This window comes from Pleurodeles waltl, chromosome 9, assembly GCF_031143425.1.
Source record: "Pleurodeles waltl isolate 20211129_DDA chromosome 9, aPleWal1.hap1.20221129, whole genome shotgun sequence".
NCBI classification, from domain to species: Eukaryota; Metazoa; Chordata; class Amphibia; order Caudata; family Salamandridae; genus Pleurodeles; species Pleurodeles waltl.
In genome coordinates, this window is record NC_090448.1 from 973,296,164 (window position 1) to 973,440,342 (window position 144,179).

Sequence of the window (144,179 nt, forward strand, 5' to 3'; positions counted from 1 at the left end):
CTGGTCAGATTCCTCTGCCACAGCCACTGTGTCATTTTAGGCATGGGTTTAGCACGCACAGGACTTTTGATGCATTTTGGACATGTCCCAAAGTTGCCTCACTTTCCTAAAACCTTGTAAATATGGATGTGTCAGTTCTGCGTGTGATTTTAAGAGGGAACGCCTACCTTGCATATGATTACCTTAACCTGACTAAACTGGTTGTGGCGCAGGTTACAAATGACGCACGGGAAAGAAAAGTGACATTTCTAGAAATGCGTCACTTAGTAAATATGAAACAGTAACTGGGCCATCGCTGTATAAAAAAAAAAGTAATGCAGCAACGGCGCAAGCTCCTTGTAAATATGGGCCCAACTCTTTAATACACTTCTGGACCTGTGGAAACTTTACCTGGAAGAAGACTGCTGTGCTGCTGAAAGGACTTCTGTTCTGCTGGACTGCTGCTCTGAAGGACTGCTACCCTGCTGTGCTGACCTGCTGCCTGCTGACCTCCTGTCTGGGTAAGAAGGACTGGACCTGCAACTGCTGAACCCAGAACCACAGAGTGACTCCAAGGGCTAAGTGGCTGGCCTCCTGACTTGAGCTTCAGGTACAGAGGGCTCCTACAACCCCGACCCCAGCACCTGGACTCTGCCATCTGTGAGACTTCCCTGCCAAGTAGTGCCACCCTAGTCTTGGACCCTTGGAAGTGGGCCTAAGATGTTCTGGCAGGATCTGTGGATCCAGCAGAACTGACGCATCTCCTCTGCTGTGTGGCGCAACCCCGAGCAGAACTGACACATTGCCCTATTGCAAAGATTTGCATTGCATCACAAGCCTCATTGGAGCAGCTGCTACACGACACATCCTCAGCACAGCCCCTCACGTCCCTCTTCGACAGTAGCCCTGACGATGACACTGGACTCTGCAATCCAGGCTTACAGCTCCTCAGAACCAACGCATCACCTGAACTGTGACACGCATATTTGGCATCGGACTTCATCACAAGACTTTGTTGACAAGATCCTCAACGACTACGCAGGAACTTGCATCGCAGCCTTGCAGCATCTCTGAACCAACGTATCACTTTGGCTGCATGGTAAATCTTCGATACGGACTCTCGCAAAGCTCCCCAAACCAATATTTAAGGTTCTTTGTTCAGCAGGCCTATCTGAGTCCCTATAGTCGGACTGCGCCCCATCGTGATCTACCTGAACGTGTGACTTTGTCTCGGTCTGAGGCAACCAGATTTCTGCATTTGGCGCTTTCTGCTTCTTGGCAATATTATGACTGAAATCTTTAAAACTGCATATCTCTAGTTCTACTGATTGGATTTTTCATCGTTTTCGTCATGTTTTATTACAAATCACTCTATTTTCCTGACCTGGTGTGGGATCCTTTTGTGTGTGATGTTTTTCATTTGATTACTGTTTAAAGTGCTGCGCAAATACTTCACACATTGTTTTTGAACTAAGCCTGACTGCTCTGTGCCAGGCTACCAGAAGGTTGAGCACAGGTTAATATAGGTTTGGCTTGTGATAAGAACCTGACACAAATTTTAGTTGGTGCTTGACCAGGGATCACACTCCAGTCAATCAACAACTCAATTTCTTACAATATGTTTTCTAGACTCCTCTAGATTCACACAGTTTGGTTTTCTAGACCCCAGGCACTAAGGACTGAGTCATTGTGCCAATCTAAGAGAGGAAACCACTCTACAGCACACTGATCAAGATTTGAGGAAGGTGTCTTTCAGATAACGACTAATCCCATGAGACATTTCAGGAATAATTAGTGGAACCGCAAAATATATTTTATTAAGTAATAACACACTCAAGAATTCTAAAGAACTAGGAATAAATTTCAAAGGTCAATTTTAAAATCAAAACTCTATTCTAGTGTAGAAAATGAATTGTAACTGCAATAAAGGCAAATAAAACAGGAGAATAAATGTTTACAAAAAGTGTGGCTACAAGGAATAACTCCAACATGATTGTAATGATAATTGTAATAGTATTTATATAGCGCTTACTGCCCCTGATAAGGCGCTTTTCGGCGAGACATGATTGCTATAATACATTTATAGCCATTCTACCATCATTCAGATACTTCTAGGAACTAAACTAATTCTTTCACAAGAGAAAATAAAAACCTTTTTCGAGTTTCATAGGTGGTTCACACCTACATACCTGTTTGACAAACAGGGCTTGCATTCAATATTATAGCAAGGCCTGCTATTTGCGTTATGCAAGGTCAGCTGCAGTGATATTTCAACGAGCAAAGGCTAAGGGCCTGCCTTCCCGGTAGCATTCTGTTCAGAGACAGTGATATGATTCTGCATGACCTGTCCCATTGTAGTTCCTTCTCTAAGTCCTCACCCCTTATATTCACTTTTTATCACACTCATTTATTGTTGGTATAATTGTCAGAATAAACAATTAACAGAGTATGGCTTGATGGGCTTTCACTTATTTCGATTCTACAAGACTGTGTTCTTTGGAACAATAAAGGAGATATGTAGTTATCAATCTTCTAGAAACTCTTAGGAAATCAATAACAAATAATGTAAAACAATGAAGTCAGTGTTTAGATTAAATACTGCAAATATATTCAACTTGAGTATCACGTTGCAGAAAAGAATAACAAAAACTAAATGGGCATTCTCTGATAGAATATTAAAGCAGACTGTTTAAAAACAGTCCAAGTACCAAAAGGAAGGTCTCACTCAGGAGCCTGCCGCTTGTGAAAGGTCAAATCCATTTTGCCTACTTCATGGTCAACAATTCTCTTCTGAAGTAGAATGGCAGATTCTCTGGACTCTGTTGCTCTGTTGGATGGATGTAATTTCCAAATCTGTTGGCATTCATGCTGACTTTATGTTTTTTACTAAAAGATACATAAGAATTGAACAACTATCAGTAGTGTAGTTACCAATCTACCAAACAGACTTGAAAATAGTTAACTGAATAGTAAAGAATCAGTCCATAAATAACTTCAAAGCCAGTCAATAAGCCAGATCCAATGTTTTTGAAAACTTGAGTTACGCCTTTGTGTTTGATGAGTGGAAGATAGGGTGCAGTAAGTAAGCAAATTGGGTTGAAAACTGCATCTTCACGAGTCTCAGAATTACAGATGCAGAACGGGCTGTTTGCACGCCAAAGATTTCTACCACAGCGTTTTAAGACATCTCTTTCTACATTAATATCGCAACATGCTTATTTAGGTTATCAAATTGACGATTTTTCATGTCTATTTTCGGCCATGGAATAGTTAGGTAGTTTGTGTCTGAGAGCTGCTTGTCAGAAGTGAAATTGGTGCTACAGCTGATCTTTGCCTTGATTATACTTTAATGCTGCTTAAGCTTTTAAGATCAGATGGCAGATTTGTGGAGGTTCTGGTGTTTAAGTTTGAACTGCCGTCTGTCTGTGTGAATGCTGTGTGCGATTTTATTCTGGAAACATTCTTCAGTCAGCCGGTGCTGCAGTCATGATGTCAACACAGAATTTTGGAACTGGGCTGACAGAAAGCTGTGTGTGAGACAATTAAGGCAACTCATCTGATCTCCTTGACGGCGTCTGCTCTCCCCTCTGTGCAGCTCCACCTGTTGCTGCTGTCACCACTGCTGCTCGAACTGAGAGCCTGCCTGACACTCAGTTCCAGGCCCAACTCCATCCACAGGCACCCAACTTGCGCCTCATCCCTGGTGGCCTAGTGGCCATTTGCGCCTGTTGTCTGTCTCTCTTTCCTCTCTCTCCTTTTTCACTTTTGGCACCTTTTTTCACTTTTCCCTTTCTCTTTGGCACACTCTGCTCCCTGCTGCCCCTGTGGCCCCACCTCCAACCCTGCGAAGTGCTTTCCCACTCTCTCGCCTCTCAGCTGACCGGACCTTCCCACCTCCCTCCCCTTCCTAAAAGCGGCCGCTGCGCAGTGAGCGGATGCCTCATCAGAACTCCTGGTCAGCGTCTGCTCGCTCCCCTCTGTGCAGCTCCACCCGTTGCTGCTGTCACCGCTGCTACTGCTGATCGAACTGAGAGCCTGCCTGATTCAGTTCGAGGCCCACCTCCATCCACAGGAACCCATCTGAGCCTCATTCCTTGTGCCGTAGTGGCCATCTGTGCCTGTTGTGTGTGTCTCTTTGCCCTTTTCCTGTTTCTTTCTCTCCTTTTTCACTCCCCTTCTTAACGGCGGTGTCTCCGCCAGTGTGCCGGAGGCAAGCCCGTCTGTGCCTGGACTGCACCCAGCACCACAACCCCTGGTCCTCCGAACATCCATTGTTGCAACGCTAAGACCCTCCGCGCACTGAACACCGGACACTTCACCTACTGCCATCAGACATCAACCAAAGACACCCATGGCTCTTTCTCCTGCTTCAACTGCCACCGCATCTTCACCCCCACCGAACAACAGACCCCCTACCAAAGGACGATCGAACACTCACCCTGACCGCCTCAACTGCATCATTCTCAACATATACTCCCTCCACAAACACGTCGTGGAACTCTGGGACCTGCTAGACTTCACCCGCCTGGACATCACCTTTCTCACCGATACATGGACAAACCCAGCGTCGCCCCCGTACATCACTACCGCCATCCCCAGTGACTACAAACTGCTCTGCAAAGACTGGCGGTGGCTTCGCAATCGTATGCAAATCCACCCTCCGCCTGACAACCAACGCAGAAGAACATTCCCCCCTCATGTAGCACCTCTGTTTCCAGATCCACGTCAACCCAAATTCCACCTTCCACAGCACTCTCATCTACAGGCCACCCGGCCCCCTCCCTGCCTTCAGCGACTCCATCGTCAACATAATAGCTCCCCACACACTCTCCTCCGCGAACTACTTTCTTCTCGGTGACCCCAACTATCACATCAACAACTGCAACTGTCACAACTTGAACACTTCTTACCGCTGTAATCTGCCAGTCTCTGGGCACCACCAGGTTTCTTGCTTTGTTCTGGAATGACCAAGGTAGGGGCAACCCTTTCCAGTAGCCATGGTGCTGCTGATAATAGAACACCAAGCAGGCCGTAACCTCCAGAAGGAGTCCTAGAGGAAAAAACCCAGCTTGGGAAAAACCTCAGATCAAGGAACTGCTGAAAAATAATAAAGAAAGAAAAAAAATGAGGCAAAAAAGTCTAGAACAAAAACTGCAAACAGGGAAAAGCAGGTGAGGTCCAAAATCACAGGATACAGGAGCAAGGAGCACAACTGGAATGGGAGTGTTTGCAACGCAAGGAACAGAAGGCCAACTGTGCTTATATACTGATGAACAGGAAGTGACATGCAGTAAGTGACATGCAGGAAGTAATGAAGACACCATCTTGGATTGGGGAAAGCCATATTAAAGTAAGTGGAAAAATAGCCGTAGTATAAAAGGTAGGGAGCAAGGCATGCAGGTAGGAAACACAGACTCCTTGGAAAGAGAAAATATGGCCAAGAAGGAACAAAAAAGAAAAAGGGAAAAAAGAAGAAAAGAAGAAAAACAGTAAGAAACAGGTAAGTAAAACTAGAAGGGTAAAAGGCGGGCGCAGCGTGAAACAGAGCCCAAAGGGGAAGTTTCAGGTTGCACTGTGGCCCAAAAAACAGGTCGCGAACTAAAAAGTGGCCCATGGCAGGAACGGCCTCCCGAAACGCAGACCGCCGATCCGACTGCGGTCCGCAAGTGGGACGCCGGCGGTCTTCACGACGTCACAGCAGCAACCACAAGAACGTTTCCCTGCTCAAGAACCTCAGCACAATCGGCCTCAGCAACTGGTCACCTCGCCAACACACATCGCCGCACACACACTCAAACCCATTTTCTCCGCCAGCAACAACATCACCTTCGACAACACCTCCATGCCACACTGGATCGACCACCACTGCATTAATTTCGCCATCACCACACTTACCTTCCACCTCCACACCCTCCGCTCCCCACATAGAAAATTTAACCAGATCACTGAGGAGCATCTCACCAACACCCTCAGCAAATCACCACATCCCCCCACCACAGATGCAAACATCTCATCACGGAACTTCCACCAATGGACCTCCAGATGTGCCAACACCCTAGCGCCACTCCGAATGACCTCAGGTAAACCTAATCTCAAGAAGGCCAGCTGGTTCTCCCCCGCACTCCAGGATTCCATAAGCACCTGCAGACGTCTTGAAAAGAGATTGAGAAACAGCAAGTCCCCGGTGAACCTCGCGGCCTTCAATCCGCCATCAAATCTCACCACCACCTGCTCATCAGATGCACTAGGAAAGCTGACCTGGAGGACTGTAACAACGCCACAGCACACAATACCAAAGAGCTCTTTACAGTGGTTAAAGAATTTGCCAAACTCCAATCGGAAGCTGCAAACATCCCTCCATCTCAGTACCTCTGCGACAGACTAGCTACCATCTTCCATCAAAAAATCAAGGACATCTACGATAGCTTCGGACCCCAAGACCCACCGAGCCCACCAACAAGCCTCCAGCTCGCATCCTCCAAACCTTTACAGATCCTGCACTGCTGGGCCACCGTCACCATGGACGAGACCCGTTCCATCATGAGCAGCCGCCACTCCGGAGCCCCAACTGACCATTGTCCCCAGCACATTTTTAACAAAGCCAACACTTCCATTGCACCGAGCTCCACCACACTCTCAACTGCTCCATGGAGACGGCTGCCTTCCCAGAGGACTGGAAGCATGTCAAAATCTGCCGGCTCCTGAAAATACCCACTGCCGACCCCCTGGATCTCAAGAACTACTGCGCCATCTCTCTGCTGCCTTTACCAGTCAAGGTCATCGAAAAGGTCATCAACACACAGCTCCACAAATACATCAAGGATAACAACATCCTGGACATCTCCCAATCAGATTTCAGGAGCAACCACAGCACAGACACCGCCCTCCTCGCTACCATAGTTGACATCCACTCGCACCTCGACCACAGCCAAACAGTAGGCTCATCCTACTGGACCTATCCGCCACCTTCAACACAGTCTCCCATCACACCCTCTGCTCCAGACTCCATGCAGCTGGCATCTGTGGCAAGGCCCTACAGTGGATATGCTCCTTCCTGACCGGCAGAACACAGAGAGTCAGACTTCCGCTCTACCTGTCAAAACCTACAGAGATTAGCTGCAGAGTGCCCCAGGGCTCCTCCCTGAGCCCCACACTCTTCAACATCTACATGGCCCGCTCGCATCCATCATCAGAAGCCACGGACTGAACATCGTCTCCTATGCCGACGACACCCAGCTGATCATCTCACTGACTGAAAACCCTACAACTATCAAGAAGAACTTCCACAACGGGATGGAAGCCGTCACTGCTTGGATGAAGGAGAGCTGCATCAAACTCAACTCAGACAAGACCGAGATCCTCATCCTGGGACCCTCCACATCAGCCTGGGACGACTCCTGGTGGCCTGCGATGCTTGGCACCCCCCACACCAACAAAGCACGCATGCAACCTCGGTTTCATCCTGGATTCATCTTTTACCATGACCTGCCAGGTGAACTCTGTCGCATACCAAACACTCCAACTTCTCTGGAAAATCTTCAAATGGATCCCAAACAACAGCCGCTAGACCGCAACCCAATCCCTGGTCACCAGCAGGCTTGACTACGGCAATGTCCTCTATGCCAGCACCATCGAGAAGAATCTGAAATAACTACAGCACATCCAGAACGCCTCCGCCAGACTCATCCTGAACATCCCCTGCAGAGAACACATTACCAAACACCTGATAGACCTTCACTGTCTCCCCGTCGAGAAAAGGATAAACTTCAAACTTCTCGTCCATGCATACAAGGCTCCCCATGACCTAAGACCTACTTACCTCAACCACCGCATCACCTTCTACTCCCCTACCACACCTCTCACTCCGCTCAACAGGCACTAGCCACGGTACCCCGCATACGGAAGACTTCGGCTGGAGGAAGCTCCTTCGCCTACCTTGCGGCGAAAAGATGGAACACCTTGCCTCTTCACCTCAGGCAGTCTCCATTGTTACCTCAATTCAGGAAGGACCTTAAGACCTGGCTCTTTGACTGAAGCACAGAAGACCGATCCCCCTCAGTGTCTTGAGACCCTTACGGGTGAGTAGTGCGCTTCAAAATTTCTGATTGATTGATTGAGAGCATGAGAATGGCATTGAAATTAAGTCTGGAGAGAGCTTTTCATCAAGTCTCCTGACCAGCTGTCATGGGAGGTGGCTGCAAGGTAAAATCTATTTGTTAAAAAAAACTACCTGGGACCTCTTTTCGTGCTTTAGTTTGAGAGAGGTCACATGTTCCTGATTTTTAACTAAATTTGATTGAACCTGGCCATCACAGGATCATATGGAAGCCAACAAGATTTACCCTATGTAGATAGAGGCAGAAGATAGGAAGGAATGAATGAGAAGTATGTGGTGGGGTGATTGTATGTTCCTATTGAATGCAACTCACACTTGTTATGTTACGTTATTTTCCAATTAGTAATGTGCAATGAATCACACTTGAAGGTGTATCTTGAGCTGTACATAACCAACACCCAACATCTAAAACAACCAAGTCTTTAACAATTTCTTAAACTTGGCAAAATCAGAGCATCAGCAGAGATGGAGTGGAAGTTGATTCCAGACCATGGGGGCAGTGTAAGAAAACGTTCTGCCACCATATCTAGGGACAAGGATGCAGGTAACGGTCAGTAGCATCTTTGCATGCGACAGTGATCGTGCAGTTTGTCCTTTAGGTACTAAGGAGCTTTACCCATCAAAGACGTGGATAAGACAACATATTTGGAAAACAGTGCACTTCCTCACCGGAAGCCAGTGAAGAGCTCTGAGAATGGGTGCAGAGGGAGAGCCTGTCGGGAGATTACAGACTATGTGGGCAGCTGTATTTTGCACCACCTGGAGTTTGGACAGTAGGGTGTCTTTGACTGACTGCCATAAGCAAAGCAGTGCTGTAGTCAAGGTGGCTAATGTCCAGGGCTTGGACCAGCATTTTCCTAGCAGATGATGGTGGCCAAGGAAAGGCTTTCCTCGATAGCCGCTAAGTGTGGCTATATGGTTTTTCATGGACAGCTGCCTGTCTACTTTAAAACCCAGATTGGCTTGTTTTGGGGAGGGGGCTAATCCAAATTCGGTAGGCCACCACTCAGGGGACCAAAGGTGTTGGGCTTTGCAGAACAGCAGAATTTCCATTTTTTCGCAGTTCAGCTGAAGACAATTCTTCGCCATCAAAGCCGCTATTCTCCACTTGCAGTCCAGGAATCGGTGCTTTACACCATCGATATCCTATCCCAATGAGATGATTAACTGGGTATCGTCCAGATATGAAATTACATCAAAGAAGCAGGATTTGGCAATCTGGGCCAGAGAAGCTACATAGATGTTGGACAGCGTCAGGGTCAAAGATTAGCCTTGCAGCTAATTCTTTCTATATGGAAACCATGCGGGATTTGAGTTAGCTCAGCATGATCGGTTGCGTATGGCTGTCTAACAAGTCAGCGAACCACCGAAGGGCATTACCCTGATCCTGATCTCATGCAGTCTGCTGATCGATATTGCATAGTGAATGGTGTTGAAAGCCGCTTAGAGATCTAACTGCACAAGAATGGCAGGAGCGCTCATGTCCAAAGAAAGGTGAGTGGTGTCTGTGACTGCTACCAATGCAGTCTCTGTGCTGTGGGTGGCTCTAAATCCCGATTGGGAGTTATTGAGAATCATATGGTCCTCCAGGAATGCCATGAGCTGCTTATTGACACAACTTTCCAGCATTTTCCCTAATAAAGGAAGGGGCGATATGGGATGATAGTTGGACAAACATTTAGGGTCCGCATTTGGTTTATGAGAGACCAGGCCAGTGGTAATTTGGCTGAGTCTAAAGAAATATTGAATAGAGATATAATGGAAGGGGCTAACAGCGTTGCTAGACTGGCTGAGATCCTGGACGACATACATCTGCAGACAAGCTGGATTTAGCTTTGGTCAGCAACCCTAAGATTTGGTGTAAAGTAATGGATTTGTACCTATCAAGATGCAGAATAGAGTAAATGAGTGGCACACTTTGAAATAGTTATTCTGACTCAGACTGCTGGTAAGCTTCTTGTATATGGCATCAATCTTGTCCTCAAAGAAGTCAGACAAAGAGTCACAGAGTTGTTGGGAAACTGGGATATCTGAGGAGCAGGCATGATGCTTAGTAACATCCATGAGCACTTTGTAGAGCTCGTTGGAAGAACGTCCTGCATTCTCAAGCTTGCTGAAAATATAACTCCTCCTGGTTTTCCTGATGTGGGCATGGTATTCAATAAATGCAGATTCATTGGCTGATCTGTCAGCTGAGGTTTTAGAGCACTGCCATCATCTTTTCAGCCTTTTGTAACACACCTTCAGCTTGCTCAGTTCGCTGGAGAACCAAGGCACATGAGGCCTGGAAGAATCGTGCCTGGACTGTTTAAGGGGTGCTGTTTTATCAAACTCTGTGTACAGAGCATTGTGATAATTACTTACCGCTGTGCTGATATCTAAACCCTAGGTCACAACTACTGGGGCGAAAGCCTTGGAAAACTTTTCAGGTCAGATGATATTTCAGGCTCTTTAGGCCTTTTTTCCCACTGTAGCGGACTGGTTTGTGACATCCGCCTTTTGCAGTCTGGAACTTGATCAAATGATGGTCTGTTCATGTGAGAGGAAGAAGGCCTTCTCTGTTCAGGAATGGAGAATTGGTGAGGAGCAAATCTAAAGTGTGACCTGTCATATGTGTAGATCTTTCAAGAAGAAGGAAATTATTAGAAAAGAGTATAAAGGGCAATGTACTCAGTCAAGAGGTGGTTAAGCTCTTTCTGCCGTCCGGGTGGGTGATAAATCAATGCACCTTCCAGTGTGAGCCGGTCACCAGCTCAAATTCGAAAATACACATTTCCACCCACTCTTCTATAAAGGATTCAATAAATTTGAACCTTGACAGGATTTCAAAAGCAATTGGCTACTAGATGCTCTATCCAGTCGGACTAATTGGTAGTTATCAGGCAGGAGGGATACAGGGAAGAGCCGAAGCATTTAGTCGCGCAGTTTGAAAAAACAGAAATCTGGGGAAAGTGAGGATAGGAGATCCCAGATTTCAATTGCATGTTTTGGTAGTGACCTGATATTGCAACAAATGCCATGAAGAGGTGCAGTAGGGCTGGGGGTGGTTCTTACAGTGGGTCTCGCAGGCAGAACCAACAGGGCTGTTGGGGAGCACCCAAACAGAGAACTGGCACTTTCCCAACTGTTAGGTGGCGGAGAGGAAAGACATGGAAGAAGAAGACAGGCCAGAAAATATGCTGACTATAGAGGATTAGATTTAGATTCAGTGAAGGGGTAGGGTAAACCTTGTGACAGATAAATAATGCCCAATGTTTTCAGGCGAACTTTGTGCATAACAGGTTGTTATGTTACTTTGGAAAGTGCACTATCACCCGCAACGGTATCTTGGTGGTAAAGGAAAACTATTTGTGGGAAGGAATGACAACACAACTGTGGTATTGTAGGTTATTATTACTAAAATGGTGTGACTTGTAGTCCTGAGTTTTGGAAGGTCATCCCTTCATGAAGCGACATCACATTATTTTCAGTAGATTGATGTTTTACGACATAATATTGCAAAACGTTTGATGTGCAATATTGATTCAATTTTGAGTTAAAGTGAATAGTATTGAAGTCTATGTAAGACACATTTTCTAAGTAGCGGGCACATGGTTTTGGGTTACATGACAAAGGGACCATTTGTTCACAAAATTAAATGTAGCAAAGGTGACAATTGCAGTGGGAATAGAGAGGTGTCATTTGCAATGTGCCCTCACAATGAGCAATATGGGAGGAGCATCCATTTATCTCCAGAAGCCAATTCTCACAGTGTTGGGTTGGAGAGATCAGATGTAAAGTTACCCTCTGTCAATGCACATATGGAACAGACATGTCTGTGCATAAGATAGTCACTTATGAGGGTTCAGTGATGTAAATTTGTCACTACCTTGTTACCCTGGTACAGGTAAGTGAAGGCTATTGAGGCCCATCCCTCCTTCTCCCCTAACGGCCCCCTATCCTCCTTTACTAGACTTCAGGATAATGGAGGAAACCCGTGTGCAAGGGGAAAAGGAAAGATAAACTCCTTCCAGCAGGTAGTTGATTGGAAGACTCGGGATGGAATAAAAGGACCAATGATGGTGGCAAAGCATCTTGAACAGTAGTTGAGAAAGGTAAGCATTACAGTAAGCAGGGAAAGTACGGTAAACCTGCACTTTGGGTCTATGAAAGGAATTCAGTATTTGGTTTACCTAGGGTGCAGTGCGGGTGAAATGTACTACCCCAGCATTCCAAGAACCTTGCCCAAGAACTGAATTTGAAGTATACCACAGCACCAGTGTGGGAAAGCCGAGCCTAGAGACACTACTATAGCACAACCAATCTATTGTCTCTTGGAATTATTTGCTCTGCATTTTCTCTATCTCCACTGCGTTGTTCTCCATTTTCTCCAGTATGATATTGTTGGGGAAATTTCCGGGCTACTGTATCTGATGACTTGAGAAACCCTATTCAAGTGAATCTCACCTCAAGAACCAGTTTACTTGTATATTGTACTGTTGCTTAATAATTAGAATTATTTACACCAAAAATATGTGTTGTGGAAACAATGTGTGAACAATTAAATTGGGCCAGTAATAGGGATAATCTGTCCAGCATAAAGGTGCATCCCAAGATGATAACTGCTGACTATCATCTTAAGTATAAACAACAACAAAAATCTTAATGGAGGAGGCACCCCAAAGTAATTCTTCAAGTGCGTGTTCTTTGAATGCCAAATCTCAAACTTATGGCTGATTACGAGTCTAGCAGTTCTAGAACCTCCAGATTGGCAGTGGTGGTTGGACTGCTGTGGATGTGGCGGTCGGACTGCTGTGGCTGTGGCGGTCTGACTGCCACATTACGACCATGATGGTCCGACCACCAGGGGATGGCCATCTCCGCCAGGATCTCTGATCCCAACGGATGACGGCGGTCTTGGTTGTAGTCAGCCAAAGTGGCGCTGAAGTCAGCACCCCCTTGCTGATTACAACCTTGTTCACTGCAAGCCTTTACATGCCAGTTCCACTGCCATGAAAAGGCTGGCAGAGAACAAGTGCAGGGGGCCCAGTACCCTTGAAATACGCACTGTCTGCTGTGCAAACAGTGAACAGTGTTCATTTCAAGGGTGCTGGTGCCCCCTGCATGCAGCAGCATTGCCGCTGGCTCTTATATGAGCTGGCAGCAATGCTGCCCAACTTTCTCACTGGGCTGACCGACAGAAACCTGGTTGGATGAAAGGACAAACCTTGACCAGGACCAACACCAGATCTCCACCTTGCAATATCGATTGTATTTTCAGTTTCTGAAAATATAAGGACAACCCTTAGAACTTATAACTCACACATTGCTTCCTTACCAAATATGTAACCCATGTTTGATTACCTGGTGTTCCTTCTCCCTTCCTAGGGTGCTGGTTCTTGTAAACTGAAATTCGCTATGTAAGGCTTCTAGAAGACAAAACTCAAAACCATTAACTCCACAGGTAATACTTGCACATGCATGTAACAATATGTCAGTGAACTCTAACAGTGACCTAAGTGTTTAGGCTTTACAAATCTAGACGATTAAACATTAGTCCTTTTAACAGTGAATCATGGTTCAAATAATGATTACTAGGTTTAACCCCTTCGCTGCCAGGCCTTTCCCCCTCAAGGTACCAGGCCGTTTTTTTGGCTATTTGGGGCAGTTTGCTCTTTGGCCCTCATAACTTTTTGTCCACATAAGCTACCTGTGCCAAATTTGCATCCTTTTTTTCCAACCACCTAGGGATTCTAGAGGTACCCAGAGTTTGTGGGTTCCCCTGAAGGAGACCAAGAAATAGCCAAATACAGCAAAAGTTTAGTTTTAAAAAAGAAAAATGGGAAAAAAGGGCTGCAGAAGGCGGCTTGTGGTTTTTCCCCCTGAAAATGGCAGGTTTGCGGTGCTAAAATCACCATCTTCCCAGCTTTCAAGAACAGGCAGATTTGAATCAGAAAACAACATTTTTCAACACAATTTTGGCATTTTACTGGGACATACCCCATTTTTACAATTTTTTGTGCTTACAGCCTCCTTCCAGTTAGTGACAGAAATGGGTATGAAACCAATGCTAGATCCTGGTAAGCTAAACATTTCTGAAAAGTAGACAAAATTCTGAATTCAGCAAGGGGTCATTTGTGTAGATCCTACAAGGTTTTCATCTGGAAAATAACAGCTGAATTAAAATAAAATATTGAAATTGAGGTGAAAAAAACAGCCATTTTTCTCCATGTTTTACTCTGTAACTTTTTCCTGTGATGTCAGATTTTTTAAAGCAATATACCGTTACGTCTGCTGGACTCTTCGCGTTGCGGGGATATATAGGGCTTGTAGGTTCATCAAGATCCCTAGGTACCCAGAGCCAATAAATGACATGAACCTTGCAGTGTTTTTTTAATACTATACCGGGTATACAGCAATTCATTTGCTGAAATATAAAGAGTGAAAAAATACTGTCAAGAAAACCTGTGTATTTCCAAAATGGGCACAAGATAAGGTGATGAGAAGCAGTGGTTATTTGCACATCTCTAAATCCGGGGTTCCCATACCAGCATGTGAATTACAGGGCATTTCTCAAATAGGCGTCTTTTTTACACACTGTCTTACATTTGGAAGGAGAACATTTAGAGAAAGACAAGGGGCAATAACACTTGTTCTGCTATTCTGTGTTCCCCCAAGTCTCCTGATAAAAATGGTACCTCACTTGCGTGGGTAGGCCTAATGCCTGTGACAGGAAACGCAACATGGACACATCACATTTTTACATTGAAAACTGACATGTTTTTTGGAAAGTGCCTAGCTGTGGATTTTGATCTCTAGCTCAGCCGGCACCTAGGAAAACCTACCAAACCTGTGAATTTTTGAAAACTAGACACCTACGGGAATCCAATATGGGGTGACTTGTGGGGCTCTCTCCAGGTTTGGTTAACCAGAATCCTTTTCAAACCTCACAATTTAGTCAAAAAACACTTTTTCCCACACATTTTGGTGACAGAAAATTCTGGAATCTGAGAGGAGCCACAAATTTCCTTCCACCCAGCATTCCCCTAAGTCTCCTGATAGAAATGGTACCTCACTTGTGTGGGTAGGCCTAGTGCCCGCGACAGGAAATGCCCCAAAACACAACGTGGACACACCACATTTTCCCAAAGAAAATAGAGCTGTTTTTTGCAAAGTGCCTAGCTGTGGATTTTGGCCTCTAGCTCAGCGGATACCTGGGGAAAATTACCAAACCTGTGCATTTTTGATAACTAGACACCTAGGGGAATCCAAGATGGGGTGACTCGTGGGACTGTCACCAGGTTCTGTTACCCACAATCCTTTGCAAACCTCAACATTTGGCAAAAAAAACCTACCTTTTCCTCACATTTCGGTGACAGTAAGTTCTGGAATCTGAGAGGAGCCACAAATTTCCTCCCACCCAGCGTTTCCCCATGTCTCCCGATAAAAATGGTACCTCACTTGTATGGGTAGGCCTAGTGCCCTCGACAGGAAATACCCTAAAACACAACGTGGACACATCACATTTTCCCAAAGAAAACAGAGCTGTTTTTTGCAAAGTGCCTAGCTGTGGATTTGGCCTCTAGCTCAGCCGGCACCGAGGGAAACCTACCAAACCTGTGCATGTTTGAAAACTAGACACCTAGGGGAATCCAAGATCGAGCGACTTGTGGGACTCTCACCAGGTTCTGTTACCCAGAATCCTTTGAAAACCTCAAAATTTGGCCAAAAAAAACCTTTTCCTCATTTTTCTGTGAAAGAAAGTTCTGGAATCTGAGAGAAGCCACAAATTTCGTTCCACCCAGCGTTCCCCCAAGTCTCCAGATAAAAATGTTACCTCACTTGTGTGGGTGGCCCAGGTGCCTGCAACAGAAAAAGGCCAAAAACCTGTAGAGATTGAGGGGATAGCACAGCGAGTTGATTAGCACATATTTTTCTTTTATACATCTTTAGGCTGACTCTGCTTAGGGGACCCACACAAGTGAGGTATCATTTTTCTTGGGAGACCGAGGGGAATGCTGGGTGGACATTTGTGCAGGAGCGGTGATCCTACAAAGAAAAGTGAGGAAAATATGCTTTTTTAAGCAAATTTTAAGGGTTTGCAGAGAAGTCTGGGTAAGAAAATGTTGGGGGATCCACGCAAGCCACACCTCCCTGGGCTCCTCCGGGTGTCCAGTTTTAAAAAATGTCTGGGTTTGGTAGGTTTCCCTAGATGAAGGCCGCACCCGGGACCAAAAACGTAGGTGCCCCCCCCAAACACAGGTAGTTTTGTAATAGGTCATTTTGATGTGTCAACATACTTCTGTGATGTTCCAAACACTACAATTGTGAAAAGAAAGGCATTTAGGTTATGTTAAAAAGACCCCTCACCCACCAACCAAGTTGGTGGCATGCTTCATCATCGAGGTCCCACCCGAAACAACTAGCGTGTCACTGGTGTGCTGCGGTGCCTGATTACAGCGGAGAAGGTGTTGTCATATTTACCACACATACTGGTTGAATTTGGCACGAGGGTGAGTGATGGTTCAGTAGATCAAATTTTAATAACAAGAGATTTCACAAAAATTAAATGCACCGTTAATAACTGAAAGGCCAAAAAACTGAACCAATGAGTCATAGCTTGTGAGCTGTAAAGCCGCGACAAGGCACCAACCGCTTTACAGTCCATTCACACATCTTTCATGCATGGCATGCACAAGACCATTTACGCCGCCAGCCATGGGCCCAACATGTTACAACACTCGCATCGACAGACAGCACCACTCAAGGGCCCATCACTTTCATATGCCCACATGCCTGATACCGCAATCACACCAGATGGGAGATGGGACTGTGTGGACTGTCGTTTGGCTGGCACCACCAGCCAAGCGTCACTCCACGCACACCACCAGCCAAGCGCCACCCCACGCACACCGCCAGCCAAGCGCCACCCCACGCACACCGCCAGCCAAGTGCCACTCCACGCACACTGCCAGCCAAGCGCCACCCCATGCACACGGCCAGCCAAACGCCACCCCACGCACACCGCCAGCCAAGTGCCACTCCACACACACCACCAGTCAAGCGCCACCCCATGCACACGCCCAGCCAAGCGCCACCCCATGCACACCGCCAGCCAAGCGCCACACCATATACACCGCCAGCCAAGCGCCACCCCACGCACACTACCAGACAAGCACCACACAATGCACACCACCAGCCAAATGCCACCCCACGCACACCGCCAGCCAAACGCTACCCCATGCACACCACCAGCCAAGCGCCACTCCATGCACACCACCGTCACTTTTTTTGTTTTTAAACAACAAAGAAACCACTAACTAATATGAAATAAGTACAAAACTACAAACATAAAAACTCTAACTGAATACCTGACAGTAATGCCAACCGTGAAACTGAACATATGAAAATATAAAACTGCAATTTATGCTCACAGTAGTTCCCAGTAATTCTTCTGTGTGTGGTAACTCCTGAAACAGCCAGCCACACACAGCCCAGACTTTGAAGGACAGTCCGGGCAGTACATCCGGCTCTCCCTCCAGATACCTCTTCGGGCGCAGACTCTACATTTCTTAGTGGGCAAGTCTTTTTTGGGAGTGGGAGGAATGTGATCAGGAAAGTGGTGATCTTTCAATCTAGCCACATCCTCCACCACTGCTTCTCCAGGAACTCTTGCCTGTTCCACCACAATAAGGCTCTCTATCACTGACTCCTGAAATTTAACAAATTTCATCCTTGACACCGGGGAGCAATCCTTTAACACAATAAAAGCATTAAAAGTTGCAAAATGAAACAAATGGATGGCCAACTTTTTATACCACACGTAAGACTTACAAAGAGCAGTGTAAGGTTCCAACCTTTGATCTACTCTAGCAACACCACCCATGTGCTTATTGTAGTCCAAAATGCACGCAGGTTTGCGCACTTCCACAACCTGACCCCAAACACTCACAGGGGAAGTAGTCTCATCATGGATGGTAGTTAGCATGGACACATCCCTCCTGTCTGCAAATTCCAGAGCTAGTGGCTCATTATTACGCAAGGCACTGCACTGTCCCCTCTCACGTTTTTTACAGACAAGCTCTCTTGGATAGCCTTTCCGGTTAGAACGGATCGTGCCACAAGCAATAGTGTCCACTCTGAACAATTCCTTGAACAACTGAACTCCAGTGTAGAAGTTATCTACAGACAAATGGTGACCTTTGTTAAACAGTCGTCTACCAAGTTCCCACACAATTTTCTCACTAACTCCAAAACTGGGCGGACAACCAGGGGGGGGTCAATACTGGAATCCCTACCAGTGTAGACCCGGAAATTATACACATATCCTGTACTACTTTCTGACAGCATATACAATGTAATTCCATACCGTGCCCTCTTTCTAGGAATGTAGTGCTTAAAAGCCAAATGCCCCTTGAACAGGACCAAAGACTCGTCCACACTTATTTCTTTGCCTGGAACATACACCTCAGAAAACCGAGCTACAAACTGATCAAGGACAGGTCTAATCTTAAAAAGACTGTCATAATCAGGGTGAACTCGTGGCAAGGCAAAAGCATGGTCAACAAAATGCATCGGAAGAAGAAGCAAATACCGATTACGAGTCATGGTTGCAGGAAATATAGCTGTTGCCATCAAGGGACTAGTAGACCAATAAGAAGCTAGTGACAGCTTCCTTATCAACCCTGTCAAAAAAAGTCAAACCCAAGAACTTTTTCATCTCTTCCAGATTTGTGGGAATCCACTGGGTAGCACTAGACTGAGGTCTAAGTCTGGCACCGTTGTCCCTCAAATACTGCTCCGCATACAAATTAGTCTGCTCAACGATCGCTTCCAAAAATACATCATCCATAAACAACTCAAAGAAAATGACAGGCAAAAAGTTTTCTGTATTTACTCTACACCCTGGGAGGCCAGTAAAGGCAGGCAACTGTGGCTGCTCCTTGTTTGGGGCAACCCCAGTGTCAGGTCTTCCAATGGAAAACCTTTCAGCCCCAGGCTGCTGCACTATTGGCACATCAGTGTCCTTCTCTAAAACAGGCCATTCATCTGCACTAAGAGTGGCTTCCTCACCAGAAGATTCCTCTCTGACAGAAAACTCACTGCCAGAATCTCTCACTTCCTCCTCTGCCTCAGATGCAGAATCAGCCTCATAATCATGGTCAGAAGACGACTCAAAAAGCATACCAACAACCTGCTGAGCGGTCACTCTGCAGCACCGACAACAACCTGCACTGTCTCAAATAAGTAATAAACAAAGTGTGCTTTTATCAAAAGAGTTATGTACTCAAAAATTATACCAGTCACTTGCCTGAAAAAGCTAGACTCACCAGCAACTACTCTGCACAGACACAGAAATCACTAATGATATCCCACTAAAGAGAAAAAAGAAAAGCAAATTAGACATGAGACAACACAGATACCATTGTGCACAAATCTAAGGACAATTTCACACACAATCCTGCATTTAGTACACCACCTACAACCATGTCATTCATGCATGGCAACATTACTCCTTTGGCGTAAATTGTTTTTACTTACCTAAAACATGTAACTACGCAAACCGCAGGTCAACCACTGCCAAAACCTCAAGGAGACTCAGCAAAGGAAGCAAAAGCTGTGAACTAGAACAAAAAGAAGAAATAAACTGTTGTAATCACAAATGCAAAACCTTTGCCAGTTGACAAACACCCCGCCACCAAGCATTTAGAATTTTTTTATGGTGCCTTAGTGGATTCTGCCCCCCTTGGGGCAGATGGGCCCACAAAAAATAAGCTGATCTGCTCCCAAGGGGGGCAGAAATGGCCATCAGTAATGTGCCCCCTTTGGGGGGCAACCTTTTCTAAAGGGGACACCCCCCACACAAAACACACACACACAAGATCCCTGCTGCCTAAGTGGATTCTGCCCCTCTTGGGGGCAGATGGGCCTAAGAAAATAGGCCGATCTGCTCCCGAAAGCGGGCAGACATGGGCAACAGTTATGTGCCCCCTTTAGGGAGCGACCCTTGCTAAAGGGGGTGCTCCCAACACAAAAAAATCCCTGGCGTGTTGGTGGCTTCTACCCCCCTTGGGGGCAGATGGGCCTAAAAAAAATAGGCCGATCTGCCCCCAAGGAGGGCAGAAATGACCATCAGTAATATTCCCCTTTGGGGGAGCAACCCTTACCAAAGGGGCCACCCTCCCACACAAAACACACACACAAGATCCCTGGTGCCTAAGTGGATTCTGCCCCCCCCCCCAGGGGCAGATGGGCCTAATAATATAGGCCGATCTGCTCCCAAAGGGGGCAGAAATGGCAAACAGTTCTGTGCCCCCTTTGGAGGGGTGACCCTTGCCCAAGGGGTGCCTCCCCAGACCCAAAAGACATACAAACACACACACACAACAGAATCCCTGAGGCCTAGTGGGTTTTGACCCCCCTGCGGGCGAGTTCGGCCGAAAACATGGCCGATCTATCCCCGGGGGGGGGGTGGCAAAACATATAAAAAAATATTGACCCTAGGGCAGTGACCCTTGCCTAAGGGGTCGCTGCCCTCGAACATCATCATGAAAATACTCCTTGGTGTCTAATGGGTTTTGACCCCCCTCTGGGGGCATAGCGGGCGAGAAAACGGCCGATCTGCTCCCAGGGGTGGCCGAAACATGGATATATTTATGCCCCAAGGGGTCGCTCCCCAAAATAAACAAAGAAAACATCCCTGGTGTCAAGTGGTGGATTCCTGCTCCACGATCACGGGCAGAAAGCCATTGAAAACAGGCCCAGGGGGAAAGAAAAAACTCTTTCCTTTCCCCCTGTGTCTGTTTTCCACCCCCAACCACCCCTCAGGAGATAGACTCACCTGAAAGACGTTCTGTCTCCAAACGTGCTGGAAGCAAATGGCTTGCAGCGCGTCCCAGGCAGCATTTGATGATGTTGGCGCACTGTGAGCGCACTGACATCATCAGATTGCTGGGGGTGGGGTCGGGTGTAAGGGGAAGCGATTCCCCTTCCATCCCTGACAGGGTGGAGTGGGTGGGCTAGCGCTCCCCTCATGGGCCGGGTGCAGGACGAGCGGGTCTCGTCCTCAGCACATGGCAACCGTGGCCGAGGGCGAGATCAGCTCGTGCCAGGCACCCAAGGGGTTAAGCAGCCTTTGGCTCCTGAAATCATAAATACACATAATATCATTACTTTAACTATGAGTCAATCTTCCATAACTAATATCATATGCATGTATAAATATAACAACCTTAATATGAGTGTTTGATAAAGTTTTTTTTTTACACAAAAAGCTGCTGGAAAGTAATTACATGTCTTTTCTTTCCTCTTAGGAGAACAACAACAAAACAAATTGTTGACTTCACCATTCCTTTCAACAGGATTCTATCAGCTAAGTCTTTCTTTCCTTGATTTTTGCACATTTCGTAAATGTTACCAGAATGTTTAGATTGCCGTTTGTAAAATGTCCTTCAAATGCCTTTTGCAGGTTGTCAGCAGATACGGAGTACTACAGCAGGAAAAACCGAGACCCAACAGGGAAGAGAGAACCGCCGCACAATTACGCCGAGCACTCGGAAGGGGGACACACACGAAGAAGACGAGGACGGAGCCTCAACACAGGTGAGTAGGGAAGGGGGAGGGAAACTGACAACGAGCAGTCGTCATGTTGCAGCGCATAGCCTTAAAGGCTATGTACAACACCCTTAAAGGGACCGCCCAACGAGATGCGTGCGGCATACCTGACACTTATTATTTTTACCTGTAAACAGTACCTAAGATGTTGGCATTCTATATGTAATGGTATAATTCTAATGCAATGTTTATCTTTAACTGATGTCTGTGTATTGGATTAGGCGCTGTGAATGAATTATGTCCCGAATAAATTGAATGTGTTATGTTGTGGTGAAAATAGATGAATATTATCCATTAATAAGATTGAGATTTGGTAATATTCAAAGAACCTGCATTTCAGTAACTACTTTGGGGTGCCTTCTGTGCTAAGATTGTTTTGTTATTTGTGTTGTGACAATGTGAATCCTCTTAATGATTACAAATTATATTATAAAAAGGTAATCTGATTTCACTGTACATCTAAGCATGCATCACAGTAAAATTGTTTACTTAGAAGTGGCAGCACTATGTTCTGAATTAGGATTATGTTTTTAGAGGTAACTATTCGCCATGTGTTTTGTGAGCACAGTAAGTAACACACTTGGGATAGTTTTGCTAAAATGCCAGGTTGATTTAGACTTAAGAAACTGGGAGACTGAGACCACCTCTGTTGGTATGACTTTCTAATGCTATAGGTTGGTGTGCACCACCCCCACGGATTTAAGAATTATTTCTTTCAACATAAAAAAGAAGAATGTCAATTTGTGGCATTGTGGTATGGGGTTATTGCAAATTTGGTTATTCTATGTAAAGATTAATTCTCTGCATTGAGAGATGTCACAAATAGACTAGCAATAGAGCCGAGGGACCTTGCCAACGACAGGCAGCTATTTCTGCAACTCCTTTCCCAATGGATTTTGAGCAGGGGGTATACTGGAATTTTAGAGATCCTGCAATCAGTTGTGGTTGGATGGGAACTAGCAACATCAGATGTGACAGCCAAGACTGTAGACACACTGAATTATCCAACTTCTTCTACAGACAAGCAATGTCTTTCCAACAAGCTTAGTGGCTTATTTGTGAAACAAATGTGGACAGCAGTGCTTAATTTGTAAAAAAAAAAAAAAAAAAATGTATAAAGACTGGAACTCAAAGCGTGGCTTAGAAGCCTGTGACAGGCCCTGTCAAGTTTGGGGTGCTGAATACCAAGACTGTGTTTTCTTGATTTCAACTCATGCCTCTTTCATCAACCACCAGCCACTCCCTTTCACTTTATCCCTCTCTTTCAAATTCTTTTTCATTGCTGCTTTCTTTCTTTCTCACTGTTTTCCTTCTTCCTTTTTGTGTTTTTATCTCTCTTTCTGTGGGTTGTAGTCTATTGAGAAAAAATAAGTGCTGGTCCCCAAAGATGGGTGAAGGTGGGTCCCACCAGCAGCTACCTGCTCAGACTAAGCACTGGTGGATAACAGCAGTCAGGCAGTCAAGCCTGTGCAGTAGAACCATAGATAATCATGGTTTGTCCATGAACATAAAGCAGCATTTTGCAGGGCTCATATTTTTAAATGCATCCGTTCTACTAAGTCTTTCCAAACACACAACCTTAGTTTTCCCATACTGTACTATGCTTCCAATTACTTCAATACTCTTTACATTTTTCTTCCCTCCAATCAGCTTTAGCAACTGCAGGTAGTCTAGGACCCGAGATAGGACCTCTCTATACCTCTGCAGCACTGACACTTGTCATGGTGAGAGTCACTTTAAGATTTATGGTAGAGTTATGGCTACATCTTAGCTCTGGTGTCATCATTGTTCCCTGTATGACAACTAATCACTCTGATGCACTTCCGTTTAGGATTACTTCCTAAATATTTGTGCCAAGGGCAGGGCTGTGTTGTGCTGGTGTTTGCAGGTGCTCAGCACACACTTAGGGCCTGATTACAAGTTTGGTAGATGGGTTACTCCATCACAAATGTGACGGATATCCTGTCCGCCGTATTACCATTTCGATAGGAAATAATGCAATCGTAATAAGGCAGACGGATTATCCGTCACATTTGTGATGTAATAACCCCACCCGCTAAACTATAAATCAGGCCCTTAATTCTTAACACCAGCACCTCTTATAACAGTCTGCCACATTGTAGCACTGTGTGGCTATTTTCAGCAGAACATATCACTTTAGCAACGAGATATGCGCAAAAAATAATTATAGCAGTCCGTCCACCAGTCATTGGCACTGGCGTTTTGCAGTGGAGCAAGCTGCAGTTGAGTCCTTAGCGATACCTTAGGCCCCAGCACTTAATTTGTTTCTTTCAGAAACTAAGCACCCGGGCCGAGTAATTGTTTTGTAAGCCAAGCAAAGTGCTGAAACAGCATTTCACTTAGTACTTGTTTTCCTCCACTCATGGTAGTTATCTACCAAGGGTTGTATGGAATTGTGTACATTTGTCCTGCATGCACAGACTTTCATGATAGAAAGTAAATCCGTGCAACACTTTGCATCACTGTGCATCGCAGAGTGCCACTGAGCACCTGCACAAATCTTTACTTAACCCCTTGACGCCTTTTACAAGATGAATAAACACCTTTTTTATTGTAGGTTTGACATAGTTGGTAGTTCATGCAGCATGTAAATGCAATTATGTTTACAGAGCTAGGCTGGATATATTTAAAAAATAAACTCTAAATCAAATTATGCAACTGACTCTGCTTGCCTCAGTGCCTCATTAGGGGTAGTTAGTGCTATATAAATGCAATTTCAATTCAATTCAGTTCAATTCAATCCAATCCAATTCAATATTTGTGATTTGGAAAGAAGACACCGAGCCCTTTTTGTTTCCTGTCTGTGCAGTTTTATAGGGATTTGTAGCTGACTGAACAGAGTTCACTTTAAACACAACTGTGATAATTTCTAGTGCTTCACTTCAACAACTTCCCTGAATTTCTGGTAAAAGCTTTGGGAATGGCATTACAAAGATTTTCTGAAGAGTTGTGGGTTTAACGATTGTAAAAGTGAGATTTAAAAACACACTAACTGATTTTTACGTAATTGTAGTCCAACAAAACTTGTGAAACATCTTTCGGGATTTTACAATTTTTTCTCTTAAAAAATAGAAGAATGAACTTATTCTGTAGGATAGGTTTCCTATAAAAGCAAAAGAGTTTAGGTAAAAAAAAATCACAGTTTCACAAAACTCATCATCAGCTTAAGGAGCAACATGATTACTTGTTCTCAGTTATGCCAATGTGAATATAAGTTTACGCGCATCTACCCTGCACATTTCAAAAGGTTTCCATTCGAATTCCCTGGATTGCATCACACGGTCGGGTGACAACAAAATAATGCTAACCTTACAACATTAATCCTTGTGTTACATCTTTGAATGAGCAGCTACCAATGTCAAGAAGCCTTTTCTGAGAATTCTGATTAAAAAAATAAAGTTGTGTGACAGTTCTGTTTGATTTGCACTAGTATTCTTTGTTCATATAATGCAATTTTTCAGAGTAGAGATGATACATTTAAAGAAATGCCTGCATGCCCAGGTCTCAGTACCGCTTAGAGGCCTGTTAATTAGATTGCTATGGTTACGTATTTAGCTTCCTTTTGAAAGTGTACACATTGTGCTCATATTGAATACCTATTGAGCACTTCACTTTACTTCAGCCTATCCCGAAAAAGATGCAGGCAAAAATGTGTCTTCATAAGTACATTTCGTGTTGTTTTCTTGTACAAATGATTGCTCAAGACCACCTGCGTCTAAATCAATGCCAATTTATATTTAAATGGTACTACGATGATAAATAGCCTAAGAGAAACACCCTGTGGTTCCCCCAACGACCTGCCCCCCGCATGTCAGCCTTTCAGTTATCTGGCCTTGGATATTTATTGATTTAGAGGACGTAGTAAAGAGCAAGCTTCACCATTCCATTACCTCAGGGCGCTCGATAGGCCAAGTATGCATTACAAGAAATACCATGGGATGAAATATTGTGTCTTGAATATCTAGGACAAAAATAGCCTGACGGTAAGGTTCTATAGGTCTCTCTCTCTGTCTCTCTCTCTCTCTCTCTCTCTCTATAAATATATATATATATTATATATATTTATACATATATCCATCCACAAATGCCATCAAGACTCCGCAGAACGCACTTCGGCGGACACAGTGGACATTACTAAATGTTGTGTTTTTTGGTTTCTAAACCTCGGCACTCGGATATGGAATAATGGTGTAATTGGCAACTGGCGGCTGACCTTTGGGAAATGTGATTCCATGTGAGTGACTTTTGTTGGGACACAGTGATACGAACTAGCCGGCTTGCCCCTTATTTCATTTGGTGCATCAGAACAACAGAAAATACTGTGGTATATTGTGCGATCCAATCAATTTTGCACCATAAATGGGACTATTTGAAGTCTGTAAACATCATTAAACATAGAAGCATGCTGGCAAAACAAGGTAAGGACAATGAACAGTCCGCTTTTTATAGTTATGATTTGTTAACCAATGAAAGTGAGTCCTCTGAGAGTTAAAGGACCTTGTGAACACTCCACTTGTAAAATGGCATTGAAAAGGTGGTCTCTTGCCAAAACGCATCTGCCTTGAATACATTGGAATTTTCGATACTTGAGTGCTCCTTTATGTTCGAGGTGGAGCATTTGGTATATATATGTATATATATATATATATATATATATTGCAACAGAAAGCCGAAGCACCAATCCACAGTAAAATCAAGCGTTTTATTTCCACTTCAGTACAGCAGAAATTGTGAGTTCTCAATCGCGAGTTTAGGCTTAGACGCTTGGAGTCCAGATTGATAATACAACTTAAAACAAAGACCCCGAGGGGACTCAATGGTGACGAAGAACTTCATTATCACTTATGAGGGTACAAGCTATATTTACTGTGGTATGGCCTGTGGTGATAAAAGGAATCAGCGTAATTAGAGGCCATCAAATGAGGTGATATTATCAAAGGCTAATAAGTACCTAATGGTTGTGAGATAATAGACACTAGGTCAATCGTTTGGAGAAAGGAGGTTAAAGGTATAGAGATCACATGCATTCACATATATCAAGTTGGGCACTATGTCTATATAAGTCCTTAGAGATACAGAGGATGAGAGATATATGTGAAACAATTAAAATGCGGTTCTGAACACTACATCAAGTATATATAGCAGATTGAGAGATATAAGGAAAACAATTGTCCTGGGAATCTGGCTAATATCATTATTCTCACAACACAAATACTTTTCAATAATATATTAAGCTACAATTATCAGTCCATTATCCCTCATATATGATAGGTATGGTAACAGCTATCCCACCAATGTTATCCGGCTCTGTGTATATATATATATATTATGTATATTAATACTATTAATCAGTCTTGGCTTTATATATAATTCCGTATTTAATGATTTAACTATAGTTTTAATGTTTAATAATAATAGAAAAGCTTAAGTGGGGTTTATTATGCTGTGATTGTCACTTGATAGCTGTAGGGGGACTACATGTCCCAGAATGCACTTGGGTGGTGGTAGGAAAATGCATTATAAATAGAGACTCATGGGAAGGTTTTCTTTGTAAACTGTGATCAAGACCGAGAGGTTGAAACGCGTTGGTGGTTTCTTTTTATACTTCTTTGGATAGAAGCAATAAAACTCTCCTGGAGTGCAACAAATCAATTGTTTGACAATTGCTGGTTTTGGAGATTGCACAGGAATGGTCCTTTCCTCGTGTTTGCACCCGTAAAATTTGCGCGCCACAAGGTGGACCTTTGGATGGTGTAAATATAAATATATATATATATATATATATATATATATATATATATATATATACACACACACACACACACAAACACACACACACATACACACACACACACACATATATATAGGTATATATATATATATATATATATACCTTGACAAAATATATTTTTCCCAAGGTACGTAGATGAGGAGTTAAGAATAGTAATTCTATACTTACCTATTTGCACTTACTTTCTTGATATTTTGATCCTCAATATTTTTGACACAATATTGTGTCCACACAATATTTTGGTTCAGGTATTCTGTCAGTGATCCGTTTATATGGTATTCACCTGCAGGCATGCTGGAGCACTTTAATTTCCAGGTGTTTTCTGAGGACACATTTCATTGATTCTGCTGCCTTATGAAGGCAGTGATAAAGAGAGAAAGGTGGTAGAGAAATAGAGGTGTGAAAGATATAAAGATGGCGTGTTGAGAGAAAAGAGGTGAGAAACAAGGATGAAGTAGAGAAAGAGAGGTGCGCATGCTTTAGAGGTAGAGAGACAGAGAGTCAGGTAGAGAGAGAGTTGTGAGGTAGGTGGGTAAAAAGAATGAGAAATATAAAATGAGGTGCAGAGAGATGAAAACGAAGAGGTGATGATAGATTTAGAAATAGAATATTGTATACAATAGATATGATAAACTAGATTGCGAAAGAGATGTAGTGAGAATAGAGCAATGATCTGAGAAAGGTAAGGTAGAGGGAACAAGGTGAAAGGGAGGGAAGGGAGGTGACAAAATGAAGTAGTGAACAAATAGGTAAACCAAGAGGAGTAGTGTGAAAGAGTTAGGTGGGTATATAACGATGAGGTATCGAGAGACAGCTGGATTGACAGGTGAGATAAAGAGTTTAGGTTGAGAGTGAGGTGAAGCAGAAGGAAGATAGATACAGGGAGGTGAGGAGTAGAGAGAGTAGAAAGGTGCTGAGAGAGGTGGGCCCCAGAAAGGCAGCTGAGTCTGAGAGGTAGCAACACAAGTCTAGGCCCAGAGAGTGGCAGAGAGGGAGTTAAAGTCATGAAAGACAGGTAGAGAGAGGTTAGATGGAGATAGATGAGGTAGAGAGATTTGAGCTAGAGAAAGAGAGGCTAGGTACATAGAATGGGGAGATAAAAATGAAGGAAAGAGGTAACAAGAGATGGATGAGGTTGGCAGAGAGTTGATGTGCAAATGGGTAGAGCTAAAGTGATAGAGGTTGACTCGGAGAGTAGCTCAGAAAGCTCCCTAGGCATTGAGGGAGAGGTGTTATAGACATTGGTGAGGTACAGAGAGTTGAGTGAGAGGTTTGCAGACATATGGTAGAGAGAGAAAGAGGGATGAGGTGGAAGAGATGCAGTGTAGTAAGAAGAAAGAGACATGAGACAATAAATATGCTTTTATTGATTTTGTACCATATTTATATACAGCAATGCTAAGCTGTGGCATTGAAGGGGAAAACTAAACTTAAATGCGTTGTCCTCCTCACTACAGCGGCGGTACTACCTTCACAACATTTCATAATGGTAAAATCACATGAATTGTGAAGTTTCATCCATAGGCACAGAATTCTTCCAAAATATCTCCTAAGAGATGATGGTATCAGGGGTGTATTAAACTCCTAATGAATTATTTTCAGTAATCAGATCATTAAAAACTTAAAGTTCAGTGACATACATTTTTATTCGTATTTCTTCCACAGTGGACCACTTCAAAATATCTGTAATCCATTTGTCTAGTTTCGCATAAGAATATTTTTCGCTTAATTACTTAAAACTATCTGAAGTGCAGGGAATAATGTTTGGCAGCTGGGCTTGCACACTGATCTTCTGTGAATCATGTTTCAATATGTCAAATTAAACAAGCATTGGCAAACCCAGTAGGTCTGATATTGCGTGGCAGTCTTTTGTCAATTCTTGTCTTGTTTCGTCATGGGTTTTGCAAAAGTTTATTGTTTGGGAAGCAGCGGGCCCCCATCAATCTAAACAAAACCATTGGCTATAGGTAAAATTTTTATTTTTGTCTCAAAAAAGCACACACGGCCATAGTTTCCCAGGCACTGAAGGCAAGTACTTTGTGTGTTGATGTGCTCCTTGTGAAAAGCTAGCAAGGCAGACCTCATAGCAAAATCAGCCAGTGGCTGAAGTGGGCTGACACAATGCCCCTTGATGCATGCTGGAGTGGGTGGAAGAAAAGTGTGAATGACAGAACCACAGATTAACGGAAGAAGTCTGGCTGAAAACCCCCATAGGTAACTATGTTTTGCACATAGGTCCATATTTATAAGGGAGTTGTGTTGCTTTTCCACCACACAACGTGGTGCATGTGCAGCACAACTCCAAAATGCAATTTATCAAGCCATGCAAGGCAACCTTGTGTGGCCCTGAGTGGCTTGGTCAATCCAGAGTAATGCCACACACAGCGCAAATCAAAAGAAAAAGGAAGACATGAGAGCGGATTCAAGCTAGACTGGCTGTTGAGGGGTGATACACCAAAACTGGTCCCAGGATGCTTGTTTCCGGTCCAGGGAGGGCCCGGCAGTTTGTGCTGGAGTGTGCCCATGGGGAGTAGGGTCAAGATTGATTTGCATATGGCTGGGTCCAACCTGGGGTGGAGTGGTGAGCAAAAAAACAATGGATTAAACCCAGATGTTTGCATTGTTCAGCATTGTGTCCATCATCTGTTCTTTTTGCTCATGAGTGAGGGAGTCAAGAAAGGAGGAAAGAAAGAAAGAAAGCGAAACTGAAAGAAAGATGAAGCCAAGGGTGAAAGAGAAATGAACAAAAGAGAGAAAGAGATGAACAGAAGATAGAAAGAGGAAGGAAAGAAAGAAAAGGGAAGAAAGATGAACCAAGGAAAAAAAGAGAAGGAAAGAGAGTGGAAAGTAAGAAGAAAGAGGCAAAGAAGAAACAGAAGATGAAGGAAAGAGAGAAAGAAAGAAAGAGGCATGCTCCTTCTTCCAAAATGCACTTCAGCACCCCACAACTGGGCATGAAACACTACATAAGTCCTACACTATAATACAATACAATACCATGGATGGAAAAATGTCAAATGGAGTAAATCACTTTGGAACATAATGATCTTTCCCAAAACTACAGTGTTCTGCCCCATGGTTAAGTAAACCAATAGAATGGTTCCTTGCCTTTTATGACATCTAGATGTAAGTGGGATAAAAATGATGGCATGTTGGAGAAGCGAGCAGGCTTCACATCTGTAGGGATAACACACTTCAATAAAGGCTTTCTTGCTTATAAACAATGCTATAAGTGTGATTAAACCAATGGCTCAACGAGATTTGTGCAAAAGTGTTCCTCACAAACCTCCGAATTTACCAAAATCACAAAGTTATCAGCAGCTTTTTAACACACTTTATTATTTTGAGTTGTTCCTGTGCTCTCCATGTTTGAGTCAGTATAAAAATAGTTTGCCCATTAAATATTCTAATGTGTGAACTTCCAGTTTCAGTTTCCACTTCCAATAGGCTTTTGAAAATTAATTTTGGGCAGCCTCCAAGTTGCTATCTGTTTCACAGGCTGATTTTACATGGTAGATCTTTAAAGTGAGCACTAAGGGCCAGATGTAGGTAGCTGTTTGCATGTCGCAAACTGCGAAAACCGCAGTTTGCGCCATGCAAACAGCCTAACGCGATGCTCATCCCCAAATTGCGAGTCGGTACCGACTCGCAATTTTGGGTTGTGACTCGCAAATAGGAAGGGATGTTCCCTTCCTATTTGCGACCGCATCGCCATGGTGAGTTGCTTTGTGACCGCGAATGCGGTCGCAAACCAACTCGCAGTTACCACCCACTTGAAGTGGGTGGTAACTCATTCGCAAAAGGGAAGGGGTCCCCGTGGGACCCCTTCCCCTTTGTGAATGCCGAAAAAAATGTTTTTTGAGAGCAGGCAGTGGTCCTGTGGACCACTGCCTACTCTGAAAAAAACGAAACCAAATGGTTTCGGAAGTTTTTCTTTTTGCAACTCGTTTTCCTTTAAGGAAAACGGGCTGCAAAATGAAAAAAAAAACAGCTTTATTAAAAAAGCAGTCACAGACATGGAGGTCTGCTGACTACAGCAGGCCACCATCCCTGTGAGCGCATGGACTCGCTATGGGGTCGCAAAGTGCGACCCACCTCATTAATATTAATGAGGTGGGTCTTTGCGACCCCATAGCGAGTCGCAGAAGGTGTCTGAGACACCTTTCTGCATATGGTTTTGCGAATTGCAAATTGCGAGTCGGTATGACTCGCAATTTGCAACTCGCAAAATTTTACTTACCTACATCTGGCACTAAATGAATATTTTTCAATTGAATGCATGAATAGCGCCATTAGCTTTTAATATGCTTACGTTTGTCATCATAGTGTTCGACGTTGAGCAGTTTGCACAAGCAATGCAAAGAAGCTTCTCTCTGCAGAAAATTCGCACACAGCAATATTAATAAATTAGAAGTGACTACAATGTTTCAGCTAGAGCCACATATGTTAGCAATCTACAAATGTAAAAAGCTCTTAATAAGAAAGCCTGGACTGCCTATACTGCTTAGAATCTGCTAACAATTCTTCCATTAAGTTCCTTAATATTGTCAAAGAGCTCTCGGAACATGAGGTCTACTCACCTTCCACACACAAACTCTGTTTCAAACTTTTCTCCAGAAAAAATTGAAATATTTATTCTTTGTGTAACACTGCTGATCTTCTTTCTTCCTTTGTATGGTAATAGTGATTGCATTTATCTAGTGCTTACTAGCCCTGATGAGGCGTTTAACCACTTTCTGCCAGGCAGCAGGCTGCCTCTGAACCCAAGAATAGTGGCCAGTGCTCTTAAGGAAACCATTCCACACATTTACTCCAGTTATTATTTGGTAGATTAAATTAATAGGAGTTGGGAGTGATATCTGGTGGGAGGGAGGTATGTGAAGTCATGCAAATGGTTGGCAGTATTAATAGATGAGCTCCTAGTGATTAGATATTGTTAGGGTGCAGTGGTATGACTTTTAGAGCACAGGTTGTGTTTTTTTAAATTAGATGTGGGCAATCTGCAGAAATACAGTGGTAGGAATTAAGACTAACATCCTTGTGACTTTATGGTAGGCTTTGCTCAGAGAGTTGACGCATGCAGGGAATGGAAAGGAAGGAGAGGTTCATTTGAAAAGCGGGACAAGAATTTGAAGTTTTAAGAAAAGGACAATTTTCATGGGGATACATAGGCGGCTTTGTTGACACTGCATGCAATTTGAAGATGCAAAACTGCAGACAGAAATAACATTATTTGCATGTGAGATAGTGCTATATTAGGTACTTTTGACAAGCACTATAATCAGGGAAACAGCCTATTCCCTGAAAGGTTACCACTGGACCACCACTTTAGCAAGAATAGCTTATCAACTCAAGGGCAGGAAACCTAAAGTACTGGCTAGACACATATATAGGGAAATATCTAGATGTTTAGGCGCCTCTCAAAGGCAGCAGTAACCTTATGATCATTTCAACGTGTGGGAGTGTACCTGGTAAATGATGCAAACTACGAAAAGGGGATTTTTCAAACGACGGAACGGAGGTCTTCTGATGTTCACCTTTAATCTTTGGCGCATAGTAGCAACAAGCAACTCACACCACCTCAAACTCCACCATCTGCTGGACAACACACTGTCAGGTTTCAGAAAGAACCACAGCACAGGATCTGCACTCATTACAACCACCGACAACATCTGCCCTATCCGAGATCAAAGAGACACAGCTGCCCTCATCCTGCTCAACCTCTGTGCCGCTTTTGACATGGGTTTCCACAACACATTCATCAAAAGACTCTACACAATTGGCATCCAAGGACCCACATTCAACTGGATCTGCTCCTTCCTCACAGGAAAAAAACAAAGAGTCAGCCTACCCCCCCTTCACATTGAAGTCCAAGAACCTGATTTTCAGAGTCCCCCAGAGATCATCCTTCAGCCCAACATCTACATGGCAACGCTCACCAGCATCATAAGATCTCATGGCATCACTATCATCTCCTATGCAGATGGAGCCCAGCTCATACTTTCTCTGACAGATAAGACAACCACTTCTAGAGGAAACTTCACCAGCTGCATGGCCATGGTAGCAGAATGGATGAGAACAATATGCTTGAAACTCAGCTCTTGCAAAAAGAAGTATAGATCTCTGGAAATAGGAACTCCCATAGGACACCAATTGGTGGCCAATGGAACTAGGACTCGAACCACTACCCACTGACCAGGCTAGCCAATGCAGTGAGTGCCACCTGCTTTCACTTCCTGCGAATGCTACAAAAACATCTTCAAGTGGCTTCTATGGAGCACTAGAGGAACGGTCATGTAAGCACTCATCACAAGCAAACATGACAACGGCAACACACTCTATGCCAGAATCTCCAAGCACCTCCTACACAGACTTCAGACCATTCAGAAAACTGCTGCAACACTCATACTGAATCTTCCTCAAAGCAACCACATTTCACCACACCTCCGGGAGCTTCACTGGGTCCCCATTCACAAGTTTGGCCAGTTCAAGCTACTCAAGCACACCTACAAAGCCCTACACAACACTGGACCAGCATACATGAACCACATACACTCTTGCAACCCAACTAGACACCTACGCTCAGCCTCATTCTCACTTGCACACCCCCTCCTTTGCATTGACAGAAGCAGGGCAGGAGATCCCTTGTCCTCTTACATCTCTCCCAAAACATGTAACATCCTCTCTCAACACATCAGAGCCTCCACCTCGCTTCCTGAGTTCCACATGAGGCTGAAGGCCTTGCTCTTCAAATAACACACACATACGATCCTGCTCAGGGGTCTTGATCCCATCATAGGTGATTAGTGCACTTTACAAAGTGAAATAACATAACAGTAGATCTTAAGCGAAGTAGAATCCATTTTAGGTGTCCCTGGTTGGACATGGCACAAGTCGGCTCTAGTAAAACTTGGCTGTCTGAGTTCACTCCTTTGGCCGCAAGTAACCCCCCCCCCCACACACTATTTTGAATGACAATTTCTGTCACCCTTTGTTTAATTTCAGAATCTGGGGAATGCACTTAAATGGGTTAAAAGCTTTTCTCTCAGACAGATTTCAAGCTATTCACCTTCCCCTTTTCTTGCACTATTCAAACATCTTCCTTGTAGAATAGCTCACGTTTCGTTAGTATGCTCAACCTTTTTCAATCTCTACATCATTCTTCTTGCTTTTCTGATTAGATCCTTTGGGTTCTTACTTGGGTTATGCCAGTGACACCCAAAATCATTGTTTCAGTCAACAATGATTTGGGAAATGTGCATGTCCGATTTTGAGCCTGCATCACTGTGGTAACCTTCTGGATGAATGCCATGTGCTTCAAGCTCAACAGCGATAAAGCTAAAGTATTGATTTGTGAAAGCCTCCATGAGTCTTATCTTCTGCCCAGGAAACTGATTCACCCACTCTCGTTGCCATGCAGGTTTTATTCATGATGTTGATTTGATCATGTTTTTTAGAAAAGGAAATCATTCATTGTGATTTTCAATAAACTTGTTTTCAGGTTAAGACACAAATGTGGAAAAGTAGACAAAGTAAACCATAAAAAGCATGCATATAGATACAGTTATCAATTAAATAATACATAACATACATTCACTATACTTTATCATAAAAAGAAAAAATGCCAATGCCTGACTTGTATTCATTAATTTTAAATCATTATTCATTAGTATAGCCAATCCTCCCTTAATTCACTGCCACCGCCTCAATACAAATGTGGGTGCTGGAACAGAAAACAAGGGAAAGGGGAAAAGGGACACCTTCTGGATAGCTTCTTGGTACCAGATCAGGGAGCTTGTTTTCACTGGTGTCTAACATCCGAATGAAGATTAATTGTGCCCCCGTGTAGACATATGTCTGTGCCCCTTTAACAGATTACCACCTGCATAGCGAAGGTTGGACTGACTGCTTCAAAATGCCAGCCCGTGTTTCAGTAATGTTTTTGCCCCCAGAGCTGGCACAAGTTCATGGTTGCCCAGGGCGCACTGCATTAACTGTAGCAAGGCACACAACTAGATCGGTACCTGGTCACACCCATTTAAAGGTGTGAAGTTGTAATGCTATGTGTTTTTAACCACTGACTCCATGTTTGACCATCGACTTCATTTTGTGCAAGTGATTTCAATTTGTGCCCTGCTACAGTTGCAGGGCAGCGCAGATGTTCTTTCCCACAAAGCATGTTGTCCACATAGAACTTGTTTTTCTCTTCTCATACCATGATGGAACATATTATGGGGGATGCGGACTACATACAAGTGCACAAGGCTGAGAATGTTTTAATTAGTGGAAGGTACAGCTCTGCCTCAGAAATAAGCATGGGGAGTGTGGCCAACTCTCTTGCATGTTTTCAACGCAGACGAAGCACAGACAGCGTTTAATTTAATAACAGAGGGGAGGGGTTTTCTAGAAATCTCTCCTTGAGCTTGTTTTAAGGTATAAAAGATGGAGAGACTTGGCACCAAGACAGAAACTCACCTGTGGAGCGGGCACGCTGCCCAGGATCTCTTTGATGGCAATTTAGGGGTTTCCTGCCTTGGCCGACCCTGAAAAAAATCCCATTGTTGATGCATTTTTTATTATTTAGCCTATATATATATATATATATATATATATATTATGCCACGTGTAATTCAAACATAGGCTCTCCATGCAACTGATTATCTTTATTCCACATCCAAAAATCCATTTCAGTTCAAAAATTCATCAAGGCACAAAAACAAAAAATAGGGCTATGCGTTTCAGCCATCTCGGTCTTCTTCATTGGCCCACTAATGACAAAATGCACAAACCATGTGGCCCCTCCTATTTCCAATATAACAGCTCTTACAAATCATAGACATAGAAGAAAGCCTTTTTTTTCTCTCTTCCCTTTTCCTTTCCTTTCCTTCTTTTCTCTCTTTATTTTTTCTCTCCTCCTTCTTTCCTTTTCTCTCTCTTGCTCTCCCTTTTGCCACTCTAATTCTCTCTCCTTCAATATCCTAACTTTCTTCCTTTGTCTCTTTATATCCTTCTATTTACTATTGCCTTCCTTCCTTCCTTCCATTCTTTCTAGCTGCTGTCCCTTCATATTTTTCATCTATTCCGCCAACTATTTAATGCCAACCTGCCCACAACATTACTAATTTAGGTAACTGGATGGCCACAGGGACAATACTGTCAAATTCAAATTAAAGATGATCTTAAAAAGAGCCCTGAACAGCTGAACTCTGCCATATATCTTCTACCTACCTAACCAATATGCACAAAAAGTTCCTCATCCTTGTTCAGTCCCCAAGGATGTCAACTGTTCAGTTGAATGATGTTTTCGGATTCCAGCTTTCTTAAGTGCCTTTCTCTATCGCCCCCCCCCCCCCTCAGGGTGCCCAACACTCTTTCAATCCCAAAAAATGCATTTTTTTTCTACCAACCCTCCATGTGCCATGTTGCAATGGCGAGCTACCGGGTATGTCGCATCCTTTCTTCTAATTGCTCTCCAATGTTCAAGAATTCATTTTTTGAGGGGAAAAATTGTACTCCCCACATATTGTAGCCCACAAGGGCACTCAATAACATAGATAGCAAAATCTGAGGTGCAACAAAAACATTTCTTAATACTCTCTTTTTTCCCGGTAGGTAGCACGTAATCTTTACGATTTATGCTATGTCTACATGCTTTGCATTTGGCACATTTATAGAAACCCTGTTGTTTATCTGTAAAGAAATGGCTCCCTGTTGCAGTTACCCCCCACTTTTTGCCTGATACTGATGCTGACTTGACTGAGAAGTGTGCTGGGACCCTGCTAACCAGGCCCCAGCACCAGTGTTCTTTCACCTAAAATGTACCATTGTTTCCACAATTGGCACAACCCTGGCACCTAGGTAAGTCCCTTGTAACTGGTACCCCTGGTACCAAGGGCCCTGATGCCAGGGAAGGTCTCTAAGGGCTGCAGCATGTCTTATGCCACCCTAGGGACCCCTCACTCAGCACAGACACACTGCTTGCCAGCTTGTGTGTGCTGATGGGGAGAAAATGACTAAGTCGACATGGCACTCCCCTCAGGGTGCCATGCCAACCTCCCACTGCCTGTGGCATAGGTAAGTCACCCCTCTAGTAGGCCTTACAGCCCTAAGGCAGGGTGCACTATACCACAGGTGAGGGCATATGTGCATGAGCACTATGCCCCTACAGTGTCTAAGCAAAACCTTAGACATTGTAAGTGCAGGGTAGCCATAAGAGTATATGGGCTGGGAGTCTGTCAAAAACGAACTCCACAGCTCCATAATGGCTACACTGAATACTGGGAAGTTTAGTATCAAACTTCTCAGAATAATAAACCCACACTGATGCCAGTGTTGGATTTATTAAAAAATGCACACAGAGGGCATCTTAGAGATACCCCCTGTATTTTACCCAATTGTTCAGTGCAGGACTGACTGGTCTGTGCCAGCCTGCTGCTGAGAGACGAGTGTCTGACCTCATGCGGTGAGAGCCTTTGTGCTCTCTGAGGACAGAAACAAAGCCTGCTCTGGGTGGAGGTGCTTCACACCTCCCCCCTGCAGGAACTGTAACACCTAGCAGTGAGCTTCAAAGGCTCAAGCTTCGTGTTACAATGCCCCAGGGCACTCCAGCAAGTGGAGATGCCCGCACCCTGGACACAGCCCCCACTTTTGGCGGCAAGTCCAGGAGAGATAATGAGAAAAACAAGGAGGAGTCACTGGCCAGTCAGGACAGCCCCTAAGGTGTCCTGAGCTGAGGTGACTGACTTTTAGAAATCCTCCATCTTGTAGAAGGAGGATTCCCTCAATAGGGATAGGAATGTGACCCCCTCCCCTTGGGAGGAGGCACAAAGAGGGTGTACCCACCCTCAGGGCTAGTAGCCATTGGCTACTAACCCCCCAGACCTAAACACGCCCTTAAATTTAGTATTTAAGGGCTCCCCTGAACCTAAGAATTTAGATTCCTGAAACTACAAGAAGAAGAAGACTGCCGAGCTGAAAAACCCCTGCAGAGGAAGAACAGAAGACACCAACTGCTTTGGCCCCAGTCCTCCCAGCCTGTCTCCTGCCTTCCAAAGAACCCTGCTCCAGCAACGCTTTCCAAGGGACCAGCGACCTCTGAATCCTCTGAGGACTGCCCGACTTCAAGAAAGACAAGAAACTCCCGAGGACAGCGGCACTGCTCCAAAAGAACTGCAACTTTGTTTCAAGGAGCAGACTTAAAGACCCCTGCAACTCCCCGCAAGAAGCGTGAGACTTGCAACACTGCACCCGGCGACCCCGACTCGACTGGTGGAGAACCAACACCTCAGGGAGGACCCTCCGGCGACTCCGAGACCGTGAGTAACCAAAGTTGTCCCCCCTGAGCCCCCACAGCGACGCCTGCAGAGGGAATCCCGAGGCTCCCCCTGACCGCGACTGCCTGAACTCCATTTCCCGACGGCTGGAAAAGACCCTGCACCCGCAGCCCCCAGCACCTAAAGGAACGGAACTCCTGTGCAGGAGTGACCCCCAGGAGGCCCTCTCCCTTGCCCAGGTGGTGGCTACCCCGAGGAGCCCCCCCCTTGCCTGCCTGCAACGCTGAAGAGATCCCTTGATCTCTCATTGATTTACATTGAAAACCCGACGCTTGTTTCTACACTGCACCTGGCCGCCCCAGTGCCGCTGAGGGTGTACTTTTTGTGTGAACTTGTGTCCCCCCCGGTGCCCTACAAAACCCCCCTGGTCTGCCCTCCGAAGACGCAGGTACTTACCTGCTGGCAGACCGGAACCGGGGCACCCCCTTCTCTCCATTGAAGCCTATGCGTTTTGGGCACCTCTTTGACCTCTGCACCTGACCGGCCCTGAGCTGCTGGTGTGGTAACTTTGGGGTTGCTCTGAACCCCCAACGGTGGGCTACCTTGGACCCAAACCTGAGACTTGTAAGTGATTTACTTACCTGACAAAACTAACAAAAACTTACCTCCCCCAGGAACTGTGAAAATTGCACTGTGTCCACTTTTAAAACAGCTTATTGTGTTTTATCTAAGAAGTATACATGCTAATGTAATGATTTAAAGTTCCTGAAGTACTTACCGGCAATACCTTTCAAATGAGATATTACATGTAGAATTTGAACCTGTGGTTCTTAAAATAAACTAAGAAAATATATTTTTCTATAACAAAACCTATTGGCTGGATTTGTCTCTGAGTGTGTGTTCCTCATTTATTGCCTGTGTGTATGTACAACAAATGCTTAACACTACTCCTTTGATAAGCCTACTGCTCGACCACACTACCACAAAATAGAGCATTAGTATTATCTCTTTTTGCCACTATCTTACCTCTAAGGGGAACCCTTGGACTCTGTGCATACTATTCCTTACTTTGAAATAGTGCATACAGAGCCAACTTCCTACATTATCCAATAAGGTTCCTGTCCTTTTACAAGCGTAACTGTGTACCAAAATATCTCTCAAGGAACTGCTTTTTTTGTAAGTTATCATTGGAAGAGAACTGACGAACTGGCCAATCACCTCATCAGCCTTAATCCAATGCCAATATTTATTCATGATCTTTTTAACCTCCAACGAATACGCATTATAAGTAGTCACAAATCTCAGGGAATTCGTATCAGTCCCCTTCTTTTTTGGGGCTATCAAGTTTGATGAAAAATTTTATGCAACAGAAAGACCAACCTATAACACAGAGTGAGGTAGGGGAAGATACAGATGTGGTTTCAGAACTGACTAGCAGTGACATAGATGGTTTAGCTGCTTTAAGAGAATTGGAAGTAGGGGAAAGAACCTGGGCAACAGAAACTGAGTTATTGGATGATCTGGGGTTGGAGACAGGCAGCATGAGCGGCAGAAAATTCAAACTGAAATCGAGATGTAATCCAATTTTGCTGCATGATAATATTGATGTCTTTCATGAAGCTGTGACATTTGATTTCTTAAAATTATGGAAGAAGGCTGATGTCTGTGCACAAAATTTTACTCCAGGCCAACGGTCAGCATTATTGTCTTTGAATAAAGCAACCTCATTTGTAATTAAGCCAGCCAACAAGTGGGGCAATGTAGTGCTGTGGGACTCACAGACATATCAACAGGAAGTAAGAAGGCAATTGATGTTTTCGAATTGTTATGAGGAATCGATGGTGTCAGCTTATCGAGAATCAATAACCAGGTTTCATGATTTACTTTCAGAGAGTGTAAACATAGGTTTAATTTCGGATGATGAGTATATGTTTTTACTGGTGAGGAAACCATTAGCACCTTGCTTCTACTTGTTACCTAAGATACATATGGATATTTATAATCCCCCAGGGCGCCCTATAGAGTCAGCGAGAGGTAGTCTCTTAGAAAATGCCTCAATTTATTTAGATCATTTCTTATGCCCTTATGTATTTAGTTTGACTTCACATTGTAGAGACACTACAGATTTTCTAACAAAAATACAAGATATTCCATGGCAAACTCACTATATTGTGATAACTATAGATGTTGTATCATTATATACTTGTATCCCACATGAAAAGGGAATTCAAGCTTGTAGGTATTTTTTCAGAGACAAACCTATTAGACTTTTAGAACATTCTGAGTTGCTTTTGAAAATTGTGAGATTCTGTTTAGAATTTTTTTTTTTCATGTATGAAGATCACTGGTACAGACAAACAACCGGGACTGCGATGGGGAGTTGCTTTGCCCCAAGTTATGCCTGTCTGTTCATGGGGTGGTGGGAAACACAAGTTGTGATGGTGGATGAAAATGCAAAATGGTTTCAACATATTATTTTCTGGACACGATATATCAATGATATATTCATGATTTGGGATGGCCCTGAACCTCTGTTAATTGAATTTTTGGATTGGTTACCAAGAAACAGTTTGAATCTAAATTTCACATATAAAATAGATAGACAGGTTATGGAATTTTTGGATGTAGAGGTCAGAGTAGAAGCAGATACGTTACATACCAGATTGTTCAGGAAAACTACGGCTGGAAATAGTATTTTACATGCCTTGAGCCACCATCCACCCAGTGTCAAATGGAGTATCCCCAAGGGGAATTACTTAGAGCAAAGAGAAACTGTAGTAGTCCACAGAGTTTTGAGAGGGAACAAGAGACTATGGTTCGAAGGTTCAGATTCAGGGGATACTCAAACAGAATTATCAAGAATGCTTGTCGCAAGGTAGAGGAAGTTCTTAGGGCAACCTTGCTAGCCCCAAAAAAGAAGGGGACTGATACGAAATCCCCGAGATTTGTGACTACTTATAATGCGTATTCGTTGGAGGTTAAAAAGATCATGAATAAATATTGGCATTTGATTAAGGCTGATAAGGTGATTGGCCAGTTAGTCAGTTCTCTTCCAATGATAACTTACAAAAAAAGCAGTTCTTTGAGAGATATTTTGGTACACAGTTACGCTTGTAAAAGGACAGGAACCTTTTTGGATAAACAACAGGGTTTCTATAAATGTGCCAAATGCAAATCATGTAGACATAGTATAAATCGTAAAGATTACGTGCTACCTACAGGGAAAAAAGAGAGCATTAAGACATTTTTGAGCTGCACCTCAGATTTTTCTATCTATGTTATTGAGTGCCCTTGTGGGCTACAATATGTGGGGAGTACAATTTTTCCCCTCAAAAAACGAATTCTTGAACATTGGAGAGCAATTATAAGAAAGGATGCGACATACCCGGTAGCTCGCCATTGCAACATGGCACATGGAGGGATGGGAGAAAAAATTAAATTTTTGGGGATTGACAGAGTGTTGGGCACCCCGAGAGGGGGCGATAGAGAAAGGCAGTTAAGAAAGCTGGAATCCAAATACATCATTCGACTGAACAGTCGACATCCTTGGGGACTGAACAAGGATGAGGAACTTTTTGTGCATATTGGTTAGGTAGGTAGAAGATATATGGCAGAGTTCAGCTGTTCAAGGCTCTTTTTAAGATCAGCTTTAATTTGAATTTGACAGTATTGTCCCTGTGGCAATCCAATTACCTAAATTAGTAATGTTGTGGGCAGATTGGTATTAAATAGTTGGCGGAATAGATGAAAAATATGAAGGGACAGCAGCTAGAAAGAATGGAAGGAAGGAAGGCAAGAGTAAATAGGAGGATATAAAGAGACAAAAGGAAGAAAGTTAGGAAATTGAAGGAGAGAGAATTAGAGTGGCAAAAGGGAGAGCAAGAGAGAGAAAAGGAAAGAAGGAGGAGGGAAAAAAGAAAGAGAGAAAAGAAGGAAAGAAAAAAAAAAGGCTTTCTTCTATGTCTATGATTTGTAAGAGCTGTTATATTGGAAATAGGAGGGGCCACATGGTTTGTGCATTTTGTCATTAGTGGGCCAATGAAGAAGACCGAGATGGTTGAAATGCGTAGCCCTATTTTTTTGTTTTTGTGCCTTGGTGAATTTTTGAACTAAAATGGATTTTTGGATGTGGAATAAAGAATATCAGTTGCGTGGAGTGCCTATGTTTGAATTACATGTGGCATAACATTTCAAATGGGTCCTGCGCCCATTTTTGAGCAACAACCTCGCTAGGCGAGCGCAGGAAGAACAGCAGGACTTCTTCTTAGTGAGATATATATATATTTGTATATATATATCTATGGCACCTTTCTGTCTGTGATTGCTTAACTGCTGTGATTATTCTTGTATATACACATGTTTTACTTCAATTGAGTTATATACTTATTTTTATATATTCATGTGCCTTTTATTTGATATCCGGGAGGTGCCTTAATAAATTCATTACTCAGGCTAAGAAGGCTGCATTCTTTGGCATTGCTTCCTTAGTTTGAGCCAGAGCAGTACAACTTGGCATCACTTGCAGGATACAAAGTAAAAGAATAAAAAGTGAAAAATGTTTGGCAAAAAGACAAAGGCAGTTTCCCAGATGACAAGTGAAATACTGGGTTGGGAAAAAGTACCTTACGATGTATTTGCCCACCAGTGGGCTTATGGTGCTGGTTTGAGTGAGAATTGGGATACGTGTATAGTAGAAGCTGAGCCAGTAAATGTATTAGCTTGTTTGCAGAAAGTGCCGGTAGAAAAAGGAAAAGAGTTAACTATTTTAGGATGGAGAGGCTGGATCCTTTTATGTGCCTATCGGAAAATGCATGAGAAATGTGTTTAGTTAGAACAGGAATGTGAACAATTAGAAAGGCAGCTAGTGGAAGCCAAGAACATCTTCACAATGTTATCAGGTCAAAACAAATTGCTACAGGATAAAGTAGCCTCATACCAAACTGTGGTTGAAAGGGCCACAGTGCATGTGGCTCATTATAAATAGGGGAACAGGTGGAGAAGATTTAATAAGAAAAAAGTTCATTTAGATATTGCTAAAGCAGGGTTAGATGGGAGCGCTGATGAATGGGATTGTAATATTTGGGATTCTTCAAGGTTTTCAGATTCTGGCGAAGAGTGTTGGTGGTCAGGGTGAGTCAGACGAGCAGAAAGTGGTTCGTGCACAGCCTATATTTAGATACATTGCACCCCACATAATCTGGAGGGGTTGAGATGCACTCCCTAGGAGATCACTTGCAGTAGGAGATACGTGATATAATGGATACGTTTATTCAAAAACCCAGGGAAGTGTTGCTTACGTGGCTGGTGCGATTGTTTGACACAGGAGCTTCTGAAATGGCTTTGGATGTGGGAGATGCAAGGAAGTTTTGTACCCTTAGCACTGACCCCATGATACGAGAGCAATTTAGGGGTTATGAGGACGATGCAGTGACTAATTTGTTGCAATTAGTAGTTATAGGGTGTAATCTCAAATATCATACAGAGTCAGACTGGCCACCAAATTAAAAGTCCTGGTGCATATTGAGAGATGCTCTGCAGAGAATTAGGACGAAAATTTGAAAACTGCTGTCTTTTTGAATGATGCTCACAATTCTTTGGATGCACCACTGACAGTGTTGGTGCGAAAAAAAATAATTTGGTTAGCTCCCCCAGCTTACAAGCAGGTGATAATAACTCTGCTAATTAACAAGACCGGACACTTATTGAGAGATGTACTTGAGGCAGTCAGTGAGTTGGTAGAGCTGGGAGAGTGGATGAAACAAGAAAGAGCCTCTCAGTCTAAGGTCCGTACTGATAATAACAGGGTATCTAGAAGAGATATGTTTATGGTATTGTTGAAGGATGGTGTCAACAAAGAACATAAAGATGGGATAGATACCAAGAGTCTGTGGGAGATGAAGCGAGGGCTGGACAGAAATGAGGGGAGCAGGAAGGTGAATAAGCAGTATAATAAATGGGTGAGTCGTGGCAAGTCAGAGATGCAGGGGGAAGAAAAAGAGAGGGAAAAAAATGTTTCCTCAAAGGTAAAGGAGGAGGAAGACAATGATTGGTTGACTGAGGAGAACAGGGAAGGAGAGGAATCTTCTCGCAGGTATGAGAGCATATATCCGGATTTGACCTGGGCAAAAGTCAACAGGTTTAAATCAGATTAGGAAATAGGCATAACTCCAGTACAGGGATGGGCTCATAAGGATAATAGACCCCATGTTGATATAGAAATTCGTTGGAAAAATAGAAATGTCCAGAAGGTGAGGGCCCTGGTGAACACCGGAGCTGAGGCCTCTGATATATGGAAATCCAAAAAAGTTCACAGGTTAGCACTACACCATCACAGGGTTAGGTGGAAAGAAGCTCCCCGCTGTGCAAACCAAGGTTCAAATGAAAATAGAGAGGACACCAAAAAGAGAATACACTGTCATGAAAGTACCCATCTTTTAATATATTCTTGGAATTTATATACTGAAGGGAATTACTTTGTATTTGGGTGATGGATCGAAGAGATACATCTCAGCTGCAGCAGTGCGGGTGGGTCACCCCTAAATACCTCCAGTGAAGGTGCCCCCAGTCACCAAGGTGGTTCATTTGAAGCAGTACGAAATCCCTGGAGGGCATGAGGAGATAAGTAAGACCATACAGGGTTTGGTAGAGGCAGGGGTGGTGGCCTCGGACACCACTGCGTGGAATAATCCTCTGTGGCCCTTGCCCAAACCTGATAGGAGCTGGAGAATGACAGTCGATTACTGAGAATTGTTTAAATATACACCCCCTATTATTGCCACAGTCCTCAACACCATCACTTTGATTGAAAGGATACAAAAACACAAAGGGACCTGGTATGGGACAATTGATATTGCCAATGCGTTTTTCATTATGCCATTGGCCCCTGAGAACCAAGAGCAATTCAGTTTCTCATGGTTTGGGAGACAATTTAAAAATGTTAAATTGCCTATGGGGTATGTACACAGCCCCACAATCTGTCACTGGCGGTTGGCAGAACACCTGGATAAAGTACCTGTCATTCCAGGGGTGCAGCTGTCTCATGATTGAGGGAGAAACACACAAACAGGTGCAGACTAAGTTGGACAGGGTTCTGGAACATTTGCAAAGCAAAGGTGGGGGATAAATCCAGACAAAATACAAGAACCCTCTCAAAATGTGAAGTTTCTAGGAATTCAATGGAATCAGGGACATAGGAAAGTCTTGGCGCAGGTGAGACAAAATATACTGGAATTTGCCACACCCCGTAATAAGCAGGAAGCTCAGCGATTCATTGGATTGTTTGGCTTTCGAAGACAGCATATCCCTCACTTGAATCAGATTTTGACCCCTTTGTACAAGGAGACTCGAAATAAACATGAGTTTCAATGGGGAGAGCAGCAGCAGTTTGTGTTTGAAATAACAAAGGAGGCGATTCAACATGCTTTAGACCTGTGGCCAGTACAGGAGGGAGATATTGAGTTGCATGAGACAGTCCTGGGGAAATATGCAAATTGGAGTATGTGGCAAAAACAGGGAAGACCAAGAGTGCCCCTAGGACAACTAAGAAGTCGCCAGATGCTGGCAAGCAATACTCTCAATTTCAAAAGCAGTTTACTGGGGTGTTATTGGGCTTTGATAGATACCACGCAGATGACAATAGGGCATAATGTTATTTTGAGTTTTGAGGTTCGAGATCCCAGTAATGCAGTGGGTGATGAGTTCACCCAAAACTCACCGAATAGGACATGCACAGGAAGCAAGTATCATTAACTGGAAATGGTACATGCAGGACAGGGCCCGAGTGGGACCAGCAGGAACTGCAGCCCTGTATGTAAAAGGTGGCACAGGCCCCCATGCAAGATGAAGAGGTGTTACAGGAGGTGCCAGAGGTAAAAGAGTCACTCGTGAGGTAGGGTGAGCCATTTGAGTCCTTGTACCCTGAGGATAGGAATAATTTATTGTTCACTGATGGTTCAGCAAAGTACGTGGTGGCCAAGAGACATTGAAAGGCAGTGTCACATAATCCTGCAACTAAGAAGCTGCTCTCCACTACTGGAGAAGGGAAGAATAGTCAGTATGCAGAATGGTATGCTGTATATCAAGCTCTAAAACAAGAATTACCTGGGAAATGTCACATTTATACTGATTCTTGGTCTACTGCCAATTGGTTGGCCACCTGGCTTCCCACGAGGCATGCAGACAACTGGCAAATATATTCTAAGGCGGTGTGGGGCAAAGAATTGTGGCAGAAAATTTGGGAAATGCTAGAGCAAAGTACTGTCACTATATCATGTAGACACCCATTGTCCTACTGACTCACTAGAACAATGTTTTAATTCTCTTGCAGACAAAAAAGCCACAATCTCAGAGGCAGAGGTGGTGACAGAGGATGCTGACTTGGTGAAGATGGCTAAATGGGCTCACCAAAATGTGGACACCTGGGAGAGAAAGCTACTAACAGGTAGGCAGAGATTAGAAGGATGCACATTCCCCTAGATATGATTAAGACAATCGTCATGCAATGTCCTATTTTCCACATACACAACAGAGATCTGTTCCACAGACTGTCAAAGATCAGCTGGGGAGAGGAAAATTACAAGGGCAGATTTGGCAGATAGATTACATTGGACCACTGCTGAATAGTCACAGGTGTCAATACACCTGCATGATGGTAGATACTTATGCTGGCTATTTGATTGCGTTTCCGTGTAAACGTGCAACTCAGTTCAATATGATTAAGACACTAGACTTCTTGATGTTTTACAAGGGGGTTCCACTCCAGATCCAAACTGATAATGGATCACATTTTAAAGATAGGTCGGTACAAGACTACTGTTCGCAGCACAATATAGAGTGGATTTATCGTATTTCATATTACCCACGAGCTGCGGGATTGATTGTGAGAATGAATGGATTGTTGAAATCCCAGTTACGCAAGTTACCAGATGGTTTGCTGAAAAATTGGAGAGATCATTTGAATGACACATTACAAATACTGAACAATAGACCTTTAAAAAATGCAGAGACTCCTTTCATGTGAATGTTGATTTCAGCATTACAGATACAACCTCATGTAGCAACTAATACTATTATGTGTTGGGAGACAAAGACAGGGGCTCTAGCTCTGTACCGAGTGACACCAGAATCTGCAGGTCTTGATTTGCATGGTCTGAACATGTATAAACTGAAACCACGAGATATGATCCTTATTGAAACAGATGTTGGGATACAGATTCCCCCAGAGCATTCTGGATTGATCGCTCCTCGATCTGGTCTAGCTCTCAAGGGTATTAAGGTCTTAGGGGGAGTAATTGATGCACACTATCAAGGAGAAAAAAAAGTGATATTACTGAACAGTGGGGCGGCGATTTGATAATACAACCCAGAGATTGCATTGCCCAAATTGTCATTACAGTGTATGGAGGAGTAGACACAAAGGGAACTGCCCCAGCCCTTCTTACAGTGCATGGGGAGAGAGTCTTTGGCTCTATTGACAAGAATCCTGGTGCTAAGGTGTGGGTAGGACCCCCAACTCGTCCCCCTGAATCAGCAGAAATCATAGCAAAGGGCAAAGACAACATTCTGTTAGTCATGAAACCAGGACTAGCACAAGCATTGGCATAGCCATTAGGTCTCGCTTTTAGGACCATATAAGTGTTTACCAATGCAGCACATTATCCAGCTGCAATTTAATTCAATCCTTTTTTAATGTGTCTCGGTTACACAAAAACAGCATGCTTATCACATGGCTTCACTTTAAAAAAAAAAACACTTACCGAGGACTCACATACAGGCATTGCCCCCATGAGGGCATTTCAAATTAACAGTGCTTTTGAAACACACATTTTTTGTTTTAGAAAGCAACAGTACCTTTTTCTTTACTATTCTGCAACTCATCTCAGCACTCCCCATGACCTAGCTCTGCCCTTCAGCACTTACTAGGCACCAACCACTACAGGCAGGGAGGTAGAGGCTCTGATCAGGATTGCTAGATACTCATGGGCAGGTTTGGCGCTCTGGGCTGAAGCTTCTCACCCCGGCCTAGTATATCTGAATGACTCATAATGTCTGAGCTCTGGAGGGTGTTATCTGCTGCCTGAATCTCAGAGCTTCTGTGCACAGAGCCTAACAATGGGGCTAGCTACTGAGGAAGCCTTCTCATCCCAAACCAGGGCCAGGAACGGAGAAGCCCTGGCCAGTCAAATACGTTCAATGTGTATAAAAGACTGATGAGAGAGCAAGCACACATCATGCGTACCAATTATAAACATGCAAACTACAACCACTGCACACACAATAGATAAAATTAAGGTTAGGTGTGCGGTCGCCATGCTAAAACATGAAGTGTGGCAGGCGCTGTGCTGGAAAGATAAAAGGAGCACATTCTCCAAAATAATATACCTGATTGACTCATCATGTCTGAGCTCCGGAGGGCGTCATCCACTGCCTGATTCTCTGAGCCTCTGTGCACAGGCCCTAATGATGGGGCTAGCCACTGACTAAGCCTTCTCATCCCAAACTCGGGCTAGGAGTGGAGAACCCTGAGACGGTCAAATAAGATGAATGTGTATAAAGTGTGCTACAGATAGACTATGTGTACAAATGATCCAGTCTTCACATAATCAATAAGACAACTCTGTACTGTTAAAATCCAATATATTACTCAATATGATTCAGGAAATTCAAAAAAATGTACAACAATTCCAACGAATGTCCATTTCATAAACAATAACACTGTATATAACCCCTCTAGATCATGAGATTGAATCCCAACTGCAGATCCAGGAAGGGGTTATAACCCACCTCATGACACAGTTCTGCACAATAATTGCCTGGTTTTCAGTCCCAGTTCAAGCAATATCATTGACTTTCAATTCAGCTTGTCAAATGAGAAGGTAATATAGACGTTTCGGCCTGTAGTGGCAATCAGAGGTCCGTCAGACCATCACCAGGACTCAGAGTTGGTAAATAACACCTACACATAAGAAAAAATAATTAAAAAACAGTGTGTGCAATCTATTAAATCACACCATGTGTACCGCCTGTTGAACTAAAAAAAAAACACCATAAAACAGGTGTGGATACTAGTATAAGCCACCACCTATACGACAAGGAAAGTTAAAAATACTTTAAAAACATAGCAAACGTGCACCATAAAGTACACTGTGTCAGGCTCCCAACCAGAATAGCTGTATTCTGCTACTTACAACAGGTTGCAAGCATAGGCTCTGTAGCAACACACCAGGGGACTTCAACCTACAAGCCCAAGTAAACAAATCTACAAAGATTAAAATATTAGAATTGCTTAACCGTCATACAACATAAACTCTAGAAAAACTCTTACTCCATTGAAGCGCACTCATACCTTTTAAATATGGGACCGCTAGCGTCTTTCTCCATCCACATCCGCTCAACACATGCAAGTCAGAATCAAACATTGCTGGCCTTCCGGGTGAGTTTAAATAAGGAAGTGAAAGGTCATGTGACCATTCCAGTGACTATAGCGGCCATCTTAAACGGGTAAAAATGCCTAACTAATACCCAGAGTTTGGAAACTGTTGTAATTACGGTAAGTATACTGTTGTGGACCTCAGTAAGTTAATAAATAAAATATCCATCTGGGCCATCAGCTCAGTCCATGTTAGTAAGATACACTTGCTGTCTGTCTCCCTATTACGGAGCATTCAGGTAGTCACCTCACATGACCAATGCAGTAACTGGTGGCCATCTTTAAATGTAATAATGGCCCATCTAAATACTCTCCAATACTAAATCTACTTTCAAAACCCTGCTGTAGGTAGCTCCAGAGTCTAACTTATCCATAGAACAGATAGAAAAGACCCAACCAATTATTCTCAGGGCATTATTAGCCATCAACCACAACAACCAAATCAACTAAATGTCTGAAATGAAAGTACAGATAAAGGGACTCACAGTCCTCATACCAACCTTAAGAAAGAAAAGGACACAATAGGAAACCCTGAAAGGGACCATACCCTCTCTATTAGAGCTGGTAGATATCGATTGAGTGTCAGCAATTGCAGGCACAGAACCATGAAAGGCGGTTAACATCCATAACGGTCTATGTGGAATACATCACAATAACTGTTCTGTTCAAGATAGTCTATCTACGATGTTGCTAGTATCTGCCATTCCTACTATTGATTCAGACCATTTTTAACTGTATCAACAAGGCAAATCCATTGGTTCTCTTTAATGGCCAACAGGTGGTCCACATTTACAAGTCTTTTCGAGGGTTTTATAACATCAAGTACAAACCAGTATATATCGTTGGGGGCATGTTTCATAAGATTGCAATGTTCAACCATAGGAGCATTCACAACATTACACCGTATTCGTGATCGATGTTGAATAATCCATTTTCTGACCTCCTGAGTTGTTTTACCAATGTAAAATAAAGAACATGGGCATTAAATACAGTAAATAACATTTTTAGAGCCACAATTAAAAAAATATTTCAGCTGACAAGTTCTCTCATTTAGACAACATGTTTTTACAATTTTAGTGGAAGCACATGCACTGCAATTCCCACACAGGTAATGTCCAACCCTTGGTGTTACCCACTAGATGTTACTCAATGTGCATGGTTCTGGTTCAATGTAGGCCTTCACTAGACTGTCTCTCAAGTTTTTACCCCTTTTGAAGGCAAATAATGGTTTCTCGAGTGGAATCTCAAGAGAGGCTAATAAGTGACATTTTTTTAAAATAATCTTTTTAATTCCATTTGACTTTGAACCAAAAGTTGTAACACAAGTCATACGGGAGTGAACAGCTTTCTCTTTGACCAGGAGTAAGGCTTGTCGATCGTAATACCAGGCACGTTTCAGGGATCTTTTAACCAGTCTATATGGATAGCCTGTTTTGATCAATTTGGCCATCAGAGTCTTGGCTTCCAAAATGTTTTAATCTTTCTTGGTGCAATTACGGTTAATCCTTAAGAATTGCCCAAATGGTAAATTGTCCCTTAAATACCTGGGATGATGGCTATTATATCTCAGAACGGTATTTCTGGCAGTGGGTTTAGTATACAGGCCTACATACAGCTCACCCTCATCAACTGAAATTTTTAAATCTAAAACATTAATGCAATGAGTATCATACTCCGGGGTAAATTTTAAGTAGGTATTTTGATTATTAATCAATTTATGAAACTGTAGCAAGTCACTTATTGGACCATGCCAAATAAAGAAGATATCATCTATATACCGGAGACATTTTGTGATGTAACTGCCATAAGGATTATTCCCCTTATAGATGGTATACTCTTCAAAGGTGGCCACATATAGATTTGCAATATCAGGAGTAAAATTAGCCCCCATCACTACTCCCTTTATTTGTGCAAAGAACTCATCATTGAATAGGAAGTAATTATGTTCCAATGCAATCTGAGCACAACTTGTGGTAAAATCAGTGGGGACCCTATGAGGTCTTGGTCTACAGTCAAGAATGGTGGTAATTAGTGCCTCACCTTGTGGAATATTGGTGTACAAGTTTTCTATATCCATTGTAACCAAGATGTCAACATCAGGATTAAAAGAAGCCCCTTCTATTTGAGTGATCACAGACATACTATCTCTTGTGTATGACCTGGTTAGGGGTACAAACGGTTTGATGAAACAAATCAACATATTCACCAAGTTGTTGTAAAACAGACTTGCAGCCAGCCACGATGGGTCTTCCTGGTGGTTTCTTTGTATCTTTGTGGATTTTGGGTAAAACATAAAAGGCTGGTATGGCAAAATCATCCTCGTTAAAGTAGTCATATTCCATTTTGCTTAACCATCCACCATGTAGACCCTTATTGGTCACTTCACAAATTTCACTTCTGATGGATGGTGTAGGGTCTTTCTTTAATTTATTGTAATGTTAAGGATTAAGTAGTTGTCTTAAAACTTCCTGTTCATAATCTTTTCCATCTTGAATAATGATAATTCCTCCTTTAACAGCAGGTTTGATAACTATATTTTTATTGCTGGCTAGGGAGGATAAAGCTTCATTTTGAACTCTTGTAAAGTTGGACTGCGCATATTTATATTCCTTGAATACTCTCTCTACCTCAAACAGAACAGCATTCTCAAACGTTATGATTCCCTTTGGCATCAAGTTAGTTGGAGGAAAAAATGCAGAGGCACATGGTAAGCATCGAGGATTTTTGGTAAACCAAAATTTATGTCTCAAGGTCCTAAAAAATGAAAACAACTCTATTTGAGTAGGATAGACCGGTACTCAGAACTTCAAGTTCTTTAGAACTTGTGTGTGGACAAGTTGAAGATCGGTACCTCCTCCAAACCAGGATTAAGGGCCAGATGTAGCAAAGGTTTTTACCCATTCTGTGTCTATGGGAAAAAGTGTTCGCACATATGGCCCTAAGTGTCATATTGTCTACCACCCGTAATATTGATTCCTGGTTTGTCTGAAGCCTGGGGTGTATTGGTCTCTGAACCACCCCCGCCTGAAGTTCCTTACCCTTCCACGTGCTGATCTCTGGCCCCTTTCTAAAAAAGTTTGTCTAGAGGTGGAGGGTTCAGTATTACAACTTATATTAGGGAGGCCCGCAGTAGAAACAGAGTTGTCACTGTCAGAATCATTCGTAGTATCTGAGAAAGTAACAATATGTTTCCGAGTACAGACAGTATATTTTTTTAACTTCCTGAATCCTATTGAGTAATATATTGGATTTTAACAGTATGGTGAAACAAGCAGCTACCAGAGGACAACAACAAAACACAATTTCGTGCTTTATGAAAGTTCAAAGAGGCATTGCCGCCACTGAGCGGAAGAAGAGACAAAGTAACTGGTAGTCATGCAAAGTGCTCCACTACCGCAGATTGAGTTTGTGCTGTTGGAACTTTAAAGCGCCATGAGTGCGAAGGTGAGACACAAAATAAAAAAGTAGTTTCCTCACAGTAAAACATATCAATCGTGCAGTAATCCATGTAACAGGGTTAGTCTGCAAAGCTGTAATGTAAAGCATTTACCAATGACATCAAGGGATTTTTGCAAGACAAGCCCACAAACGAATAAAAGTGATGGGCGTGAGGTGGGTGTGGTTAAAAGCCCACAATACGAAAAAAACAGGCCAAAGTGCTTGAGCGCTCAACCTAAAAATGGGAACATGTACCAGATGATAAATGTCATTTGCGAGAATGATCCAATGACATCAAGGGATTTTTGCAAGACAAGCCCACAAACGAATAAAAGTGATGGGCGTGAGGTGGGTGTGGTTAAAAGCCCACAATACGAAAACAACAGGCCAAAGTGCTTGCGCGCTCAACCTAAAAATGGGAACATGTACCAGTTGATAAATGTTATTTGCGAGAATGATCATAATTATCTCTTTTAAAGATCATACTACGAGGTGCCTTTGTGATGACTGCGCTGTGTGGTGTGTTTTTAGATGTGTTTAAGTGGGTAAGGGAAGGACTGAAAATCCAATTTTCCGAAGTGACTGACCGACAGCGCCGATCCAACCTCTGCTGAACCAGATAGATAGATATACTTTGTTGAAACTGTGCTTAATAGGCCCAATTTCTGCATGATGAATATAACATGTGACACAAAAAAGATACGGAAGTGCGCTCAAATACACCTCGAAGCAACAGTGGTTCCCCCTCAAGAGATCCCAGGGGAACAACAAGTGTTATGTCAGAGACGAACTGACAAAACCTGCAAAAATGTATGCTCTTCAAGAATATAGAGTCTGCTGCCAGTCTTATTAAGCATGTTAAATTACCTGTTGGATGGTTATTTTCTTGTGGGAGTATAATGTATACCTACATCCCTGCAAATATAATTGGAGGACCGTGAGCTTTCACACGGTTGGGACTTATGATGTTTCCATTACACTCTGCATTACATACTCGAAACACAATGGAAACCGTTCAACTTGGTGAGGATTGTGACTCTGAAATAGTTCTATTATCTAAAGCAGAATATGTAAACTTAAGTCTTTCTATAGTAGGAGTTTCAGAGTTAGCTATTTATACTACTCGAGTTAGTAACAAACAAGCATGTTTAATGGTCAAAAATATTAATTATACATCTATCGCTTTAGCAGAACTGTTACTAAATATGCGTGGTACTAGAAAGGCTGCTCTTCAGAATCAAGCCACCATTGATTATGGAAACACAATGAGGGATGCTCAGAATTTGGAGGAATGTGTTTTTTTTTATTTGTCGGACCATTCTAAATCTATCCAGTCTCCTATTGAAGCCTTGCATGAATTGGTGAAAGGGTGAAAGGGTGAAAGAAGATGTAGACAAAGCGTGGTGGGACTGGTTCTTTGGTTGGCTCCCTGATTTTGGTCAGCTTTGTTCTATTTTAGGTGGAATACTCATAGTGATGTGTATCATAATAATGCTATGTTGATGTGTACAATGCATACCTGATTTAGTTTATATGCTACAACCACAAAAAGTTGAATTTAAACTAGTATGCTATGGGAGTCAATGGTGAAAACGTGGTGTGTAATGCTATGTGTATTTAACCGCGTTTGATCATTGACTCCATTTTGTGCGAGTGATTTGATTTTGTGCCCTGCTACGGTTGCAGGGTAGCGGACTAGATACAAGTGCACAAGGCTGAGAATGTTTTTATTAGAGGAAGGCATGGCTGTGCCTCAGAAACAAGCATGGGGAGTGTGGCCAACTCTCTTGCATGGTTTCAATGCAGACGAAGTGCAACCAGCGTTTAATTTCATAACAGAGGGGAGGGGTTTTCTAGAAATCTCTCTTTTGGGCTTGGTTTAAGGTATAAAAGATGGAGAGACTTGGCACCAAGAGCGGTACTCACCTGTGGAGCAGACGCACTGCTCAGGATCTCTTTGATCCCAGTTTGGGGGTCTCCTGCCTTGGCTGATCCGATATATTTTATATATATATCCAAGAAAGAAGTTACTCAAACAGATGATCTCACCAAAGAACAAAAATATATTTCTACTACAATGTTTCAGCTTCCGCCTTCCCCAGGAGCTTGTATTATTATTAAAAAGCAAGGCTATCTCCGGCATATCATTCTGCAACAAATTGGCAAATCTTTGCAGTTACCCAGGGATGCACTTATTTGGAATACCAACAGAAGAAACAAAAGTGACAGATTCCCATTTGAGGTTGACTATCATCCATCAGCTCCCAACTACAGAAATATAATACAAATAACTTTTCCCTTACTATCCACTTGTCAAAAATTGCAAAAGCTTTTTCCAAAACCGCCAGTCATTGCTTACCGCAGAGCTCCCAATTTACGATTGCTTATTGTGAGAGCTGAACTTAAGCAAGCTGTAACAAATGCAGGAGTTCATAGCTGTGATTCTAAAAGGTGCATCACATGTGAATACCTTTTACAAACATCATCAGTAACTAGCTCTGTTACAAGAAGGACCTATGGAATAAGACAGCATCTTACATGTCGATCAACATGCATTATTTATGTGATTCAGTGCCAAAGCCAAAGCTGTAAAAGACAATTTGTCGCCAATCATTTTAACCTTTGTGGACCATTTACTATCAGATTTGAAGAGTTTCCCTGTGGAACATGTTCTAAAGGAAGAACTACTGGACATCAGAGAAAACTTCTCAATGTACCATTTAAAATCACTGCATCCCGATGGACTGAACATCACTGACAATACCACTTGATTTCTGCATATCTGAGAGTTCTCAGGGCTGCATTGATTCCACATTCCAATCGGAATCTTCACTCATGATGCTTTTTGAAAATCCAGCAGTGTCAGCTGTGTAGCCACTGAGCAAACCATCTTGTACTACCTGAGGAAGGTGGAAGCTGAAATGTTGTAGTAGAAATATATTTTTGTTCTTTGGTGAGATCATCTGTTTGAGTCACTTCTTTCTTGGATATTACATTTTCTTGTGACTTATTGCATTCTTTGGGATCCAGATTTTTGCCCTGGCTGGCTGTTGTTTTCTTGTGATCCTTCATCTTCTAGTATGTACATATATATCAATTTATTGTTTTCTACCACAGCCTTGGATCAAGTAATACTTTCTGGAACACCTCATGAGGTGCAGAAGCTCTTCAAACCTCTCCAAAAGTACATCTTATTAGATTTCCATATCCATTGAGGAGAAGTGGCAAAGGGACCAGCTAAATCTACGGTGTCATTCCTCCAAGAAGATCATCTCACACACTATTCAACGGACCCTCATTATAACAATAGCTCCACTCATTTTAGGTTGAAATACTTTATTATTAGTAAATCTTAGGTTTGGATCCTTTAAACCACAATATCGTACCATAAATGATTGACCTTCATTAGATCAAGTTTATGTGCAATAACAATCTTCCTCAAGTCAGTCATACTTTTGTAGGATTCCACTCACTATTTGAACCCAGTATGTCTAAAAGGACCAACAAAAATGAAAAGAAGAAAGCAGACAGACAAAGAATAAGAAAGGTCATGTAGCCAACCTTGTATGACCTCTCCCTCCCTGACCTATAGGTGCCCTCAGACTAATTTATGTATAGCTCACACCAAGCTGGTGTCAGGTTTATCATCAGCTGCTTCCATCATATCAGCTAAAAGTCCCACCAAGGCCTATAGTCCACAGATAAAATACTGAGGAAAGCCTTTGCAGAGACTCCTTGGAAAAACATAAATGGCTTTCCTTTTAGTGTTACTCATACCCTGGGTGAAATTCTGATGTTTCCATTCCTTTAGCATGCAGTTCCATCTTGATGTTGACAAGGGCTTTCTTCTAACTAAAGTATCTGGATTTTTTTAACAGGAAAGAACAGGACAGCGTTGTCATCTATGTGCATCATTTTTGTTTTTATTGCTGCTTTACTAATTGTGACTCACAATTCTGGTGTTCATATGACAACCTCTAACATGCCAGGAGATGCACCGATCAAGTCATGTAGTGCACTGTATTCTTATCTGAGTTCAGGAGCAGCACCAATTATTTTCTCTGATAACTTCTCATCTGTATTATTTGCTATAATGCCTAGTATCCTAAGTATACTGTGTAGACTGTCCAGCTGCTCCAACATTACCTATAGGTTGAGGATCTTCTCTGTCGCCACTAACTTAAAGGACATTAAGGCCCTCATTACCAGTTTGACAAACTGGAAAGCCCGTTTGCCAAACTCCTGACAGGGTGGCCGCCGCCATAGTTGCGACCATCCCGCCGGACCTAATAGATGTTTCCTACTAGACCCGCAGGTGGAAAACCTTAGCAGGAAACAGGCGGCATCTGTGCTGTTGGTGCTGTGATTGACCCTGCACTCCCTTTCTTTCCCCCACTCTTCCTCCTTTTGTCATCCTGTCCATGTGTGCATTAGCATCATCTGGCGAAGGAGCAGAAGCACCGGTGAGTGAGGGAGCTGCAGCCCACGGCTCCTAGGAGGCAGAATCCACTGATGCCGAGGGGACCAGTGGGACGGAGGACGAGGGGAGCACCTCAGATGGGACAGAAGGCGATACCACTGACTTTGATTCCTCCTCCGATGGGAGCTCCCTGGTGGTGGCGGACCCCTCTGGGACCACCCCGCCTAGAGGTTCTACTGCCACCTCCTGTAAAAGCATGGCCCTCCCAGCAGCCCCCTATTGAGTTGCCCGTGCCCGCTCACCCAGGAGGGTCGGCATATCCTTTGCCTCAGGCACCTCTGGCCCTGCCCCAGTCAGCCCTGCTGCCCTCAGTGAGGAGGCTATTGCCTCCTGAGATCCATTTCTAAAGGGCAGTCAACCATAGTGGATGTCATCCATGGGCTGGCATCCCAGATGCTGCAATTCAGTGCCTTCCTGGAAGGCAATCGCAGTGGCTTGGTGGACCTACAGAGATCATTTCAGGCTCTGGCCTCTTCACGGATGGCAGCCAGTGTCCCTGTTTCTTCCTACCCCCCTCCAACTACCACTTCCCAGTCCTAGTCTCCTCACCCCCAGCCCATCCCACACACACATTCAGACAAGCATGTACACAAAACATCACACAAGACTCTCACAGACAAACACAGGCAGCACACTTTAGTCCACAAGCACTCACACAGCCAAAAGACAGTTGCACACATCATCCACTGCCTCCACTGTCTCCCCCGCCTACCCCTCACAGTCACATCCACACTCACACCTACATGCTCTGCAGCAACAGTCCCTGAACCTGCCACCTACACTGCCTTGCCCACAGTCACCGCAACAGCAGACCCGCAGACATGCACCCCACACACCACATGCACAGTCACCACCACCACCATCACCATATCATGCAACACACACACCTTACTTGCAGACACCACCACAACATCCATCCACACATCCTATTTGTCCTCCCCCATTCTGTCTGCCCCCCCTCCAAAGACACACAAATGTTTGCAGCACTCAGACCCCCAACAGCTATCCACCTCACACACACACACTGTCCATGCACCTGCATCCAAGTCCAGCACACCTCCTCCTCCTACAACCACTCCCTCCATCTCCACTCCCATCCCTCCTCCCACATCCCGCCCCATTGGCCCAAGAAGCTTTTCCTTTCCTTGACCTCTTCCCTCTGCCTCCCCCCCATCCTGCCCGTAAGAGGAAGGTCCCACCCCTCCAGCCCAGTACCTCAAGCGCACACTGTCTGACACTGTACCACTCCCAAAGTCTCCAGCAGCCACTAAGGGGCACAGGAGTGTGATGCCAGCCCCCCACCCCAAGGACACTCCTCCGCCCCCAAAAAGGAGGGCTAAAGTGCTGCCCCCTTCCAAACAGAAAACCAAGAAAATTGACCCACCTCCAAAACCTGGTGCCAAGGAAATCCCCGCCCAAGACCAAGGCCAAGGAGGCCCCTACAAAAAGTAAGCCTGAGGAGGCCCCTACAAAAACAATGCTCAAGGAGGCCCCTACAAAAAGTAAGCCCAAGGAGGCCCCTACAAAATCTAAGTCCAAGGAGGTCCCTACAAAAACAACGCCCAAGGAGCCACCTAGAAAAACTAAGCATAAGGAGCCCCCTCCAGAACCAGTGGCCAAGGACCCCCTCCGGAACCAGTGGGCAATGAGCCTCCTCCATCATCAGAGGGCAGGGACCTCCTCCAGAACCAGTGGCCAAGGACCCCCCTCCAGAACCAGTGGCCAAAGACCCCCCTCCAGAACCAGTGGCCAAAGACCCCCCTCCAGAACCAGTGGCCAAGGATCCCCCTCCAGAACCAGAGGGCAGGGACCCCCCTTCCACCACCAGAGGGTAAGGAGCCCCCTCCAGAACCAGTGGGCAAGGAGTCCCCGCTATCACCAGAGGGCAAGAAGGCCCCTCAGTAACCAGTGGGCAAGCTGCCCCCTCAGTATCCAGTGGACAAGGAGCCCCCTCCAGAACCAGTGTGCAAGGGTCCCCCCCAATGGTCAAGGGTCCCCTCCAGAACCAGTGGACACTGAGCCGCCTCAGTGACCTGTACGCAAGAAGCCCCCTCAGTATCCAGTGAGCAAGGATCCCCTCCAGAAACAGTGTGCAAGGGTCCCCTCCAGAACCGGTGTGCAAGGGTTCTCTCTAGAACCAGTGGGCAAGGTGCCCCCTCGGTGGCCAGTGGGAAAGGAGCCCCCACAGTGACCAGTGGGCAAGGAGTCCCCTCCAGAACCAGTGGGCAAGGAGCCCCTTCAGTGACCAGTGGGTAAGGAGCCCCCTCCCAATGAGAACCCCATCCCCACCCACCTCACCCCCCCACCTCCTGAGGTGCCTGCCAATTTTCAACATGATGCCCCTGAACAGTGGAGTCCGGATGTTGTCAGGGGTCAAGTTGGGGCTTGGACTTTTCCCTTTGGGCATTAGAGACTCTGAACTTGCCTTTGGGCCTGCATGTACATATGCAGTTGTATGTTGTTTGATTTTGAATTGTCATCCAACATGATTACAGTGGGTGGAACAGAGGTATGTGTCCTAGCTTTCTTTGCTCCTGGGTCCTGTTACAGTCGATTTACTCTGCAGCTGGTTCTGGGTGTGTGGTGTGTGTGTATGGTGTGTGTTGTGCGTGTGTGTGTCACTCTCCCCATCCTCTCCCCCTCTTTGTGTGCAAGGCCGTTGTACTCACCATCGTCATCTTCGTTGGCGTTCGTGCTCCAGGACGGCCATGGCGTGGAACAGCATCGGAAAGACTTGCAGTTCCGGTCCATGGCGGCCGTGGACTCCTCTGTGTCCCTGGAGGTGAGCGTCTCCTTTTAAATGATGTGTTTCCGCCAGGCTTTTGGTGTCGTTGCTACCGCCCCAGAAATCCTGCCAGTGTGCTCTGTCATGATATGGTGGGCGGATCCATGTCTTCCGCCTCCTGTTGGTCGCCACCACCGTGCTCAGTGGTTGTACCGCGCTGGCGATTGGTGTGGTACATTGGCTGTCTATGGGAGGGATCACCGCCATGGTCATTATTTGGCAGTAATTACCGCCAGCCTATCGACGGTACTACCACCTTTGCCGGCATGGGGGTAGCCTGACCGCCAAGGTCATAATGACAACCATAGTCTTGAAATACTAAACACATTAATTAAAAACTGCCCCATATCTTACTGCATTAACACGTTCAACAGTTACTTTAATATGCAAATTGTACAGCGTGACAACTTCAGGCCCTTTAAAGTGTGTGCTTGCCTAGTGTCTTGCAATGCATGCAGCATCAACTTCGGAAGAAAATGCTCTAACCAGGCATCAGGAAGCACCCACCCTGCTGGCTGCAATCAATCACACAGAAATATGTGCAGACAGATCTTTGACTGGGATGAAAAAAAGTGGGGGCTTTCTAAAAGGGAACATGTGTGCCACCAGGCCTATATTTTGGTTTCTCTCTGAGATGTTACTGCATCCAGAAATATAACACAATGAGTGACATACAGCTAAAACCTGTCAGTACTATTGGCTTTGTCAATGGTTCCTAGCTGTTTAAGATAATGAGTAACAACAATGATTAGTTATAAATAATTAACATTGGATATGTTTCCATTCTGAAATCGTGAGACTGTGAATTAGATATTATTGAGGCCTATGGAAGGAGTATGACCTTTAGTTATGTGTGCTTTACGTTAGAAATGTATGCCCTTTTTCTCTTCACATCTCATCCATCTGCACATTTTCAACCTCCTTTCTTTATTCTTCAGCACCTTCTTTTCCCTCCCCTCTCAATGAACTCCCTCACATCTCTCCCATTTTACCACTCCACACATACACTACACTCATTCACATTTAAACACTTTATTTCATTATGCTTTTGCCTTTTAAATATGTTGACCTCTACACACCCATTCACACACATTTACACTGAATTTAATTTGCAACTAGAATACATGACTATTGTTCTGTGTGCTCTGCAGAGAGACCAACCCACTGACAGGCACTTTGCCTTCAGCCTCAGCACCAGTGCTCTCAATCAAAGCCCTTCATAAACACCTGGCACGAGTCAAAGTATGCACTATGCAAGAGTAATACAATGCAGAGAAACAGCATGATGAAACAGCTACCTCTCTTGGGGAATGCAACATCAAGTAAAACATGTGAAATAGGAGGAACTAAATGGCTGACACACATTTTAACATTCATTGTTCACATATCAATCCATGTTTGTGGTATTAATGTTAAGGGTGTGAAGGTAGGGCCAGTTTTAATGCCATACAGCAGATATTTGCCTTTACTGTAAGCACATATTTCTCCCCTTGCGCCTGACTCCGATATTTGGACCAATTGTGCAAGGGAACATGAACTCTGCTCATCTTTTGAAACATTTTCACGAGGAACAAATACAGCAACTCCACTTCTAAAGGAGACAGCGATCTGCCGCCAGGGCCTAGGATGTCACATGGGGGAGGTTATTGTGACAAGTGATCTCAGTACAATAAAAATAACACAAGATTAGCATTATAATACCTACCTTTGCCAAAGACAAGGCACTAAACCACACATGCTTGCATCCACTACTACTGCGTGACGAATGGGAAAAGGGTGGGATCTACGCCTGTCAAATGGCTGCCCGCACATAGGGATGAAGACACCGATGGCCAAAATCATGATGGCCTGATGCAGCCATATACCATAATAGTAATAAAGGGCTTTAGAACAGTCAGCCCTGTGTCGTGCGTCACCATGTAGAAAGATGATTCACTGCCTGGCTTCCGTCTTGTGCTTCAAAGCGAGGCGGGACAGACAGCCCAAACTTAAATGCATTGATTTGTTTAGAGATACATTGTACCTCTAAACAGATCGATCTATTTAATATTTTATTATATGAATGTTTAGGATTTTTAGAGGTGCATTGCCCCTCAGCCCTAAAAGAGAAGCCGCCCGTGGTTCACACATATGTACCCTTAACATCCACCCACTCATCCTTTCACCCATCCATCCACGCTTATTCCCTCCACTTTTCATCCTCTCTTCCAGACATTCTTAAATCATTCTATTCCATTCCATACATCAATAAACCCATTTATCTAGCCTCACTTTGACCCATCCACCTTTTCACCCTTCTGTCCATCCTTCCATCTACCTAGCCTTCTTTTATTCATCCTTTCAAACTTCTACTATCCATGCTTTCATCCATTGATTCTTTTATCCTTCCATTTACACATCCATAAATACCATACCATTCATTCATCATTCCACCCTTCTTTCTTTTAACCCTTCCTCCCAGCTTTCTTTTGTCTGTGCTTTCTTTCCATTCACCCATCCGTTCTTTCACTCCTCTTTCACACTTTCAGTCCTACTCCCCTACTAGCTTTCCCTTTATACCTACTCATCTTACTCACATTTTAATTGGTTAAGGGGATAATGAATTATGAGCAGTAATAAGTAAATTTCACTATGTAACATTGTGTGTGTTCCAGGTGGGCTATTGGGATTATTAGGGGACTAGGGCAGGAAGTGTTTGGAATAATTATGTTTGTAACTTTTTAATTGGTTAATGTGATTCCTAAATATGCAAATTATTTTTTGAAAATGCTAGGAACAGTTGGTTATTTTGAAACATTGTAAAGTATCAATTTTTTATTGTTTTCAGTATCTTTATTGGTATTGTATCTGTGTTTATTATGTTTGAAATATTTGAAAAAAATATTATAATTTACATATTTACATATTTAGGTGTGTTAGTGTGTTTAGTAGTGTATATAAATGAATTTTGTATGCATTTTACAATGTTTACTAATTGGTGAAATTCTTTATGAATTTTGTTAATGATCTATTTACTTATTTTACATTGAGTTCATATTTTAATTTATTTGGTTATATTTTTGCAGTTACTTCCATATTTTTAATTGTCATATGTTTTACAATAGTACTTATTTGTATGTTTTGTGTATTTATCATTTTATAATTATTATACATATTTTTATATTTATGTTTGAATCTTTTTACAGTTAAACTTGCTTATATTTTTACGTTTTTGTTTAAATTTAATATTTTTAGGGTGAATGTATATATTTTAAAGTTATTATAATATTAGATGTTTTAAATATACATACTTATTCAATATTAATATTTTGGTCCACTTTACTTTTGAAGTATATATTTTTATAATTTACATAGTCATGGGCATATTTGTTTATGGGGATGTGGCGCCACACAGAGCTGCAAGTCACCTTGCTGCGCAGCGTCACAGGGAAAGGGCAGAATTGCACAGTATTTAAGTCAATAGGTTGCATTCCTGCCTTTTCCCCTGACCTGGTGTCCTTTTGGCAGCATAGCATTAGCGCAGGAACCCTTGCACCATGCAGGATTGTTTTTGTGCAGGAAGGGACTCCTTCCTACACAAAAACAATTCCCTGAGGCATATTCCTCTTTCTCTGTGAGCTGCAAAATGAAGGCATATCATTTTGGTGTATTCCCAGGTTTATCCGTTCTGGTAAATCTGGGAATGTGTCAAAATCCATTATAGTTGAATGGGAACACCTACGCAACTCCCATGGAATGCCTTCCGATGCACAGTAAGGCAAGGCAGCGATTTGTGCTGCATTGCCTTACACCAGATGTATGGAACCCCTCATGGCCATGCAAAGTGACATTGCATGGCTTATTAAATCACATTTAAGATTTGTGTTGTGCATTTACCTCATTGCATGGTGCACACACGAGGAAACCTGTTCATAAATATGCCCCTAGGTATCTAAAGTCAGCATTGCTGTCCTAGATATTTGTGTCACAATATTTTTGTATTACAGAATTTTTCACGCCTATATTATGTAATAGAAGTCACCCTAGTACCTGGCTCATTTTATTCCAAGGACAATGGCTATACTTGTCACAAGGATGGACTTGATTCCCTTGAGTCCGATAGGTGCTACATAACTGGCCTGACAAAAGTGACAAGCATTGATACATCAGTGTCCCAGTTAGCCCCATATAAGTGCATGGCAAAATGACATATAACCAGCAGTGTGAGGAAAACGAGTAGGCGCCTCAAATGAGCTGAGAATAGCCCGTATAGATGTCTGCTGAAATTTACAGCATTACATAAAAGACGTACGGCTGATATAACTCAATTGCAAGAGGTCTTTCTTCTGACCTGTGCTAAGACGGATGGGAGAGTAGTCTCCTCACAGGCAAGACCCCTTCAGCACGCTACCCTACCCTTTTCAGTTTTCTTGCCTTCCTTGTGTTCCACACTAGCCTCGATTCTGATCCTATACTTAACTTTGAGGCCATAAATATCATCACACTATCACCTTGAAGGTTAGGGACGACATGGAGTCATGGATGGCTCAGGAGGATTGGGTGCAAGGAGGCACATTCAGATTAGTGAGCTGAGACATGTAAAGAGAGTCAAATCAGAAAGCAAGAAATGCCTCAGAAAGAAAAGAATAAGCTAAAGCTGAAAGAGAAAAAATATTAGAAAATGGCTGCAGTGCTTTTGCCGATGACACTGCAAGGGAAGAAAACAAAAGGTGACTGACTCCTTCAAGATGTATCACAAGAAAGGGAATATGTATGAGGTGAGAAATGCCAAAGATAAAACTCAGAGATGAGTGTTTCAATTGTGAGACACAAGAACACATAAAGCGTAACCGCCACGAAAGAATCAAGGAATAGGTGATGCTTGACAGGATACCTCCACCCAGGTAAAATAAGGTGTTTGAGGGAGATGTAGGTAGAGCAGATGAACTTGTTGCACAATCTGAGCCTCCTGCCTCCTGGAGAAGGAGCCAGAACTGCCACTATCAGACAAGATACTAATCCCATAGACTCCACCAAAATATACTTTCTTGTACTTGCTCATGAAATACTTCCATTTCGCTTAGGCACTCTACTCTCCACAGACCTATATTCCCAGTGCATGATTTGAGCCGGTGGTTTCCTGGGCTCAGTACTGGTACTTAATTATCAACACTGGCACCTATGACAGTCCGCCACATGGTGGAGCTGATTGACTAATTTAGAGATGAGCACAACAACAGTTGTTTATTAATTCAGGTAATACTAATATAACTAATTCCTTCCACTAAAGCCATTCTTATAGTTTTGGGAGCCTGGATTAGTCAGAATTGTCATACTTGTAGGAGTGTGAAGGTTAGTAGTTGTGTTTTTACTGTAATTTGCAATGCTGACAGCATCAGTGGGCAGTGCAAGTGGCTTCTCGACTGAGGCCCTGGCACTTTGTAATGTTTTTAGTATTAGTGTCACGAGCGACACATTAGAATGTATTAGGGGTGCTAGGAGACAGGGGTGGATGGTTGGCAGAAGACGAAATGGAGCCAACCTTATTGATGTTTGTTCAGAAGATGTATGGAAGGTAAAATTGTATCCAGATAGAAACCTGCATGAGGTAATGAGGTGTATCAAAGAAGGTTGGCCTCATGAGAAAGAGATGGCGTTTGATATACAACCGTTTTGGAAAATTGATGACGAGTTGACCATTGAAGACAGGTTACTTTTGAGAGATGATAAATTGATCCCACCAGAAGAGTTGAGGTGCAAGATCATGGAGAAAGGCTCATGAAGGTCACTTAGGTGCAACTATGACCAAAAGAAGGGTACGTGAATGTTTTTGGTGGCCACGTATGGACAGTGAAATTGATAAGTTGGAAAAAAATTGCATTATATGTTACAATAGTGATAAAACATTTAAAACATTCACTCCTCCCATGATTCCTATTGAATGTCCATCCGGCCCATTTAAGAAGTTGGGTGTGGATTTAGTGGGACCTTTTTATACTTTTAATTTTAATCTCAGATATGCGTATGTATTAATTGATTATTTTTCAAAATGGCCTTATGTGAAGTTTGTCCAGGAACCGAATGCAAAATCGTTAGTAACATTTTTGAGGGAAGTTTTCATGAGTGAAGGATTCCCTGAAGAAATGGTTACAGACAATGGAGTGCAATTTGTGTCTGAGGAATTCAAAATATTTCTGAAAGAAGGTTCTATTAAACACTTAAAGTGTTCGCTGTACCAACCACAAACAAATGGTTTAGTGGAGCGTTTTAATTGAGTTTTGGGAGAATGCTTTAGGTGGTCATTGAAAGACAAGTGCAATGTTAATGCATCAGTACAAGCTATGTTGTGGTTTTATAGAACTACACCACATTCTACTTCTGGAGTATCTCCTTTTGAAGCTCTCAGAGGAAGAAAAGCTTGTATGCAAGTATGTCTAGGGTGGATGTCCAGATGTTTTAAAAACATGAGGGCGGGGGAATGTGCGAACATCATCAAACAAAATGTAAAGGAAAAGCGAAGTGTACAGAAAAGGCATTTTGACAAATGTAAAGGAGTTAGGGAGACTGCCTTATCAGCAGGAGACTGGGTATCTATAAAGTTACCCACATTTGTTAAGAAAGGTAGTCGAAGGTTTTCTGACCCGGTAAGAGTAGATTTGGTAAGGGGCAATGCAATAAGAGTTCAAGGGGACAAATGGTGGAACAAATCAAAAGTAGTAAAGTTACAAAATGTGCCAAGTGATTGCCATGACAGTCGAGAATCAAGTGTTAAACCATGTACTCAGGATACGGGTGCTTTGCAGCGTGGTGAGCTAGAATCTCAAGTCTTACTACCACGTAGAAGTTTGAGGGTGCGCAAAATCCCTTGGAAGTTCAGAATGTGATTTAATAGAGAAATGCTGAATATTGCTATTTGTTAAAATTATTTTTGTTGGTGATTTGTTTTGTTTTTCTCATTGGTTATTGTTTATCTGGAAAAGGGTTGTTATTTGTAAAAAAAAAAAAACTCAATGTAATGTTTTTAGTATTAGTGTCATGAGCGACACATTAGAATGTATTAGGGTTGCTAGGAGACGGGGGTTGACGGTTGGCAGAAGACGAAATGGAGCCGACCTTATCAATGTTCTCCGAGGGTCTGTACGACTACTAAACGTTTGGAAACTCACCTCAGTGTGGATTATTACACACTTATTGTTTCACAAATTAAGCACTGCATATTCCACAAGATATGATGACCCTGAAAACAACCAATCACAACAAAAAAGAAAAATATTGTCACCTTTGAAGTAGCTTTGCTCGCAAGCATGGCACACCATCCCATCCAAGAAACATTACCCCTTACTCCACAATCAACAATGCTCTCGAATGTGCCTGAATGTCAGACCGGAGTCTTAAATTAACTCATGCTGAGTATCTGATATGAGAGTCAGCAAATTCCCCTGAAGTTTGTAGTAGGTCATTCTTTCCAGATTGATCCCAATGGTAACTCCATCCTTTCCTCTCCTAGGTATGCCCTCATTGGCAACAGCTGACATGTTCAGTCTCTGACTGCCAGCAGTCACTCGATCACCAGCCTACTTTAACACTGGGATTCCTAACACGTGACGAGAGTGAAAAAACAATGACTAATGCCTTCACAGTCCTTGAAAAGAAAAGTGGTCAACAAGTACTGGACCAGTGGTGTAGTACTGTACTATAGAGTGGGACAGTTTAGTTACATGAAAACAGTGACAAGAAGAAAAACTAACTCCATTAGTGAGTGAGTTGCAACTGAAACCGCAACCCTCAGTTCTCCAGAAGTGCTCTCCATGCTCCCACTTCAAAGTCAAAAGCATGCCCAGTGTGATGGACTGCGAAGAGTATCCATTACCATGCAGCTGAAGGCAGGGAGTCGTTTGCCTTTATCACTGCATATGCAGGACTGTTTTGTCTTATGCAGAAGCAATGGTACTGGCAGAGCGTCTCAGCACCCTCCATTCATCCCACAGAGTCTGCGTCTGGTGGTAGGAGCAGTGCTTAGCTTGAGCCAATGTATGCTCGTGGAGGCCACCGGCGCTATTTTTCAGGAACCTTTTGTGTTGCTAAAGTTGCCCTAGGTGGGAAGGGTTTGCCCAGACGTGGGTCCCTTGCTCACTGTGCTACTGGATTCAAGCTAGTCTGGCTGATGAAGGGTGATACTCTGAAACCGGTCACAGGATGCTTGTTTCCGGCCCAGGGAGGACCTGGCCTGGCAGTTTGGGCTGGACTGTTCCTGTGGGGAACAGGGTCAAGACCGATTTGCATATGGCTGGGTCCAAACTGGGGTGGCATGGTGAACAAAAGAACGGTGGATTTAACCCAGATCTGTGACTGGGGTGAGTGTTTAAAACGTTTCAACACTCCGTCCATCATCTTTTTGTGCTGCTATTTTCGGGAACCAGCACTTATTTTTCTGCATCAGACATTTACTGAGAGCAAGATAGGGAAAAGCACACAAATCAGAATAATGAGAAAGATGGGAGAACCATCATAAACTATGAAAGAAGGAACCTTCAAGAGTGAGATAAAAGGGCAGGGAGAGTGTGGTAGAATGAAAAGGTGCATTTAAGACTATGAGCCGTGGTATTTGGTGTGCAGATCTTTAATAACTACGGCAGCGGGTTTTTATGTGAAGCTTCATGCACTGACACTCTTTTATTTCCAAATGAAGCACTGGGTGAGAGCAAAGATTCAGGAAGCAAACTAGCCTCTTGCTCTGATTCTTCTTTTCTACCCACCCTACTTCCGCTAGTTTGGAGTGGGGAAAGCTTCAGCCACTTTTTTGGGACAGTAATTCACAGCTGAATTGGAGTCCTTAGGGTCACAGTTCAGCAAAACAGGCCCTAGAGCAAATGGAGGATGAGATTTCTATTTCTATGCTGGCATCTACGCAAGACATGGTGAAGCTGCATGGGAGACTCTTTCATAGGCCACAGGTACTATGGGCCATATTTCTACTTTTTGACGCAAAACTGTGCCGGTGCAGTTTTGCGTCAAAAATAATACCGCCGGCTAACGCCATTTTGGTGCGCCGTGCGGGCGTCAAATTTATACTTTGACGCACGGCCGCGCAAACCACGGGTGGGAGTAATTTATTTTGACGCACACCGCAGCATCAAGTCGTAAAGCAAAACGACGTTAACGTGGCGGAAATGACTGTGGGTCGATTTACGACCCCGCAAACCGGATATGTGCCGTTTTTTGACGCAATAGCGTAAAAAAAAAACGCGAACACTGCCATTTCACCAGAGGAGAGCCAAAATGGAACCCAGATGCCACTACAGACCCCAGGAAGATGACAACAGACCAGGAACCAGCCAGGAGGACCCACACAAGAACCAGGACACTTTTAAGAAGAAAATAAAGTGTTGCTTCAGTGCAGAGGAGCAGGAAGTTCTGGTTAAAGAGGTGACGGAACATCAGCACCAACTGTTTATCACCTCAAAATGGCCAATTAGTAGGAGAGAGGCTATATGGCAACAAATAGTCGACAAGAACAACAGTGTGGCAGAAGTACGCAGAACAGTCATCAAGTGCAAGAAACGCTGGCATGACTGCAAGCGCAGGACCAAGGAAAAGATGGCCAGGAACAGGAAGGCAGCACTGCAGACTGGAGGTGGGAGTCCAGCACACCAGGAGGCCCTGGACCACATGGAGGAGATGGTAGCAGCCGTCATCCCTGAGGAGATCGTCACAGGGATTCAAGGACAGGACAGCGCAGACTACCAGGAGACAACGCACATGCCGGGTAAGTCTCATGGGGAATTTAACTGCACTAAAATGAACTGCAACCGGGGGGGGGTGGGAATACCTACTACACATTGCATGTAAGTCATCATATACATGGAGTGGCATGGGTAAAGGGGCAAGGCATGGGGGCATGGCCTGCACAGCCAGAAGCTGGGGCACACCATTACACTACACCAACAACAGTCCCATGGGGGCATGCTGCCATGCCAACGATGGAGCAAAGGGAAAGCCACGCCAGGAGGGAAGGACACAATGTCAAACTGACATCCGGCACACATCAGCCACCATACCCCCCACATTAACTAGGGCCCTATTAACAACCTCTAGCCATACCGACAACTGGAATGTAACTGCGACAACAGTTGCCACTACCACCTCCGCTCTGTGTGCAGCGCAAGTAGCCAATGGCAGTAACCTCCCCATGTATCATACACACCTAAATTAGAGGGTTGAGGATGACAACTTCAACAATCCCCTGAAAAAAGACAAAGGCCCCAGTACTGTCAAATGTCAATGCCCATAGTTGTCGCAAACATCAGCCAATGTCAACAACAAAAGGAGCTACACAGCACTAAGGACATACCCATGCTGCATATGTTAGGGTCCATCCTGTGCCTGGGTCACAATGTAACATCCCAAATGTCATACTGCTCAGACAACAGCATTGAGGGGGAGGACACATGTAACTGGTCACTGAAATACACCTGCACAGTCAGAGGAGGAAATAGGACACTGATACGATTATCAGGGCAATACAATGTACCACACATTCCCAACATCAGCTGTACACATTACCAGTGCCAACATCCATATTGTGCCATAACATTGCTATGCATAGGATATGCTACATGTTAACTACATTTAAGTGGATGTGAAAGATCAGAGACTGGGCAGGTCCAGATTGTTAAGTGTGCTGCCGGTGCCATCAGAACACCCACAGCCAGTGAAAGGTCTCACCATGAGAATGGATGAAGACGGAGGGTTGAGTAGGACTAGAAGGTGGCAATTCACTATTTGGCCAAAACCAACACCTAGAAGAGATGAGATGTGTGTTGCCCCTTCACAACCACCACCACCTAGAACAGAGGAGGCAACACACACATCAGAAGAAGAAGACATGGAACAGATCACCTTCACACGGAAAAGTACCCGGAAGCACTAGTCCCTGCCACATGGCCAACTATTACCAACGTCCTGCGCTTTGTAACATACCAGTCTTACAACAACTCTACTTAATGACTGTTCTGCTTACCACTGTATATCTTGTCAGCCTGCCCAGTGATTGTCTCTCTCTTACTCATTGGCAAATCCTGTCCCTCTGCACTGTCTGAAACATCATCCCAGCATGTCAAAAGCATTTCCGTAACCCCTTGTGTAGGATCACAATGTAAGATGTCACTATAATGGACTCACAATCATGGACAATGTACATATAGCACTACAGCACTTTTCAATAAATAGCACTTACACAACAAATCTGTCTCTGGGTAATGTGACATATCAATTGTGCAGTAGATAACTGAAATGTGCCTACTGTCAAATAACGTAGCTTGTCAATACAACTGTCCTGATATTATGTAGTCAGATAATTCTGCACAGTGCCCATGATTGCATCATATGCTGCCCATCCTGAGGGACATATCTGATGAAGTGAGAAACCATACACCATCATGCTGTGTTGGACAGAATAATGCTTCCTCAAGGGATATCTAAGTCATCAAATAGTGGCTGCAAAATGTTGTCACCATTCAATACTAACACATATAACAGTGCACACAAATCTAAGCAAACACTACAAAAACTGCATGAATGAAGCTGTCTGAGTTTACATACAAATAGGTACTCATGCTGAACTGTGTCACAAATGACGTATGTGAGTCATGAAGACAAGAATACCAGAGTGCCTACGAAAACTCATCTTATAAGGGTGTCCTTGATCATCACACTGCAGTCAGACCTAAAACTGTTCCCCCAGTATCAAGTCTGGAAGCACTGTTTGTGACGTAGAAAACATACTTATCAACCGAAACACATTGGGATCCATATTAACTGTGATTGGTGTTTACAACGAATGGTGGAAACTTTGCAAGGTAGCTCTGGGGTAGCTGCCAATCTTACAGCTCAGTTGGGATTTGTTTGTAGCACAGGACACAAATGTAATAGAACAACATTCATGTACACTAATTACAAGCCCAGGATCAAGTAGCATTTAACACATACTGTTAAGGGTTAACTATATATTTATTAAATGCTAATCACAGAAGAGGAAACTGAGGGAAAAGTCTTACCTACCCTAATCTACCCTGACTACTCATTACCCACAACTGTCCCTAACTAACCTAAGCTAAACGTACTTATGGAGGACAACACATACTAACTTAAACACATACAATCCTGTACTAAACAAATATATTTATTTTGTTATTTTTTTTTTTTTCTATTTTTTTTATTTTTTATAAACACACAAGAACCCCAACATAGCCCACACACACGTAATAAGTAAAAATAGAAAGAATCAGGACCCCCCACCCACTAACACTAACTAAACTAACAGCCTATACTAACCTAACACTAAGCCCCCTAAGCCCTCTAAGTATGAGAACAAGGAAAGAGGAGGGAGGGGAGGGAATCATGTCCATATCAAAAAAGTCTAAAGGTTGGCCCTCCGGAGGGTCCTCTTGATGGACTTCACACGCCGGTTAATGTGGCAAACATCCCGGCTCAGATGGCTTAACTTGCGCAACACACGGTCCATCTTCCGTTCCATGTTGTGGAATGCTGCAGGGTCAACAGATGGAGCTGGGGCAGTCTGGGTACCGGTGGAGGAGGTCTGTTTGTGTGTGGAGCCAAGGCCAGTGGGCTGTCCAGCACCTGTAGCAATGCTGGAGCCTGGAAGTCCGGCAGATGTAGGGACAACAGTCCCAGCTGTGGGTACGGCCACCTGGCTTGAAGTGGTGGTTGTGCTGGTGGTGGCTGTGGTGGGCAAAGTAGGGCCACCCTGTGGGAAGGCCCTCCATGCCCCGGAGGCCTGTTCATGGTGATATCTACGGCCATCCTCCTGAACCCCGACTCCACCAGCAGGATGCGCTGGTATCTCATGGCCCGCCACTGGAACTCACGGACCTGGTCTGAAGTCATGTTTGCAGCTGTGAAGACAAATGCAAATAATCTCTACATTAGGAACTGCATTGTGTGAAATGGCACAAGAAGTGAATCAGACAATACATCTACTGTACTTGTAACAGCTCATATCACAATACAGATCATTGAATGTCCCTGAGGAAGTACATGGCAGGCCAGCCTACAAATGTCACATCACACATAGCACATCCAAAACCTACAAGATGGGTAACAACTGGCATTGACTTGACATCTGAGTTCTGCCACTTATCAGCTAACAATCATGCTGCATATCCTCCGCCAATACCTGGGCTACAAATGTCAGTGTACGGAATGCAAAACTAAAGCCACATGGTCTGCAAGTTGTAACAGGGCTTGCCAGTATAGTACCCATGTGCCAAACTTGAGTGTGTATACTAGGTTCCAACCAAACAGTCACTTACTCACATGTATGTGTAACATACTGGTAGCATCAGTCCTAGGTACCCTATTCACAAACCCATGCCTGTGTTTGAGGTGGGGGGTGATAAACAACTATTAATTCCAAACAACATGGACACCGAGGAGTGTATAGAAAACTCCACACGTGTTTGGCTCTACACACACACCACAGGTAAGGTCTATCAACAATTAGGAGTCTGCAAACCCTTGACCAATCATAGCGCCACACATGTCAGGAAATGCAGAGCTTGGTACACAACAAATACTTCCAGTAAGGCATGACTTACATCAAACACAGAGTTGCAAGAACACCCATGATCATGAGTAGCATGCACACCTAGGCCATTGCACTCAAGTTCCACATACTTGTAGCACTACATGTGGAAGTACATGCTGCTAGGAAGTTCTATCTACAGTTTAATAAATACCTTGGTAAATAGGGAAGCAGAAGTCTTTTGGAAAGCAATTTGCTGTACCAATCTTGGAGAATGTGGATCTGACAGGCAGACTAAATCTTAGCTGACTTCCAGTGCGACTCTTGTTGATACAAGTGTCATCCACATGACTCACCCCAGTACTCACTGTGGTGCCTACAGGAATGGCCTACAATCCCTAGATAATACAATAGGATACGCTTGGCCAACTCAAAACATTTGAGAAACTGAAATCCCACTCATGGAACAAGACAAATGATTGCCCAATGCATCACATCTTGCTATGCGTTCAACACACAGGAGTCCATAACCAGCAAACACAACACATAACAGACATATCAACACTTACTGGAGTGGTCGGGGTCCTCAAATGTAGCCACCTCTCCCACAGTGTAGGGTGCCGGTCCACCTGTAAGGCATGGAAGGAAGAAATGTGCTCAAAATCTGTGCACTGACCAACAATTTCATAAACATACACAATGTGTAGGCTGAATAAGGAAATGGCAGTCATTCAGACATGATGATACTGCATCTGATATTTCACGGCCAACTTGTACATAGCATGTGTCTCCTGTGACAGTTACACACATATCTGCACACATGCAGTGGCCCTAACTATCATGTGGTGGCAAACATGCCCCGTCATTAGTGACCAGAAAAAAATATGGAGTGTAATCGTCTCATCATGTGCATCCAAGAAAGACATCCAAAGCCTGGTTACTTGAGGACTGCATTACCAGTCAAACAGCCTATGTGGCCATGACACATTTATTACACATAGGTACAATGTACAGAGGGACAGGGACTTTTGTAAGCCCTCATGTTGTTACAGTTTCTTCATTTGATGTGGCCAAGCTATGGTGATTTGCACCAACCATGGAGATGGGAACCCATGTGCATACCTTTGGACTGCCATCCCTAATTGGAATGTGGCACAACTGACTCCAAAAAACCTTCTAAAATGTTAGCTGAGGGCACCTTACACCTTTTCACAATGTTTTCAAATCCAGATCTGACATGTATCCAAAAAGATAAAGGACCACAATAATCCCTAACATTCCTAGAACTTCCGTGAACGCTTTCCTTACACACTCACCAGACTCACATGAGAAATATGTCTGGGCCACTTTGCTATCATCAATTGACGTGAAGCCAGCACCCATTTTCTGCAATCATGTAGTGATTCTAAAGTCAGTCTAGCTATTGCGTCAACAAAGTTAGCCAATATGTTGGTACATCTTTACTTCTCTGGCAAATGTGGCCTAAATAGACATGATTGGCTCCTATTTTGTTTGGTTGTCTGACACAAAGGCAGCACCAATTTACTTCACGGAAAAGTATCCTGTAAGTTTGCTGAGCACGTGCTACCTGACAGCTAGCAATTGTGATCCTTCCCATAGTGCATCAATTACCCAGTATGTTTCCCCAGCATTACACACAGTCAGCAACTTAGCTGGCACACATTGTACAAATCATCTGATGTCACTACAGAGCATTTACTCGTGCACATTTACATGATTAGTACTCACCAACAGTGCCACCAACCATGATGCCCAGGTGGTCCAAGAGATCCTGCTCCCTGGTGATGAGGTCAGCCCACCAGTGCTTCAGCTGGTGGTCACTCCTCTGGCTGGCATACACACGCTGCAGGTGATGCAGCATCTTTCCCCACCGGATTCTGCGCGCCTCAGTGTGATACCCCTGTATCACCCTGCCTCGATCATCAGTGGCAAGAAATGGCACACAAGCCATATGAAGCCCCCCAACTCCTCTTCACCCATCCTGCCAAGACGTGGCCTACCAGACATTGTAGAAATGTGAAAGGGAATAAGGGTTACAGAAATAGAAAGGGGAAAAGGGGGAAAGTAGGGGTACAAATACAGAAGAAAAGTAAACTTAACCACTAAAAGAGCCCAACTATCCCCAAACTACCACTACCCACAACAGACTCCCACAAACAACAAAAACACTAGAAAAATGGACAAATGTACACAAAACACAGTAGGACAGTATACACCACAATATTTATTTCACAAATTGACAATAGAGACAGCACACAGGACACAAAAGCACAAAATCAATGGACACCACTCTCTACACAGCCACACAGTCTAGAAGAATCATAGACTGCAAAGTGAAAGTACACCCACTGTACATGATCTGTAAACAGGATATCCTATTACATCACTTCCTGAATAAAATGTCCACCCTTTTTCACGTTATGCGTCATATTTTTTTCACGCATACAGTTTGTGCGTCATTTTTTTTGACGCACAGGAAGGAAAATTAGCCCGCATCCAAATAATAGTAAATAGCCTGTACAATTATCTGGATGCGGCCTAATTTTCACTCCTGTGCGTCAAAAAAAATGACGCAAATTCTGTATTGGTGTACAAAAAATGAAGCATAACGCTAGCAACGTCAACATTTCAGTGCATGAACTGGTTTTGGACTTTTTTTCTGTTTTTCTGGTATGTTACATTTGGGACACATCAGAGATAGGCTGATGGAACCCCCTAAGGTGTTGATGGTGTATGTTCACATGTGTGACATCATACTGCAGCGGGCCATGATCCGCTACTTCCTTCACAGTATTTTGACGGTTGGCTGACGCACTAGATGGCCATATGTGTGGCCTACATATATGTATTGCACAAATTGGGCATGTTTGGCATCAGGAGAGGATAGCAATGTGACCCACATATGTACAATACCTAAATGCCTTTGGCTCAATGTGTGTGCTGTGGCAACTAATGTATTTGTTGACCAAGTGTGTGTGTATCACATGATGCATTTTTGCACATATGCTTCTATGAATGTGACGTCCATGTGTCCAAACCTTAGATGCAAGTCATTGTGGAAATGAGAGAAGACATGTGTTAGTCATACATGTAGCAGCATCCGTAATGTGAACTTACAAGATTTAGGGTAACGTAGACACCACATATGACAAAGCATGCACCAGATAGATGGCAGACGCTTGTTCATGTCAATGGTCCACATTTTCAACATCCTATGTCCTAGATTTTTGGTAACAGCTTCCTAGGCACTAGTTGGTGAATCCCACAGTGAGTCATACACATGCTTTGAGGAAGTGGGTACCATGTTGAGGTCATATAACTGAGCCACAACTCTCAAGTGGCTGTGGTGGACCAGCAGACGAGGCAGCACGTGTCCACCATTTTCCAGTGATCAATTGCACATAGGTGTCTTGTTCATGTGTGTGGTCCAATGTTGATCCTGTATATGTTTTGGGGTGTAATTTGTCACAGTTCGGTCCAGGACTCATCATGAGTCAGTGGCAGCTATTCCTGTATCTACTGAGTATCCGTTGTTGATCAATGTGTGTAAAGTGGATGTAGAATAAAAAACCTACATGGGGATGGTCCCACCCTGTCACTGAAGACGTGTAATGAGACAGTCAACAGGGCAACCTTGGTGTGCTGAGTGAGATAATGTCTCAGGTGTCATGTTCCGGCAGGTGTCATTACAACATTTGTACACAGGTCGGCCTCTGCAATTCCCACTGCATCTAGGAACATCATAGCCTCTGTGCTGATTATTCTCACAGCTATTCACCACACACGATGATTTCAACATGTATGTGTGAAATAGGTGTGGTCCTCTGCTATTGGCCTTCAAAGGAGAAATGTACATGATATATGTAATTTACAGTGTGTGTGTATGTGACCATTGTATGATACGCATCACATTAGCTCTGGGATTTTCAGTGTCCTAATCGGTATATCAGCAATGTAAATGTAAATGTAAATGTAAATTAGCACTTGTATAGCGCACTACTCACCCGTTAGGGTCTCAAGGCGCTGTACTCATACCGCTATGGAACCCCTCCTGGCTTTTCCCTGTGAGGCGCCCACTCCTGAGCACCCCCAGGGTGAAGCCAGGCATCCAAGCGCTGTTGGGGCCGTTGTGGAGATTAAGCAAGCTATTGCCCAGAGTTGCAGAGTGGGACCCATGAATTAGATTAGGCACCGAGGCGAGAATTATCTGGTCAAGGGGAATTGAGCCCAAGACCTGCCGAAGCGGGACTTGAACCCTGGTCTTGAGCCAGATCTCTGCTTCAGGGTCTGCCGCTCTAACCATTGAGCCACACTTCTCCACCAATGCAATGCTCCATGAGGCAACACTCTTAGGGCCAGATGTAGGAAACTACAATTTTGCGACTTGCAAATTGCGAGTCTGACCGACTCGCAATTTGCAACTCGCAAAATTGTATGCAGAAAGGTGTCTCAGACACCTTCTGCGACTTGCTATGGGGTCGCAAAGACCCACCTCATCAATATTCATGACGTGGGTCGCAGTTTGCGACCCCATAGCGAGTCCCTGCACTCACAGGGATGGTGGCCTGCTGTAGTCAGCAGACCTCCATGTCTGTGACTGCTTTGTAAATAAAGCAGTGTTTTTTTTACATTTTGCAGCCCGTTTTCCTTAAAGGAAAATGAGCTGCAAAATGAAAACTAAACTGAAACCATTTGGTTTCGGTTTTTTCAGAGTATGCAGTGGTCCATAGGACCACTGTCTGCTCTGAAAAAAAAAAAAATTCGGCATTCACAAAGGGGAAGGGGTCCCATGGGGACCCCTTCCCTTTTGCGAATGAGTTACCACCAGTGTGACACTGGTGGTAACTGCGAGTTGGTTTGCGACCGCATTCGCGGTCACAAAGCAACTCTGAATGGCGATGCGGTCGCAAATAGGAGGGGAACACCCCTTCCTATTTGCGAGTCGCATCCCCAAAATGCGAGTCGGCACTGACTCGCAATTTGGGGATGAGCATCGCGTTCGGCCTTTTGCATGCCGCAAACTGCGTTTTTCGCAGTTTGCGACATGCAAAAGGCTTCGTACATCTGGCCCTTAATCTGATAGTTAGAGTTGAAGGTGTGCAAAAATGAATAGCCAAACGATGATATGGTGATTATTATGGGTGTTTATTTAAATTAGTTCATAAACTGGTGATGGTGATTATATTTAAAATAAATTGTTCACGATATGTTGCCGCCTGGGTAAACCAGCGGCCGTGTTCTGTTGTTCCCCCTCATGTTGCAGGCCACCATCCTCCTCTTCCTCCTCTTCAGGCATGTGTGGCTCGGGTTCCAGGAGGGGAATGTTCCTTTTTATGCAAATGTTGTGCAGAATAGCACATGTTAGGATGATCTTACAGACCATCTCCGGGGAATATAGGAGGCTACCACCAGTGATGTTGAGGCACCGGAACCTTGACTCGAGGATGCCGAAGGTCCTCTCGACTATGGTGCGTGTCCTCCTATGTGCGTCATTGTAGGCACGCTCTGCTGCAGTACTTGGGTTGCCAATAGGTGTCATTATCCATGGCTGGATGCCATACCCCTGATCAGCTGCAAGAGAAAATGAATGGGATCATGTTGATGTAGCTAGCCCTATTGAAATGACCTTTCATGGCAGTAGTTGTCTTGTGTTGTCTGTGACTCTTTTGTGTTATTATGTCGCATCCTAGGCTTGTAGGATGTACCATCTGCATTGGGTTGTTTCTTTGGCTGAATGAGTGTTTGCCTGCTGACCTGTTGTCAGCAGTATGTTTTGGGATTTGCAGTACAGTGTGCCCTCCCTAGCATTGTGACTTGTGATACAGGTGTCCCTGTGTCTTCACTGGGGGTGAGATGATAGTTCCATACACAGATTTATTTTGACAGTGTTGTTAACACGTTCATATCAATGTACCCTGGACATCCCATACCTTTAGACTTATGCAATGGATTAATGTAAACGTCATTGGGACACTTACAATTTGCAAGGTGACGTTTAGGCAAACCACTCCAAACTTTGTGATCTTTGACGTCTTAACATTAGAGTGTACACTAATTTCAGATGTGTGACAGGTGCAATGGTGACCTAAGAAACATGCCTAGCGGTGTCACGACCTCAGTGTGTTCCTGTCGACATGTTGCTGTTGTGGAGAATGTGTTGTGTGTCCTAGAGGGTTTCTGTGCAGTGTGTATATAAGTAGGTTTTTAGACTTACCAACAAGTAGTCCATTGCCATACCGTCTATCCTGGAAGTGTTCATTGATGGTGCTGTGACAGAAGATGAATGAGTCATGGACACTCCCAGGATATTTAGCCACGATGTTGGTGATCAGTCCTTGGTGATCGACAGTGGCCTGCACATTGATGGAATGTGTGTGCTTCCTGTTGCGGTAGAGGTGTTCAGTTGCAGCAGGTGGCACAAGGCGTACATGTGTGCAGTCGATTGCACCAAGGACGTGTGGTAAGCCACTAATGAGGTAGAACCCCTGTTTTGTTTCCTGCTGCTTCTGCAGTGTGTTAGGGAAGCAGATGTGGCGGGGTGTAAGTCCAATGATGGCATCCAGTACTTTGGGCAAAAAGGCAGAGAATGATGGCTGTGATATTCCGGCAACCAGGGCACCAGTTGTTTGAAAAGAGCCACTTGCCAGCATGTGAAGTACGGCAAGCAGCTTGGTTTCTGTTGGGATGGTGCGGGGTGTCAGCAAGGTGGGTGCCAACTGTGGCTCAACGTTGCGCAGCAGCTGCTGAATGGCCTGCCAGTTCAAACTGTACCTCTGGATGATGTTGTGTTCCCTGAGGCCAGGAAGGGTTGTTCTGGGTCAGAATATCCTCTCCTGCCTTCTGCGCTGCCTTTGGGGTCCCTGCTGGTGTTGTGGTAGCTGCTCGGCTCTGCGTCTGCGTGCACGCTGGATAAGAATCACCTCCATGTCTCCCTTTTGCTGCTCTGCTGCTCAGCTGTTGCTTCTGTGTGTTCTGATTAAATACAGGTGTGTTTGCCCCATTTTAACGCCTGCCCTGACCCAGGCGTTAATTTCTGACGCAAATTGGGCTGTGCGTCATTTTACAGGTCCGCCTCCCGGCCGTGCGTCATTTTTGCCCGAAAGCATAAATACGACGCACGTCCGTTTAAGTCATTTTTTGGACGGGAACGCCTACCTTGCATATCATTAACGCAAGGCGGGTTGCCGCATCCAAAAAATTACGCACACGGCGGAATTTGGTTGTCCGAGGGCTCGGGCGTCAAAGTTTAAATACGGGGCAAGGTTTGCGCTGAATGTGGGTCAAAATGTTTGACGCACATTCGCGCAGACGGAGTATAAATATGCCCCTGAGGATTTTCTGATGTCTCTGGGACTTGCCACTTCATTCTCTAATTAAGGTTAAGGTCTCTTTCTCTCCTTCTGTATTAATGGACTTCTGAGCTGCCTTAGAAACAGTCGACCAACCCCCCTATACATAACCTGAAGTCTCAAATGTGATTCAGCTAAAATGGTATTCACCTGCCATACCTTCACTGATTCCCCTATCTTTCCAACACATGTTCACATGGGCACCTCCAGGACCCAATAGATCCCTATCACCTGTGGAGTCTCACAGGGTTTCATACTATCCAATGTAATCTTTAACCACTACATGGATGCACTTGTTGCTCTACTCGCAGATAACAGCATCAAGATTCACTTGTTGGCCAATGATACACAACACTGCTTGAATGTCACCTCTACTTTACACTTTGAATGTCCCAGACACTGCCAGCACATTATCCAGTCCTGCTTGTTCAATGCAATGAAGCTCAAAACAACCAAAACAAAATTCCTATTATTTACTACGAACAACGAACCGGAATATAGTACAAATATGGCTCAATAACATGAACCTTAACATCCAACTTTCACTGAATTCTAAATCATTAGTATTAGACCTTGCATCCTTGACTTGGTTTCTCCCTAGCCTCCTGTTTTTTCTGACTTAGTGTTTGCTGGATTTAGGGTTCTGCACACTTTACACTGCTAATAATGCTAAAGTGCTTGTGCTCTTTCCCTAAAGCATGGTAACGCTGGTGTATACCCAGTTGCAATATATAATTTTTCTGCTAATTCACTAGTAAAGTGCACTACATGTGCCCAGGGTCTGTAAATTAAATGCTACTAGTGGGTCTGCAGCACTGGTAGTGCCACCCACTTATGTAGTCCTCTAAACATGTCTCAGGCCTGCCTATGCAGAACTTGTGTGTGCAGTTTTCAACTGTCATTCCGACCTGGCAAGGTAAACATTTTGTCAGGCCCAAACTTCCTTTTAAATACATATAGGTTACCCCTAAGGTAGGCCCTAGACAACACCACAGGCAGGGCGCGGTGTATTTAAAAATTTGGATATGTACTTTTAAGTTTTACATGTCCTGGTAGTCAAAAACTCTTACATTTATTTTCACTACTGCATGGTCTGTCTCTCCCACAGGATAACATTGGAGTTGCTTTATTATATTTTTTAAGTGTAATTTCCAAATGGGAAGATATGACCTCTTCAAGTTTGGTGTCTTTGGATTCCTAATTTAACATGGTGAAATGGGATTTTAAATCACAATTCTGAAAATGGCACTTTCATGAAGTTGGCATTTTCTTGCATTAGCCATGTGGCGCCTGCAGCCTGTTTCTAGTCACATGACTGAGGGTCGTTGGCAGTTTGGCTTTGTGTATTCCTCCTAGAAAACAACACCCAATGAGAGCTTATGTGTGACTGAATGAGCCATTACTGGCAGGGTAGGAGGGACGGGCTGGACCCATCCTCACTGACACCTTAATATGCTGTGTCCTGTCTCCAAACAAAGGTTTGCATTCCCCCAGTAGTTAGCCTGGATCCAGGGCAGGAAAGGCATGGCACCTGTGCACCTCAAAGGCACATCTCTAGAAGCTTCTTCCTACTTCAAAAACACCACAGTATATAAAAGGAGGACCTCAGAAACTTCAGTACACCTCTAGACTTGCAGACACATGCCAGGAAGAACGCCTATTGTGCTGTTGAAGGAATGTCAGTCTGCTGGACTGCTGCTCTAAAGGAACTGCTGCTGCTGCCCTGCTGTGCTGCCCTGCTGTGCTGCTCTGCTGCCCTCTTGCAAGGTAAGAGGGACTAGACCTGCATCTCTTGAACACAGAACCCAGGGTGACTCCGAGGGCTAATTGGCTGACCTCCTGGACTGAAGCCTCAGGAACACGACCGGCTTCCAACAACCTTGCACCTGCACCTAGACTCTGCCATCTGTTAATCTACTTTGCCAGCTCGTGCAACCCCAGTCCTGGACCCTTGGAAGTTGGCCTAAGGTGCTTCCCAGCAGAACAGACGCATTGCCTCTGCTGAGCGGAGCAGAACCGGTACATTTCCTCAACAGATAGTTGCATCCCTAAGCAGAACCAATATGTTGCTGGCACTGTGTGGAGTGGGCAGGTCACGAAGACCCGCATTGCCTGTGCAGTTCACGAAACCAACACATCACCCTGTTTAGCACATCCATAGCCCAGGTCCTTGCATCCCTCATCGTTAGCAACCTTGACAACAAAGCTGGACTCCACATCGCAGCCTCCGGGCTTCTCGGAACCGACACATCATCAGCTGCACCTTGACACCGGACCTCGCATCACAAGCCCCATCGATGGGATCCTCTACGATGATGCAAAAGGACTTCACACTGCGGTCTCTCCGTATTTCAGAACCAAAGCATCACTTTGACAGTGAGGCGCATGTTGGACATGGCTCCACGCAACACGCCGCAACCAGGATTTAACTTACTTTGTTCAGCGTTCTTTGTAGCCAGCCTGCACTCCACCTCTGTCAGCCTGAACTTGTGACTTTGTCCCGGTGCAGCGAGAACAGCTATCCCTGGTTGACGCTTTATAATTTTAGGCGCTATTCTACATTTTATTCTTTAAAAATTCATAACTTTGGTTCTATTGCTCGGATTTTTGTTGTTGTGGTCTTGTTTTATTTATTAAATTAAGTTCTATTCTGATACCTGCTGTGGGACCCTTTTTGTGTGGTGTTTTCACTGTTTTACCATTCAAAGAGTTGCACAAATACTTTACATATTGCCTTCAAGGTAAACTTGATTGCTCTGTGCCAAGCTACCAGGAGGTGTCAACAGGTTGATTTGGGGTTTGCGTGTGCCTTACCCTGACAAGCATTGCGGTTGCTCCTTGACCAGGACTCACACCCTGGTAAACCAGGAACCCAATTTCTAACATAGGTGATCAACAGTGTGGATGGGACAGTGATTAACTGTACACTACCTTCCTATACCTAAGACCAGATTGAGTTCTAAAGTCTCCCTGATTGGCCTTTATGCTTTTTCTCTAAATTCGTTCCTACTCTGTCTGATTGTGTCTATGGCCTCACCTGAAAAATGGAGTTTGAGCTGGTTAACACAGAATCCTACACTGTGGCCAAGCTCAAAGAGTTCTGTAAGGAGAGGGAACTTCCAGTAAAGAGCACCACCAGGAAGGTGGAGCTGCAAAAGGCGCAGAGGGTCTGAACAGAAGTCCATCAGTCATTGGCTACAGCAGCAGAAGGGGAGACTAAGATGTGCAGAGAAGGAGATGATTTGGATACCAGTTCTGAGGGGGAAAGTCCTGAAGTGGACCTTCCTGTGGTTACTCCTGCATTTGAGGGGGTGACTTGACCAATGATGTTGGTACCTGCACCGCACGCAGGGAGCAGTTTATCATCCAGGGGCCTGATCCCGAAGGAATTGGAGGACAGGAAGGAGTAAAGCAAGCTCAAGACAGAGCTGGCCAGTTTGAAGCTGGAGAAGGAGGCAAAGAAACTGGCACGTAGAAGAGGAAATTGATGTTGGCTTATGAACTGAGTCTGCAGGAGCTGTACCTCATGGCTAGGCTGGCAGATTGCAGCAGTGATGGTGTGTCCCCTGGAGACAAGAGGGCCCATGTTCCTGAAGGTTTGATGCCTGACTTTGTTGTGGGAGACTACATTGACAAGTGTTTTGGTGGACCGCTGGGTCAGCACCACGGTGCATAATAAGGTATCTAGGGGGATTACCATAAGGGTGGGCAGGGTCCCTATGAGAAGAAGGAAGGGGAGACAAACATAAAAAAGGAGTTCTCTCTACAGCCCCAAACTAATTATACAGGTCACGACTCCTAACTGAGAAGAAAAAAAGATGGCTTCCTGATAGTAAGTCTGCAGGGAAGGCACCCCCCAGTGTCATAAGTGTCAACAGGACGGGCACTTCAAGAGGGATAACAAGTTTTCCAAGTGGGCACAGCTCTCCAACAGTGGGCAGCCACTGGGTCTGGCTAGTGTTGCACTTGGGGAAGAGACTGTCCCAGATAGAGTGGAAACAGAGTAAAGGTTACCCTAGTGTCCCTGGGTGACAGAAAGATAGTGCAGAGAACTCACATACTTAGTAACACTAGGAAATGCAGGCAGTGGGTCACCATCAATGGCCTGAGGCTGGAGGTTCAGAGAGACACTTGGAGCCATCATGACAACTATCAGTTGTCATCTAGTGACCACAGGGCAGGCAGTCCCTAATGTATTCCAACAAGTTGCTGCAGCTGACAACCGAGAGTCACTATCCAGTGGCTCTGGATCCCTTTGAGGTGGGGGGTGGGGGTGGTCTAAGGTTTCTTTAGAGTAGCTTTGAGTCGGTCCATGCCTGTAGAATGTCTGCTTGGCGATTACCTGGCGCACACTTGGAGAAGAGGAAGGGAAAGGGGTGTGGGAATCCTGCTCCTGAAACTCCCATGGTCCAGGAGGAGGTAGATCCTGAGGATGATACCCAGAGACTTCAGAGAAGGATGTTCCTGGCCTGGGGAATCTACCTGAGCTGCCCAGCTGGCAGAAGGAAGTGGGTCCCACTACGGAGAGTTCTGAAAGGTACAGAGGGAATGCCGTACTCTTGTGAAACAATGGAAACAGGCGCAGGCCCAGGGAACAAGTGACACCTCTGATGATCACCTGATTTGCAGGGAGAATGGTCTCCTGTATAGTGAGTGTTAGGTTCCTGAGCCTGCTGCAACACCTGTGTTGGTGGTCCCACAGTGCTACAGGGCCTTCCTACTGGAGGTGGCTCATGATGTATCCCAGGCAAGTCACTGGTGGCAAAACAAGATGTTTGACAGGCTTGTCACCCACTTTGACTGGCCCCAAAAGAGGAAGTCCTCAGATGGTCCTGTCCTACCTGCCAGGCCAGTGGCAAGTCAGGAGGGAACACACATGTCTTCCCTGCAACCTTTTCTTGTCCTTGGCAACCCCTTTCAAAGGGTGGGCATCAACTTTATTGGACCTCTTGACCCCAGACTGCCATGGGCAACAGGTTCATCTTGGTCTTGGTGGACCATGCCACCCAGTACCCTGAGATTATTCTTCTGAGGACAGTGACTGTGCCCGCAGTGGCCAGGGCACCGCAGGGGATCTTTACATGTGTGAAGTTCCCCAACAAAATTGTGTCAGATTCAGATACCGTCTTCATGTCAGGGTACATGAAGGCCATTTAGAAGGAGTGTGTGGCGTAGCCTACAAGTTCTCCAACCCTTATCACCCTAAAACTAATGGGCTTCTTAAAAGATCAAAAGGATCCTAAAAGGCATCATAATGGGCCTAGCAGATCCACTGAAGCAGAAATGGGACTTCCTCCTGCAATGCCTTTTATTTGCCTACAGAGGGGTACTGCAGAAGGGGGGTTGGCTTTAGCCCTTTTGATCCTCTGTAGGGGTACCGTGTGCGAGGATCTCTCAGTCTGGTGAAGGAGGGCTGGGAGCACGCTCCCAGGAAGCCCCCAGGATTTTGTCAGATACATGCTGGCATTCCATCACCAGATGAAGTAATTCTGGAAGCAAGCACAGGAGAATCTAGAAGCCAGCCAGGAGGGCATGAAACTATGGTATGACTAGAATGCCACTCTTGTCGAGTTTAAGCCTGGTTAAAAAGCATGGATTATGGTGCTCGTGGATCCCAGGGCCCCGCAAGACTGCTGGTCTGGGCATTATGAGGTAAAGGAGTGCAAAAGTGATGTCACCTAACTGGTGGACTTCAAGACTCTCAGGAACCCTTTGAGGGTCCTGCATGTCAATTACCTCAAGCCCCACTTGGTCAGGTCCGAGTTAACTATGCCTCTAGTCATGCCCCTAGTCATGGATGAAGGGGTGGAAGAGGAGAGTGAACCTCTCCCTGACCTTATTTCTCCCAAGGAGCAGGATGGGTCAGTGGAGAGTGTCTCCTACACTGACCCTAGAACAACAGAGAGACTGCTGGTAGTTGATGGGGCAGTTTGCCTCTTTATAATGAGACCATAGATCAGCTGGTAGCGGCCAAGTTCCTCAGCACAGTATTTCAAATATCCTAAGAAACTTGGCTGCTCCTAGCCGATCTATGAGCTCCTCAGCTCAAGAGATGGGTGTTGAAAAGATGATGATTGGATCAAGAAGGTATGAAATCTGGTCCTTTATTGAAGCATCCCATCCACAGCCAACTACACTCTCCTCCTCTCAGCTCTGCTCTCATCAAACCTTCCTAACATTCCATATTCTACATGATGTCAGACTATGACATCAGCCTGAGAGCAGAGCAAAGAGAACAATCTACATTAATATTACAATTGATTATATACCACACACCTCCCCCCTAAAATAAAAATGCTCAGACTACAATATACAAAGATTGGAAGAAATAACAATAGAACAGATAACAAAATACAATACATTGAAACACTAACCTTAACAATTTCCAATGAATTTTACAATTCTATTAAAATTCCATATTCTACCATCTTTTATCTTCACGGCATTCCTGAATAATTTAATAACTTCAAAAGGTCCTTGAAATTTACTCTTGCCTTTACTCAATGTTGGTTTTTTGATCAATACCTGATCTCCAACCTCTATGTCAAGCTCACACACTCCCTTCTTGTGGTCATAATACAATTTCCTTTTTCGTACCTTTTCACTCTCATGCACATTCTTCTCATCCATTATGTTTTGATCCTTTACATCCTTCCTCCAATACACCCATGCAGGTGCAAGTGACGTGTTAGCCTTCCGACCTCTGAACAGTTCGAAAGGAACCTTTCCTGTTGTAGAATGGGGAGTCATCCTATAAGCATATAGGAATTCTTTTAGACCTTCCTTCCAGTCTCTATTTGAAGCACTCTCTAGTTGTATACATTCTTTCACACACCTATTAAATCTTTCAACGATTCCATTTCCTTCGGGATGGTAAAGAGAACATCTTTTGTGCTTTATACCAGACATCTCAAGATACTCACTCATCTCTCTCGAAACAAACTGCGGTCCATTATCAGTGACAATAGTATCAGGGAAACCCTCACGTCCAAAAATGTCCTTGAAAAACTCAATTATTCTCCTGGTTTCTGTACTGTGATATATACCTATCTCAGCCCATCTAGAACAATGATCAATGAGCACTAACAAATAAGTGACACCACCCCTACCATGTAACGGGCCCACAATGTCCACCGCAATTTCTTGCCATGGTTTTAGTGGCATGTCTCTTACACACATTGGAGGTACTCTTGTTTTATAAACTTTGTCACTATTGCAACATTCAATACATTCTCTCACAACCCTCTCCACACTCAAATCCATTCCTGGCCACCAATAATCCAGACGAATTCTGGCCTTTGTTCTGCTCATACCTTGATGACCAACATGCCCAAGATTAACAACTCTATCTCTCAAAACTACAGGAACCACTAACCTCAGACCTCGTAACAACAGACCATCCTGAATAGATAGTTCATCCTTTACCTTCCAATATCCACTCAATTCTACATCCCTTTTTGCATCATGTGTCCAACCACCTCTGATCTTTTCACACACTTGTTGCAAAACTTCATCCTCTGCAACCGCTTCCTCCCATTCTTTCTGTTCTACAATACCACCTGTCACACTGCACACAGAAACATCCCTTAAACCATACTCACTGGGACTCTCTTCCACAATTGAACTCAATCTGGAGAGACAATCTGCAACTCTATTGTACAAACCAGGAACATAATGCACAGTGTAATCATACTCTTGTAAACTAATCACCCATTTACTCACCCTTCCAGAAATAGAATCCAATCCTTTCCTCATGAACACTTCAACTAAAGGTTTGTGGTCAGTAAAAACTTCAAATTTTCTCCCCCACACAAAATTCCTAAGTTTGTTAACTGCCCAATGTACACACAAAGCCTCTTTTTCAATTGTTGAGTAGTTAAACTCCGGTCCACGTAACGTTCTGGAGCAAAACACTATGGGTTTGCGAATCAAATCCTCACTCTCTTGTAACAATACAGCTCCTAAACCTTTGTCACTCGCATCTGTCATAATTACACTTTTCTTCTTGGGATCAAATGATTCTAAACACCCTACCGAAGACAAAATACTCTTGATGTTCTTAAACTCCTCTGAACACGCATCATCCCAAACAAATTCAACATTCTTTTTCAGAAGCTGACGCATGCACACCGTTTTTGAAGCCAGATCCGGTAGAAACTTTGCATGAAATTCAACCATTCCCAAAAAGGACATCAACTCATCTTTTTTCTCAGGTGTACGAAGATGCAAAATATTATCCACTAACTCCTTCTTAGGATGCAGACCTGTTGCAGAAATTTTGTGACCTAAATAATCCACCTCAGTTTCCTTGAAATGACACTTTTTCAACTTAAGTGTGAGACCATGATCTCTAAGGATGGTAAGAACATTCCTAACCCTCTCGTCATGCTCAAACATTGAACTTCCATATACCAAAATGTCATCCTGAAAACACTTGACACCGGCCATGGAACCAAACAGATTATACATCAATCTTTGGAAAACCGCTGCTGCAGAGACTAATCCAAAAGGCATTCTTAGAAATCTGTATGTACCAAAAGGAGTGATAAACGTAGTAAGATCACGTGAATCAGGATGTAGCATGACTTGGTGATATGCTGAGGTTAAATCAAATTTCGTATAAAATCTAGATCCAGATAGTAAAGTGACCATTTCCGTGATGTTGGGTAAAGGAAATTGATCACTGATGACACATTTATTGAGATTTCTCAAATCCACACATAACCTCAGCTCACCAGATTGTTTCCTTGCTACTACAATGGATGAAACCCACTCTGATGACTCCACAGGTTCAATGATACCTTCACCACACAGTCTCTTAATTTCCTTTTCCACATCATCCTTCAATGAAATAGGAATAGGTCGCACTTTAGCCATAACAGGGACTGATCCTTTCCTTAATTTTATTTGATGAACATAACCCTTCAAACAACCCAACTTCGAACTGAACACATCCTTAAATTCATCAACAAACTCTTGGAAGGATACCTCCATTCCTGTACTTATTTCACATACCTGACCAAGAGCTTTTACATATTCATCTTTGATCATCACTGGAGAAGAAGAATTAGGATCCAAAATGACTTTCAAACCAGCCTGATGAGGCCAACTCAAAACACTACCTCCCTTGACTGGAACATAAATTTTCCCAAAAATTGTGTTAGACTTGTAGATAATCTCTGCTTCAAAATATCCCCTCAAATCTATGACCTGACCACCATACCCCCCAGGAACCAGATCAGGAGCTTTCAAATTAACCTTGTGACTAAAATTTTGATCAAAGAACTCATTAGAAATCAATGTCAACCATGCCCCTGAGTCAAATAACATTTCAGTTGATTTACCTAAAATAGATACAAAATCCTTAGGATGTTTCTTTTTGCCAGTAGTCAGTGACACAGACAAAATACAGTCCTCAACAGTTTTCACAGGTATTTGTTTTTTTGCAGATTTACAACACTTAGCAAAATGCCCCTTCTTATTGCAGGATCTACATGTGGAATTCACAGCAGGACATTTTTTGTAAGTAGCATAGTGTCCCAAATTCCCACAACGAAAACACCTGGCATTCTTATACCTGTTTTCTCCAATTTGATCAACATTCCCATTTTCACGCTGAGATATATCACACTTAGAAGATTCTCCTTTCATTACAATCTTGTTCACTTCTACTTTCCTTTGTTTTTCCAATTCCTCAACACAAGCCATTGTATGTTCAACCCCTTTGGCCAAAATTATTACCTCATGCAATGTGGGGTCATCTTTACTCCATAATTCCTTCCTAATTTTATCACTCATACATCTCAACATGAACTGATCTCTTATTCTTTCTTCAATTGTACTGCCAAATTTACAAGTTGACGCAAGTTTTCTAAGTGCTGTGATATATTCTTCTATACTTTCTCCCTGTCTCTGTTCCCTCATCCCAAAATGATAGCGTTCCAATATAGTGCTCACTTTGGGAAGATAATGTAAATCAAGTTTTTTAAGACAGAGTTCAAATTCATTGAGATCTGTAGCTTCTTCACCCGGATCCGGAAGACTCTCAAATATTTCTTGACCCTCACACCCAAGACAGTGCATGAGTAGTGCAGTTTTACGCTCATTTGTTAAATTAGAACCACAAACCCTGGCATAGTGCAAAAAAGTCTTCTTCCATTTCGACCATTTTATCAAAGGTTCACCAGGCGTTGTCAAAAAGAAAGGTGGCGGTGTAACACTTTGCATATTGCCAACCCTAAACTCCAAACGGATAATAAAAGTACACTAAAGCTATAATAGAAAATATGTAATAACAGTACAATGTAATATATGTAAAATTTGTAGGAAAAACAACTTCGTTTTATAACTAGCAACAATTAGTAAATTTTCTAAGGAAAATAGCCCTTGCCACTTATTTGTCATCTGGTAGGATCTGAAGAAATGTCAGGTGAGTCGTCTTTTATACTAGAAAATGTGCAGTAAAACTAAATATTCTTCTCTCAAATGACGTGCTGTTAAAAAAAAAAAAAACATGTCAGAATATGATAGTCAATCTCAGCTGAAACATCTTCTCCTTGCGCTATATGGAACTCAACACAGGTAGCTGTCCATGGAATCCGGCTTGCGCTTGTTATTAAACCAAAAAAACAGTTCAGTACAATTTGCCTAAACCAACTTAACACTTGAGAAGGAAAACAAAATCAATAATTCTTACACGCTCTCCTGAGCATGAATGAAAACAAAGCGAAAGCGGTTTAAATAAGAAGACTTGTTCGCGTTCTCCTGAACACAAACAAAATGTAAATAAAGAATTGTTTCCTCAGCTTACAGCTTGTATTTCTTTTTTTTTTTTTTTTTTTTAACACATTCAGCTTTCCCAGCTCAGACTCTTTAAAAATCAATAATTCTTTCAGCTCTACCGAGCATGAATGAAAACAAAGTTAAGGCCGTTCTAAAACGAATCCTGCTCGCACTCAGCTGAACGAAGTTAATCCATAAATAAATAACTGTTCCTTGAACAAGCAATCTGCTCTCCCCAGCTCAGTTTCAGTAAAATCAATAATTCTTTCACGCTCTACCGAGCATGAATAAAAACAAAGTTAAAGCTGTTCTAAAACGAATCCTGCTCGTGCTCAGCTGAGCGAAGTTAATCTTTAAATAAATAACTGTTCCTTGTACAAAGCAATATGCTCTCCTGAGCTCAGTCTTGGTAAAATCAATAATTCTTTCACGCTTTACCGAGCATGAATAAAATCAAAGTTAGAGCCGATTTAAAGAAAAATTAATACGATAAATCTTGCTCGCGCTCTCCTGAGCGCCATTAACCTGCAAGAATTAAATGTTCTGGGTAAAACGATGTTCTTGACTGCACACCACTGAACTTTCACGCTCTCCTGAGCATGATTACAAAACGGAACCAAGAATATGGTGCTAAAGTCCAAAATCGAAATACACACATTCAATGAATTAGCTTAAAGGTGTAAAAGGTTGCCAGCAAAGAATGTGAGAGAACAAAAAAAACACAACTGATGTAAAAAAAAACACAGCTGTTTTCTAGTCAAACCTTAAGGTGGAGGTAAATTAATACCTTAAGATTTTTGCAGGGCACAATTCTGAACGTACAACCCCCTGCAAAATGACACAAGTCAGAGAGAGAAAAAAAAAAAATGAAAAATATGACGCAAATCAGCACGAAGTAGCCTGACAAATAGTGTTAAGATGCTCCACAGGATCCCATCCTCGTCGCCAGTGTTGAAAAGATGATGATTGGATCAAGAAGGTATGAAATCTGGTCCTTTATTGAAGCATCCCATCCACAGCCAACTACACTCTCCTCCTCTCAGCTCTGCTCTCATCAAACCTTCCTAACATTCCATATTCTACATGATGTCAGACTATGACATCAGCCTGAGAGCAGAGCAAAGAGAACAATCTACATTAATATTACAATTGATTATATACCACAATGGGGTCTTTGGTCCAGCTCAGTGTTGGCCGGTCTTTGCCCCCTTGATCGCATTGGCTGAGGGGCCAAAGAGAGGTCTGCATTCTGTACCCCAGAAGGACACTTCCAGTTCCAGGTAATGCCCTTCGGGTTGATTAAGTTTCTGGGCCCAGCCTAGATGGTCATCCTACCAAAGGAACAGAACACCTTCTCAATTCTAAGACATTTGTCTGAGCTCTGGAAGCAAGTTCACAACTCATCAAGGGGCTTATTTAGTCCTGGGTGACAGTTGAAAGCTCATGCAAATGGACATCTAGAGGTTTTAGTCTAGTAAAAGATATTTTTCTAAAGTAATATTTATTTAAAAAACTGACTTTATCAGTGAATTGGGCTTGGCTATTTTAGAAAAGCCAAGAATGAACTTTGTAGTTGTTTCCTAGGTGGGAATGACTTTTTTACTTTAAATATTGGAATAGCTAATCCTACTACAGTGGAAATAGCCTGTCACTGTAAGGACATGCTTAGCATTAAAATGTCCTACTTTTAAATACCATGAACCCTGTTGTATGGGCATTAAGGACTACTTAGGGGGTGATGTGTTAATTTTTAATAGGAAGGTTTAGACCTATCTAAAGGGGGTCTATTTTTGCAGTTTTAAATCTGCACAGGCAGGCTACAGTGGTAAGCAAACACAAATGATGGACAGGATGTGGAACCAATCAAACATTCACCCACAGTCACAGATCTGGGTTTAATCCATCAATTATTTTACTTACCACACCACCCGAGTTTGGACCCAGCCACATGCAAATCAGTCTTGATCCCGATGGGTCCAGGATTCACTGTGCCACTGGATTCAAGCTAGCCTTGCTGATGAAGGGTGATACTCTGGTTCCAGGATGCTTGTTTCCGGTCCAGGGAGGACCTGGCCTGGGAGTTCGGGCTGGGCTGTTCCCATGGGGAACAGGATCATGACTGATTTGCAAATGGCTGGGTCAAAACTGGGGTAGCATGGTGAGCAAAAGAATTGATGGATTAAACCCAGATCTGTCACTAGGGGTGAATGTTTGATTGGTTCTGTATTCCAGTCATCATTTGTGTTTGTTGGCTACAGTGGTAGGCCTGCAGTCAATTTTGCACTGTCACTGTAGTGGGTGGCACAAGGGGTGCTGCAGTCCACTAATGATATTTACCTTACAGGCCCTGGGTACACTTTGTACCATATACTAGGGACTTATAGGTAAATTGATTATGCTAGGTAGGATAAGGAGTATCACAATTTCAACATATTTTAGGGGTTAAATGCATTGTGCATTGCATTGTGATCGTGCATTGTGCATTGTGATCGTGTAAGCAGAGTCACAGGGCACAGACTCAAAAGAAACAGCAGCATCAGTCCAAACAAATGGGCATGATCATGCAAAAAGAGACATTCTCCTACACCTTCAGTTGCTGGTGTCATGGACAAATTAAACATTTAGGGCCCGATTAAGAGTTTGACCTGCAGAAAAGCCTTCGTGACGACCACCCCACCTCGGACCTATTAGTTGTTTCCCGCTATTCCGACGGGCGGAAACCTCAGTTTTCCTGCTGCCGGTCTAGTGGTAAAAAGGCAGCAGCATTGCCTCTGGCTCATAATCGAGCTGGTGGCATTGCTATGGCCCGCAGGATTCACCAGCACCTTCACAATGTTCACTGTCTGCAGAGCAGGCAGTGAACATTGCAAAGGTGCTGGGCAGGGAGACCCCTGCACTGCCCATGCCAAGTGCATAGGCAGTGCAGGGGTGGCCTCCTGCACCTGTTTTCCACCATCTTTTTCATGGCGGTGAAACCGCTATGAAAAGGCTGTCAGAGAATGAGGTCATAATCTGCAGGGCAGCACTGCATGCATCTCTGCCCTAGAGGATTACGATCTCAGCCTGCCGTCAACCTGTCGGGATCACCGATCCAGGCAGAGATGGCGGAACCCTGGCTTTCTGACCGCCAGGGTCTTTATGTGGTGGTCAGACCCTCACAGCAGCGGCGGCCCTGAACGCCACGCAAGGCTGGCGGTGTTAAGAACGGCAGTCTCCTAATCAGCCCCTTAGTGATTTCCAAAGATATTTTATGATGGCTGTATATATTAGGAGATAAAGCTTGCTCGCATATTTTGCATATTTCCTGAATGACTGAACCTTGCTTCTCTCCTTGGTAAATGTTTCAGTCCAAAGCGAAGTGAGCCATACATCCGGACAGCGTAAGGAAACTAAACAACTCATTGCTACTCACTGAAAGTATCGTAATGTGATTCTGGCACTGAATGTCGCTAGGCCTTTAGATGGTAAACTGCTTGTTTTTCAACATTTTTTGCACAATAAAAATATCCTATTCAGATGCAGCATTCTGCATTGTTTTCGGACGTATTGTGTTGGATTGTCAAAAGCCTGAATGGCACGGAGGAACTTCAACAGCGGATTTCATCCTCAGAAACTTGCTTCTCAACTTGCTATCCAGGGTACAAAACGTTTTATGCAAATGTTTAATATAATTGCTTTGTTACTGAGTTTTATCACGTTAAGAATCAGTTTACCTTTGATGACATTCTTCTACTATTGAACACTTTATTTTGTCATAGTAACCCATTTATGTGGAGATTATATTAGCTGTAGATTCTCTGGAAAGTACTGATTATCCAGCAGCTTTTCTGAGTCCTAGCAGCTGGACCAGCAAGTAATCAAGGCATTACTATCGAACTCTATTGAGATGATCCTCTGCATGTAGGAGGCTGCACTGGCTTGTAGTGAGTACCAAGGGGTACTTACACCTTGCACCAGGCCCAGGTATCCCTTATTAGTGTAGAGGGGTGTCTAGCAGCTTAGGCTGATAGAAAAGGTAGCTTAGCAGAGCAGCTTAGGCTGAACTAGGAGACGAGTGAAGCTCCTACAGTACCACTAGTGTCATATGCACAATATCATAAGAAAACACAATACACAGATATACTAAAAATAAAGGTACTTTATTTTTATGACAATATGCCAAAGTATCTCAGTGAGTACCCTCAGTATGAGGATAGCAAATATACACAAGATATATGTACACAATACCAAAAATATGCAGTATAGTAATAGAAAACAGTGCAAACAATGTATAGTTACAATAGGATGCAATGGGGACACATAGGGATAGGGGCAACACAAACCATATACTCCAAAAGTGGAATGCGAACCACGAATGAACCCCAAACCTATGTGACCTTGTAGAGGGTCGCTGGGACTGTAAGAAAACAGTGAGGGTTAGAAAAATAGCCCACCCCAAGCCCCTGAAAAGTGAGTGCAAAGTGCACTGAAGTTCCCCAAAGAGCACAGAAGTCGTGATAGGGGAATTCTGCAGGAAAGACCAACACCAGCAATGCAACAATGATGGATTTCCAGACTAGAGTACCTGTGGAACAAGGGGACCAAGTCCAAAAGTCACGATCAAGTCGAGAGTGGGCAGATGCCCAGGAAATGCCAGCTGTGGGTGCAAAGAAGCTGCTACTGGGAGGTAGAAGCTGAGGATTCTTCAGGAACGACAAGGGCTAGAAACTTCCCCTTTGGAGGATGGATGTCCCACGTCGTGAAGAGTCGTTCAGAAGTGTTTTCCCGCCGAAAGACCGCAAACAAGCCTTGCTAGCTGCAAAGCTTGCGGTTAGGGTTTTTTGATACTGCTGTGGCCCAGGAGGGACCAGGATGTCACCAATTGCGTCAAGGGACAGAGGGGGCGCCCAGCAAGACAAGGAGCCCTCTCAGAAGCAGGCAGCACCCGCATAAGTGCCGGGACAGGCACTACGAAGTGGAGTGAAATGGTGCTCACCCGAAGTTGCACAAGAGAGTCCCACACCGCCGGAGGACAACTCAGGAGGTCGTGCAATGCAGGTTAGAGTGCCATGGACCCAGGCTTGGCTGTGCACAAAGGAAATCTTCGTGGAGTGCACAGGAGCCGGAGTAGCTGCAAAACACGTGGTTCCCAGCAATGCAGTCTGGCGTGGGGAGGCAAGGACTTACCTCCACCAAAATTGGACTGAAGAGTCACTGGACTGTGGGAGTCACTTGGACAGAGTTGCTGAGTTCAAGGGACCTCGCTCGTTGTGCTGAGAGGAGACCCAGAGGACCGGTGATGCAGTTCTTTGGTGCCTGCGGTTGCAGGGGGGAGATTCCGTCGACCCACAGGAGATTTCTTCGGAGCTTCTAGTGCAGAGAGGAGGCAGACTACCCCCACAGCATGCACCACCAGGAAAACAGTTGAGAAGGCGGCTGGATCAGCGTTACAGTGTTGCAGTAGTCGTCGTTGCTACTTTGTTGCAGTTTTGCAGGCTTCCAGCGCGGTCAGCAGTCGATTCCTTGGCAGAAGGTGAAGAGAGAGATGCAGAGGAACTCTGCTGAGCTCTTGCATTCGTTATCTAAAGAAATCCCCAAAGCAGAGACCCTAAATAGCCAGAAAAGAGGGATTGGCTACTTAGGAGAGAAGATAGGCTAGCAACACCTAAAGGAGCCTATCAGAAGGAGTCTCTGACGTCACCTTCTGGCCCTGGCCACTCAGAGCAGTCCAGTGTGCCAGCAGCACCTCTGTTTCCAAGATGGCAGAGGTCTGGAGCACACTGGAGGAGCTCTGGGCACCTCCCAGGGGAGGTGCAGGTCAGGGGAGTGGTCACTCCCCTTTCCTTTGTCCAGTTTCGCGCCAGAGCAGGGCTGGGGGATCCCTGAACCGGTGTAGACTGGCTTATGCAGAAATGGGCACCATGTGTGCCCATGAAAGCATTTCCAGAGGCTGGGGGAGGCTACTCCTCCCCTGCCTTAACACCATTTTCCAAAGGGAGAGGGTGTAACACCCTCTCTCTGAGGAAGTCCTTTGTTCTGCCTTCCTGGGCCAGGCCTGGCTGGACACCAGGAGGGCAGAAACCTGTCTGAGGGGTTGGCAGCAGCAGCAGCTGCAGTGAAACCCCTGAAAAGGCAGTTTGGCAGTACCCGGGTCTGTGCTAGAGACCCGTGGGATCATGGGATTGTGCCAACAATGCCAGGATGGCATAGAGGGGGCAATTCCATGATCTTAGACATGTTACATGGCCATATTCGGAGTTACCATTGTGAAGCTACACATAGGTAGTGACCTATATGTAGTGCACTCGTGTAATGGTGTCCCCGCACTCACAAAGTCCGGGGAATTGGCCCTGAACAATGTGGGGGCACCTTGGCTAGTGCCAGGGTGCCCACAAACTAAGTAACTTAGCACCCAACCTTTACCAGGTAAAGGTTAGACATATAGGTGACTTATAAGTTACTTAAGTGCAGTGTAAAATGGCTGTGAAATAACGTGGACGTTATTTCACTCAGGCTGCAGTGGCAGGCCTGTGTAAGAATTGTCAGAGCTCCCTATGGGTGGCAAAAGAAATGCTGCAGCCCATAGAGATCTCCTGGAACCCCAATACCCTGGGTACCTCAGTACCATATACTAGGGAATTATAAGGGTGTTCCAGTATGCCAATGTAAATTGGTAAAATTGGTCACTAGCCTGTTAGTGACTATTTGAAAGGAATGAGAGAGCATAACCACTGAGGTTCTGATTAGCAGAGCCTCAGTGAGACAGTTAGTCATAACACAGGTAACACATACAGGGCACACTTATGAGCACTGGGGCCCTGTCTGGCAGGGTCCCAGTGACACATACAACTAAAACAACATATATACAGTGAAATATGGGGGTAACATGCCAGGCAAGATGGTACTTTCCTACACTGCACACTAGCAGGAGAGGAGCAGCGTGATCAAAGGACATTGGCCCTCATTACAACCCTGGCGGTTGGTGGTAAAGCGTCGGTAAATCCGCCAACAGGCCGGCGGTAAAAAAAATGGAATTATGACCATGGCGGAAACCGCCAACATAGACAGCCACTTTAACACTCCGACTGCCCACGGCGGTACAAACAAACAGCATGGCGGTCACCGCAAACAGACAGGCGGAAGACAATGTACTGCCCACACTATTATGACAGGCCAATCCGCCACCTTTTCCGGGGCAGATTCAACGCGAACAAAAACACGGCGGAAACAGGACTTGGAAGGGAAAACACTCACCTCTACACACCCCACGAGGAACCAGGATGCCATGGAGCCTGAACTCCAAATACTCCCTGCGATAGTCTTCCTGCTCCTCTACCAGGAGCACGACCAATGGCGGCGACGACCACAGTGAGTACTGCACCTACAACACAGGGGAGGGGGGAGGGAAAAGAGAGTGACACACCCACGCAACACGCAACACCCCCACCCTCACCCACAACAACACACACACCAATACATGCTGAAACATTACATTTACACCCCCAACCCCCCCTGGAAGAACGCAAGGACAAAAGGAATTGATTGTAACCGTTGTAATTAATAAACATCCATTAGTCCAAAATTTATATACACTATAAACAAATATGTACACCAAGAATTCAAGTCCAGGTACTGCTCCTATATAGTCCGTGGACCACTGGGCCCAAAATGCATGGGCGAGGCCCACACAAGATACCCGATCGAAACGGAGAGAACACTGCAGGGGCATCAGATCGAAATAAAACAGGCACCTCAGGGGTAAGGGAAGGGGGGGGCACCTCAACCGGATGTGTGCACGACGCCAGCTCCACGAGGGGGCTCCATGCTCATTGATGTATACTGGGGCGTGCAAAGCCACAGTCTCTCAAGTCTCTCCAGTGGGTGGGTTGCCCACTGCTCTATCCTGGGGAGTGCAAAGCCACAGTCTCTCAAGTCTCTCCAGTGGATGGTTTGCCCACTGCTTTATCCTGGGGAGTGCAAAGCCACAGTCTCTCAAGTCTCTCCAGTGGGTGGTTTGCCCACTGCTTTATCCTGGGGAGTGCAAAGCCATAGTCTCTCAAGTGGAGAACAGTCTCCACTGGTTCTGGAGGGGGCTTTGTGCCAAGAGTGCTTCATCCTGCCAAGGACTGAGGTAGTGAATGAGATTCTCCACTGGTTCTGGAGGGGGCTTTGTGCTCAGAGTGCTTCATCCTGCCAAGGACTGAGGTAGCGGATGCCTTTCTCCACTGGTTCTGGAGGGGGCTTTGTGCCCAGAGTGCTTCATCCTGCCAAGGACTGAGGTAGTGGATGAGATTCTCCACTGGTTCTGGAGGGGGCATTGTGCCCAGAGTGCTTCATCCTGACAAGGACTGAGGTAGTGGATGAGATTCTCCACTGGTTCTGGAGGGGGCTTTGTGCCCAGAGTGCTTCATCCTGCCAAGGGCTGAGGTAGCGGATGCCTTTCTCCACTGGTTCTGGAGGGGGCTTTGTGCCCAGAGTGCTTCATCCTGCCAAGGACTGAGGTAGTTGATGAGATTCTCCACTGGTTCTGGAGGGGGCATTGTGCCCAGAATGCTTCATCCTGCCAGGACTGAGGTAGTGGATGAGATTCTCCACTGGTTCTGGAGGGGCCTTTGTGCCCAGAATGCTTCATCCTGCCAAGGACTGAGGTAGTGGATGCCTTTCTCCACTGGTTCTGGAGGGGGCTTTGTGCCCAGAGTGCTTCATCCTGCCAAGGACTGAGGTAGTTGATGAGATTCTCCACTGGTTCTGGAGGGGGCATTGTGCCCACAGTGCTTCCTCCTGCCAAGGACTGAGGTAGTGGATGCCTTTCTCCACTGGTTCTGGAGGGGGCTTTGTGCCCAGAGTGCTTCATCCTGCCAAGGACTGAGGTAGTGGATGAGATTCTCCACTGGTTCTGGAGGGGGCATTGTGCCCACAGTGCTTCATCCTGCCAAGTACTGAGGTAGTGGATGTGACAGTCCACTGACAGTGGGGCAACATGGAAGCTGCCCAGGCCTCTGGAACTGACCACCAGCCACGTACGGATGACCACTGGGGATGGCAGCCATGTCTGCGGTGGTGCCACTGGCTCAGGTTGTTGCGGATCCGCTGGCGAGGCTGGCGGCGGTGTCATTAGCGGCGGTGCTGGCGGCGGTCATTGTGGCGGCGGTGCTGGTGGCGGCCTCACTGATTGCGGTGCTGGTGGCTGGCTCACTGACTGCCGTGCTGGTGGTTGGCTCACTGACTGCCGTGCTGGTGGCTGGCTCACTGACCGCAGTGCTGGTGGCTGGCTCACTGACCGCAGTGCTGGCAGCGGTGCCAGTAGCGGCTGTGCTGGTAGCGGGCTCACTGACTGCAGTGCTGGCGGCAGTGTCAGTAGCGGCGGTGCTGGTGGCGGGCTCACTGACAGCGGTGCTGCTGAAGGGCACAGTGTCTGCAGTGCTGGTGAAGGGCTCAGTGTCTGGGCTGCTGGCGGCGGTGTCCGTGGCGGCGGTGCATGCAGTCTTGTCCGCCGTGCAAATTGGCGGCAACGTTGACTTGCCTTTCTTCTTCAGGCCCTTCCTCACCTTGGATGGTGGCGCAGCTGTCTTGCCACTCCCCACAATTGTCTTGCCTGAGCCCTTGGTGGCAGGTGTTTTGGCCTTCTCCCTCTGGGATTTGGGCAACTTTTTCTGTTTTGGAGGTGGGTGAATGTCCTTGGCCTCGCTCCTTGGGACACTGGCAGCCCTGTTGCTTGGCGCACTCCAAAATCTGGGTATTGCTGGCACCACTGTGCCCGGTGATGTGGTGGTTGAGGTGCTGAATTGGGACCTGGAAAGGCGGGGCCTAGGGGACGGACGGGGGGAGGTGTAGGGAAGAGGTCAACATTTAAGAGGAAAGGTTTTTTAGACACACTGGGACGGGTAGATGGAGGGGGTTTGGGAGTGGAGGAAGAGGTAGTGGTTGTAGGAGGTGTTTGTTTGCTGACTTTGGGTGAAGGTGCATGGGCTGGAGGCTGTCGTGTGGTGGATGGCTGTTGGGTGGGTGTGTGACTGCGTTTGTGTACTTTGGGAGGAGGGCTCACAGACACACTGGTAGAGGACATAGGGGATGTGTGAATGGTAGTGGGGGTGGTGAGTGCACGTGAGCGGTGTGTGGTGATGGGCGTGCTGGTGATGGAGGTAGTGGCTGAAGATGTAGTGTATGCAGGTGTGAGTGGAGACGTGCTAGGGAGGGAGGAGGGGGACGTGGAGGAGGGGGACACAGTGGAGGCAGTGGATGGTGGTATGTGTGCATGGGTATGATGCTTGTGGGAGTGCTTGTGGGATGTGTGGTGCTTATGTTTGCCAGAGCCACCCTTGTGTGTTGAGGTGTGTGCCTGCTGGTCTAATGGTGTGCTTGGGATAGGCTGAGGTACTGGGGATTGGGTCTGGGTGGAGGAAGTTGGAGGGGGGAGGCTGGACACAGGGACAATGGCTGCCATCAGTGCAGAGGCCAGAGCCTGAAATGCTCGCTGATGGGCTGCCTGGCCAGAATGAATGCCCTCCAGGTATGCATTTGTCTGTTGCAACTGCCTCTCTACACCCTGGATGGCATTCAGAATGGTAGACTGCCCAACAGTGAGGGATCTCAGGAGGTCAATAGCCTCCTCACTGAGGGCAGCAGGGCTGACTGGGGCAGGGCCTGAGGTGCCTGGGGCGAAGGAGATGCCCACCCTCCTGGGTGAGCGGCAACGGGACACATGTTGAGGGGCTGCTGGGAGGGCGATCCTAGTAGGGGGGTGGCGGCTGTACCTGTAGATGTGGTGGGCACAGAGGGGCCCGCCATCACAAGGGAGCTCCCATCAGAGGAAGAGTCGGTGTCGCTGGTCTCAGCTCCTGTCCCCGCCGTGGAGCTCCCCTCATCCTCCATCCCACTGGTGAATTCAGACTCCATTGTCTGGCCCTCCAGGGCCGTGTGGGATGCAGCTCCCTCCTGCTCCAGTGGCACAGCTCCTCCGCCTGATGATGCACAAGAACAGGGAGACCACAAAAAGGGGGGGGGGAGAAAGAAGAAAGACATGTTCAGTGCATACAATACCGCTACAGTCGGCGGACACTACAGACACAGCAGCTCTCTGCACTACGTCGTGCACTTAGAGTTCCCTAATTAATCACAGGGACATGGGGTACATGGCCTATGCCCGATTTCTGCACACATGGAAGTCACAGGAGACTAACTAAGTGTAGATGGCTCTTACCACTGGTGGGGATGGGGTGCCACTTAGCCTCCCTCACAAAGGGTCCTTGCCTACAAAGCTCGCCCTAGCCTAGGGCAACCCACTGTCCACCTCCCCCACCAAGACACCTCCAATGCGCGCAGAGTCAGCTGAATGAGAGTGTACTCATCCCCTTGTGGCTGCTGTCATGCCCTCAAGCGCCCATCCAACTCCGGATACCCCACCGCCAGGATCCGGAACATCAGGGGGGTCATGGTGCGACGGGCACCCCTCCCACGTTGGGAGGCCATCCCCAGCTGGGCCTCCGCCTTCTTCTTGCTCCAGCTGCAAATGTCCTCCCATCTTTTCCGGCAGTGGGTGATCCATCTGTGGTGGACCCCCAAGGTCCGGACGTCCTTGGCAATGGCAGGCCAAATATCCTTCTTCTGGTGGGACTTGACCTAGAGGAATAGTACAGGGGAAAATGTAAAACTTTTACTGTCCGTACTGTCACAGTCATTGTCCCACGTTCCCACCCTTGCCCTGACGCACATACACTCACCGTCCAATCATGCAGGCCTCATCTCCCCCCACCCCGTATCTTCCATCCACACCACTCCAAACAGGCATTGCCCATACAGCATGCTCACAGTGTACTCACCTGTTTGTCTGGAGGACCGTAGAGTAGCGTGTACTGGGGAGGACCCCATCCACTACTTTATCCAACTGCTCCGATGTGAAGGTAGGGGCCCTTTCCCCAGACACATGAGCCATCGTCGCTTCCAGACTGAGATCACAGCAGCACTTGCAGTGTAGGTCCTATCCTGTCGAAGATCAGTTATCAAGTGAGTGAACAGAGAGAAAATGGCGGTCACGTCCGTGGCGGTGCGTACCGTCACCGCCGGCGTACATCATCATTGGCTCCTGGAACCCACAGGGCCCAATGTTAAGCAATGCAGGATTGTGCCGCGGTCTTCGATCGCCTACCACAACGGTGTACATCGCCAGTGCAGTTATCTCATGTCCCCTTGTCCCACATTACAGGTCAGGCAGCCGCCATTTCAGGGGGCCACATGGCATCAATTTTTAATGCGTCACACATATATAGGCCTTGCTTATACACAGAGACAGGCACATAGCGTATTGACACATGTGTGCAATAAAATTATTGTTTTACTACCTCAGTGTTGGCTGACTCTGTGCTCACTGTTCTCATCCATAGGGCACGTCCGCTGGGGCAGGTGAGGAGATGGCAGCATCCTCCGGTGTACAGACCGCTGGTGGACCTGTCAACAATGGAAGAGACATGTAATAGTCAGCTACAGACTTGATCGTGCCACAATCCATGAACTGTGTTCCCAGTTGGAGCCAGACCTGATGTCAGCTATCTGCCATCCCACAGGAATCCCCCCTCTAGTGCAGGTTCTCTCAGTACTCCATTTCCTGGCAAGTGGGTCTTTTCAAACAACAGTGGCCATAGCATCAGGGATGTCCCAGCCTATGTTCTCTAACGTGTTGTCCAGAGTGTTGCCTGCCCTGCTGAAACACATGCGCAGCTACATCGTGTTCCCTCAGGTGGAGGATTTGCCTACAGTGAAAGGTGACTTCTATGCCCTGGGATATATCCCCAACATCACAGGTGCCATTGATGGGACACATGTGGCCTTGGTACCCCCCGCAGGTGTGAACAGGTCTACAGAAACAGGAAGAGCTACCATTCAATGAATGTGCAGATAGTGTGTTTGGCCGACCAGTACATCTCCCATGTGACGCCAAGTTTCCAGGCTCAGTGCATGACGCTTACATTTTGAGGAACAGCAGCATCCCTTATGTGATGGGGCAACTCCAGAGGCACCGTGTGTGGCTAATAGGTGAGGACAAGGACCCTAAACCCTGTGAATAGTTGTCTGGGTCTGGGGTTGTCCCTAAGGGTTAGTGTGTGTCTAACAGTTGTCCCTCGACATTTGCAGGTGACTCTGAGTACCAAAACCTGTCATGGCTACTGACCCCAGTGAGAAATCCCAGGACAAGGGCAGAGGAACGCTACAATGAACGCTACAATGAGGCACATGGGTGAACTAGGAGGATTATAGAAAGAACCTTCGGCCTCCTAAAGGCCAGGTTCCGGTGCCTCCATATGACAGGTGGTTCTCTGTACTACTCACCAAAGGTATGTATGCTGCACAACTTGGCTTTGCGACGACAGGTCCCTTTTCTGCAGGAGGATGGTCCAGAAGGAGGTCTTGTGGCAGCTGTGGAGCCTGTGGACAGTGAAGAAGAGGAGGCAGAAGAAGAGGACATAGACAACAGAAACAACGTGATCCAGCAATACTTCCAGTGAGACACAGGTAAGAAGACATCACTGCCTCCTACATCTGATAACATTGTTAGACCTATCATCTGTCTGTCACTTTCACCCAATGTATGGACCCTGAATTGTCACTTTGCCTTTCCATTTCACCGATGTGGCTCCCACTGTGTGACCTCTGCTATGTTACCTCATGGACTAGAGCTGTGTGACATAGGTATGTTGACAATAGAATGGACATTGCTATTTTCCTCAGTTATTTCAAATACACATTTGTGAAAGCACAGACTGACTCCAGATTGTTTTGTGATTCAAGGCTGTTTATTTAAGTGCTAAATAGTGGAGGGGGTTGTAAATTGGTCAGGGGCGATGGTGGAGGAATGTCCATGGCAGAGTCCAGTTATTAGTCTCACAGGTGCATTGTCCAATGGGGCATAGGAAGTGGAGCTAGGGCAGTTTAAGGATGGACAGGGTGACAGAGTGGAACAGAAGGATTACATTCAGGGTGGTCTCATTTCTTGGTGGGGGTCTTGGCATTGTTCTCTGTCTTTGTCCTGGATCTCAGGGACTGCTTGCAGGGTGATTCTCCATCTGCAGGGGGTGGGGTGCTGGTGTTGTGGTCCTGTGGCGGTGCCTCCTGTCCACTAGCGCCGGCGGAGGTGGTGGGCAGTTCATCGTCCAGGCTAGTGTCAGGGGCCCCTTGTTGTGCCACAGTGTCCCTCCTGGTGTTCACAAGGTCCTTCAGCACCCCTACAATGGTGCCCAGGGTGGTATTGATGGACTTGAGTTCCTCCCTGAACCCCAGATACTGTTCCTCCTGCAGCCGCTGGGTCTCCTGAAACTTAGCCAGTACCGTTGCCATCGTCTCCTGGGAATGATGGTATGCTCCCATGATGTTGGAGAGGGCCTCGTGGAGAGTGGATTCCCTGGGCCTGTCCTCCCCCTGTCGCACAGCAGACCTCCCAGTTCCCCGGTTTTCCTGGGCCTCTGTCCCCTGAACCGTGTGCCCACTGCCACTGCCCCCAGGTCCCTGCTGTTCTTGGGTTTGTGGGTTTGCCTGGGTTCCCTGTAGTGGTGGACACACTGCTGCTTGACGTGTCCTGGGGACAGAGCTATGGGCCTGCTGGGTGGGTGCTGTGCTGGTGTTTCCTGAGGGGAGAGGCTCTGTGGTGGCCTGTGACTGTGTCAGGGGAACCGACTGTCCCGAGGTCCCAGATGGGCCGGGCTGGTCATCTAGATCCAGTTGGACAAAGCTGCTGTCATCGCTGTGGGCCTCTTCTGTGGGGGGGTGGACATGTCTGGAACCTCCTGTCAGGTGACGTTGGGTAGGGGTCCTGCAGGGGTGTAAAGGCATGATTATTGCATCTGTGTGTGCCATGGTGTGCAATGGGTGGGTGACCCTGTACCCCATTGCTTACATTCTTGTGTAGGACCTTGTGTGATAATTGTTTTGGGGTCTGTGTGGGTATGTGTAGTGGACATGCTTTGGTGATGGGTGTCCATGCTTTGTTGTTGCATGCAGGGCTTGGTATTGAGGTGGTTTGTGATAATAGGACATATGTGAGGAGTTGGAGTGATGGGGGTGAGGGCGACGGTGGGGGTATGTGTTGGCATGCAGGTAGGGTGGGGGATATGGTAGTTAAAGATTTGACTTACCAGAGTCCATTCCTCCAGCTACTCCAGCGAGGCCCTCAGGATGCAGTATAGCCAAGACTGCTCCTCCCATATTGTTAGTTGTGGGGGAGGAGGTGGGGGTCCGCCGCCAGGCCTCTGAACTGCAATGTGGGTCTTGAGACCACGGAACGCACCTTGCCCCGTAGGTCGTTCCACCTCTTCCTGATGTCATCCCGTGTTCTTGGATGCTGTCCCACTGCATTGACCCTGTCCACGATTCTGCGCCATAGCTCCATCTTCCTAGCAATGGAGGTGTGCTGCACCTGTGATCCGAATAGCTGTGGCTCTACCCGGATGATTTCCTCCACCATGACCCTGAGCTCCTCCTCAGAAAACCTGGGGTGTCTTTGCGGTGCCATGGGTTGGTGTGGGTGATGTGTGAGGTGGTTTCTGTTGTGATGTGTGGGGTGATGTTTTGGGGTGTGTGGTGTTTTGTGCGTGGATGTGAATGAGTGATGGTGTTGTGTGCCTCTGTATGCTTGTGTGGTCTTTGCTTTTCTGTCTCTCTGCTTCTTCCAAATTTTTTGTTGTAAGGGTTTGTGGGTAATGTGGGTGTGTGTTTCATATTGTATTGGGTGTGTGGATGTGGTGTGTGTATGTGTATCAGGTGTGTGTATTTCGAATTGTCCAATGTGGTTGTGTTTTGTAAATGTGTGTGTATTTTGAGCGCGGCGGTGTGTACCGCCAATGGTTTACCGCAGTTGAAAGATCGCCGTGTGGATTCGTGGGTCGTGATAGTGTGGGCGTATTTCCTGTTGGCGTGACGTGGAGGTTTTGTTATCGCCAGTTTATCACTGACCTTTGATGTGGCGGACTTGTGTGGGTGTCTGGATTTTGGCGGATTCCGAGCTGTGGGTCGTAATAGCTGTAGCGGAATTCCACGGCCGCGGCGGTGTGTTGGCGGTCTTCTGCAAGGCGGTAAGCTGGATTTACCGCCAATGTTGTAATGAGGGCCATTGTGTAGCACTGTACAGTGTAGCAGGTCACAGTCGGATTTGTCGCATTCTAAACTTCATGGATTTACAGAGCAGAGTGTGGAAACGTGCTACATCTCTTATGGCGATGATTATTATAATTACTATGATTACTACTATCATTACGGCGATGGATAGTACACATTTACCAATTATACAGTTACAACGGTAACTAACACTAATTGATAATAGTAATATTACACAAGTCTGCAATTCATTCTTAGGTTAGTAAAGTGAACTTTGCTATTGCTTTTAAAAATAGATTAAAAAAGACACACATTCTTTAATGTGTTTCAAATCCTAGCCTTGTCCTCGTGGTCATCAGCAGCAGATTTGCCCAGTCTAAACAGTTTGAATGAAAGTTCCCTCACAATGGGAATGTTGACAGTTTACTGGCAGACAAACTCACTATTTGTCATATAAGTCACCCAAGTCACAACTGACACCGCTTGATAGTGGTGCATGTGTGTGTGTTTATATAACCTCAAGGCATTTAGAGAAGTCTAAAACTAGAATAAAAAGTGGCTTCTAATTAGTTCTCCACTTGTACGGAAAATCCTTCATTTGGAATGTATAGGATCTGTAAAAATGAAATACTGTGGGGTACACAAAATTTACATTAATTAGATTTAGTGCCTTCATGGATTATGTAAAGTTGCTTTCCTAAAACTTAATTCTAGCCTCCCTTCTTTCCTCTCTGCCTGGTTTAATCTATTGCACGCGCACCTACCCCATTTGGAAATCCTCTATAAATAAAGGGGGGTCATTTTGTATATGTTCCTATCAGTGGCTTGACTGTCAAACCTTTCATATTTTTATTATTGTGGACAAAGCATCCTTATGCATAGTAAACATTGCACACAAGATGTCTGTAGGAAGCTGGCTCTGTATATACCATATCAAAATGAGGTATAGTGTGCACAGAGTCCAGGGGCTCCCCAAGAAGCTTGACAGAGGCAATAATAGATAATACTAATGCTCTATTTGTGATAGTGCGGTTGAGCAGTTAGGCTTATCAGAGGGAAGTGTTAAGCATTTGTTGTACACACACAAGCAATAAGTGAGAACACACACTCAATGACTTAACTCCAGGCCAATAGGTTTTAATTTAGAAAAATATTATTTTCTTAATTTATTTTAGAACCACAGATTTAAATTGCGGGTAAGTACATTAAATGTAAGGTACTTTGCATAGGTATAGTTAGAACTTTAAACCAATGTAGTAATGTACACAGTTTTTCATAAAATGGCAATAAGCTATTTTAAAAGTGGACCCTGCAATTTTCAACAGTTCCTGGGGGAGGTAAGTGCAGTTTACGGTAAGTAAAGCACGCTAAGTAAGTAAAGCACTTACAAGTTCAGTCTCCGGGGAATAGGTAGCCCACAATTGGGGGTTCAAGTCAACCCCAAACACCCAGCACCAGCAACACAGAGCCGGTCAGGTGCAGAGGTCAAAGAGGAGCCAAAATAACATGGATGCCTATGGAGACAGGGGGTGCTCTGGTTCCAGTCTGCTGGCAGGCAAGTACCCACATCCTTGGGGGGCAGACCAGGGGGGTTTAGGAGAGCACTGGGGGGCCCAAGTACGCACATAAAACACACCCTCAGCGGCACAGGGGCGGCTGGGTGCAGTGGGCAAACAGGGTGTCGGGTTTTCACTAGGTTTCAATGGAGGGACCGGGAGGTCACTCAGACATTGCAGACAGGGCACATGGGGGATTCTCGGGCCAACCACCGACTGGGCGAGGGCGAGGGTCGCCTGCTGGTCACTGCTGCACCGGTGGTCGGTTTCTCACAGGCCTGGGGGCTTCTGGTGCAGTGCTTCTCAAGGCGTCAGATATCTTCGTCCCGGGCAGTCACGGTCATGGGGGGTCCTCGGGATTGCCTCTGCAGGCGTCGTCATGGGAGTGCAGAGAGGTTAGCCCAGGGTGGACACGTCGTCAGAGTCGCCTGGGGAGCCTCTCTGGGTCATTGGTTTCTCTGGACACGGGTCAGGGATGTCGGGTGCAGAGTGGTGGGGAGTCACGCTTCTGGAGTGAGGTGAGAGTCCCTTTAAAGATGGTTTCTTCTTTCTTTGGTTGGACAGGTCCGCTGTCCACGGGAGTTCTTGATCCTTTGTAGTTGCAGGGCAGTCCTCTGAGTCGGCAGAGGTCGCTGGGCCCATAGGATGCGTCGCTGGGTCAGGTTCTCTGAAGTTGGAGATAGGCCAGTAGGGCTGGGGCCAAAACAGTTGTCGTCTTCCTTCTTCTCTGCAGGGTTTTTCAGCTAGGCAGTCCTTCTTCTTTGTAGGTTGTCAGGAATCTGAAGTCCTGGGTTTAGGGTCGCCCCTAAATACTGAATTTAAGGGTGTGTTAGGGTCACAGCGGAGTAGCCAATGGCTACTGTCCTTTAGGGTGGCTACACCCTCCTTGTGCTCCCTCCCTCTGGGGAGGGGAGCACATCCCTATCCCTATCCCTATTGGGTTAAATCCCCCAAAACAAGATAGAGGATTTTCCAATGAGGGGGTCGCTTCAGCTCTGGTCATCTCAGGTGTGGACCTCTCTGAGGGGGTGACTCCTCCTTGTTTTTCTCATTATCTCCCCAGACTTGCCCCCAAAAGTGGGGGCTGTGTCTGGGGGGGCATCTCCACTAGCTGGACTGCCCTAGAGCATTGTAACACAAAGCCTGAGCCTTTGAGGCCCACTGCTAGGTGTTACAGTTCCTGCAGGGGGGAGGTGTGAAGCACCTCCACCCAGTGCCAACTTTGTTTCTGGCTCCAGTGAGCACAAAGGCTATCACCTCAGGGGGTCAGAAACTTGTCTCTCAGTGGCAGGCTGGCACAGACCGGTCAGTCCTGCCCTGAAGGATAGGGTAAAATACAGGGGCCATCTCTAAGATGCCCTCTGTGTGCATTTTTTTTAATGAATCCAGCACTGGCATCAGTGTGGGTTTATTATTCTAAGAAGTTTGATACCAAACTTCCCAGTGTTCAGTGTAGCCATTATGGAATTGTGGAGTTCGTTTTGACAAACTCCCAAGCCATATACTTTATATGGCCCCACTGTACTTATAATGTCTAAGAATGGACTTAGACACTGTAGGGGCATATTGCTCATGCTGCTATGCCCTCACCTGTGGTATACTGCACCCTGCCTTAGGGTTTTAAGGCCTGCTAGAGGGGTGACTTACCTATGCCACAGGCAGTATTTTGTTTGTATGGCATCCTGAGGGGGATGCCATGTCGACTTTGCCTTTTTCTCCCCACCAACACACACAATCTACAATGGCAGTGTCCATGTGTTAGGTGAGGGGTCCCTTAGGGTGGCACAACACATGCTGCAGCCCTTAGGGACCTTCCCTGGTCGCAGGGCCCTTGGTGCCACTGGTATCTTTCACAAGGGACTTATCTGTGTACCAGGGGTGTGCCAATTGTGGAAACAATGGTACATTTTTAGTGAAAGAACACTGGTGCTGAGGCCTGTTTAGCAGGATCCCAGCACACTCTCAGTCAAGTCAGCATCAATATCAGGCAAAAAGTGGAGGGGGGGTAACTGCAACAAGGAGCCATTTTCCTACAGTGTCGAAGTAAAATCTTTTAAGTACCTTTCACCATTGAAGGTTACTCAAAGGTGTGTTCATTCTCATTCTATTTCGAATCCATATTTGTTGATGTACAAGAGGGATTCCCCTTTCTTTACAAAATAATTCAAAAGTGCTTAAAGTTTTGTTACCAAACCATTAGTTTCCGTAAATTTGCTAGAACAAAATCTGCTGTTCATCTATTAACTAATTAACAAGCCTGTCCAAGTCGCACTCGGTTATATTAGCACTCGACGTAGTTGGAGCACAACGGACTGTAACAAATAAATAAAATTCGATAGTCGGACACCTTACTAAGACTACTATCAGAACTGGCTGCTGGTCCAATCTGGCACAGCCTCCATGCCATTCATGATGCTTTGTGAGGCACCCTTCTAGTTATCACAGCTCTTTGTGCAGTGGTGGAGAAAGAGCGTTCAGTTTCAATTATTTCAAGCCTTTTCTTATGCGTGGAGCATACAAAAGTCAGGAGAGCAAAGTGAATCAAGCACAAGATGTCTCAACACACAGCCTTATGGTGTCTTAACCCCATGGAACCCCATGGGACACTGACAAGAAATAGAATAAGCTATGGACCTAAATGCAAGAGGCCAGTTCAATAGCGATCCCCATGAAAAATACCTGTTTGTATAATTACAAGTGGGGTGATGTTTACTGCTCCGGGTAATTCCGTGGCACGATTGCATCCTTTTTTTAAATTTCAGCCGGAATCTAACAAGGCGAGAAGGCCTAGTATTTTATGGAACATGCAGAGTTTGGTGCGGGAAGCACTAAAATCAGCATGTTATCATCCAGCCACTATAAATATGGTATACGTATGGCACCCACTATACTCCAACAACTCTGTTTTGGACTTTATTGAATGCAATAATTATCATATATAGGAGTGTCTACTCATATTTAGGGCCGGTGACTGGTTCTTTACATACCTTTTGTCGCACCGACTCCATCAATTAGAAACGGCTGCAGGAAGCGTAAATAAAAATAGACATAAATGATTTTCTCTAGGTAGGAGTGAGTTAACCCAGTCAGGTATGTGAAACATTCATACACATATGCTTTCGTATACATATTTATTCACATGTTTCTTGTATATTAATTTTCAATTAAAATCATGTCACTTTTTTCAATCTGGTTTTCTTTGTTTCTTCTCAGCTGTATGCTCTTCAGGGCAGCAGAACATACGAGCATGATGTACAATGGAGTACATAGCTAACGTATGCATGCACATAAATAACTAGGACATAAATCATACAACAAACCAATGACACGAGGCACTTGGTTTGCATAATAATCAAAACATTTAGATCTGATAGGATTTTTTTAAGATAGGTGGAATCTGTAAGGAAAAGCAATAGATCGTGCATGGTTTAGGTAATATTTCTTTAAATCCCACAATGGCGGTAAAAAAAGACGCCGTCTGTACATGCTGCTTAAACGATAAATTATGTATATGGCAGGTGTTCTATTAAATAATGTGCAAGCGTCTCGAAATAGCTCACAGAAAGACGCACAGTGAATTAGCAATTAATCCTACACACTCCACTTACGAGAATTTTAATGTGTGGCACCTTCTTACCATTAGTATACAGAAGCAGCAGAAGAATCCGTCGACTGCATGACGCACGAGTGCAAACATCAGCCGCTGCTCATGGCTGGGCTTAAGAGGCAGTTCCGCCGTGGAACCTGCAAGGAATCCTCATACTCTAAAGAAATCTTGGTGAGAAGCTGCCATTTTAAAATTGGGCTGAAAACGTGCTTGTATGGGCATGCAAGAATACCACGAACATTGGTAAATCCCAGTCTAAAAGATGGAAGTAGGTTTGGTTAACACAAGTATGTCTGAATCAATGATTTCATGGAACTATAAAAATCGTAATTTTTTAAGCCCAGACGCCATATACAAACTCTTTTTTATTAATATTTGCCCCACCCGCACCGCACGCTGCCCCACCCTTCCTGCCCGCAGCCGCCTATGCGTCCAGCATAAAAGCTTTGTAAATTGGAAGCCTTGACCATTACTTACCTAACCACTAAAGCGCCTGAAATTGCCCTCCTTCTGGAGGCCCATCTATCTACAGCAGAATCAGACAAGCTCAGGGGGGATTGCGTTGGCAGAGTAGTTAGTAACAGCCTTCTTGACAACACTATTAACTCTTCTCAAGCGGCCCCATCTACCTCTTCACCCAAAAATTGTGGAGTGGCTGCCCTCTTTCAAAAATCTCTCTCATACGCCATCCACAAAATCCACAATAATAGTGAGCTCCAAATATACCCCTAATCACGACAGGACAGCTTTTTTCACATCTCTGGAGAAGTTCTGTTTGTGGTGGGTGGAGATTGAAACTTGGCCTGGGACCCATATATAGGCAGTTCTGATCACTGACAAATCCAGTGCCAAAGATAGGGCAGTATCAGGAGACCTAGCGAGATATTATGGCCTAGGGGACCCCTGGCACCTGCTACACCCGAGAGATAAGGGATGTCCAGCTACCCACGATGTCAGATGATGATAGGCAGCTATTAGAGGGTGAGATCACTGAACAGGAGTTTGCGGCCCCGATTTCAGCCATGCCCCAAAACAAAGTCCCAGAGATAGATGGCTTCCCTGCACTGTTTCATACATTTAATAAAACTACACTGGTACAATTAATTGCTTTCCCAGGCCTTTAAGGAGGCCTAAACCACATGTGGAATATGTGCTGTATTTAACAGAGCTCCTATTAGACTCACCTTGAAGATCAATAAAGCCATGACACAATGTGCGAGTTACCGCCCAATGTCCTTAATAAATACGGACATGAAAATATTGGCCAAAATACTTTCTACCAAATTAAATAAATTCCTCCTGAGCCTTATACATGAATCTCAGGTTGGTTTTCTACCCGATCGCTCCTACAAGAATCACTTACAGCTCTTATCAAATGTAGGGGTAGACAGAATTGGTGGAGTTTCATTCCACGTAATTTCACTGAATTACATTAAAATTCCACAGAATGATCCCAAGGGCAGGCAGAGTGGGCTCCGCAATGTGGAGTGCATATCCCTCGGTGTCCTTATATAAGTATGTAAGGGCACCGAGGAGTATGCAGCGCACTACAATGCAGTGCATACCCCTCTGTGCACTTACATTGGTCCCCCTACACACCTATGTAAGGGCACCAAAGGGTATGCACTGCACTACAGTGCACTGCATATCTCTTGGTGCCCTTCCATACTTATGTGAGGGCACCGGAGGAATGCAATTCACTGCAGTGCAGTGCATACCCCTGGTGCCCTCACATATCATCATACCCCATCTGCATGACCGTGATTTAACGGGGGAGAGATTTAAAAGTGACGGATTCATTTGTCTACTGATTGACTGTCTATGGAGGAAGTGATGGACTAGGAAGAAGGGTTTGGGAGGAGGAATGCTTTTTGTTCTTTATTTTCTGCTCTTTTCTATTTGCTCTTTTCTATGCATTTCTTACTCTATACTCTTTGTTGATCCCACTCTATTTACAGCATTAGTATTGGCTTGTATTCTTCAAACTATTCTTCATTTTGTGTTTTTCCACCTTCTTTTTGCTTTTATTTTTCTCCTATTATCAGGCACTTATGAATACAGTTGTTTTAAAAACATGCTATATTTCTCACGTCTGTTATGACTATGTCGTTATAGCCTGGTTTATTGCTTAGAACACTTTGCATTATATGTACATTACACAGAATGAATACACAGAAAAAGGAAGCCTTGAATACTGCAATAGAAAGGGACATCACAGATTTGGAGGACTGAAACAGAAGCAGCAATGTGCATATATTTAGGGACATATTTATAATGCCCTAGCGCCACCTTGCGCCACATTAACATCATTATTTTTTACGTTAATGTGGCCCAACGAGGCCGAAATTCCCCGCTGTATTTATAGAGTGGTGCAATGCATGCATGGCGCCACTCTGTCACCCTTTGCGCTACATTATGCCTGCTCCTGGCATAATGTATGCAAAGGGGGCGTTCCCCCCATTAGGGGGGACGGAAAAATGGCACAAGGAAATCTACGAGATTTCCTTGCGCCATTTTTTACTGCACTTTTAACGCCTGCTCAACAGCAGGCATTAAAAGGGCGCTTCCATTCTTTAGAATGGGCCCCTATGTACTCTGCAGGAGTAGTGTCAACATTTTGGTGCTACTCCTGCAGAGTACATCAATAGCATCATGAAAAATGACGCTATTGCCCCCTACCCTGCGCCATGGTGCGCAGTATTTTAAAAACAGTGCACAAATGGTTGCAGCGGGGGGGTGCTAGGGGATGCAGGGAAAGTGGCGCTGTACTCAGTGCAGCGCCACTTTCCATAAATCTGCCCCTTGGTTTGTTGGAGGGTGCAGAGGATGAGGCACCCTCCATGGTAACCTTTCTTGAACCATGGCTAACAACAATCCTCAACATTGCTTTCCTCAAAGACTTTGAGCTAGAATGCACTAACAGGATCCCCACCTTTTCACCTAAAGATGCTTCCTGTCCAAGACCCTTGGTTTTCAAACCACTGCATCATCAACATACTGAACTGATCCTCTCCCATATGAGGAGAATCAAGACTTTTCAATGGAAAGAATTAAGGATATCGTTCTTCTAAGAATATGCCCGATCACAGTGCGATGTCGAAAGATTTTCTAGCCCTCAGGATGTCTCTCAGAGATAAGTCTATTCAATCATCCATTGTGGGGCATTCTGAGTTTAAGATTGCCTACCAGGGGAAAACCATTGTCTTTACTGAACCAGCAGATACTGAATCATGAGATTTCTGATGCTATTAAACTTATCCCGAAAGGTAAGGCCTGTGGCCCTGATGGATTGCCAAGCACCTTTTATAAGACACTCGCCCATATGCTGATTTCTCCATTAGAGACACTGCTCAATCACTTTGCCTCTTCTAGCATGGTTGGAGAGCTGCAACTGATGCCACAACTGTGGTTATCCCGAAACATGGGAAAGACCTCAGAGCCCTTAAAAACTTTATATCAATCTAATTGGTTATCATGGAATGAAGATATATCCCAACATTCTGGCTGAAAGGTTAGAACCTTCCATTACTAATGTTCTCCATCTGTCTCAGTTGGGTTCTGTCAAGGGCAAATTAGTGGCTGATAATGTAAGCACATTTTGTCACATTATCAACAAAGCATGCCTTCTAAATTCACTACCTTCTGCTGCAATAGGCCAGGGTGCCTAAAAGGCATTTGATATGGTTTCCTGGCCTTACTTGGAAGCTGTTTTGAAATGACAAAACCTAGGCTCCCATATGGTTATGGTCTTATATGCCTCACCTTCCGCTAGAATTAAAATAAAAGTATCACATTCTTCAATTTGCAACAGGATACCAGACAGGGCTGCCCCTTGTCCCACCTACTTTCCTTGCAGCCATAGATCTGCTTATTTGTATGTTGAACAACTCTTCTGCAATCAGAGGTTTCAGCTTCAAAATTACGTGCCTAAAAACAGCTGCATCCGTGACAATATTTAGATTTTCTAAGAGGATCCCGATTCAGCTACACCAGTTTTTCTGGAGATTATTTAGGTATTTGCCTCTTTCTTTAGTTAGTCCCTTAACAGAGAAGGCTGAAGTACTCCCTCTTAAAATTCACTGTCACTCTTCCTGTGTGGAGTTTTCAAGTCTCTCCTGGCAGTCGGGCTACTTAAAAAACCTGGGTATTTGGTTTAAGCATGACCTATCAGGTGCCCTGACTTATAATGAACAAAAGACAATCAACAAGATCAAGGATTTTTGTCTACCTGGTACCCTATATACATTTCTCAGTGGGGTATAGTGGATTTCTTGAAAATGATGGTTACCCCTCTTGGAAATTTTCTATCTAGTATGCTTTGCTTCAGACTGTACCCTGTGACGTTCTCTTCCCTTGATAAAATCATATCTGAATTCCAATGGAGCAATAAAAGGTCTAGAATGTACCTTAGGAAGTTGAGACTGGACCTTAATGAAGGCTGCTGTAGGTTACTGAATTGTTTTGATTACTAGATGGCCTTTTTGGCTGCTCAGAGTGCCAGATGGCTTGTTCGCTCCCCATAGTGGACACCTTGGTTTAGCATTGAACAATCCCTTTGCTAGCCCTTTTCTTTGATGCATTGCTTACAAAATGTCCAATTCCCCTTGGCTCATTTCTGGTGCTTCTTGCTCCATAGCCTGAATGCCTTAAAGCTAGTGGACCAGCGTTTGATGGGAGACTTTTCAAACTCCTCTCACATGTCTTAATGTTATATTAAAAAGCTTGCTTCGCCATTCTCTGCTGATATATGTCATAATTGGGTGGCGAGTTGGATCAGTCTGGTTTGTAACCTATATGCAGACTCTGAACCTATCTCATTTGCTTCTCTTCAACATAAATTTGCTCTATCTGACTTGGATTTCCATACATTTTTAAGTTTAAAATCCAGAATCTCTGAACTGGGCCCATTTTGGCCACCTTCTCTAATAACCTTCCTGTTAGCATGTACCCAATCAGGGCATTCGCCATCAAAAATATATAAATACTAAGTTTATCTCTTAGGACCTCTCCGACATGCGATTCAGTTCAAATGGGACAACTATTTGTTGGTCGTGCCAGAAACTCAAACTTGGAAGAAGATATGCTCTCACTTGCCAGTCAACAAGCTAATCCTATACTTATTAAAAAAAAAAAAAAAACTGATTGCCACCCACCATCTACACTGGATCCCGCCAAACTCTTTAAATTACACATAGTGGACTCTGATACATGCTGATCTTGTAGGAAGGATCGTGGTGACCTAGAACATATGTTTTTTTATTGTGAATTGTTATCGTCCTACTGGAAGGAAACCCAGATGCAGCTGTGTAAAATAGTCCATACAAATATTGTTCTGGATACTGCCATGACAATCTTAGGCCCTTATGCCTCTGGTAGCCCTTCTTTGTTTACATGTTTAGAATTGGCCCTGCTGGACCTGTTACTGACAATAGCATGGTGGACCTGGTCACTTTTCTGAGGAGCACTCATTCCGTACAAATGATGGTACCCAAGTGTTTCATAGAAATTGCGGAGCTCTCTTTATTACACAGTCATTACTACCCACTCACATTACAGTGTAAATTTCTTGATTAACTCATTTATTTTCCTCTCTAGGAACCACATGCCCATCTATTTTCTAGGCTTTCTCTCTATTCTGGCTGGTCCTTTGAATCTCTTCTCTTTCCCATTTAATTTTCAGATTAGCTATTATGACTGAGTTTTGTAATTGTTGACATTGGTTCTTCTGCACACATTTACATACACATACAACTACTCTTCATATTTTGGATTACAGTTTGATCTCTTCATGATATGGTTCAACCTCATACGTGAGGACTGCTGCAGTTTTTGGATTGCCTATAGGTTATTGTTAGCCACTGGCACAACTGATGTATGTTTTCTGGGTTCTTGCTTACCACTCTGTATCTTATTGAAAATCTCTTAATAAAATGTTTTGACACAAAAAGACAGAGTCATCCATGATCTGTGAATAAACAGAATCATTTTACTTACATTTGTAAAAAAATGTTTTATTTACCTTAGAAATAGATATTAGTCCGTTCATCTTGACGTGCATGTCCCTCTTACACTCTTGCAGCATCTAGTCCTGGAAGTGGCAAGCCCGGGAGTATTTCTTCATTGATCTCTTCAGAGTCATCACTAACTGACTCCATGGGCAGACTCATAAGCACAGCTAAATTGTGTAGCATAACACATGTTGCAATAATGTTACAGCATATTACAGCAACATACTGCCGGGCACCCTCACTTGTATGTAGCCATCGAAATCTTTATTTAAGCATAAGCATGAGAACATCTGGAAATCTGATAGTGACCAATAGTCCTAGGATCTGCTAAAGCCCGTGAATCACTGCGAAGAAAACTGTTGCTAATAGGGGCGTAGATCAGAAGTATTCTCAAATCACTGTAATTTATATATGCAGCCTTATAGAAATATATATGGGCCTCATTACGAGTGTGGTGGTTCGAGGAATGCCACACTTGCGTTGACCGTCGGACCACCTCACTGCGGGCAGTCTCACACTATGAAGTCAGGCAAGTCTTTGATGCAGCAGAGCTATGGCTGCTACTTTGTCCTCACAATATTGATCTGAAACGTGACCATATATTCATTTGAATGTATTAATGTCTAACAGTTGAAATGTAAAATGATGCACTGCAAACCCATACTGATGTGCATTTTCTGTACAATAGTGTACTGAAGTAATGTGGTATAGCCCTAAAACTTTAAGGCCCTAATTTATACTTTTTCACGCAAAACTGCGCTAATGCAGTTTTGCGTGAAAAAGGATATCGCCGGCTAGCGCCATTCCAAGACACCGGCCAGGCGTCATATTTATGGAATGACGGTAGCCGGCGGTAAAGCCCAGTTAGCATTATGAAAAAGGATGCTAGTTGAGTGGGGGAGGCGTAGGGGGAACAGGAGGTTGTGCGTCAAAGGATGAGCCTAGTCTGATTAGAGGCATAAAAATGTCTCTAACCAGACTAGCGTTATCCTTTGATGGACAACCCCCATGGACATGATTCCTACCTTAGTAAAGACAGGAGTCATGCCCACCACCCCAATGGCCATACCCAGGGAACATATGTCTCCTGGGCATGGCCATTGGGCCCAGTGCCATGTAGGGGGGCCCAAGTTAGGGCCCCCTATGGCACTTTAAAAATAAAATAAAATACCCACCTGTACTTACCTTACTTACCTGGGATGGGGTCCCCCCATCCTCTGGAGTCCCTCTGGTGTGGGTGGAGGTGTCCCTGGGGTTAGGGAAGGGCACCTGTGGGCCCTTTCCATGGCCTCTGACCATGGAAATAGGCCCATAGGTCCCCTAACGCCTGCCCTGACCCAGGCATTAAGTAATGGCTCTAAGCAAGCTTAGTGCCATTATTTAAGACCCCCACCCCCTGTGCTTGATATTAGCACGGGGATAAAAAAGGAACTAAAGCCATATCATCGTTTTTTATGCACAGGAATGCCTTCCTTGCATTTCATTGATGCAAGGTACTTTCCCACAAGCAAAAAATGACTTTAACTCCTAACCTTTGGCACTAGACAGGTCTAGTGCCAAAGTGTAAATATGGAGTTAGGTTTGTGCTGAATTTGCGTAAAAAAATTATGCAAATGCGGCACAAACAGGGCATAAATCTGGGCCTGAGGCCAATAATTTGTTTTGATATATCTGTTTCTTCGGCATGTTAATTAATAGTTTTCACTGAAACAATAATGATTTTCTTTAGGCAAACACTGAATTGTGCATGCAATATGATCATTCAAAATAGTTTTATGTTATACTTACAGTTGTGATTTTACAAGTTATTTTTCCTTTCAAATATATGGTTACATGAATTCTGGTTAAGATACACAAATGACAAGTTATGAAGTTTGATGTTGTATGTGTTTTATTAATAGAATACATGTGCCATTTAACTCTGTTTGCTTAGTTTAGCCAAAGTGATTTGCTAGGACTCTGACTTTGCAGAAAACATAAGAAAGCTGTCTTTTCTTTTGCTAACGTGACATTTCTTTCAGGTTTCATTCACATAAAATATATGATTATTTCTTACAAATTTCATTCTCACAGAATGTTAGCTTGGAAATCAGATGTCCCATTGTTCTATGTGTTATAATTCTAAGAAAGTAACTTTGGACTTGGTACATGGAGGAACTGTGAGCCTAAAGGATATACAAATGTTTCAAATTCTAAATCAGAGAAGAAGATGGACCCTTTTCCTATGTTGGTAATGGGAATCTTTGCAAATGTTGCAGATGTTTAATCTGCAATTTATCCGGACTGGATGATGGAATCTTTCAATCCCAAAATTGTGAACTTTTCAACGAATCAGAACATTTTGTGGCCTTTAATTTAATTTATCATTCCTTCATTGACTTGGGAGCATTCTTCCCTTGACCCTTCCTGGGAGCAGTCTATCCATGCTGTGCTTGAGCACATGGACACTTTTATCATTTTTCCCTTGGTTGCTGACCAGAGACTTTGTTGAATCCCTTTGCTCTTTTGTCACTATTGCTGGTGACTTTCTGCATGGACTTATTTAAGAACTCTAAGAGGTACAGACCTCAATCCCCTTTTCCCTCAAACCAACCTTAAATGCTGGAAGATTAGATTTAGGATTGTTCCTAACCCTTGAGAAGACTCTTGACAAAGTGCTGCCGCTTTGTATTTTGCTTACTTTTTACAAACTTTTAGTTAGTATCCAGTTTTCCCAGATGTCATTTCCCAAACTCTTTTCGTCCTATTTTTTGCTTTCTACTTCTTGTCCTCAAATCTGATTGCCCAGCACAAGTAAAACTTAGGTTTCCTTTATTTGTTCACTAACTTTGATGCATTTAGATTGTTTACATGTTGAGGAGAGCTGATCAACGTGTTTTCAGTGACCATAAAGTCTTATTACTGATATTTTGTGGTGCTTGCATTGAATGTTCAGTATGTCTAAAGCTGATTAAGCTTTGTTTCTTTCAAAGACTTGAACAGCCTATGGTGGTCCCCTATCTCTGTTTGTTTTTGAGAATCATTTACATTAACTTGTGTCCCTTTTTATAATGAAACAATTAAACATTATTTCAGACTTGGTTTTCCTCATGTGGCCACACTGGTCATTCTGTCACTTAAGATGTGTTGTGTAGTTTTGTGATCGCCCTTATCTCTTACCTCCAGCTGGGTGAAAAGATTGCAGTACAGTGGTATTCATTTAGATGTGTTGGAGTGTGTTTTTCAAAAGCAATATTAACATGAAAAGCTTGCAATATTTTGTGTAGTGAAGCTGCATAGAAAATGTGTTAACATAGAAGTAATGCACGCGTTTGAAATGTGCCCACAGGGAGTGGCTACCAATGTATACAAAGACTAATGAAAGCTTGTTAGTTCTGAATTAATTATGTACTTTTTTTTTAATTTGTGTCAGCATATCATAATTAGAGTTATGTATTAGAAGTTGCTTATTACATTTGAGGGCCTTAGCTTAGCGAGGGTCTGGGCCTAGTTTCCTAAGCTCGTATTAAACTGCATTTTCTAAACGTGTAATGTGCTGCTTTCCTGAAGGACACAAAGCTGTACTTTCCAGAAGTTAGATGTGTGTAGCCGTAGTAAATTCTTTCTCATGAGAGCCGACTTGCTCAAGGAAACATTCTTGCTGAATGCAACAGTGTAATTTGTAACAGGTGCAAGGCTGCCTGGAGTATGAGAAAACAATGGGGACACTGACTGGAGCGCAAAGTGTAACTTTTCTTACCTGACATTCCAACCGATGAAGACGTCAATAACCTGGACCAATTAGCGAAATGAGAACTGTGGTTTGTGGAAAATTCTGGCAAAGAGCGTGGAGGATTATTGGACAGAGATAATGATGCACCAATTATTATCCAATGAGGAATTATGGGCTAATTAGGTAGTTTTGATTTAACCGCACGACCCAAGGAGAAAGGGCCGCCATTCTTTTGAGACTTTGCCGTTTATTCTTCCTGATACTTTAAACCATCCTCTATCCATTCTTACTTATACTTACTTCTCCTCAATATGAGGGAAGAGTCCTATTCCTTAGCTATGCTATATCGAAACTTTTCCCCGTCCTATCCCTGCTGATGGCGAATTGACTGATGTCCTGAGGACGAAGACTGAAGCTGTTTGCTGATCTGTTGGATTGGTAACTATCTGATGCTAATTTGTAATTGTCTGTTTGCCTTTCCTATCTAGGTACCAACTGCTATTTTGACAGGGGCCATAGTTAGATGGTTTCCAAATTTGTGTTTGCTAAAGTGTTTTGCATGAAGCCCAACATTCTAATGCTAATTTGAGGTTAGTTAAGGCGCTCACAATTATCTGGTGCAAATAGACAAATGACTGAGTTCTTGCTTTGTTGAATCATGTATTAATGGGACTTTGCTAAGTTGCTTTGTATTAATGCTGTGTCTAAATGTTGAATAATATTCTCTATGCATTGATTAATTGCGTTCTAATTGAAAATCCGAAGAATTACTAATGAGATGAATTGCTAATGAGATTAACAGAGATGATATTAGATTGTAACAAATAGGGAAATAAATATCTTAACACTCAATAGTTTGTTGTGGTTATTCGTGACTGAAAGGTCATGGGATGTTCAACTATTGAGTCTTATTAAATGTCATTGATTAGCTTGTTGATTAGTTACTGTGAATATTGATTAGGTTATTGATCCATTGATTTGTGATGTCAAAAAGATACCTCGTACTGGGAAGTCCTCGAACGTGGTCCAAAGGTACATCAACCTAGGCATGTCTCCTTGTAAGTTTACTTATCTCGCCTCTGACGTGCTATCAGATGTGCCGAGCATGAGTGGCAGAAAAGTAAATGAACCAATACTTTTTTCCAAAAGAGAACAGCAGGACTGATGCTCTTTGTCAAATATTTGGGGATGAACTCCACTTCAAGTAGATCTATTCCAACTCCAAGAAACTGTTTATTGAAAAGGAGACCAGATATGTAAGCCGCTGCGAAAGGCCCACGAGCTTAACAATAACCTTAACACACTTGAAGATCCCAAATATCAACAATTTACATTTATTAACAGAACGTGTTCCCGACCAGTGCTTTAGCTCACTGAAATTACATCCTATGTGTTGTACATAGAAAGATGCCACAAGTTTGAATAGGTCCTGGAGTGTTTTCTCGGTAGAACTTTGTCAATATTTGGCTGATTGGCAGCTATCTGATTTTAAAAGACTGAAAGGATATACTTCAGGGTGACATTTTCGCTCCAGCACTGCAAACTCAGCATGTACTAATACGTTTTGGAAAGCTTAGACAAGGGGTCTTCTCAGTTAAAGGGGTCCAATTATGGAACAGGCTGCCGCCCTCCCTCAGATCTAAAACGGATCTGCTGCATTTCAGAAAAGCCCTGAAGACCTGGCTTTCCCCAAAACAATTCTTGCCCTGCCTTCCCTCCTGATGGTTATCCGTTTGGCAGTCTGTACCTACCTACATGCGTTTTAGAACCAGGATACCAGTTTGGCGACAGTTTGTGCTCTACAAATGATATAAATAAATACATAGAGTATGCATTGCCATATAGCTGAAGGCAGGCAGTTGTTTGTCATAACCGCTGCATATGTGGGACTCTTTGGTCTTTTGCTGAGGCAGTGTCACGGTCAGAGGGTCTCTGTACGCACGGAACCCCCCCACCCCCACCCACACACGCAGCAGTGGCAGCTGGTCTTAAGAGCATTGCCCCCTGGTTTTCAGGCACTTCGATCCTGGATGCCTTCTCTTACTTCCGAGCATCACTGGGCAGCCAGGCAAAGGGTTTCTCTTTTTACATCCCTCGATGTTTTTGCTGAAGATGCTGTAGGATTGACGTCATCACGCAGATGAAAATTCATTCTCGCAGGGCGCAGGGCACTGAAGCCTTGCTGAAGCCCAGGTCACTTGTTCTGTAAAAAACATCAATTTTCTTGAAGTCCCTCTAGTGTTTTCGGATGACACGCAGCTTGCTTGTATTGTGCTGTGGTGATCGGGCCACAAGCCATATAATGAACTTAGTTTACTAACAACGATCTCTAATTGGCGCTTCGTGCTTTTCAGCGAAATTCATCCATGAGCCCTTTCCCACTTTGATTTACTAGATGTTAATGAGGCAGCGCAAGCCATACATATTTGGTAATTTGTTATGTTAGAGTTTTTTTTTATATCATCGTGCTTGTCATCTCTGCTTGAAATTGGTTTAAGGTATTGAGCTAAAGTGCTGTTTTCCCATGGTATTTACAGACCTGTCTGGGCAAACACGAGCCTGAGCATCCTTACGCACTGGGTGTACTGCTGCTTGTTTCCTGCCCTTTGAAGGGAATATAATCCTTTCTGGATACATGGTGTCACACTAGTATGGTGCCAGGGAAAATACAACTCCTTGCCCCTCGCCAAACCCTTCTTCTAAGAGTTGGGGTCCCTTGCTCCGCAGTTCACCTTGGTTTTTTCTGCCACACCATTTTCGTACTTCACCAGCTGCACTGCCACACAGCCTCAGCCTGCTTCTGGTGGTGGGATCCCGGATACAGAAGACAAACAGGGGGTCATTCCGACCCTGGCGGTCCAAGACCGCCAGGGCCGGGGACCACGGAAGCACCGCCAACAGGCTGGCGGTGCTTCCCAGCCCATTCTGACCGCGGCGGTATAGCCGCGGTCAGAAAAGGGGATCCGGCGGTTTCCCGCCGGATTTCCCCTGCATGGGCTGAATCTCCATGGCGGCGCTGCATGGGGATTCCGACCCCCTTCCTGCCACCCTGTTTCTGGCGGTTTTTACCGCCAGGAACAGGATGGCGGGAATGGGTGTCGTGGGGCCCCTGGGGGCCCCTGAACTGCCCATGCCACTGGCATGGGCAGTGCAGGGGCCCCCTAACAGGGCCCCATAAAGATTTTCACTGTCTGCTTAGCAGACAGTGAAAATCGCGACGGGTACAACTGCACCCGTCGCACCCCTGCAACTCCGCCGGCTCCATTCGGAGCCGGCTTCCTTGTTGCAGGGCCTTTCCCGCTGGGCCGGCGGGCGCTCTTTTGGTGGTCGCCCACTGGCCCAGCGGGAAAGCCAGAATGGCCGCCGCGGTCTTTTGACCGCGGAGCGGCCATATGGCGGTAACCGCGTGGCGGGCGGCCACCGCCGCCCGCCGCGGTCAGAATGACCGCCACAGTCTTCTTGTTCTGATTCTTCTATTTCTACCCAATTTTCTTCCACCAGTTTGGAGTGGAGAGTTCATCTGACACTTCTTTGTTGCAGTATTCCCTGGCTGAATTGATATCCTCAGGTGCCTCAATCCCATGAGTCAGCCCCTTTAGCAAATGGTGAACCAGGATGCTGTAACAATGTCGGCTGCTACACAAGGGATAGAGAAGCACCATGATAGACACTTTCATAGGCCACAGAGATTGTGGGATTTCTCAGGCTCTGAGTCTTGTGGTGGCGGCTTGCCACTTCATTCTACACTGAAACTTTTTCTGTATCCTTCTCTCCTCTCTCCACCTAGTTCTCTTGAGCCCTCTCTCTTGATATTGCGGGACCTCTTAGATGCCTTGGACACAATCAACCTTCTCACCCTCATACCTACTCCAGAGCCTTGTAAGGTTTTCACTAGCTACATCCTTTACTGGTTCTCATCCCATCTTTGCAGTCAGCACAAGTTTGTTCTCATGGGAACCTCCAGGGCTCAAAGATCCCTATCACCTGTGGTGTCCTCCAGGGTTCCATACTGTCACCAGCAATCTTAAACCTCTAAAAGGAGCCAATTGGTGTTCTGCTCACAAATACAAGATTCACCTATATGCCATGACAGTGAAGCATCTTTCTACTTAAAAGTCCCCTCGGATCCAGACATTAAACGCCTCAGACAATGCCTGCACATCACCCCAACCTCAATGTCCAGTGCCTACCTGAAGCCCAACCCAACAAAGACAAAATTCCTATTATTTACATAGAATTAGAAACAAGAAATAGTAACAGAACCTGGCTCAATAACATGAACCTTGATGGCCTTGAGTCCCAACTTTTACCAAATGCCAAATCCTTATACTTGTACTTATACCCAGTTGTGCTTTGAAGAGGGGAAGGCCTCAAAGAGATGCCTTTGAAGTACACATAGTCCCTGCCCTGGCTCCAGACTTACTGCAGGGGAGGTATGCAGTCCTTTGTGTGGGGACAGGACACAGGCTATTCAGGTGTAAGTTGTCAGCTCCTCCCTCCCATCTTGCACAGGATGTCCCATCAGGCTGTGGATGGTCCACACAGGTCCTCGTGCCAGCTCCCCCTGTAACAGTTCTCCTGTCCAGCAGTCCACCGCCCTCTGCTGCCTTCTGTTTGTGTCCCCTCTTCTCGCTTCTGCTCTTTTTCTGCTTTTTTTTTCCTTTTCTGCTCCTTTTCAACTCATTATTGTGCCTTTTCTGCTTGCTTTCTGATCGTTTTTCTGCCATTCTGCTGATTTTCTGAAAGTTCTTTCGCCTTTCTGCTCCTTTTCTGATTGTTTTTCTGCCTTTTCTGCTCCTTTTCTGCTCCTTTTTCTGCCTCTTCTGCTTCTTTTCTGCAACTCTATTTTTCCCTTTTCTACACCTTTCTTCCGTCTTCCGACCATTTCCTTCTTTCTGCTGTTTCTCTTCTCCTGCCATTTCCCTCCGCATGCCACCCAGCACACCGCCCTCCCCCCAGGAATTACTTAATGAAGGCTGCAGCACAGCATGCAGCAGGCACCGCCAAAGGCCTACCAAAGGCAAGCCAGTCTATTCCTGTCCACGCCTGGATTGCGTCCCCCGCCAGGACCCCTTACCCTCTCACCACCCACTGCTACACCGCCAAAGAGCTCCTGGCTCTCGACCGAGACATCTGCTGCACTTCCTCCCTGTGATCAACCAAGGGACTTTTCACCTACCACTATTGCAGCGCCTCCTGCAACACAGGGCTGCTATCCCGCATTGGATCCCTCACCACTTCTGCCCAGAAGACCACGAACAACCCAGAACCACTCCACTACATCCTGCTCAATACCAGATCCCTCTGCAAGGACTCCACAGTATTCTGGGACACCATCACCACCCTGACACTGCCGTTGCCTTCATCACTGAAACCTCTCCTCGAACCCTGACATCTCCACTGCAACACCTGACAGTTTCAAGATGATACACCGCGACCGCACTAACAAACAAGACGGGGGCATTGCCATCATCTTCGAAGAATCGCCACAAACTATGACCCAACACCTCTAATGGAACACCTTAACTTCCAACTACCAATCGACAACAAGACCATGATAAGAGGCACCCTCCTATATAGACTTCCGGGACCCCGGACGGCTTTCTGTGAAGCCATCTCCAACCTCATCACTTCCCTAACAATCGACTACTACCACTACGTCCTAATCAGCGACCTGAATTCCCACATCAATTACACCAACTCCACCTCTCTCCAGGAGAACCTCAACAAAATTGGCCTCACCCAGCTGGTTACCAAACCCACTCACAAGGCCAGACACACACTCAACTCCATTTTCACCTCCAGTGACAGAATCAAATTCAGCCACGTCACAGAACTCCCCTGGACCGACCATTCCATTGTTCATTTCACCATCTCTGACACTCAGCACACCATCCCCAAGCGTCACAGCTAGGGTAAGGTAACTGAGACACAGTGGACACAGGCCTTTAGCGTCACAAAACCCGAAGCTTCATCAGACCTCAACCAGACCGTCCAGCACTTCTCTACATGGATCACCAAATGCGCAGACAGTCGACCAGATGAAACCAGCAAAAACCAATAAAACCTCAAAACAAGACAGCTGCTACACCCCACAGTTTAGCACCACCAAGCACAACTGTTACTGACTCGAGAAACAGTTGCGCGTCACAAGGAACCCCTCTAAAAGAGACGCTCACAAACCAGTCCACAGCAACTACCACGGGCACATCAAGGAAGCCAAGAGAACAGCCATCACAGCTCGCATTGATAAAGCAGCCAACCACATGAACGAACTCTTTAAAATAGTTAAGCAATTCTCCAACCCAGCAGTCACGGAGAACTCAATCCATCCCTCACAAGAACTCTGCAACACACCTTCGGACTACTTCCACAACAAGATTGCCACCATCTAGAACAACTTTGACCCCCAACCCACAGCTCTTAACCTCAACAACTTCGCCCAACTAACATACACCAGCCAAATGATCGCCTCTCAGATCACCATGGCCATCATGTCATCCATTCCCTCAGAAGCATCCACCGACCTCTGCCCCACCATCTTTTCAACCTCGGAACTGACCCTATGAGCACAGAATGGACAGTTGGAAACACACAGAGGTCAGACCTCTACTAAAGAAACCCTCCACTGTCCCCAGCAAACTAAAAAATTATCGACTGATCTCCCTGCTCCCTTACCCGGCTAAAGTACTAAAGCAGGCCATCAACAAACAGCTTATCGAATACCTGGAACAAAGTCACCTACTTGATGCCTCCCAATAAGGAGTCCCTGCCAACCACAGCCCTGAGACTGCCTTGATCGCAGCCACAGATGACATCATAACCCTTCTTGACCACGGGGAGACGGTGACCCTGATCCTTGTGGACCTCTGTGCTGCTTTCAATACAGTTTCCTACCACACCCTCACCTCCTTCCTCACAGGATGCACACAGAGCATCCGGCTGCCTCCCTTCAACTCCGAACCCAAGGATATCTCATGCAGTGTAACCCAAAGATCATCCGTCATCCCCACCTTGTTCAACACCTACATGACCCCCCTCGCAGACATTGTCAGATCCCATAGACCCAAAATAATTTTCTACGCAGACAACACTTAATGCATTCTCTCACTCGACCACCCAAATCAACTTCTGCAACACCATGACCAAAGTAGCCAACTGGATGAGAGACAACTGTGTTAAACTCAACTCCGACAAGACAGAAGTACTGATCTTCAGGAAGAACACCTCCATATGGGACCCCAGCTGATGGCTAGCAGAACTCGGACAAACACCCACAGACCATGCACACAACCTAGACATCATCCTTGCCATTGAACTGGCCATGAAACAACAAATCAGCAGTCACCTGCTCCTGCTTTCACACCCTTCGCACGTGCCACAGAATCTTCAGATGGATTCCTGTCAACACCAGAAAGACCGCAACTCAGGCCCTTGTCACCAGCTGCCTCAACTACAGCAATGGTCTCTACATCAGCATCTCTACCCAGCTCCTCAAAAGACTCCAAACCATACAGAATGCTGCAGTCAGACTCATCCTGGACTTCACCAAATGGACCCACATCACCCCCCACCTCAGAAACCTCCACTGACTCCCCTTCCTGAAAAGATGTCAGTTCAAAATCCTCACATACCCCTACAAAGCTCTGCATGATCAAGGACTGACCTACATCAACCATCGACTGAACTTCCACCTACCTACAAGACACCAGCGCTCCTCCTCACTAGCCTGTGAACCCCCTGCAACTACTGCACCTGGGGGTCGCACCTTCTCCTACATCTCCACCAAGACCTGGAGCAACCTACCCCTCCATCTTTGAACAGCATCCTTCCCTGGGGTTTCAGGAAGAAATTCAAAACCTATCTCCTCAACGGAGACATCGCACCCACAGTGCCCAGATACCCCTAGGGGTGACTGTGCCGTGCTATACAAATACTGATTGTTTGATTGATCAGTCACACCTAAGTTCTCTTTATGTGCTGCTATCTATAAGGAATTCATAAGCCCAACTGTTACCCACCCGAGATGTGTATTCAGAGACGAGCAGAAGACACCAGATGGTTTAAGTAAGAACGTGCCAACTTTCTAAAAGTGGCATTTCAGAAGTACAATTTAAAATCCAACATCACCATGATTTGGGATTTTAAATTGTGATTCTAGAGACAACAAACTTGGAGGTCCCATCTCTTCCGAATTGTAAATTACACATATAAAATGTAATCCCAATGTTTTTCTATGGGAGAGATAGGCCTTGCTGTAGTGAGAAACAAGGTTAAGAGTTTTTCAGTACTTGGACTTGTAAAACTTAGAAGTACATGTCAAACTTTTTCAATACAATTCATAAAAGTGGAGGAGGTAGGCAAAAGTTGGGGGGGAAATCGCCCTAAGGCTGTCATGTCTCACAGGAAGCATATACCCCTAATGCACTCACCTGTGGCTACATCCCTTCATTGAATCACCATTCACGCAGTAAAAGGGGAGCCTTTCCTCATGGCACACGCTCCAAGGTGCGGTTGTGGCGGAGGTGAGTGCATTAGAGAATGATTTAGAGAGGATTTGAGGAGGAGCTAGTTGTTTTTGAGACTCAAAGCTAAAGACTATGGGCCTGATTTAGAGTTTGGTGGACGGGTTACTCTGTCACCAACATAACGCATATCCCATCCACTGTATTACAAGCTCCACAGGCAATAATGGGATTGTTATACAGCACATGGGATATCCGTTGTTTTGTGATGGAGTAACCCCCTCTGACAAACTCTAATTCAGGCCCTGTGTTTATGCTTAGACAGAGAACAACAAATTTCAGGACCCCATATGTAAACACTGAATTAAATTTAGTTTATTGAGACACTGTTGGGCCTGTCGGATAGAGGACCCGGGCCACAGTGCCTCGTTCCTGGGTGGAGCGCATAGCCTATAAAGGTACACACTATACTGCAGGAAGCTGCTTGCCATTCCAGTCTTTTTCGACCAGCGGCTTCCTGGATTACTCTTACTGGATGTTGCCCTCTTGATTTTTGCCTTCCTGTCATCCCTCTGATTTTTCTGGCGCCCTCGTGGCAAGTTCCATGGTTCGGTTTCCTGGCTTCTCCTCTCGGACACGTCAAGGAGCATCGGGTTGTTTCTGTTGTTCTTCACTGTTCCGGGACTCACAATCTGCAAAACCTGAAAGGACACAAAAATGACACAAAGCAACTTCTGATCACCAATTGGTTAACGTGCTGTATGCACAAATTTATCATAAAACTTTCAGACTTATCTGATTATGTATTTTGAGATACTGTTCTGATACCATTTGTTGAGAAACCTGTAAAAAAAGCACAAAAAGTCTATTGAGGGAAACAAGTTATAAGGTTACGTGGTACAACAGACAAGTATTCTCCACAATATTCAAAAATCTATTTGTGCCAGCTATTCCCTGCTATCACTGCAAAATGTAGTATATATTTTTGTTTAGATGATGTAATGCATTGTTTATATATATATATATATATATATATATATATATAATAATGTATATATGTCATAATTTATATTTTCTGTAATTCCAGTCATTATTGCCACTAATGTAAAGCATAAAAAGGAAGACCACATTGCTTTGCATCTCCATACTAACTCACTCGAAGAAGGAGGGGATCACCAGGAGGATATTGTGAGGAACTTTGTGTGGCCCAGACGTAGGTGACCCAGACATAAGACTTGCAGGCGTCTTCAGTTTTCTCTTCCTTTCCCTCTCCCCGATTGGGAAACTTTGACTTTGACCTTGATTGAGTATTCCTGTCTGACGGGGAGGTTGGGACTAGTCCTTCCTGCCTACACTCACTCCCGCAAAAAAAGCCAAGTGAGATCCTGACAGTCACTGTAAGAAATTGGGTTGACTGAAGTGTGAACCACAATCAAGCAGTAAACACAACTCCTTGTCAAGGTGAGGCACAAGCTAACCCTAAATTAACCTGTACTCAACCCTGTGGTAGCTTGATACAGAGCAGTCAGGCTTAACTTAGAGTCAATATGTAAAGTATTTGTGCAACACTTCAAACAGTAATGAAATGAAGACACCTCACAAAAATGACTCACACCAGATTAGGAAAATAGAGTAGTTTTTATTAATTAAAACAAAACCAAAACAACAAAAATCCAATCATTAGAACTGGAGATATTCAGGTGTAAATATTTCTGTGAAAATAACACCCAAAAAGCACAAATCTCCAACTGTGGGTATCTGGTCTCACACGACTGGAAAAAAGTCACAAATCCAGGCTGGTCATGATGGAGTGGGGTCTGGCTACAGGGACACAGTTAGCCCCACTAAGCAAAATCCCTTAAATCCTGGTTTGCGTAGCATTGCAAAAGTCTGCATCAAAGATGCAGTTGAAGTGCTGCATTAGTTCTGAGATGCAGCAAGGCTGTGACGCAAGGTCCTGTGTCATTGTTGAGAATCCAGTTGATAAGAGATTGCAATGTGAAGTCCGCTGATTAGATCTGGCATCCTTGGCGTGGTCTCCCCTATCTTTTTTGCCTCTGCTTCCTATGTTTTGACTGTGTGATGGACTTTGTTTTTGCTGTTTTTGATACTCTGGGCACTTTACCACTGCTGACCAGTGCTAAAGTACAAGTGCTCCCTGTGTAAATTGTATGTGTAATTGGCTTTTTCATGATTAGCACATTTGATTTACTAGTAAGTCCCTAGTAAAGTGCACTGTAGGTGCACAGGGCCTGCAAATCAAATGCTACTAGTGGGCCTGCAGCACTGGTTGTGCCTCCCACATGAGTAACCCTGTAAACGTGGCTCAGACCTGCCACTGCAGTGTCTGTGTATGTGTCAACACCTGGACAGTGCGCGCTCTACGGGCAACGTAATGCAAAATGACAAACCTTATGCAATGTAATGATTCATGCATTGTTTGTTGATATTGCATATTAACTTTTTGCATTGCAGGTATTTACCTTGAAATGTCATTAATGCTCTTTGTAATGTATTGTTCAGTTTCAAGTCTTTCCTGCAGCTTGGCTGGGTGTGGCATGAGGGCGGGGCTTGGGTCTATTTAAGGAACCCAGACCAGCACCACGTGCTCACTAATCAGAGGTCCCGATGCAGAGCAGCAGCATTTTCCTGGGCTCCTGTTCCGGAGGCCTACTTGGACATTTCCTGGCCCTGTCCTCATTATTTTGCTGATCTTCAAGCAGGGCGGTAAGATGGAGGTCGGGGTAGGCCCCCGACTCCAGTTCTAGAACCATTTGAGTTTTTGGCTTTGTGATTTACAGTGTGCGTGATTTATTCTTGTCACTTAACCCTTGCAGTTCGGATCGGCAGAGAGCGTGATCATTTCGAGGCATTTGAATCTTGATGGTTGAATCAGCACCAGTGTGCACGATTCATTCTTGGCACTTAACCCTTGCAGTTCGGATCGGCAGAGTGCGCGATCATTTCGAGGCATTTAAATCTTGATGGTTGAATCGGCAACAGTGTGCGCGATTCATTCTTGGCAATTAACCCTTGCAGTTCGGATCAGAAGATTGCGCAATCATTTTGAGGCATTTGAATCTTGATGGTTGAATCGGCAACAGTGTGCGCGATTCATTCTTGGCAATTAACCCTTGCAGTTCGGATCGGCAGAGTGCGCGATCATTTCGAGGCATTTGAATCTTGATGGTTAAATCGGCAACAGCGTGCGCAATTCATTCTTGGCAATTAACCCTTGCAGTTCGGATCGTCAGAGTGCGCAATCATTTCGAGGCATTTGAATCTTGATGGTTGAATCAGCAACAGTGAGAACGATTCATTCTTGGCAATTAATCCTTGCAGATCAGATCGGCAGAGCGCGTGATCATTCCAGGTACTTGAGTCTTGATGCGCAGTCTTGCAATAAGGTGCGCAATAATTTCTGGGCAATTGAATCTTGAAACTTAGATCAAACAGAGTGTGATCTTTCTAGACAAAACAAGTTTAGTCAGTTTGTCTATTCTGCAGTATCATTCATGAATCCTATAGCAGTTAATTCTTTGGGAACGAATGTACTCATTGACTCTTGCTGTGATGTAATTGCTATTCTAAGGATTAACTTGAGAGAGTTCAATGTTCATAGCAAATGAGTATAAAAAGGTCACGTTATTGAAAAGTTCTTGATCTCTCATGTTATTAGAGCATAAAGAATTAAAACAAAGTTCATGAAGATTAATGTGAATTACCTTCCTATTGTGTTTTTAACCCTTGCTTCCACAGGTCTCCATCCCCGCTGTTCCCAACCTAAACCCCATCCCCTGCTTGGCCATTCTTTACCTCTGTCCTATGATAGGTTACTAGTTTGGAGCTGCCAAGAGGTGGACATATTGGGAACAGGCGCAAACCCCGAGGATCCGGTCTCGCTGACAGAAGAGTGAGCCCACAAATTTTAATCCTCCTGGTTTGTGCTAGGTTTTCAATATGGCCACATTGGACAAGTTACTTAAGGTAATTACGCAGCTTCGATTGGATGTAGTTGAATCGAAAAACATAAAAGCCAATCTAGCAGAAACGGTGAATCAGTTACAAGACAGAGTGGGAAAGAAGGAGCAAAGTCCTCTGGGTGCGGGTTGGCTTAATCCTCCTCGTCAATGTTCAGGGGGAATCCTGTGATATGTTAATATCACTCACAGTTCCCACACCAATTCCTTTGGCTCCCCCAGAAAGGTTTTCAGGTGATCCTCAGAAGGTACAATCTTTTTTGACTCAAGTAGAATTGTATTTCACCTGTAGACCAAACACCTTCCCTGATCCCCAATCCAGGGTGGCCTTCTTGATTTCTTATTTGACTGGAGACGCGGCCACTTGGGCAATCCCTCTTGTGCGTCGAGATAAACCTTTGCTTTATAACTGGAGAGACTTTGTCCGAGAATTTCAAAGTGTTTTTGATCGAAGAACAGTTACTCTGTCCACAGACCGAGAACTGTTAGAATTGCGACAAGGAAATAAGGATCTTGTCTCTTACTTGGCTAACTTTAATCTGCTGGTAGCAGAAACGGCCTGGCCTGAGGAAAAGAGATCAGCCCTGTTCTATCAAGGACTCAAAGATGAGTTAAAAGACATTCTTGCACAGATTGATTCTCAACCCACGGATTGTCAAGATCTGATAAATCTTGTTTGAAGACTAGACCATCGTCTTGCAGAACGACAGAGAACACGCAAAAAGACTGAGAAAAATTCCTGGTGTGTTCATGAGCATAGAGAATCACAAGTTCATGGAGACAACAATCATGAACCAATGGAAATAGGAACCATCAGGCGGCCCTTAACAAAAGAAGAGAAAGATCTACGTAGAAAGAACGGACAATGTCTGTATTGTGGTTGAAAGGGCCATTTAGCTAAAGAATGTCCAGCAAAACCAAAAAGTAAACAAACCCCTACCAAGAAGGTTGTAGCAAATGCACAGATCAATCAGGAAAACTAGAACACCCAAGGTGTAAGGAAGGGTTGCTCTTGGGTGTAAGCGTGGACCCTTCACAAGATGCTAAAAAGGTTTTACTTGAGTCAAGACATTTAAAATTAGATCTAGAAGTACTGGTAAAACAAAAGACTTTTCTAAAGAAAGCCTCAGTAGATTCCGGGGCTACTGGTAATTTTATCGATGCACAATTGATTCAAACATGGGGGATCCCATGTAAGAAGAAGAAAACACCAGAAATAATACAAGCTGTAGATGGAAAACTCCTAGCTGGAGGTCCGGTGACTCAGCAGACCTTCCCCTGTGATCTGTAAAGGGGGAAGTCAAGACACCAAACATTTAGTAAAAATAATCTTTGATGTAATCCATGCGCCTCAGTATGGAATTATCCTAGGAATGCCGTGGTTAAGTTGCCATAATCCTTTAATAAATTGGCAAGAAAGGAAAATCACGTTTTCTTCACTTCTGTGTAAAGAAAAATGTCTCCAGACATCAAGTGTCACAGATTAACACAAATCCCACATAGCCACAGCCGCTGAAAAAGATGTAACGCTGCCTTTGCAGTATCCATCCTTCCTTGATGTTTTTGATGAAAACGAAGCAGGAATCTTGCCACCTCACAGGCCCTATGACTGTCAAATTGATCTGACTCCTGGTGCTATACTCCCTAGTTGTTGTGTGTATGCCCTGTCTGAACACGAAAATCAATATCTGAGACGCTATTTAGATCAATTTCTAGCTAATGGATTTATCTGCCCTTCCATGTCTCCTGCAGTATCTCCTCTTTTTTTGTTCCCAAGGCTAATGGGTATCTTAGGACTTGTATAGACTGTAGAGGATTAAATAAAATCACAGTAAAAAATAAATATCCATTACCGTTGATCCCTGTCCTGTTGGATCAAGTTTAAAAAGGCAAAATTTACACCAAGTTAGACCTAGGAGGAGCTTACCACCTAGTCAGGATGAGAGAAGGCGACGAGTGGAAAACCGCCTTTAAAACTAGATATGGTTGCTTTGAATACACAGTCATGCCTTTTGGACCTTGTAATGCTCCAGCAGCGTTCCAATTCTTTCTGAATGATGTCCTTAGAGAATATCTAGATCTATTTGCAATAGTTTATATTGATGATATTCTAATCTATTCTGATAACGAAGTAGAACATGTACAACATGTCCAAAAGATTCTCACAGCCCTTCGGAAACATCATTTATATTGCAAATTGAGCAAATGTGAATTTCATGTTACCACCATTGAATTTTTAGGGGTCATCCTTACCCCTCAAGGCATGGTCATGGCAGTAAGAAAAGTGCATGCAGTATCTGATTGGCCAATCCCAAAAACTGATAGAGATGTTCAGTGCTTCCTTGGTTTTGCAAATTTCTATCGCAGATTCATAGACCACTTCTCACAGACAGTGGCACCAATCACCAAGTTACTACGAAAGAAAGAACCATTTGTATGGTCTCCAGAAGCTGACATGGCTTTTTCAACCTTAAAAGAAGCCTTCTCCGCCACCCCAGTCTTGACTCACCCAGATACTGAGGGGCATATTTATACTCCGTTTGCGCCGAATTTGCGTCGTTTTTTTCGACGCAAATTCGACGCAAAACTAACTCCATATTTATACTTTGGCGTTAGACGCGTCTAGCGCCAAAGTTCCTGGAATTAGCGTCATTTTTTTGCGTGAACACCTTCCTTGCGTTAATGATATGCAAGGTAGGCGTTCCCGTCTTAAAAACTGACTGCGATGCTATTGCATCGTATTTATACTCCCGGGCAAAAATGACGCCCGGGAGTGGGCGGGTCTAAAAAACCAGCATTTGCGCCGGATTTTAGCGCCTGGGTCAGGGCAGGCGTTAAGGGACCTGTGGGCTCAGAATGAGCCCAGAGGTGCCCTCCCCTGCCCCCAGGGACACCCCCTGCCACCTTTGCCCACCCCAGGAGGACACCCAAGGATGGAGGGACCCACCCCAGGGACATTAAGGTAAGTTCAGGTAAGTATTTTTTTATTTTATTTTTGTGGCATAGGGGGGCCTGATTTGTGCCCCCCTACATGCCACTATGCCCAATGACCATGCCCAGGGGACACAAGTCCCCTGGGCATGGCCATTGGGCAAGGGGGCATGACTCCTGTCTTTGCTAAGACAGGAGTCATTTCAATGGGGGATGGGCGTCGTAAAAAAATGGCGCAAATCGGGTTAAGACGTTTTTTTTGCCTCAGCCTGACTTGCCCCATTTTTAGACGCCCATACGCCATTTTTCCCTACGCCGGCGCTGCCTGGTGTACGTGTTTTTTTTTCACGCACACCAGGCAGCGCCGGTCAGCTAACGCCGGCTAACGCCATTCAATAAATACGGCGCCCGCATGGTGCTTCAGAATGGCGTTAGCCGGCGCTAATTTTTTTGGCGCAAAACTGCGTTAGCGCAGTTTTGCGTCAAAAAGTATAAATATGGCCCTGAACGTCCATTCGTAGTAGAAGCAGATGCTTCAGATGTGGCAATTGGTGCAGTGTTCTCGCAACGCAACAAAGATACCGGTCAGCTACACCCTGTAGCTTACAAGAATTGAAAACTAAACGAAGCGGAACAAAATTATGTCATTGCTGAGAAAGAACTTCTAGCAATCCGTGATGCCTTTAAAGAGTGAAGACACTATTTGCTAGGCGGCAAGTACACTATACAGTATACACAGATCATCGGAATCTCCAGTTCATGAGTTCAGCTAAACTTTTGACTCCTCGACAATTACGATGGATGCTGTTTTTTGCTGAGTTTGATTGTGTGGTAACCGTTCGTCCCGGCAAAGACAATTGCAAAGCGTATGCCTTGTCCAGACAAGACTCTACCATGTTACCCACAATCCAGCCCCCACAAGCTATCATTGCTCCAGACAAAATCCTTTGTATCCTTAAAACTGAAGATTTTTTTGAAAATATTCGTAATTCGAAAAAATTGCAGAAATGGGCTCAAGCAGACCCCAAAAGATCAATCAAACAAGGCCTACCTTTTCATGATGCATGTTTATTTGTTCCCACTACCAAGTTGCGCAAATTAGTGTTTCATTGGTTGCACGTTATACCTATGGCAGGTCATCCAGGTACTCCTAAGACACTTGAACTAATCCAACGATATTTTTGGTGGCCTACTTTGACAAAAGACGTCAAGCAAATGGTAACTAACTGTGAAGTTTGTGCTCGTACCAAGACACGTCATTCAAAACCAAAAGGACTGTTACATCCTCTCCGAACTCCACTCCGACCTTGGGAACACATATCAATAGACTTTATTACAGGACTGGCAGTTGTTCAACATCACTCAGTAATCCTTGTAGTGGTAGATAGTCTCACAAAATATGCACATTTCATTGCTTGCAGGAAATTGCCTACCTCCAGTGAATTGGCAACAATACTGTTAAATTGTGTGGTCGTTATCATGGATTACCAAAAGTAATTCTTTCCGATCGAGGGTCACAATTTGGCTATAACTTCTGGAAAACATGGTGCAAAACACTGTAAGCTACATCTACACTATCTATCAGTCATCATCCTCAAACAGATGGCCAAACTGAGAGACTCAATCAAACATTGTAACAATATTTGTGTGCTTACGCTGAAAAAGCACTCCATTCTTGGGTATCAATGCTTTGGTTAGCTGAACTGGCCTACAATAACTCGTATCATACTTCTACTGGAGCGACACCCTTTTTCGGCCTATTTGGTTATAACCCAGATACTTTGCCAATCACAATTCCACAAGAAAGTTCACTTACACCAACAGTGTCAGAAACAATACGACAACTCCATCAAACCCAGAATCAAATCCAGCAACATCTAAACAAAGTAAAACAAAAGTGTAAAAAACATTATGACAAAAAACATTGTGAGGGACCACAATATAAGCCAGGAGATAGAGTGTGGCTTTCCACACGCCACATTGATTTAAAAAAAAAGACATATGTTTAATCCCAAATATATAGGTCCTTACACAGTTCTTCAACAGATCAATCCAGTAACCTACAAACGACACTTACCTAAATCACTACGTATTCATCCAATGTTTCATATTTCTCTCCTGAAAAGAGCTTTCCAGAAAACTCGCTCTCGACCAACTCCAGTACTGGTACAAGGAGAATTGGAATACGAAGTACAACAGGTTCTTGATTCAAAATTTAGAGGTCGTACTCTCTGGTATCTAATATCTTGGAAAGGGTACGGTCCAGGGAACGACTCATGTGTCTCAGCATCGACATTCATGCTCCACGACTAGTGCATCGTTTTCACCGCCTAAACCCAGACAAGCCAAGCCTAGAGCGCGTTCGGGAGGGCGGAGTACTGTCAACACCAGGACAGTGCGCGCTCTACGGACAACATAATGCAAAATGACAAACTTTATGCAATGTAATAATTCATGCATTGTGTGTTGATATTGCATATTAACTTTTTGCATTGCAGGTATTTATCTTGAAATATCATTAATGCTGTTTGTAATGTATTGTTCATTTTCAATCCTTTCCTGCAGCCTGGCTGGGTGTGGCATGTGGGAGGGGGATGGGTCTATTTATGGAACCCAGTCCAGCTCCACTTGCTCACTATTCAGAGGTCCCGGTGCAGAGCAGCAGCATTTTCCTGGGCTCCTGTTCCGGAGGCCTACTTGGAAATTTCTTGGCCCTGTCCTCATTATCTTGCTGATCTTCAAGCAGGGCGGTAAGACGGAGGTCGGGGTAGGCCCCGAGTCCGTTTCTAGAAACATTTGAGTTTTTGGCTTTGTGATTTACAGTGTACGCGATTTATTCTTGGTACTTAACCCTTGCAGTTCGGATCAGCAGAGTGCGCAATCATTTCGAGGCATTTGAATCTTGATGGTTGAATCGGCAACAGTGTGCGCGATTCATTCTTGGCACTTAACCCCTGCAGTTCGGATCGGCAGTGTGTGCAATCATTTCGAGGCATTTGAATCTTGATTGTTAAATCGGCAACAGTGTGCGCGATTCATTCTTGGCAATTAACCCTTGCAGTTCGAATCAGCAGAGTGCGCGATCATTTCGAGGCATTTGAATCTTGATGGTTGAATCGGCAACAGTGAGCACGATTCATTCTTGCCAATTAACCCTTTCAGTTCGGATCGGCAGAGTGCGCGATCATTTCGAGGCATTTGAATCTTGATGGTTGAATCGGCAACAGTGTGAGCGTTTCATTCTTGGCAATTAACCCTTGCAGTTCAGATCAGCAGAGCGCGTGATCATTCCAGGTACTTGCCTCTTGATGCGCAGTCTGGCAATAAGGTGCGCAATAATTTCTGGCCAACTGCATCTTGAAACTTAGATCAAACAGAGTGTGATCTTTCTAGACAAAACAAGTTTAGTCAGTTTGTCTATTCTACAGTATCATTCATGAATCCTATAGCAGTTAATTATTTGGGAACAAATGTACTCATTGACTCATGTTGTGATGTAATTGCTATTCTAAGGATTAACTTGAGAGAGTTCAATGTTCAGAGCACATGAGTATAAAAAGATCACGTTATTGAAAAGTTCTTAATCTCTCATGTTATTAGAGCATAAAGAATAAAAAAAGTTCATGAAGATGAATGTGAATGCCCTTGCTATTGTGTTTTTAACTCTTGCTTCCACAGGTCTCCTTCCCCGCTGTTTCCAACCTAAACCACATCCCCCACTTGGCCATTTTTTAACTCTGTGCTATGATAGCTAGTAGAGTTTGGAGCTGCCAAAAGGTGGACATATTGGGAACAGGTGCAAACCCGAGGATCCGGTCTCGCTGACAGTATGCAGGTTTAAACTGTCAATTCTACCTGGCAAGTGTGCCCACTTTCAAGGCCCAACCTCCCCTTTTTGTACATGTAAGACACCCCTAAAGTAGGCCTTAGGTAGCCCCATAGGCAGGGTGCAGTGTATGTTAAGGGTGGGACATGTACTGATGTGTTTTACATGTCCTAACAGTGAAATGCTGCTAAATTAATTTTTCACTGGTGCAAGGCCTATCTCTCTCATAGGTTAACACAGGGTCTGCTTTAAAATAGCTTTTAAGTGCAGTTTCCATTTGGGAGGAGATAGAGATTTCGAGTTTGGTGTCCCTCAACTCACAATTTAGAAATACAACTTTTGGGAAAGTTGGTTTTTAAATTATCAGTTTGAAAATGCCACTTTTAAAAAGTTAGAATGTTCTTGCTTTAACCATTCTGTGACTCTGCCCTCTTGTGTATTCCCTGGGTCAGACTGACAGTTGGGCTGTTTATGAATCTCCACTAGATAGTGACACAAAGGGAGCTGGGGTGTAGCCTGCATATCTTAATGGGCCATCTGGGCTGCAGTGGAGGGAGGCGTGGTCACATACACTTGAAAGGGATGTGCCTGCTTTCACAAATGTAGCCTCCAACTCCCTGGTGTGAGTCTGGAGCTAAGCCTGGGCAAGGCAGAATCTTGTGAACAACACAGACTTTTCTTTGAAGTTTGCCTACTTCAAAGGCAGAAAGGGGTATAAGTAGTGGACCCAAAACCCCAGATTTTTAGATTACTTCTGGACTCAAGAGGAACCTCTGCTAAGTAGATGAGCTGGAGGAGGAGCACTGCCCCTTTGCCTGTGACTGTGCTTTGCTGGGTTAGCCTGCAGTTGCTGCCTCAGCCTGAAAGAGGAATTTGTGGTATATTCCTGCTTGTGAAGTGTCTCCAAGGACTTGGAATGAGCTTGCCTCTTGTTTTGAAGTCTCAGGGCACCTGGACTCTCTGCTGAGACTTCTGTCCTGTCAAGTGGTGCCCTATCCAGTCCCTGGGCCTTGAAAGGTGAAGCTGGTAGAACCAAGTTGGAAATCCATACACAGCAGCTGTGCAGGAAACATTTTGACGCACCATCTGCAACGTGGCTGTAAAAACGATGCACCACCTGCCTCGCGGCTGAGAAATCGATGCACCACCTGCATCGCGGCTGGGAAATCGACGCATCACGTGCATCGCGGCTGGAGAAATGACGCAACTCCCGCTTGTGGCTCCTGAAAACAATGCAAACCCCACGCAGTGCAGTTTTCTATCACTGTGCGGACAGATTTTGCACGCATCATCGCTGGGTGTCAAAATCAACGTGAACCTGCATAGATCTGAGGTGCCCCGCCCAAAAATCAAACCGCTCTTTTGCGGGAGAGAAAAACGACACATTGCCTACCCGACTGGAGAAGAAACTACGCACGGCCTCTCTTGTGAGTAAGGAATCAACACATCACTGAATT